At 44.2% G+C, this 144,179-nt stretch overlaps 2 protein-coding genes across 2 annotated transcripts; one reads left to right on the top strand and one right to left on the bottom strand.

The window, feature by feature from the left end:
* Nucleotides 1-1,211: 1,211 nt before the first annotated feature.
* gtpbp4 (GTP binding protein 4) lies at nucleotides 1,212-72,709 on the bottom strand. The gene is made up of 16 exons (XM_060905960.1): nucleotides 72,605-72,709; nucleotides 55,273-55,443; nucleotides 55,016-55,119; nucleotides 54,768-54,904; nucleotides 53,602-53,702; nucleotides 50,568-50,660; nucleotides 34,308-34,499; nucleotides 33,691-33,756; nucleotides 28,545-28,634; nucleotides 28,052-28,162; nucleotides 27,703-27,832; nucleotides 27,472-27,572; nucleotides 27,139-27,336; nucleotides 26,837-26,902; nucleotides 16,379-16,522; nucleotides 1,212-1,613 (listed from the first exon to the last, which is right to left on the bottom strand). The coding sequence occupies exons 1-16, from the start codon at nucleotides 72,650-72,652 to the stop codon at nucleotides 1,461-1,463; spliced, it is 1,905 nt and encodes a 634-aa protein (XP_060761943.1). The 5' UTR covers nucleotides 72,653-72,709; the 3' UTR covers nucleotides 1,212-1,460.
* Nucleotides 65,952-68,852, top strand: LOC132871191 (piggyBac transposable element-derived protein 4-like). Its single transcript, XM_060905298.1, has 2 exons — nucleotides 65,952-66,630; nucleotides 67,389-68,852. Exons 1-2 carry the CDS (start codon nucleotides 66,074-66,076, stop codon nucleotides 68,512-68,514), a joined length of 1,683 nt encoding a protein of 560 aa, XP_060761281.1. The 5' UTR covers nucleotides 65,952-66,073; the 3' UTR covers nucleotides 68,515-68,852.
* Nucleotides 72,710-144,179: the final 71,470 nt, after the last annotated feature.

Consider the following 144,179-nt stretch of genomic DNA (forward strand, 5'->3'; position numbering starts at 1 on the left):
CCTACAAATTTGATCCAGCGCTAGAGCACTCAAGCTGCAAACATGAAACTTGGTAAAAAGAATCAGGGGATTCTCCCCAATCAGTGTGCCAAATTTCAAAACTTTTTACCATACGGTTCTATGCGTGACCATAGAGAAAGTGGAAAATTAATAATAAGAAAAGGTAGAAACACAAATGTAGCTGCAAGCAGGCATAAGGGGGCCAAGCATACTGCAGGGCAGAGTTGTCATGGTAACTTAATCTGATCATGTTAAAAGTATGGCTGTAAGCACTGATTGCAAGTTCTATGTCCATTGACCAAAAAGATACGGAGTAACAGATTATGCTGATTCCAACTGACTATAACAGATAAACACTTCTGAAAATGAAATACCCATTTAATAACTTTTGTGAAAGCATTGCTGAGTTATTACCTCACTGTTTGGCAGCTTAGCTGCCATTTTCAAATAATTACTCTTTTTAAGGCAAACAAATTCATTAAAGTTGTTAGGCAAAATACATTTTTACTTATGGTGGCATTTTTACTTTAGTTAATTTCAATTACAATATTCTAAGCTGTAAAGGGGGGTGTCCAAATATTTATGGACCCAACTGTATATCTCAGAATTGCTAAACATTTTAGAGATTTACACAGAAACCCAGCAGACAGAGATGTTTCGGTTCTGACCAGCCCTCTTGTACATATACTTTTAATCCTCCAGAGATAAGGTACGCAAGCTAATACGTAAACAATGCCTTGTGCATGTGTAGTCACCAGTCAAGAATAAACCAGGTCTTAAAAGTGAATCTGTGACTGATCCTGGAGCGGTTAGTTAATTTAGATTTATATTGTAAAGTTTTAGAATAAGTGTTTTAGTTGTGATTCTCTCCATCAAATGGGGCAAAGTTGTTTACCTCATTTAGAAAAAAGATTCACTCTTTAGATTGTCCAACCCAAAATTTTCCTCAAATTAATGCAAATGGCCAGAATACTATAGAATATTTTTCTCCTTTATCATTCAAGTTCCCTTAAAAGGACAAAACTTGCATACAAAAAAAAAATCTAGTCTTTCAAAATAGCTTCTAAATACAAACACCAACAAGAAAAACAGCATCCTAAGGTTATCACAATGAATATGCTGGTCTTTCACTGGGGTATTTTAAATTATACTCCACTTTTATTTTTTGCTGTTACCAAATTTTATATTAAATGCCATTCTAAAAACACAGCAAGTGGTTAAAACATTTATTCATTCAGAACCACGTTCCAACTATTTCATCAGCTCCTGCAGATTTATTTCACTCCCATCCACATACAAATGTCCACCAACATGTTTGCTGAAATATTTTGTGAAGGACATCATTAACCTTGCATATATTTGATGCTGGGTCTGTAAATAAACCTGGATATCAGTGAAATGTGTTTAAGTTTATAAATGCACGTATGAGCATACACAAATATAGGTAAAATTAAACATGTTTATCGACGGCTGGTACTGCCGGATTTTCTCTTTCCTGCAAGCAGGTGTTTAGGTTTCAAGTCAAATACGTGTCTGTCTGATTCGCCCTTCCTTCCCTGCTTGTTCATCCCCTTCTGAGAGTTTTTCATCATAGTCTTCACTTTCTTCATCATCTGTGAAGGGTAAAAGAGAGTCAGAGGAAAAAGATAAAACAAGTGTCATTCAGTCAAATAATCACAAGCAACCATATGATTCAAAGATCAACTTTAAACTGCAGCAGCTAAACAGTTTCTAGCATTATGGTGCACTTTTTAGTTCAGAGGTTCAGACCAAACCCAAAATCTTATCCATTATATAACTTATCCAGAAGTTCATTTAGACCTCCATTATTCTATGACTGTTTAAGTTTTAAGCAACCAATTCTTCAGCCTGTGAAAACAGTTTTGCTGCATTCTTTTAAGATTTCGGGGATCTCACTAGACAATGTAACATACCATATAAAACTGGAGAGGAAGGGGAGGGGAAAAAAAAAAGAAGATTGCTTACAGCAGAGAGTAAAGCACGTGGAGAGGCGCGCCATACTTAAGAGAATATGGTCATGCATCAATCTGATTTTTGATGGCTTTTGACCATATGATGTATGTACAAAGGACAAACGTGCATCACCACATGGAACCCAACAGCAAGTGCAAGGCAACTCGTCTCAAACATGACCACCAGAAATTTGTATCTTTATTTACATAAAGATAGATGTTTTTTAAAATCCAGTTTTTGTCCAATTTGCTTTTTAAAAAAATAACGTGGGATTATTTATAAATATATTTTACGGAAAATATTCACAACAGTTTCATATAAATCTAGTTAAAACAGTTTTATTAGTCCACTAGCTCATTGGCCAATTGGCAGTTTGTCATGTAAGGGTGGTAGACAGATCTAAGTGCAGGAAGAGTTTTACTGAAAGCATGCTAGCAAACATCCAAAACGTAGACAAAGGCAGAGTTGGAAAAATAGGCAGTGGTTGAGCAAGACACAGACAGGATAGAGATAATACAATCAAGTCCAAAAACACAAACAGGGTCAAAACCAGAATAGCAATTACAAAATACAAGACTTGGTAACGTCAGACACAGGGTACAAAGCGTACACTTCAAAGTCTGTGTGTTACTGAGAGTTCTCATGTGCCATGATTGCACAGTAATCAGGAACAGGTGCATGGTACAGTATTTAGTCCTAATGGGGCTGTGCACATGGACGTGAAAGATGTAACCAGATAACTGTTTGACACAACAAGTTTGAAATTGGATGGTAACTATATAGTAATGATGTAAAGTGAAAATGCTGGTCTGCTGTCCACCATGCACCCAGCAGATTCAGACCATAATAAATGTTGTGGTGTTGTTTCTGGTGCATGGCATGCAGTGTCAACGCAAGGAATAAATATGTATTTGTAACTGCGATGCGTCTCTCATTATTGGAAAATCACCATCACAAGACAATGTAGCAATTTATTGACACGAACTACACTACACAATCTGATGGTTCATACACCAGAGATGCCAATGCTGACAAAATAAAAGGAGAGTAGCATCTCCAAGCACAACTGAGCAAAGCAAGGCTTCCTATTAGGCCGGGGGTCCAGGGGCCACCGAGGCCCCCAGAAACCAAATTTCAGGGAAGCTCAGAGATGCAATCTAGGCCATTTCGAGTGACTTTTTGAGGAAAATAAATGCAGGGTTTATTGTACAGTATAATCTCAATTATCCAAACTCTGGGGGAAAAAGTCTGGCTAACTAAGAGGATGTTCTGATAACTGAGCTTGTACTGCAATACAGTGTTTCAGTAGTTTCATCATGATCAATAAAATCCAGAGTAAAAGACAAAAGATTTATGTATAGGTCTTTCAATAATAACAAAATTAATACTGTATTTACTTCCTGAACTGTGCACCAGTCTAACACTGGACTTAAGTCAATACTGAAAGATGCCCATTCATACAACATTTAAATTACACCTCAGTCCTCGAAAAAAAAAAATCTCCCAGACTTACTTGCCCAATGGGCAAGCAGCAGCCAAAACATACTTGCCTGAAAAACAAGTCCACTTGCCCAGAGCTTTATTTTATTTTGGAGAGGACAGAATGCAGTTGATTTTTTTTAATAGGTGAAGCAGCATAATTATCATAAATCCACAAAACTATAACACTAATATATGCAGACACATTCAGAAAGAAAAGTTGTTCTAGTAGCAGAGGAATGAATAATTTAGGGTATATTAAGCTGTGGAGAGTTTTGAAGGAGTATAATCATAATAATGCTGGAGCTTTGTTTCTGTTATCAAAGGAACACAGTCCTGTGCAAAATGTCACCATGGAACCAGAGTGTAGAAATGAACCTACAGTTCAAGAGAGTTCTACACACACACACACACACACACACACACACACACACATACTGAACTTTACAACAGATGCACGCATGTGAAAGGGAAATAAATCTACTAAGGCAGGAAAAACTATTTTGGATAAAATTGTTACTGTCTGTTACACACTGATCAACCTGTGTGACTCAGTTGAGTTTCTGAATCGAGAATTAATGAAAAGGGAACTGAACATTAACCGTTTATTGAAATTATTATTACAAGAATGATTATAGTTACTATATGACTACAGCTACAACTGGAATGTGCCGATTCTGTTACTGCTTAAAATTATTGTACTATTCACTATGAGATAAAATTAAAATAAAATCTTACAATATTGTTTGAAAGTCTAGAGCAAAATATTTTATTTTACATACAACACTTCAGATATTGTTTTAACAATAATAAGCATCACTGTATAAATGAGTGCAACTAACTAACTAAATGTCCTTGGGGTTGATGAGACATGGAAGGGTAGAAGATACCATCTAGCCCACAGTTTAGGTCAGAGCCCTTTGAGAGTAAATGCTTTGGCTTTTGCAACATGCTGTTCCCAAAAGCTGATGTCGGGAAAAAGTCTTTACACAAAGGTTTTCTTGCTTCTGTAGTTTTTTGTTTTTTTTTTTTAACTGTTCTTCCATGTTGGGACTTTTAGGGAAAAAGAATGTATATTCCAACATGTAGCTAATGCTAGGCCACAAATCTGCACCGTCACTCCAGTCATTTCGAGGAATTTTGTACGAATCATAACTGCTAATAAACTCTAATTTCCATGTATATCTATCCTGCGCTTCTTTCTGACTAAGATTGTCCAAGTAATCTGGTAGTAGAGCTTTTTTTAGCTGTAGTTTTCTTCGAACAGCAGCAACAGACGCCAGACATCTCTGCTTGGCGCTAGTATGTGAACTGCCAATCAGTGGGTCCTGTACGTGTTTACGATTTTTAGGTCACGATTTACAACAAATGGGAGACACCATTTGTCGGCTGTCCACCAATCACAGGCTCCCGTGCCACAATGGCGGTATGTTGATAAATATTTAGAAAATAAAAATATTACGAAACATATGAAACCATCAAAAGCAATTAAAAAAATAAAAAGTCATTTTTTAAAAATATAAATCACACATGCGCGCGCGTGCACACACACAGGTTAGAGGTAAGGAACATTATTCAGTGATATCATTTATTACTAACACCAATCGTGATATAAAAAGTTTGACACCTGCCCGCTTCAACCGTACTGCTGGCACACGACGTCCTTGACCCTCATCGCCCTTAGCCAATTGGTATAATTACATCACTACGTGGACCCCTCTGAGCCAAACTTTTCCAGTACACTCGAACACACGCATACTTCGATGAATTAAAACCAAAAACAAGGAAATTTGAAATGGTTTCCTCAAAATATTTTTTTTTGTACTTTTATATGTTGTCGTGTTGATGAATAAAACTTTTTAATGCATTTCCCATGAAACGAGACAAGCTACTTTAGACTGGTTCCCTGCTCTCTTACCACAGAGTGAGCATACAGTCAATGTCTCGGACATTAATTTTATACAGGAACCAGTCCAGGAAAGCAAGATTTTCGATAGACAGGTGAACTTTGTTTTGAGGAGGAGTCAGATGTCAATGCGTGATTCACTTTGCATAATAATAATAATAATAATAATATGCTACTGCCAGACTGACAGTTCAGACCTGCATCACGGAGTGGTTGCCTGTGTTGCTTAGGTTGCCAGCACTAACTTTTGTCGTCCGATCAGAGAGATTACCAAAGTTTTACTCGTCCTTACACATACTTTAGTCGTCTTGGACGATCGGACATGCGGTTTTTCGAGCATTGCACCTGACATTAGTTTGTGAGAGAAATCGAAAGTTTCAGTTCTGGAACAAGACCAATGAAGAGAGTTTGCTTCCAAGAAGACAACTTCGCATCACATTTCTGAGCACTGCATTTAACACGCACCGTGATTGGCCGAGAGCATGAATCAGGTCACCTCTTGACCAATCACAGTGCAGCTAATGCAAGGACATGGAAATTCCCTAAATTATCTGAATCAGTGTAAACAATGACGTGGAACAGTCTGAACACTGAAAATACGTTGAATCTATTGATATCCAATACCAACTGAAAAACGTATTATTTTCAGGTCTACGCATAGCACCATAATTGTGCTTCAAATCCATAGCTGCTAAGCCCAAATCGTGCATGTTGGCATCTCTGATATGCTATAATATTCAATTCAGGTCAATTTTGTTCCCTTGCAAATATTTTGCTCATACACATCAGGAGCGCTGCCTAAATTATATACATGTTTATTTATTTATTCACAGCACACAATCAGCGTGAAGAATATTTGCAACCATTGGGAAGCTAAGAGTCAGATCTTTGTCTCAGTTTGTAGACATCACTTATTAGTAGCTGTTCTATGAAGCAGAGCTAAACTTGCCAAATACCTGATAGTGCAGTGTATAATGGGCAGTGTGGATGCAGTGTGTAAAGCTGAGACCAAACTTCTAAACACAAAAATTTGATCTCTTTGTAAATGTTCAAAGATGATAACTCCTCCCTCCCCAACACACCACTTTTTTTTTGTAAAATTTAAACCACAAACTACAACCCCAATTCCAAAAGAGTTGAGACGCTGTGTAAACTGTAAACAAAAAACAAATGCAATAATTTGTAAATCTTGGAAACCCTACATTTCATTGAAAATGGTACAAAGACAACTGTTGAAACAACTTTTTTTTTAAACATATGCTCATTTTGAATTTGATGTTAGCAACATGTTTCAAAAAACTTGGGGCATGGCAAGTTTACCACCATGTTGCATCGCCTCTACATTTAACAACACACTGTAAACACCTGGGAACTGAGAAGACCAATTGATGTAGTTTTGAAAAAGAAATGTTGTCCCATTCTTGTCTGTTATACAGTTTCAGTTGCTCAACAGTTTGGGGTCTCCTTTGTCATATTTTGCACTTCATAATGGGCCAAATTTTTAACTGGGAGACAGGTCTGGACTGCAGACAGGCCAGTTTAGCACCCGGACTCTTATTACAGAGCCATGCAGTTTTAATAATACATGCAGAAAGCAGTTTGGCATTGTCTTGCTGAAACAAACATACGCACATACATTACACACATACATATGCATGTATGTATATTATGTATGCACATATTTTGTGTATTTTATATATATATATATATATATATATATATATATATATATATATATATGTATGTATGTGTGTGTGTGTGTGTGTGCGCGTGCGCACGTGCGCATATATTTCAGATATTATAAAACACATTCAGCATTAATGATGCCTTCCCAGATGTACAAGCTACCCATACCATGTGCACTATTGCACCCTCATACCATCACAGATGCTGGCTTTTGAACCGTGCACGAATGAGCCAGATGGTCCCTCTCCTCTTTAGCCTGGAGGATGTGGTGTCCGTGATTTCTAAAAATAATTTCTACTTTTGCTTCTTCAGACCTCGGGACAAAATTTTCCACTTCACCTCAATCCATCATAAAAGAGCTCGGGCCCAGAGAAGGTGGCAGTGTTTCCAGATATTTTTTATATATGGTTTTGACTTGCATTTATGGATGCAGTAATGGACTGTTTTCACAAACAATGGTTTTCTGAAGTGTTCGAGCCCATACAGTGATTTCCACTACAGACATGTGACTGCTTTTAGTGCAGTGTTGCCTGAGGGCCTGAAGATACCAATCCAATGTCAGTTTTTGGCCTTGTCTCTTGCATACAGGAGATTTCTCCAGATTCTCCGAATCTTTTAATGATATTATGTACCATAGATCAGTGGTTCTCAACGTTTTCTACTTTAAGGCCCACCAATTCATACTTGTAACGAGTCAGGGTCCATTAAAAACGATCAATTATCTTGGCTCATCCATTCTGTTAGAATCTAATAATCTATTGTAAAAAGTGAAAAAGTGTATTAATGGAATGCAACGTCACTCCCCATTACAGATGGGTGCACAGGAATTAAATAAATACAATAAAACCAAACTGTTTTTAATTGTAGGTATTGTATTTAAAACTGTATGAATGTGCCAGAAGCCAACATAAAAACCATGCATACACGTCATTCCCAGCCAAAAAGGATTAATGATCCAAAAGTGGAGTCTGGTTGATTAACACACGAACTTATTGCCATGTTTGTGTACAGCAAACAAAGTTATTAAAACCAAGAAGTACACGCAAAAGAAGTGGATGCTGAAACCTTTAATCCTTAAACGTTAACAAAAGTATTTTTTCTACGAGTCAGAAAATTATCCATCTGTTTAGTTCCCTCACATCTCAAACGACTGGGTGCTGCAGACATAGCTCTACATAGTAGAACTACAGGGGGAACAGATTAAAACCTGGAAGAGCGTGGACGCGAACAACTTTTTATATGCGGCCAGGTTAAAGATCTGGGGATCACGACACAGGGATAAATCCTGTATCGTTTATCTCGAGTAAGTAGGAATTTCTGGCCTTTTTGTACACATCTTTACAATGGTTGCTAGGACACTACAAAAATTAATATCCAGTGTAAACAAACCACAGCTGCTCGATTCTCAATCCTCCCTGCTCTTCTCTTCCAGCAGGCATCACAGATCCATATAATTTACCCACAAACATTTATTCTGCCCCCTGTACGCGCTCTCTGTGTGTGTACACACACACGTGTGCATACTAAATGCCGAAGAGGAATGTGACAAAAATAAAAGGCTTGGTGTTCATAATTTACCCACAAATGTATTTATTCAACTTGAAGTGTACGGCAGACTAGGTATCGGATTTGGGACAATACAACATCTTGAACTATTTAGTATTTGGGACTTCTAACTACATTGGAGGTGCTAAAGGCTTACATAAGTACAGAGGTCTACCAATATTTCAAGGCAGGTTTCGTGCCAGAATGTTATGGGAATTTCCTGATAAAGAAAAATGCCTTATTATGACAAAGGTAAGTTCAAACGTGGACTTCTAATAGTAAAAAAACAAGCCAGGGACTAGATTTAGCGTATTTTGTGGTGTTTAGCCTTGTCTTCATTATCAGTCTCGCCAAGCATTAGGTCTAATAAAATATATCCCTCCTAAAACTCACATCCAGATACAGGGTTTCCCATACATAGACCATTGTGTGGTGCAGCACCACACAATGGATTCCTATCGCCACACAATCAGACTCGCGATTTTGGAAAAAAAAAAATGTAATTCCGTTGCGTATCGTTCCGTTCATTCATAGTGCTCTTTCTTCTCGTTCACACGCGCGCGCGCACACAGACAGACGGAGAGGCATGCTAATTAAAAAGTTCCAGTTCCAGGGATGAGAATTTTCCACCGATCGGCGGATTCCCGACTTTTTCAGACCAAAATGATCGTTTTTGAGATCGATGTAAATCCATTGTGAAATTTTCAGGTGTGTGTGTGTGTGTGTGTGTGTGGGGGGGGGGGTGTTTGGTTAACGATCTGTGGTCACTTTATAACGCGGACATCCCAAGTCTCCCGGAAGTTCCGGGAGTCTCCCGCATATTGATAGTGGCTCCCTGATGCCCGCAAATTGGAGAATATCTCTCGGAATCTAGAGCAAGCGCGTGCACGCGAAACATTAATGTCTACATCGCGCATCTTAGAATGTGCACATAACAGGGAGCGCGCGCGCGCGAGAGAGAGACTGCGCGTGTGCCTGTTCATGGAGCGCATGCGAGACAAAGAGCATCCTGATTGGGTTATTCCGCAAAATAAGCCAATCAGCTTTCAGTGTGGGCGGGCTTTTATCTCTTTTCTCGAGGACCGAAGTTTCCAGCTGAGTTAGTGCAGCCTACAGGACCGTCATGGAGAGAGCGCGTGCCCCCAAAAACGAAAGTACAGAACCCACTTCACCTCAGATTATACAAAAGAATCTCCCTGTCTAATAAGGGTCAACAATAATGACAGTTTCGCACGATGTACTGTTTGCAACAGTGATTTCAGCATTGCCCATGGTGGCTTAAATGATTGTAAAGGACATGTTGAGGTGAGGAGTGTCATTTCATGTGCATTATATTTAGGTCTACAACAGGCTGTCATGAAAAGACCAAACTTACTGAAGATTTCCGTAAAGTAGCAATGTATGAATATACATCATATACAACCCCGATTCCAAAAAAGTTGGGACAAAGTACAAATTGTAAATAAAAATGGAATGCAATGATGTGGAAGTTTCAAAATTCCATATTTTATTCAGAATAGAACATAGATGACATATCAAATGTTTAAACTGAGAAAATGTATCATTCAAAGAGAAAAATTAGGTGATTTTAAATTTCATGACAGCAACATCTCAAAAAAAGTTGTGACAAGGTCATGTTTACCACTCAGTGCGTTTACATGCACATAGAGAGAATCGAATTTCTGCCGTTGCTCGACTGAAATCGAAGTTCAAAATGCCATGTATACACCTTAATTCGGCTGAAATTGAACCGAACTTGATTTCTCGGAATCGAGCTACACGACCTAGATTATGCGATTTCTGCCGAGCTACTTAGTGCATGTATACCCTATTGAGCTACGTATTCGAGCTACTTACTTCAGCACTGCCCCTTCCGGAAGTGACGAGTGGCGAGACCACAAGGGAAACACAACGGCCTCGGTCGGCATGACAACGAATCATGACAACGGCATGAATCTTTTCTTTTTGTGGCATTGTTTGCACTGTTAAAATTTAGCCCACTTACTGTATCACCAAATACATCTGTACAGCTGTTGCATAGCTGTGAATTGTGTACATAAACAAGTCATTGTATTTGTGTGTGTGTGTGTGTGTGTATATATATATGTCCAACATCTGAAGAATGTCAATAAAAACAAAACAATTGAACTTTTTGTGTGTTTATTAAGACACAAGTTAAATTGTAAGCAAAAAAAAAATTTTTTGTAAGCAAAAAATGGACTTTAGAAAAATATTACTGTGCAAAATAAGTTGTCTTACAAAACAGTGGTCTGCGCCGGACAGTTTGTAGCCATACAGTCTGTTAGAGCAAGCCTAACAGCTTGAACACGGAACTGCCAGTGTTGCCAGATTGGGTGGTTTTAAGTGCATTTTAGCGGATTTGAACATGTTTTGGGCTGGAATACGTCAGCAGTATCTGGCAACACTATAGCTCTTCTTCATGACGACAACCGGAAGTGTACCAACACGATGGGGCGTGTAGCGCCACGTGTGGCTTGGGTGCACAATAGCCCGATTTCACTTGTGCATGTAGGATTGGATTTCTCTGGCACCCCTGCTGGGACCCTTTGCTCGATTACCGACAGTAGCTCGATTTGGACGTGCATGTAAACGTACTGACTGTGAGACATCCCCTTTTCTCTTTACAACAGTCTGTAAACGTCTGGGGACTGAGGAGACAAGTTGCTCAAGTTTAGGGATAGGAATGTTAACCCATTCTTGTCTAATCAAGTCAAGTCAAGTCATTAAATCATTAAATCAAGTCATTAAATCAAGTCAAAGCTTTAAATCATTCTTGTCTAATGTAGGATTCTAGTTGCTCAACTGTCTTAGGTCTTTGTCGTATCTTCCGTTTTATGATGCGCCAAATGTTTTCAATGGGTGAAAGATCTGGACTGCAGGCTGGTCAGTTCAGTACCCGGACCCTTCTTCTACGCAGCCATGATGCAGTATGTGGTTTGGCATTGTCATGTTGGAAAATGCAAGGTCTTCCCTGAAAGAGACGTCGTCTGGATGGGAGCATATGTTGCTCTAGAACCTGGATATACCTTTCAGCATTGATGGTGTCTTTCCAGATGTGTAAGCTGCCCATGCCACACGCACTAATGCAACCCCATACCATCAGAGATGCAGGCTTCTGAACTGAGCGCTGATAACAACTTGGGTCGTCCTTCTCCTCTTTAGTCCGAATGACACAGCGTCCCTGATTTCCATAAAAGAACTTCAAATTTTGATTCATCTGACCACAGAACAGTTTTCCACTTTGCCACAGTCCATTTTAAATGAGCCTTGGCCCAGAGAAGACATCTCCACTTCTGGATCATGTTTAGATACGGCTTCTTTGAACTATAGAGTTTTAGCTGGCAACGGCGGATGGTACGGTGAATTGTGTTCACAGATAATGTTCTCTGGAAATATTCCTGAGCCCATTTTGTGATTTCCAATACAGAAGCATGCCCGTATGTGATGCAGTGCCGTCTAAGGGCCCGAAGATCACGGGCACCCAGTATGGTTTTCCGGCCTTGACCCTTACGCACAGAGATTCTTCCAGATTCTCTGAATCTTTTGATGATATTATGCACTGTAGATTATGATATGTTCAAACTCTTTGCAATTTTACACTGTCAAACTCCTTTCTGATATTGCTCCACTATTTGTCAGTGCAGAATTAGGGGGATTGGTGATCCTCTTCCCATCTTTACTTCTGAGAGCCGCTGCCACTCCAAGATGCTCTTTTTATACCCAGTCATGTTAATGACCTATTGCCAATTGACCTAATGAGCTGCAATTTGGTCCTCCAGCTGTTCCTTTTTTGTACCTTTAACTTTTCCAGCCTCTTATTGCCCCTGTCCCAACTTTTTTGAGATGTGTTGCTGTCATGAAATTTCAAATGAGCCAATATTTGGCATGAAATTTCAAAATGTCTCACTTTCGACATTTGATATGTTGTCTATGTTCTATTGTGAGTACAATATCAGTTTTTGAGATTTGTAAATTATAGCATTCTGTTTTTACTTACAATTTGTACTTTGTCCCAACTTTTTTGGAATCGGGGTTGTATATCACATACTTATCAAAATACACGTCATAAGTGTGTTTCTTTTATAAATGGGGTTAGCTTATCTAATGTAGCATGTTGGGGAGAATCATAGTATCATATCTATATTTCTGATAAAATTTTAGGTATGATACCGTGTATAACTCTCCTACTTATTGCTCATTTCATGGGGGGGAATTGCTGGCATGTGCCGCGCGGGAGCGTCTGCCCAAATTTTTTAGGCCGAGATGAACTTATAGTTTTTGATTTAAAAAAAAATTCCAATATGTAATGCCCATTGTACATGCCTGTTCTTTAATTCAAAATCACCATCTTGATCTTCAAATTGACCATATGGTGTATATATATATATATATATATATATATATATATATATATATATATATATATATATATATATATATATTACATTACACATCCTGTCCAGATAAAACCCAGTTAGTACATGCAACAGTTGAAAGGGAAGTGATAAGTGATGTTGAATGTTGCCTGCTTAATATGCAAGACCTCCTGCTACCATGATAACATCAGAAGAATGCTTAAGAGAATTATATGATAGAACTTTTTTCTGGTTTACACTTCATTTTAAAGGATTAGAGTATTCAAAGACGAATAGCAAAAATGCATTAATATAATACTGTAGAGCTCGTTTATATTAAAAGGTGCATTGATTTTTTTTAAATCATCAAATGTGAATTGATTCAAAACAAGTCTCTTGTACCATATTAATCATTTTCACCTGGTAGTCACCAAGAAGGGGAATTTATTTCCAAATACATTGCAACTTTTTGCTGATAAAATTAATGGTTTGGGGGTAAAAAAAAAAAAAAATAGCCAAAAATCATTAGCTCCCTGCCCCTGGGCCCCGCTGGGTGCCTGCAGCCCCCAAACCCCTGGCTTTTTTCAGACTTTAATATTTTTCATTCTCATCTCTGAATAACGCAGCCTTCCTGATTCGCCTTCCAACCCCTTATTTTAAAAAGGTAGCCTACGTCGTGCTCGTGATGAGCTTTATCATAGCCTTCTTGGCTTACATGAAACGGACATCCCCGAGTCAGGCTATAAACCAATTTTGATGCATACAGTAGCAGCTTGACGCGAGGAACCGGCCTTATTGCATTATCCTGTTTATCCCACTTCAGCATTCATGCAAGTTATTAATAATGGCTTGACATTCACAATAAATAAGGCTTTCCCACTAGCCTAAATAAAAATGTTAAACTTGCAGGGATGCCTAGTTGATGCTATCTGAAGCATAAAATCTGAATATTTTAAGAAACATCTTTATTAGCTTTATTGGCCAAGTAGATAAACCATCACTGCACTGGATTTCTCAGCTATGAATAGGGTAAGCACATAGAAATTCAGTATTCCTTTGTATATTTTTTTTGATGTAATGGAAATTTTTTAGTGCTTTGATGAAGAAAATGTACTTTTTTATCCATAGATTAAAACAGACCTCAGGAATAGGCTCCAAAGGGAACACCTGGCAGCCTGCTTACGAATCTCCATAAATGGTCCCGAACCCAATGATTTCCCTTACAATAGGGCACTTGAGTTTTGTTTTCAGGAAGCCATGCAGAATTAAATGTTCTGATAGGGCATGCAGACTTTGCACCAATTAGGGTAATGCTTTTTCATTGTTAGTTGCCTTGGTTTTACCTTAAGTGGTTTCTTACATCTAATTATGATATTTTATTATTATTATTTTGTTGTTACATTATACTTTATTTCATTTTAGTATTGATTGAGGTAAGTGTTGAGTTCAATATTTAAAATAAAAACCTCCAGCTTGTTTTTTGCAATTTATTCCTTGAATGTCAACTAAAGAATGATTGAAAGATTGCCACCAAAAAGGCAAAAAACTAAGATAAAAACTAAACTTTAACTTCAATTTTGGTGAGTAATTTTCATAAATTTAAAACACAGGTTTTCCACCAACATCAAGCCCAGCAAACTAATGGCCTGCCCTGTAATGTAAAGTTGGGTCGAGGAATGAAACCAGGCAGGGTTCTGGTAAAAATTTGTTTTAGTTGTCTTCTCTTAAAGAACTTAAAAGAATTTAGATTGAACTGAATAATCTCAAATGCTTCTTTTAGCTTTAAAATCGTCCCAGCAGGTGACTCTGAAGAAAAATACTGTGTGTTTGAACACCGCCCGCTGTAAACACTTTGCATACACCCCAATGATTGACTTCATCGACCGCCACAACACCACCGCGCACGATTCCCTCATCGGCACAGTGGAGCACCACAAATTGCTACCTGGTCTGTGGGAAACACTGAGATATACATTTTAACGTTGCACAGAGCTTTCATACTAACCTGATATAAAGTGTTCTCCACACACATGGAAATGTTTTTATCATCCGATTTTCCTGTTTAACTGCAGCTTGCCATTTGTCTCATCTTTTTGCCAGGAAGCAATGAAAAAGTTAAACCAGGCTTATCTCCACATCCATGATTACATCCAAAAGCACTACAGGTGTCTGGTACTGTTCTTTTAGATGTAACTTCTCCAAGTTTATCTGTAGATGCTTACTGAATCAGGCCTACAAAATCACTCGCATGCACTTGTGGTTCCTGGCAAACACAAAGCTCACCAGGGAACACGACTGCGTAAACAAATCCATAGTTACGATGATGTCACGTGAAAGTCCTCTGTACCACGCTGTCGCCTCACAGCAAGAAGGTCCGGGTTCGAGCCCCGTGGCCGGTGAGGGCCTTTCTGTGCGGAGTTTGCATGTTCTCCCCGTGTCCGCGTGGGTTTCCTCCGGGTGCTCCGGTTTCCCCCACAGTCCAAAGACATGCAGGTTAGGTTAACTGGTGACTCTAAATTGACCATAGGTGTGAATGTGAATGGTTGTCTGTGTCTATGTGTCAGCCCTGTGATGACCTGGTGACTTGTCCAGGGTGTACCCTGCCTTTCGCCCATAGTCAGCTGGGATAGGCTCCAGCTTGCCTGCGACCCTGTAGAACAGGATAAAGCGGCTAGAGATAATGAGATGAGATATACAGTAGATATATATAATATGCGATGGCACTTCATGGCCCACTAATGGGCCGCAGCCCAGTGGTTGAGAAACACTGCCCTAGAGAATGTGATCCCCAAATTCTTTGCAATTTTTCACTGAGGGACGTTAATCTTAAATTGTTGTACTGTTTGCCTTGTCTGTCTTTCACAAAGCAGCGAACCCCTCCCCATCTTTACTTCTGAAAGACTCAGCCTCTCTGGGATGCTCTTTTTATACCTAATCATGTTACTGACCTGTTGCCAATTAACCAAATTAGTTTTTTTTAAGCATTACACAACTTGTTCAGTCTTTTGTTCCCCCGTCCCAACTTTTCTGAAAGTGTTACCAACATCAAAATTAAAAAATGAGCATTTTTTTTTTTCATAAAAACAAAATTTCTCAGTTTCAACATTTGATATGTTGTACTACTTTCAACGAAATCTCGGGTTTCCATGATTTGCAAATCTTCACATTCTGTTTTTATTCATGTTTTACACAGTGTCCCAACTTTTTTGGAATTGGGTTGTAAACTCATCAAAATTACTGATTAAAGTACTCACACAAAGTTCACACAAGTTTAAATCGCAACATTGGACAAAGCCTGAGACGAATCATACAATATTTTTTTAAAATCATCTGGAAGAATTTCCAGAAAGGAAACATTTCTTGAAGCATATATTTTTGATGTAAACAATTTGAATGAGAATCTGTTGTGTACCTTGGCATCTCTGATTCCTGACTGGTCACGTGGTTGTTTTGATGCACTCTGACTACGGGTACGTGAAGTTGGCGGGGCAGATGCTTCTCTCTTCCTTTTTCTAACCTGTGAACGTGACCTCCGAGCCTGCTGGGCATAGTGGCTCTACAGAGAGAGAAAAGATCAAGGGTTAAAATATGGGAAAAGGGAAAAACATATTTGCAATTATTCTATCCACATTCACTGGATACGAGCAATCAGCTCATATACTGTGAGTAGAGAAAAACAAAATGGCAGAGCATGTGGCTGAACCAACTGAGGACAAAATAAAGCCTCTACTCAAAAACAAAACCCCAAAAATCATCAAGTATTTAAAACAGGGGTGTCCAAACTGATCCATAAAGGGCCGTGTGGCTGCAGGTTTTCATTCCAGCCATGCAGCAGCACACCTGATTTGGCTTATTCAATCAACTGACACACCCACCCTTTAATCAAGGGTGGGTGTGGCTGCAAGTATTTGACTGTGTGAAGACAGTTCAGTTGATTGAATGAGCCAAGCCAGGTGTGCTGCTGCATGGCTGGAATGAAAACCTGCAGCCACACGGCCCTTTATGGATCAGTTTGGACACCCCTGATTTAAAAGAAAACAGAAATAGCTAAAAGAATACAACCCCCCCAAATTATCTTGTTCAACACTCCATCCCAGTGGGTGGCAATAATGCACTTGAAGTTTGGTTTGCCAATCGACAAAAAACCCTAAAGACCCCCTCCAAATAAACAAATAAATAAATTAAATTAAATAAATAAAACCCCTAGAACTGTGAGTAAACTCACTATAGGATACCCCCCGCTCGCAACAAAATGTGTCAACTGGAACCATGTGTGAACTTTAACCCCCCCCCCGATACCCCTGCAACACCATGATTCAAATTCCTATTAGTCATTCATCTCAATAATATATGACGTCTAAATCCATTTGGTACAATTTCATGGAGTGGAACAGCAAAGTCCAGAAATGACACATTAAGAAACCGAGCAAACACAGTATCTTCTTGAAAACTGAATAAGGCCATTTCAAATTGATTTATAAATCCTGTGCTCCATCATCTCCCTTTTTGAAACCAAAACTGGTTGATTAAAGATTTTTGAAAATACATATTATTCTTAATTTTTTGAAAACCATTCAATAAGAAATGCTCCCATCTGTTGTGCATTTTATGGATAAGAATCTATAACACTGATGTGGCCAAGAATATTTGTAATATTACCTATATGCACTCACTATTTTAAGAACTCGACGTAATTGACTGTAAAAACTTGAGTGGTATGGCTGCAGACAAAAGCTGGTGATCACTATAGTACACGGGCATTGTTGACATAATGACATCTTCTAAATGAATGTTTGTGTTGAAGTGGTCAATAAGATCTCTTCTATGCGTGGGGAAACTTGCACAACTGGCGAAATCTGTAATTTGCACAGATCCAAGAGTTTTTTTTGTATTACTGTTTTGAGTGAAAACGTCTACATTGAAGTCTCCCATAACTACAGCTTTAACACTATCTGGAATCTGAGATAAAAGTCTCTCCATTCCATAAAGAAAATCCTGAACACTGGTTTTCGGATGATTGTATAGTGTGAGAACCAGAAAACGCACTGTGGTGAATTTCCCAAAAGCATCGTGGCACAAAGATAATCATTAAATGGTAGAACGAGCAGCACAATGAACGCACAATCCTAGTTAAGATGCTCTTAGCGTTAAGAGGCTTTCGGGAAACCCACCCCCACTCTATCCTCAGCTGGTGACACAATCATCTGATAATCAATCGGCGCATCCCTCACATTCATTTGCTTCACTAAATATATGTCCGGATGAATATATAGACGTAATTCACCATTTCTTCGGCAACCCACATGATCAAGCCGCAAGCTGTTAAAGTTTTGTATTTCCGGATGGATGTCAGAAGGAATTACCGGTAGCCAGGTCTCTGCTAAACTGGTGATATGGCTCTGTTGGACAATTTCATCTTTCAATCAGAGAACAAAAATGAGGAATGAGTGAATTAATATTCAAAAAATTCACTTTCAAATATCCGGTAGCTGACTTCTCTAATGACAGTGGAACAGATGGTGAGAATTTAGCATATTTTTTTCATCCTTTGTATTTCTGACAGGGATTTTTGACTTCTCAATATCTAAGATGAAGAGCCCTTCTAGTGTTTTTGTTCTGTTGATGGCTGTGTAAAACTGTCCAGCACAGAAACCGCCCTTCATTGACAATACTAGTGTTTCTTCAGTTTTGCCTTGCTCTTTGTGGATTGTCAAGGCCCAGGCTAGAGTTAGCGGATACCGTGTTCTCTTTCCAGTTATTTTTGATGATTTTCCTATAGCAACAGGTACTTCAATCTGAGAAAGTGGAGTTGAATCTTTAAGTGTGTTAGGAAGCACAGATTTATGCTCATCTCTTCTTCTACCCAAACTTCACTGGAAGGAATCTCGAATGGAATTCTTCATCTTCTGAAGGTGGAGGAATGAACCGTCACTGTCCTAGCTGCTGAGTTTACCAAACCATCTGATACAGCCACATTTTTAGAATATAACGAGAGCTCCAACTGTCAAGAGGTCATTCAGCTTTCCTACCTTTCTTATTACTGAAAGATGCAACAGAAGCGCTTTGTTAATCTCTTAGAGTTGTGAGCAGTAAACTGGTAAATTCATGTAGAAAGTTTGCCAATCATCAACATCATTGTGATCAGCATCATCATTGTATGCAAATATATGGTGTTGTCTCTTGTGGATAGTTCTCAGATGATTTTGATGTTTGTCTTGTGCCAAGGAGAGCAATATCAGTGTGTTTTCTGATCCTAACTCTGTTTAGAACATCAGTAAATCTACAAATCACTTTTTTTTGGCATTATACTTCTGTCAGTTCAAGGATTTTGAAATGGGTTTGCCAAAGTGAATCATATATCACGGACGTTTTATCTGATGGTTCAGAAAATATAGCTGTCTGTGCAACAAGTAACAACTTGAAACAGATCTCTGGTATGGCAATACCGCCGAAAGGAAGTGTGTTTGACAATGTCGCAAAGCCTTCTGTGAATAATAGAGTGTTGGCTCCAACCATTGAAATTTCATCTATGACAATCAACTTGATGCTGGACAAGGATTCTTTCATGACGGCAAGATTTTCAAGATAGAGGAATGTAGTCATCTGTTTTATTTGCATTGCAGGGTAGGAGGGAAAGCAGCATGGCAGGTGTAACCACAAATGTTGAATGCTGCTGCCCTTATAGGTGCACACACTAGAACATGGTTATCATTTCCATGGTTGCTAATTGAAAAATCCTGTTGACGGTCTGCACGATGGTTCGGACGACGTGGCTTTTTCCTACTCCAGCACCTCCTGTAAGAAAGAGGTAGAAAGGATCTGGCTTTGGAATTCTATGTTACAAAGTCATTTTAGTTGCCCAATCAACAATGAACTGATGAAGGCTGTATTGTTTCTCATTCAATGAAAGGACATATTCTATCCACTCTGAAGTTGGCATATTTTCTGTCAGCATTTCATACTGAAATGATGTACTTCTTGTGTCATTGGCTGCTGCTCTCTGCTGAACTGATGACTCAAATGCATTGAATGGACTGTCCTCCAACACAGGACCTTCATTTTCTTGTTCCATTTGTTCCTTTTCACTCTTAGGGGCTATTACATGCCATGTATCCTCAGCAATACCAAATTGCTTGATATCTTCTAGGACATCCCCAACTTCATCTGCAAAGTGTTCATATTTCTCTCAGTTTTGCATTATTAATGTCAATCTTCTCTACACAGGAGACCTTGAAAGATTCACCCAAAATATCATCAGTCTCCTTTCTCCATGGATAGTATAACAGTAGCTGACTATGGTAAAACTGTTCTGGTTGTTTTTTCCTGGCCCATTGATGATACCTAATGATGGCAGGAGTTCTTTTGAGTAACATATGCCCCATTTCATTCTTAATGATAATATGTTTGGAGACCTCATCTTCATTATTATTTTCTACTGACCTGGCTTCATTGGTGATGGGTTTACTTGAAGTTTTGTATAATGATACGACCTCTCACAAGCACATGGTATCAAGGCTATCGGTCAAGCATTCCGTGAATATTAGACAATAATAAATGACAATACAAAAACCCTGGGAGACCCATCTCTGCTAGCCAAGGCTAATGATCCATTTTCTCTCCACTAATTTGGCTAGCAAAGATGTTGATGATCAGCTTTTCATTTCAAGGGCTCTTTAATCTTAATTTGCTTTCTTCCATATGTTCTTTGAACTTTCCTAATTTTCCATCTTCCATATTTTTTTATTCTTTGTTATTCTTTCTATCAAGTGCGACTGGTGGCACTCACTTCACATTTGATGAAGACGTTTGAGCAGCTCTTCCTCAGCCTCCTCAGACCCCAGGTGCAACATACCCAGGACTGTCTGCAGTTTGCGTACTGGGTGTGGAAGACGCCGTCCTCTACCTGCTACACCAAGCCCACTCACATCTGGATAAGGGAAATGTCACAGTGAGGATCCTCTTCTTGGACTTCTCGAGTACCTTCAACACCATCCAGCCCCTTATGCTTCAGGAAAAACTGAACAGGATGCGAGTGGACCCCTGCCTGGTCACCTGGCTCTCCAGCTACCTCACCGACAGGCCGCAGTATGTCAGGCTGAAGGACATCACGTCGGACACTAATTAGCAGCACCGGAGCACCCCAGGGCACGGTGCTGGCCCCTCTTCTGTTCACCCTGTACACCGTGGACTTCTGCTACAACTGAATGTGTCACATTCAGAAGTTCACCGATGACACAGCCATCGTGGGGTGTATCAGGGATGACAGAGAGGAGGAGTATAGGAGCCTGGTGAGGAACTTTGCCATTTGGTGCAACAGGAACCATCTGCAGCTCAACACCTCGAAGACCAAGGAGCTGGTCATTGACTTTGGGAGGTCCAGACCAAGGTCACGACCAGTTCTGATCAAGGGAGTCGAGGTGGAGGCTGTGGATTCCTACAAGTACCTCGGGCTGTGGCTGGACAGCAAGCTGGACTGGACTTGCAACACCATCCACTTGCACAGGAAGGGACAGAGCAGGCTATACTTCCTGAGAAGGCTGCGGTCCTTTAACATCTGCAGGAAACTCCTGTGGATGTTCTATCAGTCCGTGGTCGCCAGCGTCCTGTTTTACACCATGGTGTGCTGGGGGGGCAGCACATCCAAGGAGGACACATCCAGGCTGGACAAACTGATCAGGCGAGCCAGCTCTGTGGTCGGCATGAAGCTGGACTCTCTGGTGATGGTGGCAGAGAAGAGGACTATGGACAAAATACTGAACATCATGGATGATACCAGTCACCCTCTGTACACCGTCATCAGCAACCAGAGGAGCCTGTTCAATGACAAAGTCCTGCACATGGGAAGGAGCAAACAGGCTTAAAAACTCCTTTGTCTCTCACGCCATCAGACTGTACAACTCCTCTCTGGGGGGAGGAAGGGTAACAGGAGGACAGAGGATGGGAAGGAGCAGTAGCCTAGCCTGACAAAAAGCAATATTGGACAATGTGCAATACCTCTCCTGCTGGACTTTTTTTTTTCTCCCCATATCTTATTCTTTTTTATATTTGTGTATGTAAATACTTAATTTATCTAGAAGTTTTCTCTATTTTCTATTCTCTGTTTATCCTGTAATGATGCTGCTGGAATTTTAATTTCCCTGAGGGAACCCTCCCAAAGGGATCAATAACCTCTACAAAAGAAAAATCTTCAAATAAAATTTTTAATATGGCACACGAACAACTTGAGAATCATATTATTCACAAATGAATATTATAGAAAGTTTTGATCATACAGTACACATCTCCTCTTTCCTAAATTTAAGGCCCTGAAAAAGAAAGAAAAGTAAATCTCAAATAACTTGGAGTTAAATCATAGATTTAAAAAAAGTTGTTTTCCAGGGCATCAACAGGTCTAGGAGGAGCTACATCACCGGATGACAACATATGTAAGAAAATAAGTATTTTTAAGACCTTTGTTCAGGATTATTTTTCTTCATACACATCTTCAGGTGGTATACTGCAACTGTGTAAAGTTTCATCAAAATTGATCAAACCGCTTAGGAGGAGTTCTGCTTACGAGCCCGTCATCATATATTGCCATACGAAAGGGAATAAGTTGAATCATCTCCCCTTTGAAACATCGGACCTCATCGGCTATCAGCTCCCCTTTGAAACATCAGATCAGGATTATTTTCCTTCATGTACATATTCAGGTGGTTTATTGCCACTGTGTAAAGTTCCATCAAAATCCATCAAACTGTTTAGGAGGAGATGCGCTTATGAGCCCGTCATCATATATTTCCATATGGAAGGGAATAAGTTGAATTATCTCCCCTTTGAAACATCGGACCTCATCGGCTATCAGCTCACGTACAACTCAATTTCATGGAATAACTTAAATATATCATACAGTTAAAAGTAATGGATATTAAGTCTACAAATGCCTGTTAAAATTGCAGGTTTTTGTGATGTAACAAAATTAAACCAATATAAAATCATTTGAAATCTTTTCTCTTTAAAAAAAAAAAACCCTGGTGATTGCACTCTTTGTAATAAAGTCCTCTGGCTTTTTGAGTAGAAGTGTACCATCTTACCATTTTTTTATTTGGCAAATCTTACTCCATTTTTGCAAAAATGCTCCAGATCAAATTGCAAGTCAATCTCTTGTGCACAACCCTCTTCAAGTCATTCCAAACACTTTTGATAGGATTTAGATCTGGCCTTTAACTGGGTCATTCCAAAATGCTGATCATCTTCGGAGTCCATTCTTTCATTGATTTTCGGTTGTTATGGAAATTCACTGGAAGGAGATTCTCCCCTCCATTCATCTTCAGCTGTCTAAAAGACATCTGCAAATTTTGTGCCAACACACACTGGTATTTGGAGCCATCCATGATTCTCACCATCTTGATTAGAGCCCCAGTCCCAGCTAAAGAGAAACAGCTCTATAGCATTTTGCCACCACCACGCTTCACCATGGGTATAGTGTTTGGGCAATAAGTTTTGTTTTTGTAATAAGTTGTCTTGTTTTTGCACCAAACATTTTTTTACAATTATGACCAAAAAGTTCTACCTTGGTCTCATTAGACCATAACACATTTTACCATATGGTTTGGGGTGATTAAGGCAGGCTTGGATGATTTATTTTCTGAGAAAGGGCTTCCGTCTAGTCACCCTACCCCATAGCTCAGACGTGAAGAACAAGTGCATTACATGAAGGAAGTGAAAAGTTTCTATACCCTACAGCAGTGGTTCCCAAACTTTTTTACATCACGTACCCCTTGAAGCATTTCATCTCCAACCACGTACCCCCCCCATGCACAACAAGAAATAAAAACATGAAACTGCTAGGTAGCAGAGTTTTATTAACTAGCTTGCAGATATTAAATACAACTACAGATGAACGGGCATGAGAAATAAGAAACAAGAACTAAGACTAAGAACTAATTAGCCTGTTAAGAACATAACCAAACCTGTAGAGCTCTGCGTCAAGTTTGAGAGGGGGTGTGACCGAAGAGAGTTCATTAAACATGACTGAAATCCAGGTTAATGTGAAGGGTGTGCTTGAGAGGATGCACATAGCCCCCTTATGTCTGGCCGAATCGAAGAAAGTTTCAGCCTTAAATCGTCTTCTACACACAGCCTGTGCCGGTATTTAGTTTTCAGGCTCGTCAGAGATGAGAACCCCCTCTCACATAAATACGTAGTTGTGAAGGGCATTAATTTTTTGACAGCGCGTGTTGCCAGTTCAGGGTACTCTGTGCGCAATCCTATCCAGAAATCTGCAAGAGGCTTGTGGTTGAAATCAATTTTCATGGATCCTGTTGATGCTATGTCAATGAGGTTCTCTTGTTCAGATACCGGCAGGGCAGCAGGGACAGTAGAAAAGGGATGTCAAATCCAACTGTCCGACTCGTCACTGTCGGGGAAGTACCTGCGCAGCTCAGCAGCCAGCTCACTGTGTTGTGATGTCGTGCTTGATGCCGTCTGTCAGACTGAGGTGATTTTCACACAGAAAATCATGCAAGAACGGAAAGGCCTCTGTCTTGTTTTTGCCCACGCAGTCTATCCAGAGCTTCAATTTCTGGATCATTGCCTCGATTTTATCTCGCACATTAAAGATGGTTGCGGAGAGCTCCTGTAATCCAAGATTAAGTTCATTCAGCCGAGAAATAAATGTCACCGAGATAAGCTAGTCGTGAAAGAAACTCTCCATCATGCAAATTGCCAAACAGGTGAAATGTCTGGTCAACAAAAAACATTTTAAGTTCATCCATTAATTCAAAGGCGCATGTCAATACTTTCCCCCTTGATAACCAGCGCACCTCCGTATGCAGTAGAAGAGATGTATGGTCGCTGCCCATTTCATTGCAGAGTGCAGTAAATATGCGAGAGTTCAGAGGCCTGGCTTTAACAAAGTTCACAATTTTTACAGTTGTGTCCAAAACGTTCTTCAAATTTACAGGCATGCCCTTGGCAGCCAGAGCCTCTCTGTGGATGCTGCAGTGCACCCAAGTGGCATCGGGAGCAACCGATTGGACGCGCGTGACCACTCCACTGTGCCTCCCTATCATGGCCCTTGCACCATCTGTGCAGATGCCCACGCATTTAGTCCAAAAAAGTCCATTCAATGTCACAAAGGTGTCCAGCATACGGAAGATGTCTTCCCCTGTTGTTCTTGTTTCGAGTGGTTTACAGAACAGCATGTCCTCCTTAACTGACCCTTCATGGATATAACGGACATATACCAGGAGCTGTGCCAGGCCGGCCACGTCCGTTGACTCATCCAGCTGTAGTGAATAAAATTCACCGGCTCGTATGCGAAGCAGTAACTGTTTTAAAACGTCCCCAGCCATGGCACTGATATGCCGAGAAACAATGTTGTTTGATGAAGGCATGGACTGTATGACACTTTTTGCCTTTTCCCCCCAACATTACCCCAACCGCGTCTGCGGCAGAAGGTAGAAAAAACTCCTCCACAATATTGTGGGGCTTGCCAGTCCGGGCTACTTGGTAGCTTACGATATAAGACGCCTCTAACCCTTTCTTGTTTATTGTGTCTGGTTTTCTTATGCTGCTCTTACTGGTAGAAAGCCCACGTAATTCCCTTTCAAAAAACTCCCGTGGTTTATTTTTCAAGTGAGGGTGATTTGTCTCCAGATGTCTGCGCAAGAGTGACTGTTTCATTGAGTTGTGAGATAACACTTTTGCACATACAACGCACTGTGGCTGAATAGACGAGCCAGTACCGATACAAGTGAACCCCAACAAAATGTAGTTCTCCTCATATTTGCGTCTTTTTTCTGATGTCGTCCTTTCTGCATCCATATGCTTGCTCATGTCAGGGGGGGTCATCATACTCACAGTCAGTCACTGTCAGCGGCACAAGCCATGCTAGTAGCTTGATGAGCAACAGTATCCCTACTGCTGCTAGCACCCTGATCCACGGAAGAGAAATCTGGGTTGCTGTCACCGACAGGGGCATTCCCGATAGTAGGCCTAGGAGCCGATGGCGTCTCTGTGGAGGGGGGGGGGTGGGTGGGTGGGTTTACTCTTTTCAGCCATTTGTCCATTTTCGTGTTCGCTCGTTCTTTATTAGTAGCGACGTTTCATTGCCATAGCAGCGAAGTGACATGTAACTAAACTGACTGAAGTTTCGTGTTGGTTGCCTAGCAACAACTGTTTCAGTTGAAGGGAGAATCCTCGAGCCTAACTTTGTGTGCGTGCGTAGTAAAGTGCTGGGACTGATTGGCAGGTTGCTTATTTATTGTATTACGTTGCCTACATTCGTTGCTATTTGCATAATTTTTTTTTTTTCTTCCCACGTACCCCCTACAATCACGTCGCGTACCCTTAGGGGTATGCGTACCACAGTTTGGGAACCGATACCCTACAGGGATTTTACAATTTTTATAAGGATTTAGAAATTCTTCTCTACCCCTCTTCTGATTGATGATATTCTGCAGTGGGAGCCCATATATGCTTTGTAAACCGTTTGTGAACTATGACGTCAGCAGTTGGATGAAACTAAGATGATGTTAAGAAAAATACTACAGAAACAGTTGATCTCTATTTGTGGTTAATTAGAATCACTATATATTGATGACAGGCATATGATAATTATTTTTGACCTTGAGTTTAATGTGATGCTCAGAATGAACCAATTACACTCCCCATTATAAAAGGGTTTGCAAACTCAGGCTATATAACCCCTCTTTCCATTTGTTTTTCACTTTAATTCTGATGGTTGCTATATCAGCTTAAAATGTAGATGATCTGACATGTTTGTTTAATTTTTCTAGATCTCAAAAACATGCCATTTTAAATGGTGCATGTAGATATTTTAATAACCACTGTAAAAATAACAGAGATAAGCAAGAGAATTTCTTACGTCATCTTTATCCGTCATGTCCAAACCAAGTCCTTCCATGTTTTTCTCCAATGCTGCTCTGTCCACCTGAACACAGCAACCAAAACAAAAATGACACACGCATCAGACAATAATCAACGCACATCACACAAAACCAAAAATATACCAAATCCAGATTTGTTGTGAAGTGGAACAAAAAAAAGTGAGCGTATACCATGCCAATTATTCTATTAAATACTGTAAAAGAAAAACACATTCTAACTGCCTGATTCTTGCTTTAATAAAAATCTTGTCAAAATGTGGTTTACAGCAAGCAGACTGACCTTCTTGACAGTACGGGGCATTCTGGGTCCCTGCACATCTTTCTCTTTTGATTCCAGAATCTTGAGCTTTCTCTTCTCTCGAATCTGTTTTGCCAGCTGACGAATTTCCTGCATTTCTTCATCCTCACTCTCTTCATTAGAGTCATACTCACCCGCTTGTTCACGGAGCTCTTCCTCCTTCTCCAACTCAGTCAATTGCTGGAGTGGGTGAGTGCGAGAACATGATTAATGCATTACTAAATTAAGTGCTTTTGGGAACCTCAGTCTTACATGCACTGAGCCATTCCTACCAGGTAGCCAGTATTACACAATATTACTGTTTGTATTTCTCACCTTCATGATTTCAGGATCAATGTAGTCAGCAATGTTATGTCCTTCCCAGATCTCAGGAATTTTATCATGCTTCTCATCAGCATTCATCAAGTCCCAGTATTCTAGAACCACATATACATACAAAAGGGATTCCAGACGCATACCATTATGGCCACTTTTTAAATATACTGTTAGAAGCTTCTGTGTATTAAGAACTAAAAATAAATACCTGACTATGTATAAGTGACTTACTCTGCAGATCAATTGTGTAGTCATCTCCAAGCTCTATCTCAAGGTCTCTCTCCAGTTTACGTTTAGGAGTGTCAACCTCCATCGCCCTTCTGCGAAGAGCTGCCCCCTCAGGGATAAATGCTGGTCTTTCCTAAAACACAATAAGAGGTAAATGATTAAACTGAATAAAATTATTCAAGCAAATTATGATATTCTAATACATTTATAATGACTATGATCATGTAATTACCTTGTACAACGTTATTCATTAATACACTAATGTACACTCAATGTCAACCGCTTTAGATGTATCTAATAGATCAGAGATCGTGTTAAGACCATATGCTTTAACAAGTACGAATGTAGGAACCTTCTCATCTCTCTTGGTTGGCATTGAGAGGTGGAGTCTGTTCAGAATATCATGTACTTTCTTCCCCTTCATCTTTGTGTCCACACGGTGGGCCAGCAGCCTATCGCATGCCTAGAAACACAAATAGCACTACTTACAAAGAAAAATCCTTTTCAGAACAACTGAAATTGTAACCACATTCAAACACACCTAAGGTATGATCTCACCAGTTTATTCCACACTTCTATACCAACTGTAAAACTCATGAGAACCAAGAAAGTTTTTAAATACTGGCACCTAGGCTTTGTTACCAGTAAGAATAATTTAATACTTCATAGCATTACAGCTCGCTAAAGTTTTTGTCCCCCCCCATTTACTGAATCTTTAATATCGGACACACCAGCCAAACCTGTAGTACTGCAATACTAGAGTGTCTTCTTGTGGTAATCATGGGTTCAATAGCCTCCTGACAGGTTGTCTCCAGTGTGAAGCACAAACTATTGTGTAATCTTACCTCTGTCTTTACTTGCATGACCCCCTCCTCTGTCAGAGTGCTGGTCTCAATCACTGGGATCCCCTCAGATAAGAGATCTGCAAAGATTTTCTAGACAAAATGTAGAAAAAAAGCTAGCAGTTACTACACAGTAAGCTTCAGCTGTAACATCAGATTAAAATGATAAGCTATTTAAAAAAAAATTTATATATATATATATATATATATATATATATATATATATATATATATATATAAACCTCCATTTTGCTTTTTAATTTGACTACTTTACATATCCCTTTACTAAAAATACTTAGAGACAGTTGTATTGTACTGGGATGTTACAACATAATACAATGTTGTATTATGTATTATATAATAAGGCTTCAACAAGTAATCAACTAAATTGATTTTAAAAAATAGTTTCAGAATGACTACAGCAACAAACAGAAAACAAATTTTATTGTTTACGAATCATGCTATGAATGACGGCTAGGAATCGTGCTGTGGTGTGCATTGCCACTTCAGCACATTTGATGGAACCGGAGGAGCATGCTACCACAGAAAACAATCTTGATTAAAGCCGCTAGCGGCCTTGACGGGCCCGCACGTGTGGTTCCGCAACCCAGGACATCCCGCCAACCAACAAAACAGTCACATGTCATATATTTATCAAACGTTCAAAGGTGATGTGCATGTTGCAAATGCCATGACTGCTTGACGGATGAGAGATAGACAAAGACTGTAAGTGTGTGTGTTTCTGTGGTGTGAAAATGTACATTTATATAATGTACAAAACTACACGCGTCTCCTCCTTATCTCTATCTCACACTGTAATCTTAAGTCATCTTAGCTTTCCTATGTCTGCAGCGTGTGTGCGCGCGTGTGTGTGTGTGTACACATGCAGTGTTTTCATATGTCTGCAACAAAATGCACAATGATGGCAGGTCACTAATATATAGATTTAGGCACTGCCTAAAAGCGGAGCTCCCATCTGTTTCTGGGTTGTAAAATTCTCTTATATCATAGCCAGTCTCTTTTGTTTTATTTCTTTACTGGCTAGCACGGGCCACTAGGCGGTGTGTGTACGACTGGTAATTACCAGCACTGGCCACTAGGCGGTGTGTGTACGACTGGTAATTACCAGCACTGGCCACTAGGCGGTGTGTGTACGACTGGTAATTACCAGCACTGGCCACTAGGCGGGGTGTGTACGACTGGTAATTACCAGCACTGGCCACTAGGCGGGGTGTGTACGACTGGTAATTACCAACATAGACATATAAACATAGACGCCGCCTTCTGCATAGAATCATACGTCATCCTCGCCGCCATATTGGATGTGGCAAAGTGGAGATTCTTCAACCATCTCTGGTATAGCGTCTAGACAGTAGCCGAGAATAAAAATGCCTCATTCATGTGCTGCGTTTAACTGTACCAACAGGTTTACTGTCCAAACGAGATCACATGGGATTACCTTTCACAGGTGAGACTGGAAAAATACTTGTCATTGTATTTGGTCATTATAACGTAATTTTATGAACAGATTTTTCTGACTTTGTGGCTAATATGAAGTCTCGCACATAATAGCCGCTTGGTGAAACCTGTCTCCAAACAACGAAGTATTTCCTTCGTAACTACGCTGATTGTTGTTAGTGCTTAGCTAACTTTTCACATACTATGTAGGTTTCCCAAAAATAAAGACATGAAAAAGCAGTGGGAGACAGCTGTGCGACGGGAAGGGTTTTCTGCTACTCAGTCATCCATGCTCTGCAGTGAGCACTTCAGAATGGAGGATTTTGACAGAACAGGTCAGACAGTCAGGATCAGAGAGGGAGCTGTTCCTTCAGTCTTCAGTTTCCCAGCTCATCTCCACGGGGTAGGTGTATAGACCCTTTTCAGTCACGTGACCTTTGTAAACACGACCACCATTTTGGACATGTAGTGGACTTCGGCTCGAATCAGTTTGAATGCGAGGAAGGCGACAAACGAAAAACATAAAAGAAAAAGGAGCGAGATGCAGAAAACACCTTCACTATCCAGCGACGTAGGGCATTTACAGGGCGAGCAGAGGGAGAGGTATTTGCAAAAATTGAGGTTCGCAGGCTTAGAGAACGACGTTTACCTGCTTCCACCAGGATTGTTCACTGACGTACGCTCCGGCTTGCTCCCCCTCAAATTAAGCAGCGTGCTCCGGCTTGCTCCCGGAGTGCTCCGGCCGAGGTTCCGGAGCTCCGGAACCTCGGCCGGAGCACTCCGGGAGCAAGCCGGAGCGCGCTGCTTAATTTGAGGGGGAGCAAGCCAGAGCGCGCTCCGGAACCTCGGACGTTGGCTCCGGCAGCTATTTATACTGGATCCAGTGTAAATAGCTGCCGGATCATAATTACAGTAAACTAGTAAATACAGTAAAGGAAAAACTTGAGACTGAAAGGTTTTAACAGTCATCCAAATGACTGAACGTAAACATTGCTACAGTAACATACCAGCTATGGTGTTGTTGACATTAGCTAGTCAACAATAGCTACTACAGAAGAACAAAGAGGTTACAATGGGTTATTTTAACCCATTTGGTTACACACTCGCCGCCACAGAATGTTAACAGCAATGTAATGCCTTTTCTGGCTAATTTTATTCGTCTTACCTCCAACAAAGTGGTCACTACACAAGCGTTGGTATGCCGAGGGCTGCCAATCTTTCCTGTTAATGGCCGCTATCCATCTTCTCTGTCGGGATCCGATAAAATGATAAACCTTGCCTTATTTGTTGATGGTTACTACATCCAGGTGCACAACAATATAGTGGCATGATGGAAGTCTTGCTGAAAGTAAAAACTTTCTTTGCTGCCGTTCCTCAATGTTGGCTGTGGTAAACTACTGGTAGTACATGTCCAAAATGGCGGCCACGTTTGTCGTGACGTCACGTGAAAAGGGTCCATAGTTATAAGCAGTGAGAATTAGATAATACAGTGCCACACTATGATGAACGTTTTTGAACGTATGATGAATGTTTTTAACCTTTCTGAATGTGAAGGAATCAGTGATGTATTTTGTTTTGGTATGACGTTAGAACCTGGCCGAACTCAGTTTGGCGGTCATTCAGCTCACTTTATTCAACAAGAGTAGGTCTGTGTGGTGACTCAATAAATAAAACAGTACATTTTTATTTTCATTCACTATTTCCAGTTTTTCCACCATTTCCATCATTTATCATATTCAGTCTTGTAGGTTGGTTATTGTGGCCTCAGGTTTTGGTAGCTTGCTACGGTATGCTGACTGATTAGCTTACCTGAGCTATCTATCGCGGATCTGTCGCTAGTTTGCAGTATACAGGGTATTTCGCACACTATTTATAACCATCACATTAAAAGTTATACATGTTGTTTTGATGCCTGTTTGTTTCCCAAATATATATGTGTGTGTCTTAATGGGTGAATAAAAGGCATCGAGTTAAATATTATTGTAGAAAGGGTCTGCACAAATGTGCGCAGCTTTCCGATTTAAACTGTTTTTTTCTCATCCTTATACTTCCTATGTTTCATGGACTGTAACGGATTTGCTTATTTAGTAATTTTAATACAGAATTTACTTTGAAATTATAATCAGACACTCCAACGCCCCCCCCCAAAAAAAAAAATCGGATCTGCGCGATTCAGCCGTGAAAAAGGCGGCATCCGCCAAAAGGCGCGCTGTTTGCATCCCTGATCATGTGTCAAAACACATATATTCAAAACCCTATTCTTTCCTTGGCCAGTTGGTGGCGCTATACCAGACAGGCATATTGGGCATTTAGCTGTCAGAATAATCACATTCTCTAATAACCTGAAAGGTTTCAGCCAAATCATTAAATGTATTATGACTTCATGACACATTTCCTGTTTATGTGGCGAGTATTAAAATTCATAATATTGCCATTTCAACATATTACAACATATCAAAAATCCCTTCGCAATTCAACATCAGCAATATCTTGGCAACATATTTGCCAAGTTTGACATGAATCTGATGAACCGTCTAGGAGGAGTACGTTAAAAATGACCATGTGTCCAAAAGCATATAAGCCCAATTACCTCACTTCCTGTTGGGCGTGGCTAATGCAATGCATATAGGAAAGTTGTTCGCCTTGGGACGAACTACATATGTACCAAATTTGGTATGCATAGCTGAAACTACATGCCAATCCAAGGACTCCATGACATTAGGGGGCGCTATGAAGTCCCTGGGCCACACCCGGGGCCAAACGTCTGTGGCTGAGAAGCGGTTACAATGACTGATGGGTGTATCAAATTTCATGAGTTTTCGTACATGGGAAATGCCTCAAAAAAAAAAAAAAGCCAAGCTCGACAGAAAATTATTATTATTATTATTATTATTATTATTAATCCTTTGAAAAACAATAGGGTCTTCACACAGAACGGTGCTCGGGCCCTAATAATCTGTTGAAAAACAATAGGGTCTTCGCACCGAACGGTGCTCGGGCCCTAAAAATATGGAAAAACTTTGTTTGGCCATACCTAATGTTATTGCTACATTTCTGAGGAGTTTGTTTGGATTTTTAGCCTAATGATTTGCTTCACTGGCAATAACAGCTCTTTGGACTTCATACTGAGAGTTAATAGCAGCAGATTCCAAATGCCACATTTGATATCAATTCAGACCTTTTATCTACTTACTTTTAAGTGAAATAATGAGGGAATAACACATAGAATGGCTGAGCAGCCAATTATCCAATTACATTTGGTCCTTTAAAAGGTGTAATTCCGACACAGTTTACTCGATTTGGATATAAATACAAAGTAATGTTATCATAGATTAGATGCCACAGATTTGCAATTATTTTTACATAAACTAAACTTACTGGTTTAGTTTAATATTGGTTTATAGCTACTGGAATAAAAGCTTTGCCTTTCATGGATAAGACATTTGCTTTTTCTTGTTGCTTGGTCATTATTTCACTCATTATCAAATAACAATGCAAGCACATAAATAGAAGATTTAGTTTGTAAGCAATTAAGTCTTAATCATAATGAGATTGTGTTTCATTTAGTTGAATTACAGGACATTTATTTACTTGTTACTATCCAACTTAACTCCATTTCTTTGTGCCTCTGAAAGTAGAATGGGGACAGGAACATAAAATAGATGCCAAAATGTATGCCACAACAACTAACCTGATTCTCCTCAGACAGCTCACTGATCTTCTTCACATCACACTTATTGACCACCACAATCAGAGGCTACAATGTACAAGTACACAGATTACCAAAAACAGTCAACAGATAACCTCTGAATCATTGCAATAAATTGCATTTTGAGATTAAACATAAATCTAAAGTATTCTTCAGTAGCGGACTGAAAATAGACTAGGGGTCACCAACACACACACCTGCTAAACAATGAACCTCCATTCACACCAACACTCGCTTTCTCATTCATACCACTGCGTCACACTAAATGTGTTAACAATGCTGATTATAGAGGTTGAAAATAATTTTTCAACATTCAGTTGAAGATAAACTTGATTTTAATTTTAAACATAAAATTACAACTATGTTTCATGAATGTTGTGTTGTAGCGCACAGTATGATATTCAGCGACAGAAAAAACTGGCAGAAAAACAGAGCTGAAAGTAATGCATTAGAAGTAGACTAGATCTCTCTTTAAACATGTACAAAACATAAAAAAATAATAAAAATTGTGCCAAAACATTTTTTATTTCCCCTTAAGGGTAGGGTTATTCTGATATTACACAGTTTAAGGGATTGCATGTGCATGTATCTAAGTATACCTTGTTTGCAAAGAGGGGTCTGATGCTGTTAAACAATTCAAGCTGCTGTGACAACGTATGGCCACACTGCTCAGATACGTCCATCACATAGAGCACAGCAGCCCGCAGGTGGGCCAGTGCAGTGATTGCCTGCATCTCAATTGTGTTACGCTCTTCCAGTGGATGGTCCAGGATACCAGGGGTGTCCACTACCTGTACAAACACAGTTATTCTACCACATCTTAATTCTATCCTTAAAATATATCCTATTTTGAAGCAGAAGCCATAAATTCTGAAAATGCTTTTTCTATCTACAACCCCGATTCCAAAAAAGTTGGGACAAAGTACAAATTGTAAATAAAAATGGAATGCAATAATTTACAAATCTCAAAAACTGATATTGTATTCACAATAGAACATAGACAACATATCAAATGTCGAAAGTGAGACATTTTGAAATTTCATGCCAAATATTGGCTCATTTGAAATTTCATGACAGCAACACATCTCAAAAAAGTTGGGACAGGGGCAATAAGAGGCTGGAAAAGTTAAAAGGTACAAAAAAGGAACAGCTGGAGGACCAAATTGCAACTCATTAGGTCAATTGGCAATAGGTCATTAACATGACTGGGTATAAAAAGAGCATCTTGGAGTGGCAGCGGCTCTCAGAAGTAAAGATGGGAAGAGGATCACCAATCCCCCTAATTCTGCGCCGACAAACAGTGGAGCAATATCAGAAAGGAGTTCGACAGTGTAAAATTGCAAAGAGTTTGAACATATCATCTACAGTGCATATCATCATCAAAAGATTCAGAGAATCTGGAAGAATCTGTGCGTAAGGGTCAAGGCTGGAAAACCATACTGGGTGCCCGTGATCTTCGGGCCCTTAGACAGCACTGCATCACATACAGGCATGCTTCTGTATTGGAAATCACAAAATGGGCTCAGGAATATTTCCAGAGAACATTATCTGTGAACACAATTCACCGTGCCATCCACTGTTGCCAGCTAAAACTCTATAGTTCAAAGAAGAAGCCGTATCTAAACATGATCCAGAAGCGCAGACGTCTTCTCTGGGCCAAGGCTCATTTAAAACGGACTGATGGCAAAGTGGAAAACTGTTCTGTGGTCAGACGAATCAAAATTTGAAGTTCTTTATGGAAATCAGGGACGCCATGTCATTCGGACTAAAGAGGAGAAGGACGACCCAAGTTGTTATCAGCGCTCAGTTCAGAAGCCTGCATCTCTGATGGTATGGGGTTGCATTAGTGCGTGTGGCATGGGCAGCTTACACATCTGGAAAGACACCATCAATGCTGAAAGGTATAGACCCTTTTCAGTCACGTGACCTTCGTAAACGCGACCACCATTTTGGACATGTAGTGGACTTCGGCTCGAATCAGTTTGAATGCAAGGAAGGCGACAAACGGAGAACATAAAAGAAAAAGGAGCGAGATGCAGAAAACACCTTCACTATCCAGCGACGTAGGGCATTTACAGGGCGAGCAGAGGGAGAGGTATTTGCAAAAATTGAGGTTAGCAGGCTTAGAGAACGACGTTTACCTGCTTCCACCAGGATTGTTCACTGACGTACGGAAGTACACGAAGCCCTCGTCTTTACCTGACTTCGGCCCACATGATCTGTATACCCATGTCGTTAAAAACCCATCGCCATACACATACACGCCAACGTCCGAGGTTCCGGAGCGCGCTCCGGCTTGCTCCAGGAGTGCTCCGGCCGAGGTTCCCCTCAAATTAAGCAGCGTGCGCCGGCTTGCTCCAGGAGTGCTCCGGCCAAGGTTACGGAGCGCGCTCCTGCTTGCTCCGGAGCGCGCTGCTTAATTTGAGGGGAACTTCGGCCGGAGTGTGCTCCGGAACCTCGGCCGGAGCACTCCGGGAGCAAGCCGGCACGTGCTGCTTAATTTGAGGGGAACCTCGGCCGGAGCACTCCGGGAGCAAGCCGGAGCGCGCTCCGGAACCTCGGACGTTGGCTCCGGCAGCTATTTATACTGGATCCGGTGTAAATAGCTGCCGGATCATAATTACAGTAAACTAGTAAATACAGTAAAGGAAAAACTTGAGACTGAAAGGTTTTAACAGTCATCCAAATGACTGAACGCAAACATTGCTACAGTCACATACCAGCTACTTGTTGACATTAGCTAGTCAACAATAGCTACTACAGAAGAACAAAGAGGTTACAATGGGTTATTTTAGCCTATTTGGTTACACACTCGCCGCCACAAAATGTTAACAGCAATGTAATGCCTTTTCTGGCTAATTTTATTCGTCTTACCTCCAACAAAGTGGTCACTACACAAGCGTTGGTATGCCGCTATCCATCTTCTCCGTCGGTCAGCATCTACCGGGATCCGATAAAATGATAACCCTTGCCTTGTTTGTTGATGGTTACTACATCCAGGTGCACAACAATATAGTGGCATGATGGAAGTCTTGCTGAAAGTAAAAACTTTCTTTGCTGCCGTTCCTCAATGCTGGCTGTGGTAAACTACTGGTAGTACACGTCCAAAATGGCGGCCGCGTTTGTCGTGACGTCACGTGAAAAGGGTCCATATCCAGGTTCTAGAGCAACATATGCTCCCATCCAGACGACGTCTCTTTCAGGGAAGACCTTGCATTTTCCAACATGACAATGCCAAACCACATACTGCATCAATTACAGCATCATGGCTGCATAGAAGAAGGGTCCAGGTACTGAACTGGCCAGCCTGCAGTCCAGATCTTTCACCCATAGAAAACATTTGGCACATCATAAAACGGAAGATACGACAAAAAAGACCTAAGACAGTTGAGCAACTAGAATCCTACATTAGATAAGAATGGGTTAACATTCCTATCCCTAAACTTGAGCAACTTGTCTCCTCAGTCCCCAGACGTTTACAGACTGTTGTAAAGAGAAAAGGGGATGTCTCACAGTGGTAAACATGGCCTTGTCCCAACTTTGAGATGTGCTGTTGTCATGAAATTTAAAATCACCTAATTTTTCTCTTTAAATGATACATTTTCTCAGTTTAAACATTTGATGTCATCCATGTTCTATTCTAAATAAAATATGGAATTTTGAAACTTCCACATCATTGCATTCCATTTTTATTTACAATTTGTACTTTGTCCCAACCCAACTTTTTTGAAATCGGGGTTGTACAACAGAGGTCAACGATGATAAAAATACATCACACATCATTCAATCACAATATACAGTTTTACAGCCAAACAGTTATGTTGCATAAAACATTAACAGAAATATCTTTTAAAATTTTATTTTAAATTTTGTAAAAATCTTGACTGAAAGGACAAAAATGTAGAAATCTATCAAAAAATCCTGCAATTTTAACATCAAATAAACTTTGTGTATTTCTAATTACTTAAAAATGTTTGCAAACAAAGATAGAAAAGATATCACAGAACGTGTATTATGTTAATCATATCGCCCAGCAGGGATGCAGGAAGGAGTTTTACATGAAGGGTGCTGGAATTTAGCAGCATATGTGCCATGCACTATGACACGTGAATCATATTCAAATCATTTTTCTTCAAAAAATTAGAATATTGTGAAAAAGTTCAATATTTTCCATCAGTTATTTAAGAAAGTGAAAATGTTATATATTATAGACTCATTACACAAACTAAAATGTTTCAAGCATTTTTCTATTTTAATTTTAATCAGTATGGCATACAGTACAAAAACATAAAAAAACCCATCTCAAAATATTAGAATATTTCATTTCGAGTTTGAGTAAAACAGTATGAACACAGTGTATCTCTCGGTCTAGTTCAGTACACACAACCACAATCATGGGGAAGACTGCTGACTTGACTGTTGTCCAGAAGATGATCACTGATGCCCTCCACAAGGAGGGTAAGCCACAAAAGGTCATTGCTGAAAAGGCTGGCTGGAAAAGGTGCACAAGCAACAGGGATGGCCGCAGTCTTGAGAGGATCATCAAGAAAAGTTGATTCAAGAACTTGGGAGAGCTTCACAAGGAGTGGACTGAGGCTGGTGTCAATGTATCAAGACCCATCACGAACAGACATCTTCAAGAGAGGGGATACAACTTTCGCATTCCTAATATCAAGCTACTCCTGAGCCAATGTCAGAAGTGTCCTATCTGGGCTAAGGAGAGAACGAAATGGACTGTTGCTCAGTGGTCCAAAGTCCTCTTTTCAGATGAAAGTACATTTTGCATTTAATTTGGAAATCACGGTTCTAGAGTCTGGAGGAAGAGTGGAGAGGCACAGAATCCAAGGTGTTTGAAGCCTAGTGTGAAGTTTCCACAGTCTGTGATGATTTGGGGTGCCATGTCATCTGCTGGTGTTGGTCCACTGTATTTTATCACTTGCCTGACCTGAACCCCATAGAGAATCTATGGGGTATTGTCAAGAGGAAGATGAGAAACACCCGACCCAAAAATACAGATACGCTGAAGGCCACTATCAAAGCAACCTGGGCTTCAATAACACCTCAGCAGTGCCACAGACTGATCACCTCCATGCCACACCGCACTGATACAGTAATTCATGGTAAAGGAGCCCCAACCAAGTATTGAGTGTATAAATTAATATACTTTTCAGAAGTTGGACATTTCTGTATTGTAAATCCTTTTTTTGATTGATCTTAGGGAATATTCTAATAATTTGAGATACTGGATTTCTGATTTTCATGAGCTATAAGCCATAATCATCAAAATTAAAACAAAAAAGGCTTTAAATATTTCACTTTACATGTAATGAATATAGAATATATGAAAGTTTACTTTTTGAATTATGAAAAAAAGGAATTTTTTCATGGTATTCTAATTTTTTGAGATGCACTAGTATATGTATGTGTGTGTGTGTGTGTGTGTGTGTGTAAATATAAATAAAAAACACACGTGTGCATTTATACACACTTTTTTTAAATACACACAAAATAAAACAAAAAGAAGAAAAAACATAAATCATTTGGATCCATGTGATTTTTTTTTTTTTTGCAAAAGGGGAAGGAATTCCAAATTTCATTTTTAGATTAGAATTCCTTTTTTTCCCCCCTTCAAAAAACTGGACTGGTTTTCACAGAGAAACAATGGTGGAGTAAAGCTGTAATGATAAAACGTCACTGTGATGTCCTGAAGAAATGCACACCATCTCTTTGGTTTTTTTAAAATGACCTAATGAGACTCAGGTGAGAGGGCAGGTAGTTTTGGTGGTGAAGAAATGCTATTGAACTTGACTGCAGTTACAACCCTGAATTATCCAAGAGAACTACCGTATTTTTCGGACTACAAGTCGCACTTTTTTTTTTTCATGGTTCGGCTGGCCATGCGGCTTAAGGCCAATTTATGCTGACAACCCAGTCCTCGCAGATGGCGCCGCAGATAGCGTCTGCGTAGCCCCCCCACCTTCGCAGACGCTCTGCGCGCACCTCCCAAAAATTGTGACCACCGCAGAAGCCTCGCAGACAGCGTCGCAGACAAGAGGGCTCTGATTGGTCCACTCTACATCCACTGTACACGCACTTCCGCTTCCCTACTTTCCCGGTTTGTTTTGTTTTCACGACCGCCATTTTTAAAAACACGAACGAAGATGGAGCAGCACGAAGAGTGGTTGATCGAGGAAGTACGTACATCTATACGACTCCAGTTCTAGTCATTATAAGTAACCGGAGGATAAACACTCCATAAACCACACCCACCAACTACTCCTAGCGATTTCGCGACTTCGCGCCCCCTTACGTTGTGGCAGTGAATAACATCGTGCACGCCTATTACTCCCCGCTCAATGATCAATTACAACTGTCTGCGAAAAGCTATCTGTGAAAGCCTTGTCGCAAGAGCATGCAGAGGCCTTTATACTCCGGTGCGACGTATATGGGTTTTTTTTTCACCGCGGAATAACTGGAGCTGATGCCTAGTCTGACGACAGCCACGCAGAAGAGGAGGAAACGGCGCTTCGTCTGCCGCTGGAGTTGGCAGAGTTGTTCAGAAGCGACACCGAGGATTTGCTGATTTGGAGTGAAATCGTCAGCTTGATAAACTTGATTGACCTGTGTTTTATTATTAAATGATAGGCCTATAGTTATTTAAATAAGTTATGTAATGATTTTAGGCCTATAGGCTATTGAATAACTTGATGTTACGGTACATATTCAGCCAGTTTTTCTCTGGGCTATCATAAATGATTTTGTTTTGCATTTTTAAAAATAACTCTCCTTCCAAGATGAACTTTATTCTTCGTCTCTGATGTTATGGTGTTAATGGTCTGAATAACGTTTAATGTTTTTATCTGATATGACGTTAACTGACAGGCGCACTTTCTGCCTGTTTTTTTCTCTGATCGGTTGTTGTTGGTTTTTTTTCACTAGACGGTTGTTTTTACTACCGTACCTGTCTTTGGAGATGATATACCTATAGCCTACTTGGCCTCTGATTTGATGAAATAAAATTCGACAAAAATGAAGAATGACACTCCGCGATGATGACTACAGCTTTAATAACAAAGATGAAAGAGCCATGGGGCGATAATAAGCCCTACCGGTAAAAATATTCTAAAAGCAAACTGATTAATGCATCAGTAATAGGCTACTAATATTAGTTATAATAATAATAATAATAATAATAATATAGGCTATTAGTAATAACGATAGTGATAGTATTAAAGATAGTAGTAGATATTTAAAATAATCAGACTAGGCTACTTACAGGGCAAAGGGCGCGTTATCACTGCTCAGCTGTTCGTTTATTAAATAAACAATGCAGTCGCGCAGTAACCACGCGCCGCTTATCAGATAGAATCACAGATTCTATGGATAGAATAACCCTTCAAAAAAGTGCGACTTGTAGTCCGGTGCGACGTATATATGTTTTCTCGTCTTCATAATGCATTTTTTGGCTGATGCGACTTAAACTCCGGAGTGACGTATAGTCCGGAAAATATGGTAGTTTGTTAATTTTGTTGGAATCCAACAACCACAATCTCAACTGAACGAGAAGACATTATTGGGGTATGTCTCTCACGCACGCAACAATCAGTACGGTCAAGGCTTTCGCCGAGGGAAATGTTAATAGACCTGTCAGCTGCTGCCCAGGTAAGCTAACCACATCACTGTGCCTCTAGTCCTAGAAACCAGTTCCAGCTATATCTTTTCCTTTCCTCATTTCCTTTATACACATTTCAGGTTAGGACTAGTATTGATGACCACTGACCCTTAAACTTAACTAGTCCGTAACAATAGGCAAATCCGAGCGAGGAAAAAAAAAATCAGAAGTGCTCTATAAGGTTTGTAATGTGAACAAAGTCTGAGAGATTCAGGCTTTCTGGGATGCTCTTTTCATACCAATCATTTTACTGACCTGTTGCCAATTAACCTAATTAGTTGTGAGATGTTCCACCAAAGACACATTTTTCTGCAACTCAGCAATGTTCCTGTAGAATTCTGAATTAATTTTGCCCAACATCAAAAGTAATGGGGCGGCACGGTGGTGTAGTGGTTAGCGCTGTCGCCTCACAGCAAGACGGTCCAGGTTCAAGCCCCATGGCCGGCAAGGGCCTTTCTGTGTGGAGTTTACATGTTCTCCCCGTGTCCGCGTGGGTTTCCTCCGGGTGCTCCGGTTTCCCCCACAGTCCAAAGACATGCAGGTTAAGTTAACTGGTGACTCTAAATTGACCGTAGGTGTGAATGTGAGTGTGAATGGTTGTCTGTGTCTATGTGTCAGCCCTGTGATGACCTGGCGACTTGTCCAGGGTGTACCCTGCCTTTCGCCCATAGTCAGCTGGGATAGGCTCCAGCTCGCCTGCGACCCTGTAGAACAGGATAAAGCGGCTAGAGATAATGAGAATGAGATCAAGAGTAACACCAAAAAGATTAGTGAACCTGTTCCAGAAGCAGCCACGCAAGCCCAAACCATGGCACTACCTCAAACAAGGTTGACTTATGAGCTTGTATGTTTTTGATTATGAGCAGATCATTTCTTTCTCCAAACTTTGGCCTTTCCATAACTTAGAAATTAATCTTGTTTACAGAACTTTTGTAGCTCATCTCTGTATCTCTCTACAAATTCCAATCTGCCCTTCCAATTCTCTCTGTTGATGAATGGTTTCCAATATTTCTACACACTCGCCCTGTGGAGGGTGCTGGTGATGTCACTGACTTGTTTTTGGGTTTTTCATAATGTTCCTACTGAAGTTTCTTGGCCAACCTGTTCCATGTCTGGTTAACAAACCACTGGTTGCTTTCTTTTTCAGGACATTCCAAATTGTATTGGCTATGCCCAAATGTTATCGATTTTCCACCTTTCCTCAGCTTCAAAATGGCTTACCTTTCTCCCATTCATAACTCTTTGTTCATGATGGTTTATCGTTTTTAACAACAAATGCTGTCACGGCCCGGTAGGGTGGCCATGGGATCTCTCCCATGCAGAGGTGCAGAGCTCCACCAGGGCACCAGGGGTCCCTCTGTAGTTTCGTTTAATAGGTGGAGTTGGACGAGGAAGCCAGGCTGGCTGCTGGTTGGTCGACACCAAGGGCCCGGTGGAGGCTGACTGTTTCAAAATGGATGGCTGCCAGTCTACCCTCCCTCTCTCCCGACGCTAGCGTTTCGCTCGGTGCCTGCTGGATTGCAGGCCTAACGCTGGCCAGGGCGTAGCTCTGCTTCTTTAGTTTGTTTGTGTTTTTGTTTGTAGATCTACAATTCTGTAAATATAGTATTTTTATAAATAAATTATATTTGTTATACCGCAACTCCCGTGTATCTTCCAAATCTTGTCCAGTACAAAGTTAGACTGTGACAAATGGGGGCTCGATAGTTTAAGAATCCGGCCTAGACATTAGTGTCAATGTTTGTTTCAGTAGCCTGGATTTATGAATGACTCTACGTGGCGTGACGTCAGCCGTAGTGCGTAGAGTCTGTTTAGTAGTAGAAGTATAGTTTGTTTGGGACATGCTGCTAGCTACGTTTGTTTGGAAGATGACAGCATGGGTAAGTGTTGCGCGTAGCTTGTTTATGTTGTGAATTGGTTAATGCTGCCGTTTGTAGGGATTTCTTTTGTCCCGGTAGCCTGTTTTGATATAATGAGCTTTGTTGCGAGATATATTTGAGTAATGCTACTTGTTAGTACAATGTGTTTGTGTATGTCAGTAGCCTGTTTAAAAAGCTGTAGTAGTATGCAATGCTACCTGTTATGGGATAGTTTATTCCATAGTCTGTTAACAGTAAGAGCTGTGGTACAGGGGTATGATTCGATTGTTTGTAACCTGTGAATGTTTCTTCTAGGTGAGCTTTCCCGTTATTTTAATGGTGCTAGCTTAGCCTGCTGCTTGCTGCATTGGGCCTATCTGTGTATTGCAGTGTTTTCTCCCTGTTAGGTTAGGGGCGGATTCCCTTTGGAGTTCGTCCTGGGGGGTTTGTAGTGTGGTGTTATCGGTGGTTGGAGCAGTTGTCTCGGGAGCACAGCCGATGCTGCGGGTGAGTCGCTAATTATTAGTTGCTTGCCGAGCATACGTATTCAGTGTTAATACCCGCCGCCGAGCACCTGAAGAGTTAGGGGGAAGTTTAATTAGTTTTTTTGGTTAGGTAGTTAGAGGGGGCAAACACAGCAACCTGCTGGCCTGTGTGGGGGTTTAGCAGCGTGTTGTAAGAGCATCATTCTGTAGCATAGTTTTAACGTTGCACAGCTTTAGTTAAATCATGGAACCAACTAAGAATGTTAATGATTTCTTGGCTGCGCCATCTGTGGAATTATTAAATGTGTGTTCACATGAAGAGGTTGTAGCACTCGCTGGACATTATAAAATTGATGTGGGTGATAAGCGTATGACTGAAAACATGAAGCGCATTCTAAGGGAGGCGCTCAATCTGAAGCGAGAAGATCTCGAAGAGTCAACTTCACAGGCAGCTGCTAGAGATTTGGATAGTATGGGGCAAGGAAATGCCGCAGAGTCCAGTTCACAGGCTGGAGCTTTGGATAGTTCGGGAGGGCTGTCTTATGAGGAGCGCAAAACATTGTTGGAATTGGAGGTGGAAATCAGGCAGAATGAGGTAAAGAGACTGGAGATAGAGGAACGAATGCGCCATCTAGCCATACAGGGTGGGGCTGGTCAAGGAGTTGTACGTTCCTTTGATGTTTCAGGTAATATGAAGTTAGTTCCTCAGTTTTCTGATCGAGATCCAGACACCTTTTTTTCCACTGTTTGAGCATATGGCAGACAATAGGGGATGGTCTGATGCTGAATGCACATTGTTGTTGCAAAGTACTTTGACTAGAAAAGCTCAAGAGGCTTATTGTGCGCTCTCAGTCGCTGAAAGCAGAGTTTATGCATCAGTTAAGGCAGCTGTTTTAAAGGCCTATGAATTGATTCCAGAAGCTTATCGATTAAGGCCCTGTTTACATTATTTCGAATCAGCGGATCATTAGATTAACGTTTTTAAAACGATTCGCGTACACACAGCAACGCCAATACACGATTCGCGTGCACACAGCAACGCCAATACACGGATACGCTAATCACATGACTAATTAGACGGCACGTCACATGATCCCAGTGCATATCGGGCATGCGCAAGTCACTCACCACTTGCAAGTGGAAGGATGGCAAGCGAACACCTTCTCCAGCAGATAAACACACCTGGCTGTGATGTTCATGTTCTCACTGAGTTTAAGCACCTGAAGGAGGTTGAAATGTGTAAATAAACCTCAGTGCGGCTCAGCGCTTCCTCCTGCGCTCCAAATCACTCCGCCCTGAACAGCAAGTGCCCTCTGGAGGGTGCGCACTCCGGCCCTGCGCAGCTCACAGAGCGCGCGAGTGAAACGCACGAGCAGTGATTCGGGACTGAGCCGCTGTGTGTGAGATCCCAACGCCAGCGAATCAGGAAGGTGGATGTCACAGTGACGTTGTCCAATGACGACGTCAGCTAGAGCTCAGCACAGCGTATCCGCGTATCCTCAATGTTTACACAGCACCGGACCAGACACGAACTGGATTGAATACGTGGGCTCTGGCGGATTCCCGTTTCCCGGCGTTTTAATGTGAATGGACAGTGCATCCGCGAAGAAAACGAGACAGATACGGTCTAATGTAAACTTGGCCTAAAATTTAGGACTTGGAAGCGGTCTGAAAAGCAGACTCACATGGAGTTTGCTAGGGAATTAACAAAACACTTTAATAGGTGGCGCTCATCTCTTGAAGTTACTGATTATGGAGCGTTGTGTGATCTGGTTGTCTTGGAGCAATTTAAGAACACTTTACCTAGTTGTATAGCCACATATGTCAGTGAACATCAAGTGAAAACTGCCTCTGAAGCTGCCCAGTTGGCTGATGAATACACTTTGGTGCATCGTGAGCGTGAGTATAAAACCCAGGGTGCCTTTAAAGGAGATCCTACTAGATCTTTCTCTTTTAAAGAAGGTGAGTTTAAAAGCTGTTCCAGTCCGTTTTCCCCTGTAAACAATCGTGTGGAGGAAGTAACATCATCTGGTAAGCATAATGACCATAAGTCTGTTCAGAGTTTTTATGACCGCAATAAAATATGCAATTATTGCAAAAATAGAGGACATTATAAGTCAGATTGTCCGAAGAAAGGTAAAGCAATGAATGCATTAGCTGCCCAGGCAAAACCTGTTATGGCTGCTGCCCCTATGGAAGCCCCAGTAGCTCCAACTAATGTTGGAGTTATTAATGTGAAGTCAGACTCTTCTCATTCATGTCCTTGTGCTTCTCTCTGTGCCTCTCCCTGTGTTTCTTCTCAGGAGCTGGTGAGTGTTGGCCCAGAAGGTCCAGATTTTTCCGCTTTTGTGTCTGAAGGCTTTGTATCATTGGTGGCGGGTGGTGCACGAGTCCCGGTAAAGATTCTTCGGGATACAGGTTCATTCGACTCTTTTGTGGTGGGTTCTGTCTTACCATTTTCTCAGTGTTCAGATACTGGGGATAGAATACTGATATGTGGTATAGGGTTGAATGTGTTACCTGTGCCTGTACACAGGCTGATGCTGGACTGTGGGTTTGTTAAAGGGGAAGTCACTATGGGTGTTCGCCCTGCTTTGCTGGTTCAGGGTGTTCATGGTCTGTTGGGGAACCAGTTGGCTGGTAGCCAGGTGTTTGCCCATTTGCCATCTTTGGTGGTAGCTGCTACTCCTCTTTCCAATAGGCCTGATGAAGACGCTCAGTCTTTTTCGGAGGTTTTTTCAGCATATGCGGTTACCCGTGCCATGGCTGGAGCCAAGTCTGAATTAGAGGCTGATGACCCTGTTGACGAATTGAATGTGTCTCATGTGTCTGTTTCTAGCTCATTGTTTGGCTCCCGCAGTGAATTGGCATCTGAACAAAGAGCTGATCCAACAATTAGTGAGTTTTGATCGAGTTCTGTCTAAGGGTGATGTGGATAGTGCTAGCAGGGGGTATTTATTGCAGGATGGGCTTTTGGTGAGAAAATGGGTGCCGCATGGACAAGATTTTCTTGGTGAGGCTGTGTTTCAGATTGTGGTCCCTCAGAAGTTTCGGGAGGAAGTTCTGCATACATCTCACGATCAGTCTGGGCATATGGGTGTCCGGAAAACCTACGAGAATATGCTGAGGTATTTCTTTTGGCCCCATCTGAAACGTGATGTGTCTGCCTATATTAAGACTTGCCATACCTGCCAGGTGACAGGGAAACCTAATCAGACTATTAGTCCAGCTCCCCTATCACCTATTCCAGCTATAGCTCAACCATTTGAATATCTGATCATTGACTGTGTCGGACAAATACCTACTTCTAACTCAGGTTGTAAGTATTTGCTTACAGTAATGTGTCAGGCCACCAGATACCCTGCTGCATATCCTCTGCGGGTCATTAAGACCAAGTTGGTGGTTAAGGCCCTAACGCAGTTCATATCTATCTTTGGTATTCCGAAGGTTATACAGAGCGACCGTGGGTCAAACTTCTCCTCGAAGATGTTCTCTCAGGTGCTGCAGCAGCTTCGTGTTCAACAGAGTCAGTCTTCTGCATATCATGCGGAGAGTCAAGGCGCTTTAGAGCGTTTTCACCAGACGTTAAAGTCTCTGTTATGTAGCTGTTGTGTTCAACTAGGGGAAGACTGGGAGGAGGGGTTACCCTGGCTCTTGTTAGCCGCGAGGGAGGTTGTGCAAGAGAGTACGGGTTTCAGTCCGAACGACTTAGTCTTTGGCCACACTGTACGTGGGCCGTTGGCCTTACTTGCTGATTCTGTGGCACTCCCTGAGCCTCCTCAGAACATTATCGATTATGTGAATGGTTTCAGGCACCGTTTATTCTTGGCTGGGGAAAAAGCTCGGAAGCTGTTGACCTCCTTCCAGGTCAAGATGAAACGTCTATATGACAGGAAAGTGGAGGTACGTGAGTTTAGTCCTGGTGATCAGGTCCTTGCCCTGCTTCCTGTTGTGAATTCCCCGTTTCAGGCAAAATTTTTTGGACCCTTGACTGTTCTTCGCAAGTTGTCTGATTTAAATTATTTGGTGGAGACTCCAGGTCGTAGGCGTAAGAATCAAGTGTCCCATGTGAATCTACTAAAACCCTATTTTTCTTGGGAGGCACATTCTTCTGTGGCAGGGGAGGGTGTGCAGCCTAGTGCTAGTCCTGCACTCACGGTGAATATGGTGAGAGAGTATTTGGCTGGTGAGGTGGTGGGATTAGATGATGGGGTGATGGCTCCGGATGAATGTAGATTACGGGGTCGACTTAAGAACTCTAAGACCCTGTCTTGTCTTGATTCTGCCTTCGGGTACTTGTCTCCTGAGTGCTCAGCTGAGCTGTGTGCTCTAATTAGGGAATATCCATGTTTGTTTAATGATGTCCCTTCTCGCACTACACTTATAGAGCATGACATCGATGTTGGGGAGGCAAAGCCTATCCGGCAACGCTTCTACAGAGTGTCAGAGCAAAAGCGTCAGGTAATGGAGTCTGAGGTGAAGTATATGCTTGATAATGGCATTGCTCAGCAGTCATCATCTGGTTGGGCTTCTCCCTGTTTAATTGTGGATAAAGCTGACAAAAGTCCGAGGTTCTGTACAGACTATCGGAAAGTTAACAGTGTGACGAAGCCAGATGCCTATCCGTTGCCGCGGATCGAAGATTGCGTAGACCGTGTTGGGTCCGCTGTCTTCGTCAGCAAGTTTGACTTGCTGAAAGGCTATTGGCAGGTCCCCTTGACTCCCCGTGCGAGAGAGATATCTTCATTTTTAACTCCTTTTGGTTTATTCTCTTACTCAGTTATGAGTTTTGTACTTCGGAACGCTCCGGCAATGTTTCAACGTTTGATGAACGCCGTTGTCGGAGGCATAGAGGGCTGTTCAGTGTACCTGGACGATGTGGTGGTCCATAGTAACACCTGGGAAAACCATGTCGTCCAGATTCGTCAACTTTTTGACCGCTTGCGTGATGCCAATCTGACAGTCAACTTGGCAAAGTGTGAGTTTGCCAAGGCGACTGTCTCATATCTGGGTAAGCAAGTTGGCCAAGGCCAGGTTCAACCGGTACAGGAGAAGGTTGCTGCGATAGGGCAATACCCTGTCCCAGCGACCAAGAAAGATCTGATGTGTTTTCTGGGTCTGGTAGGGTACTACCGCAGTTTTTGTAGGAATTTTTCTGCAGTGGTGGCACCCCTGACAGACCTGTTAAAGGCAAAAGCTAAATATATCTGGTCAACTTCTTGCCAACAGGCATTCGACAATGTTAAAAGTCTCCTCTGTGCTGCCCCTGTCCTTGCAGCTCCACATGTGGATCGCCCCTTTGAACTGCAGGTGGACGCCAGTGACCGTGGAGCAGGTGCGGTGCTGGTTCAATCTGATGATAATGGGGTGCAGCGTCCTGAGAGTTACTTCTCAAGGAAATTTAACAGCCATCAGTTAAACTACTCTGTAATTGAGAAGGAGGCGCTGGCACTGGTGTGGTCACTGCAGCACTTTGAAGTGTACGTAGACTCTGCTGCTCCTTTGGTGGTCTATACAGACCATAATCCACTGGTTTTCCTTAATTCATTGTCCTGTCCAAATCGTAGACTGATGAGATGGTTTTTGTTCTTGCAGTCATATTGTTTAGAGATTCACCACATTAAGGGAAAGGATAACATTGTGGCTGACGCCTTATCATGGGCGGCTTGCCAGTGACTGCTGGTGTGTCTATGATAACTCTGTGGTGGTTCTCCCTTGTCTATTCTGCGCTCTGTCTTCCACTCTTAAACCGCTCCTCTAGGTACCAGGGGTTGCTGGGTTGATAGATGGAGGTGGTAGTTAGACATGGGTGAGTCTCCAAAATTGGGTGGGTCATAGCACGCGTCCATACATACAGTCATACAGATACATGCACCCTGTACCGTACATATTGTACATAAGTAGCATTGCACAATAATGATTGAATTATTGCGGTGGTGGTTGGGTTTCACTGTGATTTGTTAGACTATATTATTGAGTATTGTATTGCTTCGTGGTGGTTTTGTTTTGTTATTTAACCTGAATTCTGCTGTTTTCGTGGTACCCCGTGTTGTGCTTCCTGGTGTGAGCTCTGCCCTTATGGAGGGGGGTGTCACGGCCCGGTAGGGTGGCCGTGGGATCTCTCCCATGCAGAGGTGCAGAGCTCCACCAGGGCACCAGGGGTCCCTCTGTAGTTTCGTTTAATAGGTGGAGTTGGACGAGGAAGCCAGGCTGGCTGCTGGTTGGTCGACACCAAGGGCCCGGTGGAGGCTGACTGTTTCAAAATGGATGGCTGCCAGTCTACCCTCCCTCTCTCCCGATGCTGGCATTTCGCTCGGTGTCTGCTGGATTGCAGGCCTAACGCTGGCCAGGGCATAGCTCTGCTTCTTTAGTTTGTTTGTGTTTTTGTTTGTAGATCTACAATTCTGTAAATATAGTATTTTATAAATAAATTATATTTGTTATACCGCAACTCCCGTGTATCTTCCAAATCTTGTCCAGTACAAAGTTAGACTGTGACAATGCAGTCTTCAGGGCTCAAACAAAGAGTAGACATTCAGAGTTATTTATTGTTTAAACAGTCAATCTAACAGGGCACACCTGGGCAATAAGAAACACCCGTCAGTGACGTTTTCTGATATTTTTGATCACTTGCAAAATAGGTGGGTTCAAACAAAAGATGCCATGTTCAAAGTTGTTTAACACATTGAGAAATTGTAATCTATTGTCTCATATGCATCTTTCAATCTCAAACCCAGATGTCTTCAGTGTATAGCAAAAAACAAAAGGATTGCCCTTACTGTTCTGAAACTTTGAGAGGACTGTATTTGTTTAAAAGTAACTCTGTAAAAAGATTACACTCACCTGCCAGCGCAAGTACTTATAGTCCATGTGACCCACAAACAGAGATTTAGTGGTGAAAGCATATGGCTGCACTTCCACATCTGCACGCGTGACCTACATGCATAAGCACATACGTTATAGCACCAAAAAATAAATAAAATAAAAAATTTAAACAAAAACACACACACACACACACACACACACACACACACACACACACACACACACACCTTAACTTCACACATAGGCTTAGCTAGCAGGCTGTCCAGCAGTGTTTTACACAGCCAATTCTAAAAAACACAGCCATAAATTCCCCAAACACAGCCTATAAATTTTTTATACTAACCCGTGCTAAAACAACAAAATTTCACAAAATTTGGGTTATGAAGTAATTTTGTGCATTTCTGTGGACATTTTTGTCGATGGTCAGCAGTTTCCTGGGGCGTGCCCGGCACACGTGCTTTCCATATATGGAAGTTAAATCAAGAAAATCAAATTTACAGCCAAAAATGTAGCGTTCTTGGTCAGACTTCAAAACGAGGCTTGAATGGAGGCAAAATACTATGAGTTTTAAGAGCATCATTGGCAAAGCTCGGCAGGTATAGAATGAGTAGGTCATGTATTTGGATAAATATCTTCACGAGTTTATCATACAAGTATGATAAACATATTGACAAACTTTACACTTTCCTATGTTGCCCACTGGCAAATATGGTTTTTAAATGACTTAAATTAGATGAAACATAAAACCTGTCACCTTCCTCAGTCACACTGGACTCTGCCTGCTGAGAGCCCACTTCCGCATTCATAAAAGCCTTCACATGGTAACAGCATGATGATCACTTTCACTCTTTCGGTTGGGTTCTCTTTCGCCAAGATTTACATTATCTTAAATAATACTTTCATAAACTACCACCATTACTGAATTTTTCTCTAATGTTTACAGTATTTACATGTCAAGTAACTAGTAACTACAGGAAAATTTCCTTTCATTTGTAACTTAATTTCACTTATTTTTAACTCCTGTTTATTGCACTTAACAGAATCAAAATGATTCCTAACATTTTGTGATGTAACATTTGCATTATGGATATTTCGTAAAATCAAAACTTGTTAAAGGTATCTATTATTTTTAGTTGTATACATTTCATAATATTAATCTTCAGAGTTGGCTGAATCTCATTTGTTATCCTTGTTGTATATAGTAAAGATGTATTCTGTGTAATAGGACTTGATTGCAGCAATTTGTATTTTTTTGTCTTAAGTGCACTAGAAATTATAAATTAAAAAGTTTCTGCTTTTATTGCAGGAATTTTTGAAGATTTTATTGATAATTACAGTGATTTGTAAAGTTCTGGTTAATGAATAAGAAACTAAATTTAAACTTATAACATTTTATTAAGTTAGTAAATAAAATGTGTTAATGCCTAATAAAATATAATTTACTCTTAATTAATGCCTTGTCATTTCTTTTTAAGGCTCAATTGCAGCTCCAGAAGGTCACCAGATTGTACCAAAAAATATGAAATCTTCAAAATTTGCCCCCCTGAGAAGTTTTATTGCTTTTATGAAAAATATGCTCATTTTGAATTTGATGTCAGCAACACATTTCAGAAAAGTTGGGACGAGGCAACAAAAGACTGAAAAAATTGTGTAATGCTTTAAAAAAAAAAAAAAAAAAAAAAAACACAACTAATTTAGTTAGTTGGCAACAGGTCAGTAACATGATTAGGTATAAACAGAGCATCCCAGAGAGGCTGAGTCTTTCAGAAGTAAAGATGGGGAGGGGTTCACCATTGTGTGAAAGACTGAGTGGGCAAACAGAGAAACAATTTAAGAATAATGTTCCTCAATGAAAAATTCCAAAGAATTTGGGGATAATCTTTGGTACATAATATAATTAAAAGATTCAGAGAATCTGGAGAAATCTCTATGCAAGAGACAAGGCTGAAAATTGGCATTAGATGCCTGTGATCTTCAGGCCCTCAGGCAACACTGCATTAAAAGCAGACACGTGTCTGCAGTGTAAATCACTGTATGGGCTCAGAAACATTTCAGAAAACCACTGTCTGTGAAAACAGTTCATTATTGCACCCACCAATGCAAGTTAAAGCCATATATAAACAATATCCAGAAACACTGCCACCTTCTCTGGGCCTGAACTCTTTTACAATAGACTGAGGCAAAGTGGAAAATTGTCCCAAGGTCTGATGAATCAAAAGTAGAAATTCTTTGCAGAAGTCATGGACACCACGTTCTTGTATTAAAGAAGAGAGGGACCATCCAGCTTACCAGTGCACAGTTCAAAAGCCAGCAGCTGTGATGGTATGAGGGTGCATTAGTGCACATGACATGGGTAGCTTGTACATCTGGGAAGGCATCATTACTGCTGAATGATATATACACATTTCAGAGCAATATGCTGCCATCCAGACAAAATCTTTTTGCCTTCCTTCTTTCAGTAAAACAATGCCAAACCACTTTCTGCACATACTAAAACTGCATGGCTCCATAGTAAAAGAGTCCAGGTGCTAAACTGGCCTGCCTGCAGTCCAGACCTGTCTCCCATTTAAAACACTTGATGCATTATGAAGTGCAAAATATGATAAAGGAGACCCCAAACTATTGAGCAACTGGAATTGTATATCAGGCAAGAATGGGACAACATTTCTCTTTCAGAACTACAACTGGCCTCCTCAGTTCCTGAACGTTTACAGAGGGTTATTAAAAGTAGAGGTGGTGCAACACAGTGGTAAACATACCCCTGTCCCAAATTTTTTGAAACGTGTTGCTGACAAATTCAAAATGAGCATTTTTTTTTTCAAAAAACAATAAAATTTCTCAGTTTAAACATTTGATAATGTTGTACCCTTTCAAATGTCATATTTATAGGTAAATTATAGTTAACTGAAGCAACCCTAATTTATATGCTCATTAATTTTTTGTCCATACACCTCCACAAAATCTCTCTCAAAGTTATTTTAACACTGAAATATTTTACACCATTATACCTGGATAAATAGCATACTTAAAGAATATTCATTCCTTCACACACCTTGTTGATGAAGCTGGACTTGCCAACATTGGGGTACCCACAGAGCAAAAGAGTTCTGGTGTTTGGGTCGATTGTGGGCAGACGAGAAAGATGCTGACGAACTAAAATAGCAAGTGCATTAATTGCATTTATTTCATTTAAAACGATGAAATCTAAATAATAGATACATGAATAAAAATTTCAAAAGGTATTGACTGCAAAGTCATCTGAAATTTAGTTTTTTTGTTGTTGTTGTTTGTTTTTTAATTGTGCATGGAATTTTCCTATGTCCCGCAAGAACAAGATCATGTGGACAAGATGTGATTCATGTGCCGAGGGTCACTTTCCTCCGTTTTGGGACCGAATATCCTACCTCTTGAGGTAAACAATATGGCCCCACGGAAACAGTCGAACACAAGGAGCTTTAACTAATTAGCATAATTATGGAACTAAGTCACAACAAGATGGCGACACGTGGAAAACATCATGACTCTGCATCGACCTTGGAGAGTTTTGAGTCGCAGAGATATAATTTGTGGTTGACATCCATGAATAGATCTGTAAAACAAAAGACAAGTACATCTTCTCCGTTACCAGTTTTGTGTTATGGTTTCTTTCTCTGCAAGATCAAAACATTAGGTGTATAACTCCATACTCACTTCCACGGAGTCGAGCCCATGCATTCTAAGGCTAAGCTAGCTAAGCACTAGCTAGAATGATGTAGCTATCAGTCCAGAAAAATGATGTCATCTAACCTTGCTGTATCTTGCAGTTGCATTCACTAGGCAGGCTTTCCTTTTTATTTTCCCCTGACAGGAAAATGGAGTCCGACATGTTTGACCATGCAAACTTGTTTTGGTTAAAAGGAGGTCAAACATGCCCCACAGTGATCACATGATATTGTTGCTCACTTGCTTCTGCAATCTCCAGAATCGTACAATGCAGGACACAATTTATCTTGGCAAAGCATTTGCACACAGGACACACAGTGTGTGCAACAGCAACACATCTCAAAACTCCAACAACAATAGAAATGGAACATTTTTGTCCAGAATTCAACTTTGCAGTCAAAACCTTTAAAATGATTATGTGAAAACCACTGATGGCCTTTACATAATCATTTTGCACAGCCAGTTTCCACTCTGTCTTAGCAGGTTAGAAAATGAGCTGAGAGTCAGTGTGTGTACCTTGTTCGAGATATTCCAGACTCTGTTTCTGCCTCTTCAAGATGGTGCACATGCGTCCGAGTGCTGCTCTCTTTAACTGCTTGCAGCGATACAGCGAGTCACCATACTTCATCAGACGCACATAGTCTTTGGCGACACTACACACAAACACATTCTACATAATTTCTCTGTCATTCCAGAATCCTTCCATGAATACAATAAAGAATATGAAACAAAAGAAATGTGATCTGGGGGGGGGGCATTCTTACTTATCAATCAGGTTCTTGGCAATGTTGATCTGACCCAGAGCAAGTTTATAATGATCCTTATCATACAACACATTCATCAGATCGGCATAAAAAGGGTGAATATCCTAGAAGAATTAAAAAAAGAAAAAGGCAAAAAAAAAAATGGAGGGGGAACAGAAAGAAAATTAAATAAAGAAACTGTCATAGAAAGACTATTAACAACATCCCATGTACACAAGTAAACACACCAAATAATAAGCTTCAACTATGCAACTCACATCCAGCTTGGGGAAGTCCATGATAATCTGTGAGAGACGGTCGTGGTAGTTCTGTTGTGTGAACTTAACCTTGCGCATGTAGAAGTGGCGAATGCGATGAATCTGATAATGCTTGTGAATCACGGTAGGGGTTTTGCGCTGGGTTTTGGACAACGTCAGGTCAATGAAGTCCTGAAGGAACAAAAAGGAAACAGTGTGTTAGGTTCACAGGCTGATTGTTTTTAGGCTTTATGGTTACTTGTATATTAAACTCATTCCTCTGGTGCCCAACAAACTACACAAAAATTAAAAATATGACCTCGGTGGACAGCATTCTAAAACTTAAAAGCTATTTAAAAATCAAGCTTATTAATGATACATGCATAATTCCAGGTTAAGAAAGTTCTCTCCCTATATTACAGCACCAATCAAAAGTTTGGACGCACCAACTCGTGTACAAGGTTTTTCTGTATTTTGACCATTTTCTACATTGTAGACAAATACTGAAGACATCAAAACTATGAAATATAGAACATATATGGAATTATGCAGTAAACAAAAGTTTTTTTTAAAAAGTTTAATATTTTAGATTCTTCAAAGTAGCCACTGTTTGTCTTGACAGCTTTGCACACTACAGGGGCCTTTCACAGGTCATCGTAACTGCAGATTTATGTGGCCATATTGCTGGGCATGCTGGTTGTTGTCAAACACAAAGCTCAAGTGTACACAAGCAATTGTAAACCCAATTCAGCAAACACTAAACAGATAAACCTGTAGAAGTTACATCTACGTAAAAGAACAATGCCAGAGACCTGTAGTGCTTTTGGATGTAATAACATACATGGAGAGAAGCCTTGTTTAAGTTTTTCACTGCTTCTCGGCAAAACCAGAAAGATGAGATAAATGGCGAGTTGCAGTTAAAGGGCTGATGACACGAACATGACTCTATGCAATTTCTTAAATAAACTATACAACATGGCAAACATGTTAGATTTCTGTTATAATTACGTGAAAAGAAGCTGTGGTTACGCAAATATCCAACTTTTAATTGCACAGCGCAAGAAAACTGGGTCCGTGGCTCGCGGCCATGTTGTGACGTCAGCAGGAGAACACGCTGCGGTTCACTGGCTGTTCTACTCATAGACATCCTATGGTTCTACTCTGGTTCTACTCAATGGAAATGGCGCATGAAAACGCCGGTGAACTCTCTAGTGCTAGCTCTTCCTCTTCTGGGAGTCTAGAATTGTGTTGATCTCTTCTGAATAGAATCTATGATAGCCTACCCTCTTTACCCTTTGCCTCTTGTTGCTAGGCGGCAGTTACATGAAAGCCGCAAGCTTTCACAAGCAAATACATGACTGATATCACGCCGACTTTATGATTACATTTATGATTATCATGTAGAATCTATAGCTCTACGTACCTTTATCTTATGTCGTTTCACAACACATGTTCTGACAGGAGGACTGTCTTTGGATCCGGCATAGCTACTAGTAGACCCCCTCCGGAATACTGGCAGTGTTGCCAGATTGGGCTTTTTCCCGCCCAGTTGAGCGGTTTCAAGTGCATTTTGGTGGGTTTTGAACATATTTTGGGCTGGAAAACTTCAGCAGTATTTGGCAACAGATACTTCTGATGTTTTCCAGCCCAAAATATGTTCAAAACCCACCAAAATGCACTTGAAACCGCTCAACTGGGCGGGAAAAATCCCAATCTGGCAACACTGTGTAGGCACTGCTGATGGTAGTAACATACGTTTGTGCTGAACTGAACACCCAAGAGATTCTTTTAAGCTGGGAAGGGTGTCAAAACAATCGAAATCGAAGTGTTCAGAGCACAGGACGGATGTTGGTGAGGCCTCCCACTTGTCACGAGTGTGCCTGACTTGCTTCACCCACTTCGCATGCAGCTCGGGATCTCTGGGAAACTTGAATAAACTTACCCCATCCTTGTAGGTTTTGGAGCAAAAGCCGGCAGCACAACGCGAAGGCATAATAACTTATTTATATATATATATATCTCATATGTATCAGCTGGATAGTACAGTGGTAACGCTCACTGACTACGACGCAGGAGATCGGGGTTCGAATCCCGGTCGGGGCAAAACATCATCCAGTAAGGGTCCTTAGGCAAAACCCCTCATGATATATCAGCCTACCTCAGGAATGAGTGAAGACATAACTGATAGAGTCATACCGGCTCAGACGTCGCCCGGGTCAACAAGGTCTGCCTCAGTTGCTAGGGAACCAGGGCATCTGGAACAAGACATCTATGGACGAGGACAGAAAATACGGATTTGCTGGAATGCTACTATACAAGCAATCCCAGAGAGAGGGGATACATGCGAATGTGGGACCATTAGATACTTCGAAACCCACAATCAATTCTAACAAAGAAACAGCTATTAGCCCAGTGTTCCAACATCTGTAATCGAAATCACAACTAGAGATTAATGAAATACAACAACGATGCCAACGGAACCAGGAAGACAGGTCAGCGGGGAGATGTCATCATCCCCACAACCAGAGATTGGGTACCAAGCCCCAACAGCCTCAACACAAGAGCTGCTGACCTGAGAAGGAATCTCGTGACCTGAGAAGGAAGATCGTGACCCAACTGGAAACCTGGAGCCCCCGACGAATACCAAAGCTGAGTTGCCAAGTACCTTCAGAAGATCTACTAGTAGATGTGAATGCTGCTCTGAAGACAATCTCCACAAAAACCATCACTGAGACCAACAAGCTGATACACAGTACAGCAACAGTAATCATGGAGATGCTTGGACACAAGGGACATAAACAGTATCCACCATGGAAGAGACATCATCCAGTAAGGGTCCTTAGGCAAAACCCCTCATGATATATCAGCCTACCTCAGGGTAGAGGGAAGAGACGATTAGAGGCCAAGATAAAGGCAGCACGGAGAGAAGTTAGCCAGCTAGCTGAACTACAGGAAGTACAACTCACTCTCCATACCAGAGGCACTCGAAACTGCCAAACAGCGACTAATAGCTCTGGCCACCCGGTTGAAGAGATACGCCAAGGAGGGAGAGGCCAGGAGAATAAACAAGCTGTTCTCCACTGAACCAGCCAAGGTGTACTCTCAGTGGCAGGGGAACAACAACTGGTCAGACCCACCAAGAGCTGAGGTGGAAAAATACTGGAAAGACATATGGGAAGGCATCACACAACAAGAGCTGACCACAGCAGCCTCCCAGAACAAGAACCAGTAACCATCTCAATGGCAGACGTCCAAGAAAGAGTGTCAAAGATGAAGAGCTGGACAGCACCAGGCCCCGATATGATCCATACGTACTGGCTGAAGAAGCTAACTGCACTCCATGAACACAGATGAACCGGCTGCTGATGGAACCCACCCCGAATGGCTAACCCAAGGCAGGAGAGTCCTAATCATGAAGGACCCCCAGAAGGGACCCATTACCGGCCAATTACCTGTCTCTGCACAACATGGAAGGCAAGTCAGGCATCATTGAGAGGAATTTGCAGTAACACCAGAGGAGCCAAGCACCAGCTACTGGTCGATAGAACAGTTGCCCGAGACTGTAAGAAGAGACAGACCAACCTGTGCACTGCCTGGATTGACTACAAGAAAGCCTACGACTCAATGCCACACACATGGATACTGGAATGTCTGGAACTGTATAAGATCAACAGGAACCTAAGGACCTTCATCTAGAACTCAATGGAAATGTGGAAGACAACCCTAGAGGCCAACTCAAAACCCATTGCCCAAGTCAACATCAAGTGCGGCATATACCAAGGAGATGCGCTATCACCACTGCTGTTCTGCATAGGCCTGAACCCCCTCAGTCAGATCATCACGAAGAGCGGCTACGGGTACCGATTCCGTAGTGGGGCAACAATCAGCCACCTGCTCTACATGGATGACATCAAGCTGTATGCCAGGAACGAGCGAGAAATAGACTCGCTGATCCACACCACCCGGATCTACAGCGATGACATAGGGATGTCATTCGGATTGGACAAGTGTGGCCGGATGGTCTCAAAGAGAGGCAAGATGATCCGGACTGAGGGGATTGACCTACCAGAGGGCAACATAGGTGATATCCAAGACAGCTACAAGTACCTTGGCATCCCACAGGCTAATGGAAACCATGAAGAGGCCACAAGGAAGTCAACCACAGCCAAATACCTCCAGAGAGTAAGGCAGGTCCTGAAAAATCAGCTGAATGGTAAGAACAAGGTCCGAGCCATCAACATGTACGCACTACCAGTCATCAGATACCCCGCTGGTATCATAAACTGGCCAAAGGAGGAGATAGAAGCCACAGATATCAAGACTAGAAAGCTCCTCACCATGTATGGAAGGTTCCACCCCAAGTCCAGCACCCTGAGACTATACACTAAGCGGAAAGAGGGAGGCCGAGGGCTAGTGAGCATCAAGACCACGGTCCAGGATGAAACATCGAAAATCCGAGAATACATCAGAAAGATGGCCCCAAAGGATGAACTGCTAAGTGAATGTCTCAGGCAGCAGAACCCTGATGAGAGTGCAGAGGAGGAGGAGGAACAGACAACCTGGAGAGACAAACCCCTACATGGCATGTACCACCGTCAGATAGAGGAAGTGGCTGATATCAAGAAATCCTACCAGTGGCTGGATAATGCAGGACTGACAGACAGCACAGAGGCACTAATCATGGCAGCACAAGAACAGGCCATAAGCACAAGAGCCATAGAGGCCAGGATCTACCAGAGTAGATCAGACCCAAGATGCAGACTGTGCAAAGAAGCCCCTGAAACAGTCCAGCACATAGTAGCAGGGTGTAAGATGCTAGCTGGATCAGCGTACATGGAGAGGCACAACCAAGTGGCTGGGATAGTATACAGGAACATCTGCAACCAGTATGGAACAGAAGTACCCAAGTCCCAATGGGCCATACCACAGAAGGTGGCTGAGAACAACAGGGCCAAGGTTCTGTGGGACTTCAGCTTCCAGACTGACAAACAGATCCTGGCTAACCAACCGGACATGGTGGTGGTGGACAAAGAGCAGAAGAGGGTGGTGGTGATAGATGTGGCGATCCCAGCTGACGCCAACATCAGGAAGAAGGAACATGAGAAGTATCAAGGGTTGAAAGAGCAGCTGGAACGGATGTGGAAGGTCAAGGGTTGCATGGTCCCCGTGGTAGTGGGGGCACTTGGGGCAGTAACCCCCAAACTGGGAGAGTGGCTCCAGCAAATCCCAGGAACAACATCTGAAGCCTCACTCCAGAAGAGCGCAGTCCTAGGAACATCGAAGATACTGCGCAGAACCCTCAAACTCCCAGGCCTCTGGTAGAGGACCCGAGCTTGAGGATGACATGGATACCACCCCCACCCCCCGCCGGGGGTGAGAAGGAGATTTATATATTATATATATATATATATATATATATATATATATATATATATATATATATAATGTATAATAATAATAATAATGACAAACTGAACACATATATAAAATAATGTATAATAATAATGACAAACTGAACACCTGTCGCATCAACAATAAACTGGTAAGTTAGGAGGAAGGTTCTTTCGCTGACGTCATATAGCCCCTCCTCCTCTTTCGTCTCGTGTGCTGCAGCCCCGTCAAATTTGCCCAAATAGCCGCGTTTATCATAACTTGTGAAATAGGCGCCTTCGTGAATTAATATATGGATCATCGGGAATTACTTTTTATGTTATAAAACATCGCCAAAGATGTCAAAAACGTGTCATCAGCACTTTAAACTGGAAGACTGAATGCCAACAAAGCCTTCCCGTGTGTGTGAACAAGCCTTCCCGTGTGTGTGAATTTATAAGAGTATGAAAGCTCTGTGCACCTGTTATTTCTCCTAATGCTTTTTCTAGCCCAAGGCCATTTAATTATAAAAAGACCTAGCTCTAGCCTCAGTGTACTCAAGTTAATATTCAACAAGTCTGCAAGTTGATGTAACATGGACAGAACTTTGGTCTGGATAGTAAAGCTTTTAACAAGGTTGCATGGTCTGGCACGACTCAGTACAGTCTACTGATACATACACAAGCGCATCATACTTAGCAGCTTTACTGCAGTGTTTCTCTACTGCTGGGCCGCAGCCCACCATACCATCTTGAAAAAAAAAAAAAGCTTGTTTTTTTTTTTCCCAAGCTTGAAGCCAAATCCTAATAGAGATGAAAGTGGAGCAAAGAAAAAAAAACCCTGAACTTTTGAAAGTCAAACCAAGATGTGTGTGTGTGGGGGGGGGGACCCCTGCATTCTAGACATTGAGCCCCGTTTATCAATCTTTTAGTAGAGTTGTGCGTTTGCATAAGTTAAAGTGAACTAAAAATTTCCAATTCATATTTATGCGAGTTGAAGCCAATTGTTTACATTAGTTTGTATTGTCTGTAAATTTAAACACTTAAACACACCAATGAATACCAAATTTCTCATGTAAATCAGGGGCATAGTCTCATCTCATTATCTCTAGCCACTTTATCCTTCTACAGGGTCGCAGGCAAGCTGAAGCCTATCCCAGCTGACTACGGGCGAAAGGCAGGGTACACCCTGGACAAGTCGCCAGGTCATCACAGGGCTGACACATAGACACAGACAACCATTCACACTCACATTCACACCTACGGTCAATTTAGAGTCACCAGTTAACCTAACCTGCATGTCTTTGGACTGTGGGGGAAACCGGAGCACCCGGAGGAAACCCACACGGACACGGGGAGAACATGCAAACTCCACACAGAAAGGCCCTCGCCGGCCCCGGGGCTCGAACCCAGGACCTTCTTGCTGTGAGGCGACAGCGCTAACCACTACACCACCGTGCCGCCGGGGCATAGTTAGGATTTTTTTTTTTTGGGGGGGGGGGGGGGGGGGGGGGGGGGTTGTCCACACACTGACTACGTTTGCATGCACATCCAAATCGTACATGCACACGATGAAATCGAGCTATTGTGTGAGGTGCATTGTGCACCCGAGCCACAGGTGGCGCTACACGCCCCATCGTGTTGGTACACTTCCGGTTGTCGTCATGAAGAGCTATTCAAGAGTGTAAACAAAGTTATCAGTTCCGTGTTCTCCATTGCGCGTTTTTCTCCCGTCCATGAATTTTAATATATTCAACTCCTTAAGCTGAATGAGCATGAACTCTGTCTCTTCATTGCTCCAGAAGTGCACGTTTCTGCTCGCCATTTTCTCTTCTTCGTTTGTTCCTCCTGACCTCTTCTGCTGCTCGCTACTACTGTTGTCATGCCGACCGAGGCTGTTGTGTTTCCCGCTTGTGGTCTCGTCACTCGTCACTTCCGGAAGGGGCAGTAAGTAGCTCGACTACTAGCTCGATAGGGTATATATGCACTAAGTAGCTCGGCAGAAATCGCATAATCTAGGTCGTGTAGCTCGATTCCGAGAAATCAAGCTCGGTTCAATTTCAGCCGAATTAAGGTGTATACATGGCATTCTGAACTTCGATTTCAGTCGAGCAACGGCAGAAATTCGATTCTCTCTATGTGCATGTAAACGCACTGACTGACTGGCAGCCTGAGTACATTATGTAACCAAAAATAATTACCGTTGCTAGTTTTAAGTAGCTTAGAAACCAGCTCTTCCATTATTGCTGTTTCTTCCACATTTTCTTGATGTTGTGTTCTAGAAATGGCAATAAAGCTTAGCTTCGAAACCACAAAATGCAACTTTGATGGAAAAAAATATATAATAAATTGTTTACCTCTCTTCATGTCAAAAGGAGGAGGAAAGTTTTGCTTGTTTTGACATGGCGAATTATTAACACGAGGAAATACTTATAATTCGCAACTAAAAAGACTGCAGCTACACTGGCAGCTTGAACATGCTTTCTAGTGCAATTGTGTTGCGCAGAACGGTGCCAGTCCTGCGTGCCTTAGCACGTGCACCTGAAGGCACACCTTGGCGAGCGCGCCACGAGCTCCGGCACACGCGCCGTTAACAAAGAACACCTGTCTTTAATCAATGAACTATGTTTGGACTATTTAAGGACTGCACCCATGCAAGGATGATGTGAAGTATTACGCCATGTCTAGGAACGCGAAAAATCCGAAAAATAAATTTCTCCATTCAGAAAACCGGAGATTTTCAAGAGTGTTGTCAAATATCCGGATTTCATCCCTGCACTAAATAGTTCAGAATGTCAGTTTCCCAAACCCGGTAGCTGGTTTGTTGAACACCTTAAGAGGATTAATACATTTGTGGGTAAATTAAGAAGAACAAGTCTTTATTATTGTCACGGTCTTCCTTTGCATTTAACCCCCCCCACACACACACACACACAGTGGGCTGAATAAATAAATACGTTTGTGGGTAAATTCTATGGACCTGTGATGCCTGCTGGAAAAGAGCAGGGAGGATTGAAAATCAAGCAGCTGTGGTTTGTTTACACCTGACACTAAAACTTCTTGCGTCCTAGCAACCATCGCAAAGATGCGTATAAAGCCCAGAAATTCCTCCTTACCCAGGCAAAAACGATACAGGAGTTCTCTTATAGTGTCCCGATCCCTAGATCTTTAACCCAGCCACATATAAAAAGTTGGATGCCTCCATGCTCTTCCAGGTTTTCATCTGTTTGTCCTGTAGAACGATGTCTGCAGCACCAGGTTGTTCGAGATATTGGGAAATCAATAGGTTGATAATTTTCCAACTCATAATGAATGAATAACTTTATTTAAATATGAGAAGTTGATCAGCAGAGTTGGGGGGGTCGTGCATGTACAGATACAAATAATTACGCATACAAAAGATTAAAATAAACAAACAATCTTAAAAAAAAACCTTAATATCTGTTGATTATCTGTTATTTATCTTCACGTTAAATTCACGGATTGGGCGCCTACAAAGTGGTCTCTCCTCTGCACATTTTACTGAGAACTTGTACGAAACCTCTGATCTGCTGAGGAGTGTTGGCTATAAACCCATATTGAAAGAGGGTGCAGTACCAACAATTAAAGGAAAAGAAAACTACAGGAAAAGGAAAGTAAGTTCAGTTGCACCAGTTCGCGAGCCGAGCAGTAATGGCGGAGTACTCAGTATGGAGAAAATGGAGAATGCGTGGACCAGTCGTCAGATATCTCGACTGGATATGCTTCCCTCAGCAACAATATCTCACCCTTACGTGGAGGAAGTGAATGAACGAAGAACTGAAAGTCAGATTGTTTCAAAACAATCGGCCACAAGCTCAGTCTCAAAGGTCATAGGCAACGGTTGTCAAATGCACATTTGAAACTTTATATATTAAAAAACCCTCTGTAATTTTCTTCTGGTCCCAAGAAGCATTGTTAATAATTAAAATAAGTTAGAATAAATTAGCGCGGATCGCGGCGAATTTCTGTTCGGCGATTTTCGTGACTACTCGGCGCGTGACGTCATTCAAGACAAAGAAACCGCTTGAGTTGAGTCCACTTCCGTTTACTTGCATTGCCGTTCAGCTTGAGTGCAGTTCAGGAATTTCCAAAGAAAAAACATGCCTTAAATGTTGTGCAGTGAACTGTAACAATGGGATCAGTTCAGGAAGAAGTTTTTACCTTTTTCCGAGAGAGGAGAAGAGATGGAGAGTGGATTGGCTTTTTCCAGAAGAGAAGAGGCAGAGCGAGAGGATTGGCTTTTTCCGAAAGAGGAGACGAGGCGGAGAGTGGATTGTGCACGTGAAACAAAATCAAGCAGTCAAAGAAGAAATGGACCAGCAACGCTCAAGCAAAAAGGAGAAGATTGGAGGTAAACATTTTTACTTTTGCTTGTAATTGACAAGTCAAGAATCCTGAGGGATCCTTGACTTGTGGAAATGAGACAAAAGGGATATTTCCTCGCTTAGAGTAGGCTATAAACAGTATGCCACAGATGGCAGGCTAATGTGGCCTACCGGCGCACTGTCAAGTAATCGTTGCCTGTATCCACTAGGGAGGGCGGTTTAATTATTCTTCAAAAGGGCTCCTATTTAGTATTACGACGAAAGTAGGAATTTATCATAACTACCAGGATAAATCATTTGGGTGCGAGTCTTGTTGAGGTCCGGGGTCACCGCGATCAGAGTCAGCCGAGTTGCTGTCCGATTCCAAGGCTTCACGGTCAAACCAGTGAGCCACATTCACCAATTGCTTCGCAACAGCCATAGGTTCATACATATATGGTTTCACCTCTCGATATTCAATTTGGAGAGTTCCTACTTCAAAATCGCTATCAGACATTTTACACAACCTCTCACGACCAAAGTCCGTACACGTGTGCTCGGTTCGCAGGTAAACACAGAACTGCCCCCAGTCTGTTTGGCTTGAATGACATCATGACGACTGTCCCCTGGCGGTGACAGTGCGCATAAGTGAGATGTAAACAAACCTTCGGAAATTGGGCAAAACAGTATATTTTAACCGTTTTATTCAATTTTAGGGTGCAAATTAGACACTAGGAAGACTGAATTCACTTTTTGGGTTGTTCCTCTAGACAATAAAGTTGATATTCTACGTTTCACCTCCGACCATTGCCTATGACCTTTAACCCATTGACGCCGGATGCTGCGTCGCGCAACATTGCCCCTAGCGCCGGTTGTTGCATAACGCAACATTGCCCCAAATGCCGGTTGCTGCATAACGCAGCATTGTTGATTTGTCATTTTTTTCAAGGCGCATGCAGCATGTAATGCACAATCATTAGTTCAAATACACGTGGTGGGTGTTTTCGATTTTTTAAGACCATGTGACCAAAAATGTGTTGTGTGATTTGTCGATAATAACGTCAATCAATCAGCCATACTCGCTGTTCTGCACACGTGCGTTTGTTTAGCTATTTAACACCGGCGAAAATGGCTGCGGTTACTGCGGAGACATGCTGTGACAGTGATGGAAGTGATGTGGAGTTGGAGGGGGGTGAACAGATTTTAATCGAGGAAGAGATAGAGGGAGATGTGCCGGAAGACCCCTTAGATAGAGAACAGGAGTGGGATTTGTTTCGAGAGGATGATGAGGAGGAGGAATTCCAAGGCTTCCAAGTGGACTGGCAGTCAGATGGATTTCACCCCCCACGTCAACAAAAGTTCACTCGGACACCTGGGCTAAAGGTGCCGATATCTGAAGATGCAAGCCCTTTAGATGTATTTTCGAATATTTTCACTGAGGAAGTTTGGGATATGTTGGTGACACAGACAAATGTATATGCTGATCAGACGCGCGGTCACACACCATCAAACTTAAAGTGGAGCGCCGTCTCAAAACAGGAAATGAAATCATTCATCGGTCTCTGCATAACTTTTGGGATAATGAAACTACCAACTCGCCGGGATTACTGGAGACAGAGCAAGTGGCTGTATCAGACAAATGTCCCCCGAGTGATGGCACGAGATCGCTTCGACATGATCTGGAGGTAATTATTTATTCTTGCGCTCTCTTCTGACGACTTCTGTGTCTTATTGCGTGGCGTTACCCTTATGAAAAAAAAAAACCTCGGCGAATTACTGCAGTATGAAAACTAGGATTTTTTTAAACTAGTGTTACTGCAGTATACAGTATAATTGCATAATGCAAGACATACGATGCAGGGTTGTATTAATTTATTATTAATAATAATAAAATTAATAAATTATTATTATTATTATTAAATAATAATAATAATAATAATAATAATAATAATAATATTATTATTATTATTATTATTATTATTATTATTTTGCAGTGATGTCTCCATCATGGCCAGTAATGTACCCGAAGTGGTGTTAGAGCCTTCTACTAGGCCTACTACTACTACTACTACTAATAATAATAATAATAATAATGATATGCTTTAGTGATAGTATAGTAACAGTATATAGCAATAGTAATAGTAGTATAATAAATAGCAGTATTGGGCAGTAACTTTTACTTTATCCTGAATCATAAAGCAAAACTACATGTCCCAAATACCTAAATGTCCCAAATGTACAACATTGATAAATAGTAATACAATTATAAATAAATAACTTAAATAACAATACATATGGAATAGATAAATAAATTCATATGCATAGCACAATACACAAAAATAAAAACAATAATGGCCAACACGTGCACGTCATAAGTTTACATGGACATCATCATAAAGAAATCCAGCCAGCAAAAACTTTTTGAATCTTGAATCATGTTTAGATATCTACATCTCCAAGACAACACTGACCCTAAAGTGGACAAATCGGACAAGCTATGGAAACTGCGGTGCTTCTTGGACCTCCTCCTGAACCAATACCAGGCCCTTTATGAAGTTAATGGTATCGTGACCGTGGACGAGTCCATGGTCAAGTACAAAGGGCGGCTGGCATTCCGGCAGTACCTCCCCATGAAGCCAGTAAAATGGGGAGTGAAGGTATGGGTGATGGCAGAAAGTACAACTGGCTACGTCACCAGCTTTCAGGTGTATACGGGGGCCACAGAGGGCAAGGCGGAGATCAACCTGGCGCACCGCATCGTCACCGACCTGGCCAGCCCATACTACGGATCACACCTGTCTGTTTACATGGATAACTTCTACACAAGCGTGCCCTTGCTGGTTTACCTGAAGGCAAGGGGAATTCAGGCTTGTGGGACGGTGCGCGCAAACAGAAGGGGCCTACCGAAGACCAAGGAGCTCAGCAAGCAGGCTGGCATGGCCAGGCATCAGTATCGGGTGGCTCAACAGGATGAGCTGACCTTGTGCGTGTGGCAGGACACCAAGGCAGTAATGGTCCTGTCCAACCACCATGACCCCATGGCTTTGGGGTCAGTGAAAAGGAAGTTCGAGGCTCAGCGTCAGGTGGAGGTCAAGGTGCCAGCCTGCCTTGCTGACTACCAGCAACATATGAAGGGTGTAGACCTGCTCGACCAGATGGTGGGGTACTACCAAATCGATCACAGGTCTTCAAAGTGGTGGAGGAGGCTGTTTTTTTATTTTTTGTCTGTGGCGTGCTACAATGCATTTGTGGCTGCCAGATCTGCTGGTGGAGATGAATGGAAGTACAGGAAGAGTGGCTACAAAGCCTGGTTGGAGGACTTAACGATGGAGCTGTGCGTCCCAGTAACCAAGAGAAGTGCTCCCCACCAGATGCTCCCCACCAGCCTATCTGGAGCTTCAGCTGGGCATGATCTGGCCCAGATCAGCAACAAGAGAAAGACCTGCAGGGATTGTGCCAAAAAGCACACTGGCACCAATGTGCGCCCGGGGTCTACACTGATGGGATGCAGGCAGTGCAATATTCCCCTGCACCGCGAGTGCTTCATGCACCACGTTCTACGACAGTAGTGTGTGTGTGTGTGTGTGTGTGTATAAAAGATGGGTGTGTGTGAGGTCAGTGTCAGTCTTTGGAAATTTGTTCCTCCGGTCGTTTCCCCTGGTCATTTCCTCCAGTTCCTCCTCAGGACTTTCACCACTTCTCCTCACTCCTTTCCCACCTTTCTCCCATGACAAAGTGCCTTGTTCCATGTTAGATGAATTAATCTATGTGTTGACATGTTTTTAGATCAATTGATCTGTGTTGATATGTCGTTCTTTATATGAATGAATCATATAATACTGATTTTTACTCATCTGACTCTGAGATTTGTTTTTTTTTATAAAAATGTGTTAGTGTTAATGCTGAATGAGCATGATCCAATAAAAGCAGAGAATTTTATCTTTTAAATGCAATTTATTTCATGTCTCTATGTGCTTCAGAGGCTGAGATATTGAATTTTTCATAGGCATTTTCAATTAATTATTTTTATTTCAGAAAACCCTCAGGCAGATGGGGACCTTTTCTAAAAACTGTCTTAGGCATTTGCAGATGTTTTTTTGCAGGCGTTTCAGGCGTCAATGGGTTAAAGGGATAGTTCGGGATTTTTGACATGAATCTGTATGGCATCCCCATCAATAGTGTCGTGTAAACACACTGACTTACCCCTGACAGCATCCTGAGAGTCCAGTTCTTGTCCAGTTTTGGTCCAGACGAAAGTAGTCCGGCAAGTTTGTTGGGGTCACGAAAGTAAAACGTTTTTCGTCTCAAAACAGTATGTGTTCAAAAGAGTGATATATTTGCATCACAAAACCGTTGCCAAATAAAAAGTCAGACCTCGAAATCGCTTGGCACTATTTTCTCTCCCTCGGTATCACTGCGCGCTGTCATGCTGACATCTGCGCAGGAATCAACACCTTTCCCATTGTTTGGCAGTGATTAGGAGTTCAGATCAGCGGCGCTAACAAGCTAATTTGAGAGCAAGAACAGCGACAAATTTATCACCTTCTATAACCTATACAATAATATATTTGTGAAAATGGTGCGCACTTGCGACTATCCAGGCTGTAGCAACAAAGATGTGGCTGAATCTCCGCATACATTTCACCGTCGTAGTCAGAAATGTTGTTGCTAACTTTGCTAGCAGTAAACAATGTAGTGATGTGTCGGTCACAAATTATCCGGTTCAAAGAGCCGGCTCTTTGAAGTGAACGACGGGAGCCGGCTCTTCGGTGGGAGCCGAATTAGTTTTTTGTCCTTAGGTGCCTCAGAGAGAGAGAGACAGAGTTCAGCTCAGCTGAAGGATGATTGTCTATTTGACAACCATGATCATTGTTTTGTTGCCATGAATTCCTAAAGCTCATGATATAAATTGTCACTCATAAATTGACAGGTTCGGTCGGCAACCGCCTTGGCATGGCCAGATTAATCTGCGGTATACAACGAGACAGCAGTCATTATAACAGGAGCATATTTGCTGTTCCAGCGGCTTCTCATTACTGGTGGAGCAGAGTGCGGCACTTTTTTCTCTTTTTACGTGCGCTCAAGGTGCCACATATTTTGTTGCACATTGTTCTGTGTTTGTTAAAATAATTTCCAACTTTGCTTCATAGTTTATTAGGCCTGATTTATACTTCATAATTTATTTTGTGGCATTTTGTTCAAGGTCGAGTGTGAAATAAAGCCATAAAGGATAAACAGTTGATGTCTTCTGTGTATTTTATATTGGTAATATAACACAGTTTTGCACTGTTTGTGAGAAAATAATTTATTAATTTGTAAGTAAGTTTTATTTCTATAGCTAGAACATTGTTACACGGCTATACTTTACAAAGCTTTACAATGGCTACAAAAACTAAAATGGAAAACATCCTATTGATAAAATATAAATAATAATGTAATTAATTAACTAATTAATTGCAGCAATTAAATCAAAAATAAAATCTCAGGAGCCGTTTGGGAGCCGAAAGAGCCGGCTCCTTATAGTAAGAAGAGCCAAAAGAGCTGGCTCCCGAAAAAGAGCCGAAATTCCCATCATTAAAACAATGAATGAAACAGCCGTGGCTGTCACCTGGCGGCAGCGCGCAGTGATAAGAAGGGAGAGAAAATAGTGCCAAGCGATTTCGAGGTCTGACTTTTTATTTGGCAACGGTTTTGTGATGCAAATATATCACTCTTTTGAACACATTGTTTTGAGACGAAAAACGTTTTACTTTCGTGACCCCAACAAACTTGCCGGACTACTTTCATCTGGACCAAAACTGGACAAGAACTGGACTCACAGGATGCTGTCAGGGGTAAGTCAGTGTGTTTGCATGACACTATTGATGGGGATGCCATACAGATTCATGTCAAAAATCCCGAACTATCCTTTTAAGGAAGTGAGAACACACAGATGGGTAAGATGCAATGCTCATTTGGTTACATAACAAAACAACACTACTCACTGTTTACCTGCATTTAGATTAATACATGTAACTTGTATTGTGTTTAAGTTACCGGTATAAGATTATTTAATTTGCTTCAGAATGTGATTGTCTCAGTTCATCTGATTATTTAATTAGCCTTTTACGTCTTATCAGTGAAAATGCATGCATGTACATGTATGTCGCATAAGTTATAATACCTATCCTGTTTTAATGAGAGTCACGAGACTGTCAGTTCAATTCCATCCAATTCTCCAGACGGCTTTGTTCTCTGACTATTTCGTAAGGTGGGGGCCTCCGTGTCCGACATGTTTCTATTGGATTCACTTCCTGATGGTTCGAACTGATACGGTTCTACGTGTATAGCAGTAGCATGTACACACATGCCAATTTCAGGACTAATCACAGTCAGATGTACTACTATCTAAGGAATCCGAAGAATCGCCAATAAATCCGAACGAAGAGGTCATTGCAACCACTCTCGCCTGCCGAGTCTGGCTTTGGTCTATAGCATCAGTTCCCGCTGAGATATCACCCACTCAGGGCTGGCTGGCTCAGTGGGGCAGCTCGAATGCCAACTTTGCGGTCAATTTTAACTCTTAAAAATATATATATTTTTTATTCCCAATTATGCAGCATACAAGAGTCAAGGATGTTGATACTATCCACTCAGAAATGTATTTAAAAATAAAAGGTTCTGTGCATCTCCTTTAAAGAAAATTCATTTTTCTTGAACAATATTTGGTCTCTGAAAATGAAAGTTTGATTTTTTTTAAATCTACAACTAATTGTACCTAAAATAAGTTTGAGAATAAATCCACTGGAGTACCTTTAAACAATAAGGGAAGCATATTTACGGTGGTACCATAAATAACAGACATGGATATAAATTTACACTACAGGTAGGAAAATATTTTTGGCAGGAAAAAAAATAATTCAGAACACCGATTATAGCCTTCTAACTCAATATTCGACCAATATCAATCGTTTTTGTCCCTATTAAACATTTGGACCCAAAGAGATGAAAAAATAGGGCACAGGTTTAAAACCTCCTGGAATTCCCCCTTTAAAAAGGTGGGTGTCTTTAATGTCCAGTAGTGTATACTTCATGTTGCGAAGGAAATCTGGTGTAGTCATAAGACACAATATATCCCAGCCTGTACACATGGTATCTATCCTCACTTTACAAAATTCATGGCGAAAATATGTCATCTATTTCCAGTAAGAAAAAAAGTTATGCATAATAAAATGCTTATAAGCACCCGAAGTGTGGTCAAAATTCTGCATTAATTAATAACAGCACATTATTTCGTCATGGTTCTTTATTATAATTATGGAAGTAACATTATTGTGGTGATAATTGATACTAAAAAGTCTAATTCTTTTCAATATAATGCACTTGGGATTTTGTACTGAAAATAAAACTGGTGAATATTACTAATTTCTGAAAAATCCATTCATTCATTAATAAAAAGAGAAGAGAGGGAAGCTATAAAAAAGTTCATTCATAAATCGTAGCTAAAACATGAAATAAAACGTTCAAATATGACTCGACTCAGTTGTAACTGTAGGTAACGATAGCTAGCCATGTTAACTCAGCCAACTTACTCACCTGTCAAAAGCAGCCACGTTTACAACAGGCACATAATGACGTACATAACATATTTTAAAAACAGTTCATAGGTGAAAAACTTACCTTTGCAGTCGGAATCACCATAATCTTTTTAAAGTTGTACAGTGCCATGATGTCAACACACGTGCTACCAGCGTTTTACGGCACCGGAAAAGACTGAATCCAACCATCGCAGTGAGTCACCAAGAGCGGCTCAAAAGGCACAGCTCCTCTCACACTGCCCCCTCGCGGCCACGCCGTAAAAACGCATTATATCTTAATGTTTTCGGTGTAATACTGAAGTTGTTCACTAGATACATTTAGCACACCTCTAGATTTAAATCATTGACTGATTAATTGATTCAGACATCATATAAGGATTGGTGGTGGGACTGGGTTGGGCTACGCCCCATTAACATTCCCATTATCAAGTACGTTAATGAAATCACATGCCAACCTGGAAGGCCAAATACAGCCCGCTGCCTCCTTTCATTCAACAGTATTCTGCTACTGCACATTTTCACATAGGGTTCTCAGTGCAGCGACTGTACAGTGTGCGAGTATGGAAGTGTATTGCTGCTGCGCAAGAAAAAAAAAAATCAGTATCACATTATAATGTGGAAAGTTGACTGTGATAACAAGATGTTTATGTTATAACAAGAATTTTTCATGTTATAACAAGATATTTTCACATTATTATCCAATTATCCAGATGAAAAAGACTGATATTAAACATAAATTAGTTAAGCAAAAATATTTATTAAGTCACAATTGTTTACTCATCCTGTTAGGGGAGGTGGAAGTGTGGTGAGATAAGGATCCACAAGCAGAACACAGACAATAATCCAATAATAAAAAAAAAAACCCGTGATTTAATCCAGGGGAAAAGGGCGTGGCAAAAAGGTGAACAAACGGGACAAAAACAAATGGCAAAATAGTCCAGGTAAAAAGAGAAAAAACTTGACAAAGACACAAGGCAGACAAGGACAAAAACACTAGAGCAAAAAACCATAAACAAGAAGAAAACCCTAAGTGCAAAAACCATAAACTAGAAAAATAGCTTGAGCAAAAACCATGAAATGCAATAAAGGCAAAGAAACAGCTGGAAATAGCAAAACGAGAAGTCCTGGCAAAGTCAGGGTCTGAGAACGGCCTTTATATAGGCAGGGGTGAAAAGCAAAAAGTGAGTTGAAGGTGAGCTGGAATTCCTGTCCCGGATCGGCGCTGGCATGGGAGATCCGTAATCTGCGGAGTGGATGTCCAGGTTGGAGCATGACAGTACCCCTCCCTTCAACGAGCGCCTCCAGGCGCTTTAGGAAGAGCGTCAGGGTGTTGCCGGTGGGAATCAGAGATGAAGGTTGGTTCCAAGATGAACCTGGCAGGGACCCAACTTCTCTCCTCGGGACTGTAACCTTCCTAGTCCACCAGGTACTGGAGTCCTCTGCCTTGCCGCTGCACCTTCAACAGCTTTTTGACCGTGTAGGCAAAGAACTGGAAACCAGAGGTTTAAGCTGTGACACGTGGAAAGTGGGCGGCACGGTGGTGTAGTGGTTAGCGCTGTCGCCTCACAGCAAGAAGGTCTGGGTTCGAGCCCCGTGGCCGACGAGGGCCTTTCTGTGTGGAGTTTGCATGTTCTCCCTGTGCCCACGTGGGTTTCCTCCGGGTGCTCCGGTTTCCCCCAGTCCAAAGACATGCAGGTTAGGTTAACTGGTGACTCTAAATTGACCATAGGTGTGAATGTGAGTGTGAATGGTTGTTTGTGTCTATGTGTCAGCCCTGTGATGACCTGGTGACTTGTCCAGGGTGTACCCCGCCTTTCGCCCATAGTCAGCTGGGATAGGCTCCAGCTTGCCTGCGACCCTGTAGAACAGGATAAAGTGGCTAGAGATAATGAGATGAGATGTGGAAAGTGGGGTGAATACATCACATGGTGAGTGGTAATGCCAGTCTGATGGAACATGGATTGATTACCTTGCCGATGAGGAAAAGTCCTAGGTACCTGGGAGCCAGCTTGCGGTTCTGAGTGGCAGGTGGCATGTGGAGAGCATGACTCGTTGCCCCACCCGGTAGGTGGGCGCCTTAGAGTGGCGTTTGTCAGCCTGCCTCTTGGATGCTAGGGCGGAGCGAATGAGTCTTCTCCGGGCCATTGCCCACGTCCTCCTGCAGCGGTGTATGAAGATCTAGGCTGAGGGTACGGCAACCTCCTCCTCTTGGTTGGGGAAGAGTGGTGGTTGGTAACCTAGGGAGCACTGGAAGGGTGAGAGACCTGTGGCAGATGAAGAAAGAGTGTTATGAGCGTACTTGACCCAAGGTAAGTACTTAGTCGAAGAACCGGCATCCCTGGACACCATGCACCTGAGTGCCACCTCCAAATCTTGGTTTGCCCGTTCCGCCTGGCCATTGGTTTGAGGGTGGAACCCTGAGGAGAGACTACAGGAGGCCCCAATAAGTTTGCAGAAGGCCCTCCAGAACTGTGCAGTAAACTGAGGACCCCGGTCAGAGACGATGTCAGTGAGGAGTCCGTGTAGGCAGAAAATGTGAAGGATGAGTAATTCGGCGGTTTCTTTAGCTGTGGAAAGCTTGGGCAGAGGGATGAAATGGACTGTCTTGGAGAAATGGTCAATAACTGTGAGGATGCATGTGTTGCCACCAGAGTTGGGGAGTCCTGTGATGAAGTCCAGGGCAATGTGAGACCAGGGTCAATGAGGAATCGGGAGGGGTCTTAGCAAGCCAGCAGGGGGTAGAATGGCTGCTTGTTCTGGGCACATGTGTCGCAGGCTACCATGAACTCCTGGATGTCTTCCTTGATGGATGGCCACCAGAAGCGCTGTTGGATGAGCGCCAGGGTTCAAGCAGCTCCTGGGTGACAAGCCAACTTGGAGCCATGACCCCACTGCAGCACCTGGGTTCGCACAGAACAGAGAACAAACAGATGGTTAGGTGGTATGTTGCTTGAGTTACCTTCACCAGGGTCCTGCTCCAGGGCCTTCTGCACGAGCATCTTAACCTCTAGAATGGCGGCTCCCACCAGGCAGCATGGAGGAAGGATGGTCTCGGGTGGCTTGGACTCCTCTTGGTGGGAAGAGAACATCCTGGACAGGGCATCAGGTTTGCCGTTCTTGGAGCCTGGGTGGTAGGAGAGCGTGAAGTTGAACCGGGAGAAGAAGAGAGACCAACGGGCTTGACAGGAATTGAGACGTTTGGCAGACTTGAGGTACTCCAGGTTCTTATGGTCGGTCCAGACTAGGAAGGGGAGATCCGACCCCTTGAGCCAGTGCCTCCACTCCTCCAAGGCTAGCTTGATGGCCAACAACTCTCTGTCGCCGATGTCGTAATTATGTTCAGCAGGGGACAGCCGGTGAGAGAAAAAGGAGCGGGGTGGACCTTGTTATTGCTGGCCATCTGGGAGAGAATGGCTCTGACCCTGGACTCAGAAGTGTCGACCTCCACGATGAACTGTTTGGTCGGATCAGGTATGGTGAGAATGGGTGCTGTGGTGAACTTGCGCTTGAGCATGGAGAAGGCTTTCTCTGCTTCCTCCCCCCACTTGAACTTGGTCTTAATCGAGGTCAAGGCAGTGAGAGGTCCAGCCACTGTGCTGAAGTCGCGGATGAAGCGCCTGTAGAAATTAGCGCATCCCAGGAAACACTGGAGCTCTCCTCACGAGGATGGGGCAGGCCAGTCTGCAACTGCCTCAAGCTTGAGGGGGTCCATCTGGATCCTAGCCGGGGAGATGATGAACCCCAGAAACGAGACAGAGCTCTGGTGGGATTCGCTCTTTTCCGCCTTGACAAACAGCTTGTTTTCTAGCAGGCGCTGGAGGACCTGCCGGACGTGGCCCCAATGTTCCTCCAGGGAGCGAGAGAAGATCAGGATGTCATCCAGGTACACGAAAACGAAGATGTTAAGAAAGTCCCTTAGGACATCGTTGATGAGTGCCTGGAAGACTGTGGGCGTGTTGGTCAGGCCGAAAGGGACCACGAGGTACTCGTAGTGACCAGTGGCGGCATTAAAGGCCGTCTTCCACTCGTCCCCCTCCCTGATCCTGACGAGATGGTAGGCATTGCGCAAGTCCAACTTGGTGAATATCTTGGCTCCCTGGAGTAGTTCAAAGGCCATAGACATGAGCGGTAGGGGGTAACAGTTCTTGATAGTGATGGCATTGAGACCTCAATAGTCAATGCAGGGGCGGAGCGACTTGTCTTTCTTTTCCACGAAGAAAAATCCCACCCCTGCTGGGGAGGAGGAAAGGCTGTTGATCCCAGCTGCCAGAGACTCGGAGATGTACTTCTCCATGGCTTGCCTTTCAATGGGAGAAAGAGAGTAGAGTCACCCTTTGGGTGGCGCCGTCCTGGGCAGGAGGTCGATTCCACAGTCATAGGGTCTGTGAAGAGGGAGGGACACTGCTTGGGTCTTGCTGAAAACAAGTCTTAAGTCCAGGTATTCCAGAGGCACATGAGAGAGGTCGGGAAACTCACTGGCTGAAGGCTGCGGTGGTTTGGTGGGAGGCAGAGAGGAGTTCAGGCAGGAAGCTAGGCAGGAATGGCTCCAGCCTAGGATGGTATTATAGGCCCAGTTTAGGTGGGGGTTGTGCTGCGTTAACCAGTGTAATCCTAGGATGATGGGTACATGGGGGTTGTTCATGACATGGAGTTGGATGGTTTCAGAGTGGTTGCTGGAAATCCTCAGGATGAGCAGGGTGGTAAGATGAGTGATGGTGGTCAAGCCGATGCCATTGAGTGTCAGGACTGTGAGAGGGACATCGAGGGCGAGTAGCAGAATTCCCAGATGCTTGGTGGTGGCAGAGAAGATCAGGTTCCTGTCCACCCCTGAGTCAACAAGATCCTGGAGAGGGTGATGCTGGTTGTTGTGGATGATGATGACAGGGAGTAACGGTCAATCAGCGGGGGGCTGGTTCCGAGTGTTGCCCAACAGGGCCCCTCAATTCACTGATGGTCTTGTTCCGTTTAGCGGGCAGGCTTGGAAGATGTGTCCTTGCTGACCGCAATAGAAACAGGCCCCTGTGCTCCACCAGTGCTGTCGTTCCTCTGCTGACACCTGACCCCAGTCTATCTGCATGGGTTTGACAGACGCGGTGGGGGGTGGAGAGGAGGTGAAGCTAGGGCAGTTCTTCTCTTTCCTCAGTTGCTGGACCCAGGCATCGATGCGGTTGGCAAGGTCCATGAGGCTGGAGAGGTTTGACAGTAGTTCCCGTGATACCAATTCGTCCTTCACGGCGTCAGACAGGCCGTGCAGGAACGCGCCAATCTGGGCACTCTCATTCCAACTGCACGATGTCGCCAACATCCAGAACTCGATAGCGCAGTCCGAGGTAGACCCCTGCCGCAGCTCCATGAGCCCTCTATCCACCTCCTGGTCAGACAGAGAGCAGTCGAAAGCTCGCCTCGTCTCCTCGGAGAAATCCTTGAAACAGGAACAAAAGGGTGCATCGGCATCCCAGACCGCTGTTCCCCACTCTCTGGCCTTGCCGGTGAGGAGCGTGATTGTATGTGCTACCCAGGAGCGTTCTGTGGGGAAGACCAGAGGTTGCAGTTCTAGGCTCAAAGAGCATTGAAATAGAAATGATCTGCAAGTACCTGGTTCTCCATTGTAGGGCTAAGGCGCTGGAAGTCTCGGTTCATGAAGAAGAGCAGTGACAGGAGCTGAAGTAGGAAATGGCTGGGCAGGGGTAGGCATGGCTTGATAGTGCTGCATCTGTGTGGTGAGGAGGTTGAGCAAGTTGTGTTGAGGAAGTTGAGCAAGTCTTGTTGATGGGTCCCGAGGAGAGTCCCTTGCTGCTGGATGGCCGTTCTCAGATGGGTGAGTTCCACTGGATCCATGTTGGCCAGAACGTACTGTTAGGGGAGGTGGAGGTGTGGTGAGATAAGGATCCACAAGCAGAACACAGACAGTAATCCAATAAAAAAAGGGTGATTTAATCCAGGGGAAAAGGGCATGGCAAAAAGGTGAACAAACGGGACAAAAACAAATGGCAAAATAGTCCAGGTAAAAAGAGACAAAAAACTTGACAAAAACACAAGGCAGACAAGAACAAAAATGCTAGAGCAAAAAACTATAAAAAAGAAGAAAACCCTAAGTGCAAAAACCATAAACTAGAAAAATAGCTTGAGCAAAAACCATGAAATGCAATAAAGCCACAGAAACGGCTGGAAATAGCAAAACAAGTCATCCTGGCAAAGTCAGGGTCTGAGAACGGCCTTTATATGGGCAGGGGTGAAAACCAGGAAGTGACTTAAAGGTGAGCTGGAATTCCTGTCCCGGTTCCGGATCGGCGCTGGCATGGGAGATCCGTAATATGCGGAGTGGATGTCTGGTGGATGTTATTTTAACCCTTTTTTAAACTGTATTTAAATTTTATGTGAGTTACAGAAAGGCAGCACGGTGGTGTAGTGGTTAGCACTGTCGCCTCACAGAAAGAAGGTCCTTGGTTTGAGCCCAGCGGCCGACGAGGGCCTTTTTGTGTGGAGTTTGCATGTTCTCCCCGTGTCTGTGTGGGTTTGCTCTGGTTTTCCCCACAGTCCAAGGACATGCAGGTTAGGCTAATTGATGGCTCTAAATTGACTGTAGGTGTGAGTGTGGATGGTTGTTTGTTTGTATGTGTTAGCCCTGCGATGACCTGGAGACTTGTCCAGGGTGTACCCTGCCTCTCGCCCATACAGTAGTCAGCTGGGATAGGCTCCAGCTTGCCTGTGACCCTGTACAGGATAAGCAGCTACAGATGATGGATGGATGAACTATGGAAGCATATTGCTGCCGCACCAGAAAAAAAAAAATCAGTATCACATAATAACATGAAAAGTTTATTTCACATGATTGGACAGTTTTCTACAGACCTTCATATTTGCGGCTGTCACTCACTTCTGTTCGTTAGACTGGAGCTTTCACAAGATGGCAAGTTCAAATGGACCCACAAAGAAAGAAAATTCTGCTATTTCTTTCGAAACATCCTTTCTGACAGTGTACACTGGAAGAAAAGCAGAGAATAAAGGAACTTGGACCAGACCATCCCAATTGAAACATTAAGCAGCAGGCTTACACTCGAGGCTTCTCCCACTCCGGTTATGACAAACGGAGCTGGCTAGCTGGATAGATGATGATCAAGAATGTGATCATGTAGATTTTGTAGATCATATTTAATGGCATGCATTCTTTCATCCTACCTTTTTTGGCTTCTTTAAATAAAGGCTTTCCTCACAATGTAAATATCTCAACACAAACTAAATAAAAACTGAACTAAAATTAGCTCTTAATTCTTCAAAAATAAAAATTAAGTCAAGTCAAGTTTATTTGTATAGCACTTTTAACAATAATCATTGTCGCAAAGCAGTCTTACAGAATTTGAACGACTTAAAACATGATCTAATTTTATCCCTAATCTATCCCCAATGAGCAAGCCTGTGGTGACGGTGGCAAGGAAAAACTCCCTCAGAAGACATGAGGAAGGGGGCGCTGTCGAGCAGCTAATGGAGTAGGTCATGAGTTGGGTGAGCTCTGCAGAAAATATGATTTAAATTATTTTTTGGCGCCTTACATCAACAGTAAGATACAAGAAAACCATCTAAAGCACCACCTAAGGTTTTGGATGAACCCCTGTCTCTCTCACTTCCACTTTCTCCTTGTAAATGGCGAGTAGAGTTAACCTGCGTAAGTACAGCTACACCGCTGCTAGCAAGACAGGTGCTGTTACACCTAGCAACATGTCCGAGCCCACTGAGCAAAATGTGATAGATATGAAAACTGAGATACTTTCTTCGCTCAAAATGGAGATAACTAGTATTTTCCAAGCGGAACTGAAGAGTGCGCTCACTGCTGAGTTTAATATGATTAAGTTGGAGCTACAAGCACTTAAGACAGACATCGCAAACAACACCGTGGTGTTGCGAGCCGACATGGAAAAAGTTAAAACTACAGTGTTGGACATGGAACAAGGCCTCTCCGCCTGCTCAGATGAGATAACATCATTGCAGGACGCTGTGCAAAAACTTGAGAGAAATGTGGAGAGTCTACAGGGAAAATGTCTGGACATGGAGGGCAGAATGAGGAGGTCAAACATCTGCATCTTGAACGTGGCTGAAGAGGCTGGGTCAAGTTCCCCAGCCTCTGTCTCGAAGTTAATCAAAGAGGCTTTGAAAATGGATAAAGATGTGCTGATTGACAGATCCCATCACAATCTCCAGCCAAAGAGATCAGATGGAAAGCCCCGAGCAATAATTGCAAGGCTGCACTATCATCAGGACTGCGTTGAGATCCTTCGCCGGGCCAGAGAAGCCGGTCCCCTGCAGTATAACGGAGCCACTATTTTAGTGTTCCCCGACTATCCACCTAGCGTTGCTCGAGCAAGATCGGCTTTTAACGAGGTCAGAAGGCTGCTTCGAGGACGGGACAATATTCGCTACGGCATCCTACATCCAGCCCGGCTCCGCATTATGCATAATGGGACCGAGAAAACGTTCCAGGACGCAGCTGAGGCTATGGCGTATGTGAAAGCAAACATCATCTGAGCTTTCCCTCTTTAGACTTACGTGTCTCTCTCCACAATGGTGAGTATATGAACATCATATGAACATTGTCTATGTTGGAGTGGGAGCAACAGGATATGGACTATCCAGAGAGGATAACCAGAACCAGCTTTGATTGCTGATGACCATAGCTAAAACACTAACATTTAAATCATAGGGTACCTTCATTTTATTTCTTCAAGAATGTAGAATGACCAAGAAATGCCCAGAGAGGTTGGATTTTTGTTCTTTCTTCTATGTTTTCTTATTTTCTGGATAAGGGTCTGTTTTCTGTGAATTATGTAAAGACCTGAAAGAGAGGGGAGAACTGGTCCTCCCCTCTCTTTATTATTTTTATTATTTCCTTTTTTTTACTATTAGTCTTCATGACTCTCATTTGATTAGTCATTATATATTGCATATATGGACATGGAAACAATATTTGGACTATCTAGGGGAGATGAGTGTAATCACAACCTGATGCTGATGACCACAGCCAATAATTTGTCAAATTAACCATTTGAATCTCATCTCATCTCATTATCTCTAGCCACTTTATCCTGTTCTACAGGGTCGCAAGCAAGCTGGAGCCTATCCCAGCTGACTATGGGCGAAAGGCGGGGTACACCCTGGACAAGTCGCCAGGTCATCACAGGGCTGACACATAGACACAGACAACCATTCACACTCACATTCACACCTACGATCAATTTAGAGTCACCACTTAACCTAACCTGACTGTGGGGGAAAACAGAGCACCCGGAGGAAACCCACACGGACACGGGGAGAACATGCAAACTCCACACAGAAAGGCCCTCGCCGGCCATGGGGCTCGAACCCGGACCTTCTTGCTGTGAGGCGACAGCGCTAACCACTACACCACCGTGCTGCCCACCATTTGAATCATTAGTCATTTTTGTTATATAATTGTACTCAGGGACACAGAATGATTAAGAAATCCCAGGGGGTGCTTGATTGCTGTTTAATAGGCGCTACTTTTACTTTTTTTTATTAAAAAATGTCACAACCTTAAAATTACTTGTTGAAATTATATAAGAGCAGAGCAATCTGTTCGACTAGTAGTTCCTCATACAAGCACTTAATGTGTAGATGTTTTTGCAAGGGGTTTAGTAGTCACTGTGTTCTTTTAAGTGACGGGGAAGGGAAACCATTGCACCAAAGTTTTACTTTTTTTTCTCTTTTCTTATCTTTTTTCTCCGTCAATATGTTAGAGGAGGGGTCCCTCTTTACACATGCTCAACTAACCAAGACCATCATACACTACTGTATCTTGGAATGTATGCTCTCTACAACAGACTATGGCTAGGCCACATCATGTGAATAAATCAGGAGGTTGTCAGGTCACCTTTGTTAGCTGGAACATGAAATCCTTAAACCATCCAGTAAAAAGTAAAAAAGTAATATTCACATCTGAATCAGCTTAATGCAGGGATTGCCTTCCTCCAAGAAACCCACTTGACCACCTTTGATCATTTTAGACTAAGAGGGGGGTGGGTGGGTCAACTTTACCATTCAAACTTTCATTCCAAATCTAGAGGAACTGCCATTCTCATCAATAAAAACGTCCCATTTGTTATGTCCAGTGTAGAGGCAGATTCGGCAGGTCGCTATATAATAGTGGTAGGCAAATTAAATAACACACCTATCATACTGGCAAATCTGTATGCACCACATTGGGACGACAGCACTTTTTTTACTATTTTTTTTTCCGCGTCTTCCTAATATATCTCCTCATATTAGGAGGACATATGAACTGTGCATTATCATCCACTCTAGATCGCAGCTCACCTAGAACTACAACTCCATCTAAAACAGCACAGGCAATTAAACTATTTCTTAGCTCATACAACATGGCTGACGCTTGGTGCTTCCGAAACCTTACATGCAGAAGCTATTCATTTTACTCACCAGTACACAAAACATATTCACGCATAGATGATTTTTTTCTAGACAGTAAATTACTTCCATTAGTCAGAGAATGTGAATATCAGGCCATAGTAATATCAGATCATGCCCCACTATTGATGACTTTATGCATACCAACTACACACACCAGTTTTCGCCCATGGTGTTTCAATACATTACTTCTTTCTGATACCAGATTTGTCAAGTTTGTTTCAAATGAGATAAATGAATATCTAGCGCGTAATCAAACTCCAGGAATGCCCTCTTCTGTCATTTGGGAATCGATGAAAGCATATCTTAGGGGACAAATCATATCATATGGTGCCCATACTAAAAAAACCCTGAATCAACGCCTCGAAAAACTAAGCAAAGATATCCTCCAACTTGATGAAGCATTGGCCCACTCTCCATCACCTGATTTGTTTAAGCAACGATTAACCCTTCAAACTGAATTTAATCTCTTGTCTACAAGGCATGCTGAAAATCTTATAAGTAAATCAAAGCATAAGACATACGAATATGGTGAAAAGACCGGCAAGATTTTGGCTCATCAGCTACGTCAAGAAAATGCTAGTCAAGCTACTGGTATAACTATGATAAACAACGAGGTGGGAGCTAAAATTACAGATCCTTTAGAGATTAATCAATGTTTCCATAGGTATTATTCAAGGCTCTATACCACAGAATCTAGTAATGATGAATCTCTGTTTGACTCTTTTTTTAGCAACCTTAACATTCCCAAAATTGACGAAGAAATTGCCACCAACTTAGAGAGTCCATTTTCCAAGGAAGAATTTATTACTGCAGCCAGGTCCATGCAAAATGGGAAATCCCCTGGACCGGATGGATATCCGAGCGAATTCTTTAAAAAATTTGCCAATGAACTTGCTTCAATCCTACTTCTAGTCTATGAAGAATCATTTGACTCTGGCTCACTACCTGAAACTACGAGACAAGCTGTTATATCATCCATAAAAAAGGTAAAAACAAACTAGAATGCAGCTCTTTTTGACCAATCTCTTTATTGAATGTTGACAGTAAATTGTTAGCCAAAATGTTAGCCCTCCGCTTAGAAAATGTTCTACCCTCTGTGGTTTCCGATGATCAGACTGGTTTTTATTAAAAATCACCAGTCATTTTTTAATATACGCAGATTAATGAATATCTTTTATAATCCCACTCCACAAGACACTCCTGAGGTGCTTTTGTCACTCGATGCTGAGAAAGCGTTTGATCGGGTGGAGTGGGATTACCTCTTTTACACTCTAAAAAATTTTGGATTTAGTGCAAAGTTCATATCTTGGATTCATGTTCTCTACTCTCTCCCATTAGCAGCGATTCGCACAAACAATAACTTATCCTCCTTCTTCCCATTGCGCCGTGGGACCAGGCAAGGCTGCCCTCTATCGCTACTCCTATTCGCTCTGGCGACTGAACCTTTAGCGATTGCCCTACGTGACAGTATCTTAATCAAAGGCATACAGAGGAATAACACTGAACATAAGGTATCCCTTTATGCGGACAATATGCTTTTGTACTTATCTGAACCACTAAGCAGCCTACCATTAACACTTGCCGTTAGATACATTTGGGAAAATATCTGATTACAAAATAAACACACAAAAAAGTGAGCTTATGCCTATAAATCAAGCTGCCGAACAGACTGTGCTTAATTCACTGCCCTTTAAAATAAGTAAAGATAAATTTAAATATTTAGGTATCTGGGTTACACACAATTTTAAGCATCTCTACAAAGCCAATTTCCCCCCACTTGTCGAATCTATGAAAAATGATCTTGATCACTGGAACCTATTACCATTATCATTAGGAGGCAGAATTAACACTATTAAAATGAGTGTGCTACCTAGATTTTTGTATCTGTTCCAGTGTATTCCTATCTTCTTGACAAAATCCTTTTTTTTTTGCTTATTGATAAACTGTTATCCTCATTCATCTGGAAAAAAAAATTCCACGAATACGAAAGAACATTTTACAGTGGTACCGTGAACATGGAGGACTATCTTTACCCAACTTACAATATTATTACTGGTCGGCTAACATACGCGCTATGCTACATTGGCTTAACCCATCACAAGATAGTGACCCAAAGTGGTTGCGGCTGGAAAAGTCGACATGTGAACCTGCCTCTTTACATGCTTTATTTTGCTCTAAGCTCCCACTACCAGAACCTATATCCAGATATTCTATAAATCCATTGTTAAGCACTCCTTGAAGATATGGGCACAGTTCAGACAAGCATTTTCAATTAATAACTTGTTAATTAATGCCCCTATATCAAGAAACAATATGTTTAAACCTTCCATCATAGACGGATCCTTTGATATCTGGACCAGGAATGGATTAGCTACTTTAAAATACTTCTATATTGATAAGAATTTTGCATCATTTGAGCAATTGAGATTAAAATATGAAATTCCCAACACACTTCTTCAAGTACCTGCAACTTCGCAACTTTGTTTCCTCAGAATTGGCTCAATTTCCATCTATGCCGCCCAGCTCTCTCCTTGACTCTCTTTTAGAGCTTAGCTCCAACCATAAAGGGCTTATTTGAAAAATTTACGTCACTCATTTCTTATGACTTAGAACCCTTGACACATTTAAAAAACCAATGGGAAGAAGAGTTAGGCATAGAAATTACTGAGGATATGTGGGATTCCACATTAGATGGGATACATTCATCTTCAGTTTGCTTAAGACATAAAGTAATACAGTTCAAGATTGTATATAGGTTACACTGGTCTAAAGCGAGACTGGCAAAGTTGACACCAAATATTGACCCTAACTGTGACTGCTGTGGAGCAGCAACAGCCACTTTATCACACATGTTCTGGATCTGCCCAAAATTAACAGAGTTCTGGCAATCTATATTCAAATTCTTTTCTGACCTACTAGGAATACCCATGGAACCTCTTGCCATAACAGCAATTTTTGGTGTAGTACCGCAGGATTTCTGCCCCACTCGACATAGCAAAAACATGATAGCCTTTGCTACAGGCTAGAAGACTCATATTGCTTAAATGGAAAGATAAATCTCCTCCAACCTTCAATCAGTGGATCAGAGACCTTCTGCACCATCTGACTTTAGAAAAAATCCGCTATGCCACAAGAGGATGTGCCCTCAATTTCTACACTATATGGCAACCAGTTTTAGATCATGTTGAAAAGATGCCTCAGACATCTTAAATGTGTAGATGTAACCCCTCCTTTGTGTGTGTGTGTGTGTGTGTGTGTGTGTGTGTGAGAGAGAGAGAGAGATTTTGTTTGTTTTATTTTATATTTTGTTTGTTTTCTTTTCTTTTTCTAATTTTTTACAATTATTACTGAACCTGTGCTGTATTATGGATTTGTGGTGGTGCAGTGGGGTGGGGTTGTTTGTGGGGTGGGATTGTATTGAAATGTATGTCAAATTGTATCTTTTATAACTGGAAAAAACAATAAAAACACTTTGTTTAAAAAAAAAGAAGACATGAGGAAGAAACCTCGAGAGGAACCAGACTCAAAAGGGAACCCATCCTCATTTGGGCAACAACAGACAACATGACTATAACATTAACAGTTTTAACATGAAGTCAGTTTCGTTGATGTTATAACTCTTCATTGATGGAAACTTGAGTGCAAAACTGTTCATGACAACTGCAGTCCTAAAGTTAGCAAGTCAACTTTAGTCCTCAGCCATAAAAGCATTACTGTAAGTGTCCAGCACATCCTCCAGGTGTGACTTTCAACTGTCCACATGGGGCCATCCTCCACAGGAGCGATGCGATGAGACTCCAACCAGACACAGGGCATCAGGATGGATCAGGCAGGTCCGAGGAGCAGAAGAGGTCAGCATCTCGATCCCAGGATTGACATGTAACTCAGAGGGACAGATTTTTTTTTTTTGGGGGGGGGGGGGGGGGGGGGGGGGGGAGAAAACACAGGTTGTTAGGTATGCCCAATGTCACCTGAATAAGTAGGAACAGTATACATATTGCACTAAGTACAAGCAGGGACTCCGGCAACTAACTATGACAGCATAACTAAAAGGGGAGAACCAGAAGGTAACACAGGCATGAGGGAGCCCCGGGACAGCAGCCAGCCACTATGCCGTCAACAAACTCGAGTGAGCAAGCGAGTGGGGGACTGACAGCATCCATACATCCCAGTTTACCAAAACACTCTATGTCTGAGGACCCTCCAGATCTACACCTTTACCTCATGAACACCATTAACACAAGGCTTGACTAAACAGATATGTTTTCAGCCTAGACTTAAACGCCGAGACTGTGTCTGATTCCCGAACATTACTTGGAAGGCTGTTCCATAACTGTGGGGCTTTGTAAGAAAAGCCTCTGCCCCCTGATGTAGCCTTCACTATACGAGGTACCAACAGATAACCTGTACCTTTTGATCTAAGTAGGCATGGCGGGTCATAGAGGACCAAAAGTTCACTCAGGTACTGTGGTACGAGACCATGCAGTGCTTTAAAGGTAAATAGTAGTATTTTATAATCAATACGAAATTTGATTGGGAGCCAGTGCAGTGTGGATAAGACGGGGTGATGTGGTCATATTTTCTAGTTCTAGTAAGGACTCTTGCTGCTGCATTTTGAACTAACTGGAGCTTGTTTATGCACTTATTGGAACATCCAGACAGTAAAACATTACAATAATCCAACCTGGAGGTAACGAAAGTATGAACTAGTTTTTCCGCATCATGTAGTGACATTAAATTTCTTATCTTAGCAATATTTCTGAAATGAAAGACAGCTATCCGGGTAATGTTATTGTAGCGGTTCTTACGGAGGGGTGGAGCACAGAGGACGGCAGGACAGAGATCAGGTTCAACAAATAGTTTTATTGTTACACTTTTCAGTCTAACACAATATGTTGGGCACAGACACACGCGCACACACACATCAGGTGTCTGGTTCGGGAGAGATCTCCTCTGCTCTCGCTCTCCTTCCCTAAATAGGGCGCGGTCACTGGGAAGACACACAAACAGGTTAATTGCTCTCAGGTGTAGTGATTCTGCCACTCACCTTCCCTGACTCTGCCCTCCTGTCACAGACCGGCGCTTGACCACGCCCCCGCTGCCACATACCCCCACTGCCCGACTCAGGCCGGGCAGCCGTCCAGCCCGCAGCCGACTCCCCCCCCCCCCCCCTTGACGGGAGAGGAAGTCCGCCACGACCATCTGCGCCCCCGGCCTGTGGACCATCTTGAAATTAAAGGGTTGGAGTGCCAGATACCAATGGGTGATCCGCGCATTGTAATCTTTCATGCGGTGGAGCCACTGGAGGGGCGCGTGGTCCAAACAGAGGGTGAAAGGGCGCCCCAGCAGGTAATAACGGAGGGCGAGGACCGCCCACTTGATCGCCAGACACTCCTTTTCAATGGTGCTGTAGCGCCCCTCATGCACTGACAGCTTCCTACTGATGTAGAGGACGGGGCGGTCCTCCCCCTCCACCTCCTGGGACAAAACTGCCCCCAGCCCTCTGTCCGACGCATCGGTCTGTAACACAAAAGGGAGAGCAAAGTCAGGGGAGTGTAAAAGTGGCCCCCCACACAGTGCAGCCTTTACCTCTGAAAAAGCCCGCTGGCATTGCTCCGTCCACTGGACTGGATCTGGTGCCCCCTTTTTAGTGAGATCAGTCAGCGGGCTGGTGACGTCCGAATAATTAGGGATAAACCTACGGTAATAGCCAGCCAGCCCCAGGAACTGTCTCACCCCCTTTTTGGTCTTGGGCCTCGGGCAGGCCGCAATCGCTGCCGTCTTATTAATTTGGGGACGCACCTGCCCATTGCCCAAGTGGAAGCCCAGATACCGTACTTCCACCCACCCAATCGCACACTTCTTTGGGTTAGCTGTGAGCCCCGCTCGCCTCAGCAACCTAAGGACGGCCCTCAGATGTTCAAGGTGCCTTGGCCAGTCATTACTATAGATGATTATATCATCTAGATATGCGGCCGCATAGGTGGCGTGGGGGCGGAGGACCCTATCCATCAGCTGCTGAAACGTCGCGGGTGCCCCAAACAGCCCAACCGGAAGTGTGACGAATTGGTGTAAGCCAAACGGTGTGGAAAAGGCTGTTTTTTCTCGGGATAGTGGAGTCAAGGGGATCTGCCAATATCCCTTCGTCAAATCCAGTGTCGAATAAAAGCGAGCCGTGCCTAGTCGATCGATCAACTCATCAATACGAGGCATTGGGTATGCGTCGAATTTAGACACCGCGCTGACTTTTCTATAGTCCACACAGAACCGGACCGACCCATCGGCCTTGGCTGCTCCAGTCACTGTGGTACTCCTCGACGATGCCCATTTCAAGCATGGTCTGAAGTTCTTCCCGAACCACCTTTTTTTTGTGTTCGGGTAGCCTGTAAGGGCGGCTACGCACTACCACCCCCGGGGGCGTCTCTATGTGGTGCTCTATGAGGTTAGTGCGACCGGGCAGGGGCGAGAACACATCTGAAAACTCGGTCTGCAACTGGGCAACCTCTGTGAGTTGGGTCGGAGAGAGGTGGTCTCCACAGGGGACCGGAGAGGTACGTGATGCCAATGTCCCTTTTTGAACCTCCGGCCCCAGCTCCGCCTTCTCTGGAACCACCGACACCAACGCCACGGGGACCTCCTCGTTCCAGAGTTTAAGGAGATTGAGGTGGTAAATCTGTAGTGCCCCACCCCTGTCCGTTCGCCTCACCTCATAGTCGACGTCCCCGACTCGCCGTGTGACCTCAAAGGGTCCTTGCCACTTGGCGATCAATTTGGAGCTCGACGTGGGCAACAGTACGAGTACCTTATCTCCCAGTGTGAACTCTCTAAGGCGCGTACCCCTGTTGTACAGGCGGGCTTGCCGTTCCTGGGCCTGCCGCAAATTCTCCTGAGTTAGGTGGGTGAGCGTGTGGAGTTTTGCGCGCAGGTCCATAACGTACTGAATTTCGTTCTTGCTTTGTGAAGGTCCCTCCTCCCAATTTTCCCGCAGCACGTCCAGGATGCCGCGCGGCTTACACCCATATAATAATTCGAACGGGGAGAACCCCGTGGAGGCTTGGGGAACCTCTCGCACTGAGAACAACAAGGGTTCGAGCCACTTATCCCAATTACGTGCGTCCTCACTTACGAATTTTTTAATAATATTTTTGAGGGTGCGGTTGAACCGTTCCACTAAACCGTCCGTTTGTGAGTGATACACGCTGGTGCGGATCGGCTTAATCCCAAATAACCCGTACAGTTCGCGCAGTGTTCGTGACATAAACGTAGTGTCTTGATCAGTCAGAATCTCTTTCGGGATTCCAACTCAGGAGATGACGCGGAAGAGCGCCTCTGCAATACTGCGTGCTGAGATATTGCGCAGAGGCACGGCTTCCGGGTATCGCGTTGCATAGTCCACCAGAACTAATATAAAGCGGTACCCTCATGCTGACCGATCTAATGGCCCGACGAGATCCATCCCAATTCTCTCAAATGGGGTCTCGATTAATGGAAGAGGGTGCAAAGGCGCTTTTGGAATGGCCGCTGGATTTACTAACTGGCATTCGCGGCATGCCGTACACCACCTACAGACATCGCCGCAAATCCCCGGCCAATAGAATCGGGCCATTATTCGGGCTAGTGTTTTATCCTGCCCCAAGTGTCCAGCCATGGGATTAAAGTGAGCCGTCTGGAATACCAATTCCCGGCGGCTCTTCGGAATTAAAAGCTGCGTGACTCGCTCTTTAGTTTGAGTGTCCTGCGTCACTCGGTATAATCTATCCTTCATAATCGCGAAGTAGGGGAAGGACGGGGTGGCGTTCGGCTGGAGCGTTTGACCATCGATTACTCTCACTTGGTCAAACGCATGCCGCAGAGTCTCGTCTCGTGACTGCTCTAATGGGAAATCTGCGAGGGATTCCCCGAGAGAGAGGAGGAGCCGGCGGCTCCTCACTCTGACCCGGAGATGACGTAGACGGCTCTGTGACAGCTGCTCCCGCCAAAGTGACACCGGCACCTCCCCCTGTCAAATGGCAGGACCCACTCTTGACTAGGCGTGTCATTAAACCCCGAAATCCCAGCCAATCAGTCCCCAAAATTAAAGAGTGGGTAAGGCGAGGATTAACCGCCGCCTTCACTATAAATTTTTCCCCTCTGAAAATAATGTGGACCGACACCAAAGGGTAGCGGTGAACATCCCCGTGCACACACAACACCTTCACCCCTTGTGCTCCCCCCAATGCCTCGTCTTGAACCAGGCTTTGGCGAATTGAGGTCTGATTACAACCAGAATCCACCAACGCCTGATATGTAGCCCCTTGGATACTCACCGGTATGCGATACGCTCCGGCCCGATCGAGGGCGGCCTCTGGTGCATCGGGGATCCGAACCACCGTGCCCACCTCCATCGCTGTGCACTGCTGTTGAAGGTGGCCCGGCTCCCCGCAGCGCCAGCAAACCGGCCCGGGCTTTCCCTCTGCACCGGTGATCTGGGGCTCACTCACCTGAGGTGGGGGAGAAACAGACACAGAAGGGAGAAATGGGAGGGCACCGTGGGTGCGGCGGGCCGGCTGGGGTGGTGCCGGCCCCCGCCTCCGCGGTGGGGGAACAGGGAGAGGACGGGACACAGGAGGAGGGGGAGAGAGAGAGAGAGAGAGAGAGAGAAGAGAAGATGCCATCTGCTGTCCTGCTGCCGGGACAGCCGCCAAATGGTCCTCCACCAGCTCGACTGCCCGATCCAGCGACGCCGGGCGGTGGCACCGGACCCACTTCGCAGTTCCTGCCGGCAAGCGAGCGATGAACTGTTCCAGTACCACCTGGTCGATAATTCCCTTGGCGTCGCGGTTGTCGGCCCTCAGCCACCGCCAGCAGGTGTCCCGGAGCTGCTGGCCAAACGCGAACGGTCGGCCGACTTCCTCCAAGCGCAACGCGCGGAAGCACTGGTGCTGCTGTTCTGGAGTGCGCCCCACGTGCTGGAGGACGGCCCGGCGAAGGTCCACGTAGGCCAGCTGGCGGTCGGCGGCGAGCTGTAGCGCGGCCAGCTGTGCCTCTCCCGATAGCAGGGGGAGGAGGCGCGCCGCACGCTGCTCCATCGGCCACCCCGAGGCTTCGGCGACTTGCTCGAAGAGCGTGATGAACGCCTCGGGGTCGTCCTGCGGGCCCATCTTGGTGAAAGTGAGGGGAGACGGGCCCGCGGTCGGAGCGCTGGTGGACCCCGCCGACGCGAGGAGGTGCCGGAACGCCTCCCGATCTTCCTGTTGGGCCAACACCAGGGCCTCTAACCGCTCTTCTTGCTCCTTTCAGAGGGTGAGTAGCGCCTGGTGCTGGCGTTGCTGGGCCGTGGTGAGGGCGTGGACCAATTCGGCGAACGGGGAGGACTCCATGGGGCTGTTAGGCTGCTGTGCTCCAATTTCCCGGGTTTCGGCACCACTGTAGCGGTTCTTACGGAGGGGTGGAGCACAGAGGACGGCAGGACAAAGATCAGGTTCAACAAATAGTTTTATTGTTAGACTGAAAAGTGTAACACAATATGTTGGGCACAGACACACACGCACACACACATCGGGTGTCCGGTTCGGGAGAGATCTCCTCTGCTCTCGCTCTCCCTCCCTAAATAGGGCGTGGTCACTGGGAAGACACACAAGCAGGTTAATTGCTCTCAGGTGTAGTGATTCTGCCACTCACCTTCCCTGACTCCGCCCTCCTGTCACAGACCGGCGCTTGACCACGCCCCCGCTGCCACAGTTATCAATGTGAGTTTCGAATGAAAGACTGGGGTCAATAATCACGCCGAGGTCTTTTACTGCTGCACTTGAAGAAACAGGAAGGCTATCCAGAGTTACTGTGTAGTCAGAAAACTTACTTCTAGCTGCATGTGGTCCTGATACAAGTACTTCAGTCTTGTCAGAGTTAAGCAGAAGGAAGTTAATAAGCATCAAGTGTCTAATGTCCTTCACACATTCCTCAATTCTATTAAGCTGGTGTCTCTCATCAGGAAAATAAAAATAAAACTACTTATGCAAAAAACACATTGAAAGACTCAATAATAAAAAATAATCAAAATTGCAAAACTAAAATAACTCTGCCTCAATACTGCCCCCCCATTTTTTTTAGCACGAGCCACCACTGTTTTGTAATGCGCTATATACAGAAACTTACAGGAGGATCGCGCAGCCCTCAGAAATAGAAAGAAAGGCTTTTACACATTCCAACATCTTACAGTTGTCAGTAACAGCATTGAAAACCTGAGTTCGGAGCAGCCTCCAAACATGGCCACTCCAGACTACACTTCCCAAGCGCCACCAGAATTCTAACCTCAACGCCTGTTTCTAATTTACTGGCAATCACCTTCCCTATATAAGCTCAGCTCTCACACTCTGACTTCACAAAGTATCGTTCTGTATCCCCGTGCCTGACTTTAACCAAACCATTTGACTATCTACCTGATTTCCCGTTATTGAACTCTGTTTACATTTATTTATGACTTCATTCTCTTGCCTAATCTCTGATATTCTGTTGGCCGATCTACTGACCCTTGCCTATCCCTGACTCCATCCCCAGTTTCCCAATTTGGCTTTGTTTCCAGTTTGCGATGCACCTGTAACGGGAAATCAGGCAGAACAATTTGCATCCATTCTCCGCTCTCACAGGAGCCACAGAAGAACAGAACAGATTGCTCAATTCATTAATCTCCTTTCAGGCAAGGCTTTACAGTGGTCTAGTGCTGTGTGGAAGCTTGGGGGTGAACATACCACCTCCTATGACTGGTTCATAGAGCTTTTTAAGCGAGTGTTTGATCATCAGCCTGAAGGAGTTGAAGTTGGTGAGAGTTTGTTGACCATCAGACAGGGAGATAGGAGAGTCACTAAATATGTGCTGAACTTTTGTACACTGGCCGTCGGCAGTGGTTGGAACGAGCCAGCACTTTAAGCCATGTTTCATCGAAGTCTACACCCAGAAGTGCTCAGTGAAATGGCCTGCTGTGATGAACATCTCTCCCTTGACATCCTGATCAATCTGGCTATTCATCTGGATCACCTCTTCAAGAACAGACCTTCATTACACCACCCTCTCCTACTTTGGCCTCCCCAACTCCCATAGAGGTCTCTCATGCTCACTTTCAATGGTCTGAGAGAGACAGGAGATGCCATGAGGGCCTCTGTTTCTACTGTGGCAAGTCTGGTCATCAGATTACTAAGTGCCCTGCTTGCCCACCGTGGGAGAATCAGACCCGCCAGTTAACCAGTCTTCCTAGCCCGGTGAGTTCTGAAGCTATTCACAATTCTCACTCATTTAAGGTACCTGTTGTGTTAAAACTGCCAGACTCTGCCCATATTCTCTCTGCGTTCATAGACTCAGAGGTGGAAGGAAGTTTCATCAGCAGCTCATTCATCCAGAAATTCCACTTGTCCACTGATGAACTCCAAAGAACATTCAAATTAAAAGCCAATGACAGGGGTCCCATTGGTGATGGGCTTGTTACTATGCGCACGTCACCCCTTGAAATTCAGGTGGGGGCAATCCACTCTGAGCTAATTTCCCTGTTTGTCACCCATACTGCCCATCATGACCTTATTTTGGGATTCAGCTTCATGATCCTTTAATATCTTGACAATGAAAAGAAATCCTCCAATGGTCCCCATCTGGTTTCCAGAACTGCCTGAAACTCCCCTAGCTCATGCGCTCTTCCACCTCTATGGAGAGCCCTCTCCCCAATTCACTCGACAATGTTCCTTCATCCTACCTAGATTTCAAAGAAGTGTTCAGCAAGGGTAAAGCCAATGGCCCGCCTCTTCATTGTCCCTATGACTGTGCCAAAGACCTGCTCTCAGGTACAACTCCTCCTCGCAACCATATCTACCCCCTGTCCATAACTGAACAAGTTGCTATGGAGGAGTATGTTCAAGAGGCATTGAAACAAGGGTATATTAGACCACCAACATCCCAGCTTCAGCTGGCTTCTTCTTTGTTGAGAAGAAAGGGGAAAGTCTCTGCCCATGTATTGATTATCAAGGCTTCAGTCAGATCACTGTCAAGTACCCCTCTCTGCTTCCATTGGTGCCTTCAGCTCTGGAACAGTTAAGAACAGCCAAGATCTTCTCCAGACTAGACTGCCATAGCACATATAACCTGGTCAGGATTTGAGAGGCCGACGAATGGAAGATGACGTTTTGCACCGCTTTGAATATCTGGTCATGCCTTATGGTCTTTTTTGTGTGCTAAGTGTTTTCCAGTGCTTCATTAATGACATGCTGGGACATACTGGGGAGGTTCATAATTGCTTACATCACTGATATCTTAATCTACTCCCCGGATGAGGATGCCCATCATGAACACGTCAGGTCAGTGCTCTCCTATTTGCTCAAAAATCATCTGTATAGCAACCATATGCTATGTCCTGTGTAATCTGTCTGTGCCTCTGCACTGTTGCTTTTATTTTGGTGTTCATGGGCCTGTAGGCAAGTCACATGGGTATTGGTGTAAGAAATGAATGAATGGATATATACCTGGGCACTAGTATGGTAGGATGGAAAGGGGGTGAGTAGGGAGAGCACATTTTTTGTTGACTGCTTGAATGCAAACTTAGTGAAACTTAGAACTACAATTAATAGCCTATTCTACGTCCTTTGACTTAATAATTAACATCACTACTTTGCATAGAAGCACTTGCACTTTCTATTTTATGCCATCATTGATTGTCTGGATTAATGAGGATGTTTTTAACCTGCTTGTGAAAAATAAATTGAAGAAAATGGAACCCCTTGAAGTGGATATTGGAATTGTTTGTAACACGTCACCTAAGTGAAACTCTCTAGCTTAGCCTCTCAGTGATTTTGTTGATTGTCACCATACAATCTGTATGTCAAAGCCGAAAAATGTGAGTTCCACGTCAATCAGATCTTGTTTCTTGGATATATCATCAGTTCAGAGGGTGTGAGCATGGATTAGGGCAAAGTCTTGGCGGTCATGCCATGGCCCACTCCAATGTCAGAGAAAGTGCTATGTTTTTGGGGGTTTGCAAACTTTTATCAATGCTTCATTCATGGGTTCAACACAATCGCCACTCCTCTCACAACCCTGCTGAAAAATGGACCATGCTGCCTCCAGTGGAACCCAGCAGCTGAAGATGCATTCAAATGGCTCAAGTCCTCCTTCACTACGGCCCCTATCCAGACCCTATGAAACGGTTCATCATGGAGGTAGATGCCTCGGAGACTGGAGTAAGAGAGGTTTTCTCTCAGTGTCTTGGGGAAAAGCCCAAGCTATATCGCGTCACCTTCTACTCCAAGAAGCTCACCCCAACCAAACAAAATGATGACATTGGAAACCAAGAGTTCTTGGCCATTAAACTGGTGCTAGAGGAATGGAGGCACTGGTTGGAAAGTGTTGCACACCCATTCACCATCCTCACTGACCGCAAGAACTTGGAGTACCTAAAGACAGCTAAACGTCTGAATCCCTGCCAAGCCAGATGGGCCCTATTCTTCACCAGATTCCACTTCATGATATCTTACCACCCTGGCTCCAGAAATACTAAGGCTGATGCCCTCTCCAGAATCCTTAACATGTCAACTCACACATCTGAACCCACTCCCATTCTTCCACCAGCCTGTTTTGTACAAGCTATCACTTGGGACATTGATAAAGAAATCAAACAATTTCAACCGACTAACCCACCTGAGAACTGTCCTCATGGACTCATGCATGTGCCACCAAGATTCAGAGGCAAACTCATCATATGGGCTCACTCATCTCCAGTCACAGGGCATCCCAGCAGCCATTGGACTTACCAATGGCTTCTGAGGAGCAAGTATTGGTGGGACAACATGGTCTCCAATATCAACCACTTTGTCTCCTCATGCTCCATCTGTGCCCAAGCCAAGGTACCTCGAGCTCCACCTGCTAGTAAACTGTCCTTTCCTGGTACCCCAATGACCCTGGTCACATGTTGCCATTGACTTGTTCACCAACCTACCTCAATCTCAAGGCAATACAGTCATCCTGGTGATCATAGACCGGTTCCCCAAGGCACTCAAGCTCATCCCATTACCCAGCCTACCCACAGCATTTGAAACCACAGAACTGTTGTTCAATCACATTTTCCACTATTACAGTATTCCTGAAGACATTGTTAGTGACCAGGGTCCCCAGTTCATCTCCAGACTGTGGTCCAAGTTCATGGACAGGCTAGGAGTATCAGTAAGTCTCATTTCAGGATATCACCCTCAATCCAGTGGCCAGGTGGAGGGTGCGACCCAAGAGGTGGGTTGCTTCCTCTGAATCTTCTGCATGAGGAACCAGAAAGACTGGGCACAACTCGTTCCCTGGGACAGATATGCACAGACCTCGCTAAAACACTCTGTTACTCAGTTAACCCCTTTCCAGTGCATTCTAGTCTATCAACCACCACTTTTCCCTTGGGATGATGCACCCACTCAGATCCTGGCAGGAGACTCTTGGTTCCAGAGGAATCAACAGGTATGGGAGGAGGTCTATCAGAGACTGGAGCATGTCAATTCAAAGTACAAACAATATGCCAATAAGGACAGAGGGAAGACCCCAGAGTATGCCCCAGGGGACCAAGTGTGGGTATCCACTAAAGACTTGAGGGAACCCAACACCTGCAAGAAGCTTCAATCCTGATACATTGGCCTGTACAAGGTAGTGCGCAAGGTCAATGAGGTCTCCTACAAACTCAAGCTCCCATCTCACTGTAAGATGGCTCCTACATGTCAGAATTTTGTTTAATTGATTATGAGACTCTTGAAAAAACTGTACAAAATCTCAGTTCCTCAACATCTGAATTGGACATTCTGCCCACCAACTTTTTTAAGTCTGTTCTTCATCTTATAATTACAGATGTGCTTCAAATTATAAATACATCCCTAGAGACTGGCTTTGTTCCTGTGTCCCTGAAAAAAAGCCGTTGTAAAGCCCCTACTTAAAAAAAATAATCTGGATCCTTCAGTATTAAATAACTACAGGCCAATATCAAATTTACCATTCATTAGGAAAATCCTTGAAAAAATTGTCTTCAATCAATTAACTGCCTTCTTGATATCAAACAGCTGTTTTGATAATTTTCAGTCAGGATTTTGTGCCAATCATAGCACTGAAACAGCGCTGATTAAAGTTATAAATGACATACGTCTTAATACTGATGCAGGCAAAACATCGGTCCTGGTATTACTGGACCTCAGTGCAGCTTTTGATACTGTTGATCACAACATACTGCTATATCGACTTGAACACTGGGTTGGGTTGACTGGGAAAGTTATCAATTGGTTAAATTCATACTTAAAAGATAGAAGCTTCTTTGTTACCATGGGAAATTGTTCCTCAATGTCAATGTCCTTGACCTGTGGTGTCCCCCAGGGGTCGATTCTTGGACCATTACTATTCAACCTTTATATGCTCCCACTTGGGCAAATACAATATATATCAATAACAATTCAATTTTGGGCAAATAAAATATCAATAACAGTTCAGTTTTGTATCACTGCTATGCAGATGACACCCAAATTTATTTTGCTTTATCACCTAATGATTATGCCCCCCTTGAATGTCTCTACCAGTGTATCGATCAAATCAACAACTGGATGTCACAAAATTTTCTTCAGCTGAACACAGATAAAACAGAAGTAATTCTATTTGGAAAAAAAGATGAAAGACTCAGGATTACCACTATTCTTGACACAAAAGGGATTAAAACTAAAGAAATGGTTAAAAATCTTGGTGTTTTCATTGACAGCGAGCTAAACTTTGACAGTCACATGAAAGCAATCACTAAAACGGCATTTTATCACCTAAAAAACATTTCCAAACTAAGAGGACTTATGTCAAAAAATTATCTGGAAAAACTGATACATGCCTTCATCTTTAGTAGGGTTGATTACTGCAATGGCCTTTTCACAGGCCTGCCAAAAAAGACCATCAAACGACTTCAGCTGGTTCAAAATGCAGCGGCTAGGGTTCTCACACGAACAAAAAGAACAGAGCACATTACTCCAATTCTAAGGTCCCTTCACTGGCTTCCAGTAAGCTACAGAATTGACTTTAAAGCATTGCTGCTGGTGTACAAATCTCTAAATGGTACAGGGCCCAATTACCTCTCTGATATGTTGCAGCGGCCTAACCCAATCAGATCTACCAGATCACAACAGAAAAATTTACTATTAAAACCTGTTGTTAAAACAAAGTGTGGTGAAGCAGCTTTTAGCTACTATGCAGTGCAGCTATGGAACCAACTGCCAGAGGACATTAAAAATGCTCCTACTGTTGGCAGCTTCAAATCTAGGTTATAGACCAAGCTGTTTTCAGATGCTTTCTGTTAAATAATTAATATTGTCTTCTTTACATGTTTTATAATCTTTACTTTTACAGTCTCTGCATGTTTTAAATTTTACTTAACTTTTATTCTATTTTATTCTGCTGTTTTTCCCCCATTTGAACTTCTACTTCATTTTATTATTTTATTTCTACTATTGCTTAATTCTTATTATATTTCTTCCCATTTATTTTATGTAATTTTATTCTCTATTGTTTACTGTTTTGCTTTTACTTCTGTAAAGCACACTGAACTGCCACTGTGTATGAAATGTGCTATATAAATAAACTTGTCTTGCCTTGCCTTACATTCCACGTATCATGCTTAAAACCTGCCATCCAAGGTCCCCTAGCCACAAACACACCCACCCAAGAACCTCCCTCCCTAGTTCTAGAACGCGATTCCATTTACCAAGTCAATAAACTCCTCAACTCCCATCGCAGACAAGGACAACTCAAATACCTGGTCAACTGGGAGGGGTATGGCCCAGAAGAGCAAGAGCAAGACAAGGCTAGAGAGAACCCTGTCAGAGTCCCAAGGCACAGCCATATGGGCTATTGGACCATCTCTAACAACAGGATGGAAATTGACTCCAAAGGTGGCAGTCCAACAAGCAAAGGAATTGCTCCAGCACACTGACATTATGGGCTATGTCCAACAAGGAAGAGGAGATTTGGGGCTGGGGCAGAGCAGACCTTTCTGGAGCAAGGCGACCCCAGCAGAATGGTGGAAGTTGGTAGTCCTGGAAGTACAGCGCCAAGAGGAAGCAGTAAGATGTGATATGGCTGTCACACAAGCAAAACAGGGACAGTGGATGAAATGGGAGAGCATAGAGAAAAGGAGGATAAGCTGGAAGGACCTGTGGGAGATGGAGGCAAGCAGAATTATCTTTCTGCTCAAAGTAACATCCTTCCTTCACCTAAAAACCTCCAGCAATGGCTGAATAAAGATCCATCCTGCCCACTATGCTCAACTCCAGCTGCCCTCAGCAGTGGCATGCACAGATAGACACGAGGTGGTGCTCAAGCACCTGCCCCTCTGCCCTCTGTCCAAAAAAGTGCCCTTTTGAATTTTTTTTTTTTTACAGTTTACTGAGGCCAATGTCGACATGATCTTTTAGAAAAGCCGCAGCATTAAAAGCGTGTGTGAAAATAATCTCCCGATGTGTGCCCCCTCCACACACACACCGGACCTCTGTCTCTCTTGCTCTGTCACGTGAACAAGCGTGCAGTGCATTCAATGTGAGGTTGCAGCAGCATAGCATCCTGGAAGCCACGGCCTTGTCGTAGTGCAGACAACACATCGGGCAGTCAGTCAGCTCTTCCCCTGCCCCACCAGCCAGGTAACACATGAATCAAGTGAAAATGTATTGTTTGCCCTCTAAGCCCAAGCTGTAATTATTTTGTCATGAAGTAGCCCGTCGCATACAGAAACAACTGCACATGGCAGCCTTTGCCAGCTTATTTGCTCCCTTTCCATATGGAGAAACAAACTGAACAACATTTTAAATGTAGCCTAAACCATTGAGGCAACCCCACTCTCCATCAATTCCGACCTGTTTTTATAACATGATTAAGAATATCACATTATGCTAGTATGCACACCGTTATGCAAATAAAGGAGAGCTCCGTTGAGCCCATTGAGTGTGTATATTTTGTTACAAATTTTAAGATGATCTCACGGAAATCTGTGAATAAACACAGTCTTGAGACTCAAGTCAGTGACGGGAAGATCAGACTTTCAGACTTTATCAGACTTTTTAAAGATGGAACTACAGAAAAATACCCAAAACTTTGATATGATTATGAACACAAGAGGAGGGTTAAATCTCAGACTTTTATAATAAGTTGTTCCACATGTGCAAAAAAGTGCCCTTTTTTCCCCCCAGAGCACTTGCCCCCCAAAATGTCTGTGCACGCCACTGCCCCTCAGACACATCCTCACTGGGTGTAAGGTGAGTCTCTCCCAAGGCAGGTACACATGGAGGCGCAATGAATTGCTGAAATGCCTGGCAACAGTGATTGAGACCAAGAGAACTGCTACCAATGCCCTGCCCCCAGAGCTTTGAGCACAGTACCAAGAACACTATTAGTCCAAGAAGGAGAAGAGGGGCAGAGAGGGCCTCCTCCACTAACCAGGACTGGTCAGCTGGAGGGAGTCCGAGACTGGAAAATACAGTAGATGTAGGCCAGCAGCTTACAGTCCCACCAGAGATTACCATCACCACCCTAAAACCAGATCTGGTACTCTGGTCCAACACCCAGTGCATTGTCTACTTCATAGAGCTGACAGGATCCTGGGAGGATGCAGTTGATGAGGCAAGTGAGAGGAAGAGGCTGCGGTATGTGGAGATGGCAGCTGAGCCAGAACAACAAGGCTGGAAAACAAGAGTTTGGCCAGTGTAGGTTGGCTGTAGGAGCTTTATTACAACATATACCATCAGGTTGCTCAAAGAGCTGGGAATTCAAGCATAAGCCCTGTGCCAGACAATAAAAGAAACATCAGGGATTGTAGAATGCTGCAGCCAGTGGTTGTGGATCAGAAGGAAGGACCCCATCTGGGCCCCAAGATGTTAGGGACACACCAAGGTCTGATCAGCCTGTGGTAGGCCTGTCTTAGCAGAGGTTGTATTGTGATTAAAAGGCCAAAACATCTGATGACACTATGGTGCACAACTGATGAGGTGTACCTGACATCTTTTGGTGGTTACTAACATCTGTGAGTGGTTGGCATTTTAAAGTCAGTATAGTGTGGAGGACTTCATACAAGGGATTATCAACATCTTGTCCTAAGTCTTAAAATTACTGATCAACTTAATATTATTTTGGGGTTGATTTATTTGGGGGCTGATAATATAAACAAAGTTAGAATTTGATGCCTGCAGCACACTCAAAAAATGTTGGGACAGAGGTAAAAATAAGTCTGAAAAGTTTATAGGATATTCAGGTAACACCATTTTAGAAGATTCCACAATAAGCAGTTTAATAGGTAACACAAGTGGAGCATGCATGAAAGGCATAAAAGAAGCATGCATGAAAGGCTCAGTCTTTGCAAGCACGGATGGGTCATAGCTCACCCCTTTATGCCAAAATTCATGAGAGAATTGTTAGTCAATTCAAAAAGAACATTTCTCAACACAAGGTTTTAGGTCTTTCAAAATCTACAATACATAATATTGTGAAAAGATTCAGGGAATTCAATCGGAGACATCTCAGTGCATAAAGGACAAGGTTGGAAATGACTGTGTAATGTGCGTGACCTTTGAGGCCAAGTTTACATTAGACCGTATCTGTCTCGTTTTCTTCACGGATGCACTGTCCGTTTACATTAAAACGCCTGGAAACGCCGGGAAACGGGAATCCGCCAGGGTCCACGTATTCAATCCAGATCGTGTCTGGTCCGGTGCTGTGTAAACATTGAGAATACGCGGATACGCTGTGCTGAGCTCTAGCTGGCATCGTCATTGGACAACGTCACTGTGACATCCACCTTCCTGATTCGCTGGCGTTGGTCATGTGACGCGACTGCTGAAAAATGGCGCGGACTTCCGCCTTGTATCACCTTTCATTAAAGAGTATAAAAGTATGAAAATACTGCAAATACTGATGCAAATACTGCCCATTGTGTAGTTATGATGGTCTTTAGGCTTGCCATCCTTCCAAGTGGTAAGTGACTTGCGCACAGCGGCTCAGTCCCGAATCACTGCTCGTGCACTACACTTGCGCGCTCTGTGAGCTGCGCAGGGCCGGAGTGCGCACCCTCCAGAGGGCACTCGCTGTTCAGGGCGGAGTGATTTGGAGCACAGCCGCTGAGGAGGAAGCGATGAGCCGCACTGACACATTTCAACTTACGTGCCGAATTAGTCATGTGATTAGCGTATCCATGTATTGGCGTTGCTGTGTGCACGCGAATCGTGTATTGGCGTTGCTGTGTGCACGCTAATCGTTTTTAAGAACGTTAATCTGATGATCCGCTGATACAGTCTAATGTAAACCCCACCTGAGCCCTCAGGTGGGACTGCCTGAGAAATTGTCATGGTAATGTGACAATTATAGCTACATGGGTTCGGGAGTACTTTGCAAAACCACTGTCACTTAACAGAGTCTGATGCTACATCCAGAAATTCAACCTGATACTGTATTATGCAAGGAGGAAGCTATTCATTAATTCTATGCAGAAACATTGACAATTTCTCTGGGCCTGACTTCCTCTCAGATGAACAAAAATACAGTGGAAGCCAGAGGTGGACAGTAACAAAGTACATTTACTTGAGTACTGTACTTAAGTACACGTTTTGAGTATCTGTACTTTACTTGAGTATTATTTTTTTGGAAACTTATGACTTTAACTGCACTACATTTGAAAGGCAAATATCATACTTTTTACTCCATTACATTTCTATCAAGGTCCTTGTTACTCATTACTATGAAGCAGCTTTGAAAGTAGGTGGGGTTTTTTGTTTTTCTAAAACGTGATTGTTTTTTTTCACAGGTGACACTGAGACAACTGATCAGTAATCACTAGAGTCACATCACATCCATAGACTGTATAAAATCAAGTTCACTGATTTCTCAGCAGCATTATTTAACACGATCAGTTGATGGCAGAATGGAAGGAGACTGATCTTCTGGGGAATGCACACACCCATGGCCATACCTAGAACCCATGTTTCAGTTTTCTGCAAGGATTAAAGATTCATTTTGTTTTAAATGTTTGCTTTGTTTGTCAAAAACGAACCACATCATGGCCTACAAAAACTCGCCATCTAGCCTGTGGAAGCATGTTGAGGTATATAAACGTTTTATTCCAAGAGAAAGCTTGCAGTGAAGTTATCTGTGCTTTTAGAGTTAGTGGTAACGTTGCAATAGCTGTACAGTCTGGTTAGTCATATGACTTTCTATGGATTTGCCTGCCAAGTTGCAGTAGCCTTGTCCATGGTTAAAGTTAACACATAGCTAGTTAACTTGGACACTGTTAGTTAGCATGTAAAAACAAGAGTTATGCTAACATGAATAACGTTAGCTTGTCTAAAATCCTTTCAGCAATATGTTTTAGCATAATCTTGCCAAATAAACAATGTAGAAATCTTTCTTTTCTAGTAGTGTGAGCTACCCAATATGATTTCAAGTTTCAAAAGAGTTTGCTAGCATGTCAGGTGGCGTTTCATTGACTAGTTAGTTTAATGTTAAACTACCATGATGGCACAGCATGTGTTCATTTTGTGAATTCACATTTCTGTCTTTGGTAACGGCATTTGGTACTGTAAGTGTTGTGGCAATAATACAACGATGTGTTGACAGAAAATGTACTTTTAATACTTAAGTATTTTTAAAAACAAATACTTCAGTACTTTAACTTTAGTAAAAATTTGACTGTACAACTTTCACTTGTATTGGAGTAACATTTGACCAGTGGGATCTGAACTTTGACTTAAGTAATGAAGTTGGGTACTTTGTCCATGTCTGGTGGAAACATGTGGTGTAGTCAGATGAGTCCAGATTTCAGCTTGTTTTGGGGAAAACTGGATGTCAAGTTCTTAGTGTCAAAGGAAACCGTCCAGTTTTTTATCAGAGAAAGGTGCAAAAGCCAGCATCTGTGATGGTACGGGGGTGCATCAGTGCCCACGGCATGGGTGTGTTGTAGGTGTGTGAAGGTACCATTGATGCAGAGGCATAGAATGGGATTTTAGAGAGACATATTCATCAAGATGGTGTCTCTTCCTGGGATCTCCATGCTTATTTCAGCAGGACAATTCCAGGCCTTATTCTGCATGGGCTACAACAGTGTGGCTTCATAGTGCATGTGCTTGACTGGCCTGCTGCAGTCCAGATCTGTCTCCTATTAAGAATGTATGGCACATCATGAAGAGGAAAATCAGACAATGGTCACCACAGACTGTTTAGCAGCTGAAGTCAAATGGGATCTGAAGATACTCAGATCTTAAAATAAGATCTATAAATCAAGCAAGAATGGACAAAAATTCCAATTGCAAAACTGAAACAATTAGTATCTTCAGATCCCATTTGTATGTTTATCAGTTAAATAAAAGTTCATGTAAATCAACAAATCACAGATTTTTGTTTTTATTACATTTTGGAAAATATCCCAACTTTTCTGGAAATGGGTTAATACCTACTGACAAGTCAATCAGCATGTTGCCCACTGACCATCCAATCAGGAGGCAAAAAATTCTAGCATGGCACATTCTGGGGACTTGCTCCAGTTCATTTGCATTCTGAAGTCAACACTGCAGTCTAGTTGGTTTTACAACCCCAAATCTAAAATAGTTGGGATGCTGTCTCATCTCATCTCATTATCTCTAGCCGTTTTATCCTTCTACAGGGTCGCAGGCAAGCAGGAGCCTATCCCAGCTGACTACGAGTGAAAGGCGGGGTACACCCTGGACAAGTCACCAGGTCATCACAGGGCTGACACATAGACACAGACAACCATTCACACTCACATTCACACCTACGGTCAATTTAGAGTCACCAGTTAACCTAACCTGCATGTCTTTGGACTGTGGGGGAAACCGGAGCACCCGGAGGAAACCCACGCGGACACGGGGAGAACATGCAAACTCCGCACAGAAAGGCCCTCGCCGGCCACGGGGCTCAAACCCGGACCTTCTTGCTGTGAGGCGACAGTGCTAACCACTACAGTTGGGATGCTGTGTAAAACTTAAATAAAAACAGAATGCGATGATTTGCAAATCATGGAAATCCTATATTGCATTGAAAGTAGTACAATGACAACATATCAACTGCAAAATTTTACTGTTCTTTTAAAATATATGCTTATTTTGAATTTAACGCCAGCAAAACATTTCATAAATGTTGGGACTGCGGCAAGTGGAATTTTATAGTGGAGGCTAATTTCAGGATGTACTGGTTGTATTGATGACATCATGGCCCCAAATAAATGTCTTGAATCAATCTTTGCAATATACATCTGAAAATGAAACTTCCATAGGGTTCAATCTCATATTGCATAGAGGGACTGCTTCAAATATCATGTTGCATAATCCACTAAGACTAACAGAGAGTGATACCCTTGTGCAGATCTGATGGCCTGATCTGAGAGCCATACAAATTATTTCAAAGGGGATCTAGATCAATGGTAAAGGGCACTAAGGCACTTTTGGGGTGGCTGGCGGATTCACCACCTGACATTCATGACATGTCATGTACCACCTGTGAACATCGCCGCTCATGCCCAGCCAGTAGAGATGGTTCAGTGTTTTATCCTGATCTAAATGCCCCGCCAGGGGATTATGATGAGCTGCATAGAATAAAAGATCCCTACGGATCTTCAGGACCAACAACTGGGTCATTTCTTCTCCTGTGTGAGTGTCCTGTGTCACTCAACATAACCCATTTTTAATCACAGAAAATATGGGTAGGAGAGTGCATTCTGGAAGTTTTGACCATCAATTACTCTCACTTGGTCAAAAGCATGCCTCAGGGTTTCATTTTGTGAGTGCTCCATTGGGAAATCCCTAAGGGATTTCTGTGGCAAGAATATATGGCCCACTCTCTGTGTCCCCTGATGTGGAGCTGACACAGGCAGCCCTAGACTTGTCTCCCTAGATAACACTGCATTGGAATCCCCCAGGTTTCACTGCAGCAGGACCCATCCACAAATAAATGTTTTATTAAGGCCTGCTGCCTCCACACTATGCTTTTCTCCCATGAATTTGATAATTTCAGGCACCAGCAGATATTTATGAACATTCCCATTACACACCTCACCTTCCCCCATTGTGCATTTCCCAATGCCCCCATTGAATTAGGCTTTGATGAACTGAGATCTGATTACACCTCAAGTCCACCAAGGCCTGATGTGTACCCCCTTGAATACTCACTGCTGCTCTTTACACCCCTGCTCAATCAAGGGAAGCCCAAGACATATCAGGAATGCAGCTCAGAATCCCCCACCTCCTTAAGGAGATGCTAATCCCAGAAATGCTCAGCCTTCCTGCCACGCCTGCAGACCTACCCAGGCTTTGTCCCAGCCTTGGTGAGCATAGACAATTCCACCTGTGGAGAGAGAGGGAGATAGTGGCAGAATTGGTATGGAGGCAGAAAGGATTGAAGGAAAATGGGGAGGGACACGGGTTCAGGGAGAGGGCTTCAAGGGATTTGGCCCCCATTTCTGTGGTGTAGGGATAGGGGAGGGGTGAGAAGACACAGGAGAAGGAAGAGGGATAGAAAAGGGGCAGGGCACCTGCTTCTGGAAATGCTGCCAGATGGTCCTCTGTCAGCCAGACTGCCTCCTCCAGCGACACTGTGTGGTGACACAAGAACCAGGCCAACGCTCCTGCCGACAACTGAATGACAAACTGCTCTAGTACCATGAGGTCAATTGATGTCACACTCTTTTGTCACCAGCCACCATTTGCAGGCCTCTCAAAACTGTTGGGCAAAGGTGAATAGGCAGTCAATCTCACTGTATGTCAGCATGTGGAAACGCTGGCCACATTGTTCTACAGTGTGACCAACCCACTGCAAAAATAGCCAGCTTCAGGTCCGGATACTCCAGCAGGTTGGCTGTTGACTCCAGCAGAGCACGGAAATGTTGCACCTCCTCTGTGGATAGCACAATGAGGGCCTGATGTTGGGTTTGATGGTTGCTGACAAGGGTCTGGAGGATCTTGCTGACTGGCATGGACTCCATGACAGTGCTTTTTCCTCACTCATGGGTTTTGGCACCAGTGTAACACTCTTGCATCTCAGGGAATGAGGAACTGGGAGGCAGGCTTGCGACAACACTTCTTATTCTTATTCCTTTGGCTGCTCCTGTTAGGGGTTACCACAGCAGATCATCAAGATCCTCATATTTGATTTGCCCTTCCTGATGCAAACCCCCCCCCCCATCATGGCCTGGGACTGGCACAAAGTATGCACTGACTTGTGCAACCCAGTGGCTGGGTATTTTACCAAATCTTCATGTCTTTGAACTATGGGGGAAACCAGAGCACCTGGAGGAAACCCATGCAAACTCCACACAGAAAGGCCTCAGTCAACTATAAGATTCAATCCCAGAACCTTCTTGCTGGGAGGTGACAGTGCTAACCACTGCACCACCACATGCATTAACAGACAAGGTACATTTATTTTCGGTTTACTTTTGCTTTTTCAGCGACTTTATCAGTGACAGAGAAATGCTAGATATAGGTTTGAGCTGAGAGACATGGTAGGTAGGGTGAATTCCCATGGATTTGAACATTTTCAGCTGACTGTAGAGAGGTTAATGATGTGCTCAATTTCATATGTGCCAATGTAGCGGGGAATGAGTTTTCTGGAGTCTGTCTTGAGAGGAATGTTGCTGGAGGAAAGCCAGACCTTTTGATCCAGTTGGTAATTGGATGTGGATATGGGAGTTGGCAATGTATCAGTTGCAGTCCATGGATTGAAGCAAGACCCTGTGGAACTCCCTCCAGACCTTGTGACATCACAGGAGTTTGGCTGGAATGGCAGGTACAGCAATGTCATCCTTGTGAGCAGGGAACCGAGCAGTCTGATAACACAGGGATAATTCAAAAGTAACATACCAGTGGAGGTGCTGGTCAGAGAATTGTGGTCATATTCGATACACAGGAGTTGAGTGCTCCAGAGAGCAGGGTTTGGGGCAGACATGCAGTGAAGTGTGGCTTCCAGGTCTTGGTTGGCCCTCTCTGTTTGGCCATTAGTGTGGGGGTGGAAGCTGGATAATAGACTCATGGTAACCTGGAGGGCTTGGTAGAAAGACCTACACACTTGGGAAATAACCTGAAGACCTGATCAGTTACAATGACTGACCACGGATTCAAAAAAATGTGTTGAACCAGGAGGTCAACAGTTTTGCAGACAGTAGGAAGTTTGGAAATGGCTAGAAAATGGACCATCTTGAGAAACAATCAATGATGGTGAGTACTATGGTATTACCTTGTGAGGGAATAGACTGATGACAAACTCGAATGGAATCTGAGACCATGGGTGACTAGGAATGGGCAAGGGATGAAGAAATCCAGAGAGTGGTCGGTGGGAGGTCTTATTGTGAGCATATACAGTGCATATGAAGACATATGCCCAGGTGTCAGCATCTATATTGGGCCACAAGAAATGTCATTTCATGAGGGACAGCATACAACTGACTCCCAAGTGGCAAGCAAATGGGGAAGTCTGGAACCATTGGGGGACCTAAGAGCAGATTAAGTCTTACATAAACAGACAATTGAGAGGGCATTACATGGGTTTGGTTGTTCCCATTGGGCTTCCTTAACTATCACCTTGATCTCCCAAGTCACCACAACACAGGATGGAAGAAGAACGGTGTCAAAATGGGATGGGGCCTCTTCAGTGATGAACTGATGAGAGAGAGCATCTGGTTTGACATTCTTGGTACATGACTGGTAAGTGAGGGTAAACTTGAAATGTCCGAAGAATAGGGACCAACAGGCTTGACAGGGATTCAGTCACTTAACTGATTGGATGTATGCTAGGTTGTTATTGCCAATCCACACAATAAAGTATTGCTTCACTCCCTCAAGGCAGTGTTTCCACTCCTCTAATGCTAGTTTCACCATGAGTAATTCCCTATCCCTAACATCATAGTTGTGTTCAGCAGGAGAAGGCCAACAAAGTAGGCACAAGAGTGAAACTTGAGGTCTGGGATGGAAGGCTGTGAGAGAACTGCTCCTACCTTGTGTCTGAAGCATGCACCTCCACAGTGAACTGGCAGACAAGGTCAGGTTGAACCAGAATGGAAGCTGAGGTGAAAAGTCTCTTTAGCTTGGCAAAAGCAAGATCTATCTCGAGAGTCTTGGGCTTTACTGGCACAGACAACACCGATAAATATTGGTAAAGCCCAAGAATTGCTGAAGTTGTTTCAAAGTCATGGGTTTAGGCCACTCTGACACTATTTGGATCTTTTCAGGGTCCGCCCTCACTTGCCACTCTCAATTAAGTACTCCAGGAAGCTGACAGAGGGAACATGGAACTCAAACTTTTCGGCCTTAATGAACAGTTTGTTTCCCAAGAGTCTCTAGAGTACCAGCCACACATGGAGGGAATGTTCCTGAGGACTCTGGGAGAAGATAAATATGATTCAGGAAATCCCTAAGGACACTATTAACAAGTGCCTGGAAAACTCCAGGGGCTTCAATCAAGCCAAAAAGCATTACAAGATACTCGAAGTGGTCTAGCAGAGTGTTGAATGCAGTCTTTCACTCATCACCCTCCCATATCCTGATCAAGTAGTAAACATTGCATAGCTCCAGTTAGGCGAACCCCATGGAGAGGTTCAAAACCAGAGCTGAGTAAGGGCAGAGGGTATTTGTTTTTGATGGAGATTGTGTTCAGACCTCGGAAATCAATACAAGGGCTGAGAGACCAGTCTTTTTTTGGCTACAAAGAAGAATCTGGCACCAAGAAGGGATGAAGAGGGCCATATTATACCCACAGATAGGGAGTCATTAATGCATGTTTCCATTAGCCTCCCACTCCACACAGAACAAATTATAGAGCTGGCTGGTAGGTAATGACACTCCAGGGAGGAGGTCAATGGAGCAATCTCCTGATGCAAAGGAAGAGAGCAAGCACATTCTTTACTGAAAACCTTCTCCAGATCCTGATATTCAACTGGAACAGAGGACAGGTTAGGGATGGATAAGGGAGCTGGGATATTGACAGAATGGAGAGCAGACTGTAAACAAGAGCAGTGGCAAGAATTCCCAGCTGAATATTTTCCCAATTACAATGTGCACCCCAGACAATGTGCGGTTTATGTTTGTAGAACTTCGGGTGGGTGGGTGGAGCACAGAGGTATGACAGGCCAGAACTGAGTTTCCAAAACTCTTTATTTTTGCACTTTTCAGTGACTTATAATCTCCCAGCCACACAGACATGCACACACACATAAGTCATATGGTTGGGGAGAGAGCTCCCTTCCTCTGCTCTCTCTCTTTTTTTATAGGGCGCAGTCACTGGGAAGACACACAAACACAGGTTAACTGACATCAGGTGCAGTGATTCTGCCACTTACCTTCCCTGACTCCACCCTCCAGTCACAGACCGACACTTGGCCATGCCCCCGCTGCCACATACCCCCACCGCCCGACTCAGGCCAGGCAGCCGTCCGGCCTGCAGCCGACTCCCCCCCCCCTTGATGGGAGAGGAAGTCCACCATGACCATCTGTGCCCCCAGCCTGTGGACCACCTTGAAGTTAAAGGGCTGGAGTGCCAGATACCAACGGGTGATCCGCGCGTTGGCATCCTTCATGCGGTGGAGCCACTGGAGGGGCGCATGGTCCGAACAGAGGGTGAAAGGGCATCCTAGCAGGTAGTAACGGAGGGCGAGGATTACCCACTTGATGGCCAGGCACTCCTTCTCTATCGTGCTGTAGCGTCCCTCACGCACCGACAGCTTTCTGCTGATGTACAGCACTGGACAATCCTCCCCCTCCACCTCCTGGGACAAAACAGCCCCCAGCCCCCTGTCCGACACGTCCATCTGCAACATAAAGGGGAGAGACAAGTGGAAAAGGCCGTTTTTTCTCGGGATAATGGAGTCAAGGGGACCTGCCAATAACCCTTTGTCAAATCCAGTGTCGAATAAAAGCGAGCCGTGCCTAGTCGATACCTGTAAGTTATGCCTGTAAGGGCGGCTGCGCACTACCACCCCTGGGGGCATCTCAATGTGGTGTTCTATGAGGCAGGTGCGGCCGGGCAGGGGAGAGAACATGTCTGAAAATTTGATCTGCAACTGGGCAACCTCTGTGAGTTGGGTCGGGGAGAGGTGGTAAATCTGTAGCGCCCCACCCCTGTCTGTTCGCCTCACCTCATAGTCGACGTCCCCGACTCGCCGTGTGACCTCAAAGGGTCCTTGCCACTTGGTAATCAATTTGGAGGTTGACGTGGGCAACAGCACAAGTACTTTATCTCCCGGTGCGAACTCCCTAAGGCGCATACCCCTGTCGTACAGGCGGATTTGCCGTTTTTGGGCCTGCCGCAAATTCTCCTGGGTTAGGTGTGTGAGTGTGTGGAGTTTTGCACGCAGGTCGATAACGTATTGAATTTCATTTTTGCTCGTTGAAGGTCCCTCCTCCCAATTTTCCCGTAGTACATCTAGGATGCCACTCGGCTTACACCCATATAATAATTAGATCGGGGAGAACCCCATGGAGGCTTGTGGGACCTCTCGCACTGCGAATAACAGGGGTTCAAGCCATTTATCCCAATTGTGTGCATCCTTGCGTACAAACTTTTTAATTATGTTCTTGAGGGTGCGATTGAACCGTTCGACTAAACTGTCCATTTGTGGGTGATAAATGCTGCTGCGGATCGGTTTAATTCCCAGTAACCCATACAGTTCGCGCAGTATGCGTGACATAAATGTAATGCCTTGATCAGTCAGAATTTCTTTGGGGATTCCAACTCGGGAGATGACGTGGAAGAGTGCTTCCGCTATACTACGTGCTGAGATATTGCGAAGAGGCACTGCTTCCAGGTATCGTGTTGCATAGTCTACCAGAACTAAAATAAAGCAATAGTCTCATGTTGACCGATCTAATGGCCCGACGAGATCCATCCCAATTCTTTTGAATGGGGTCTCGATTAATGGCAGTGGGCGCAAAGGCGCTTTTGGAATGGCCGCTGGATTTACTAACTGGCATTCGCGGCACGCCGTACACCACCTATGGACATCGCCGTGAATCCCTGGCCAATAGAACTGGGCCATTATTCGGGCTAGTGTCTTATCCTGCTCCAAGTGTCCAGCCATGGGATTAAAGTGAGCCACCAGGAATACCAATTCCCGGTGGCTCTTTGGGATCAAAAGTTGTGTGATCGGCTCCTTAGTCTGAGTGTCCTGCGTCACTTGGTATAATCTATCTTTTATAATGGAAAAATAGGGGAAGGATGGGGTGGCGTTTGGCTGGAGCATTTGACCATCAATTACTCTCACTTGGTCAAATGCATGCCGCAGAGTCTCATCTCGCGACTGCTCTAACGGGAAATCTGTGAGAGATTCCCTGAGAGAGGGAGGAGGAGCCTGCTGCTCCTCACTCTGACGCGGTGATGACGTAGATGGCTCTGTGACAGCTGCTCCCACCAATGCCACACCAGGACCTCCTCCTGCTAAACTATGGCAGGCCCCACTCTTTACTAAATGAGTCATTAATTCCCGAAATCCCGGCCAATCAGTCCCCAAAATTATCAAGTGGGTAAGGCAAGGATTAACCGACACCTTTACACTAAATTTCTCCCCTCGAAATAGAATGTGGACCGACACTAAAGGGTAGTTGTGAACATTCCTGTGCACACACAACACCTTCACCAATTGTGCTCTCCCCAATGCCTCGTCTTGCACCAGGCTTTGGTGGATTGAGGTCTGATTACAGCCGGAGTCCACGAAAGCCTGATATGTATCCCCTTGGATACTCACCGGTATGCCATATGCTCTGGCCCAATCGAGGGCGGTCCCTGGCGCATCGGGGATCCGGACCACCACGCCCACCTCCATTACCGAGCACTGATGCTGGAGGTGCCCTGGCTCCCCGGCTCCCTGCAGCACCAGCAAACCGGCCTGAGCTCTCTCTCTGCACCGGCGTTCTGGGGCTCACTCACCTGAGGGGGGGGAGAGACAGACACGGAAGTGGGAAACAGGAGGGCACCGTGGGTGCGGCGGGCCGGATGGGGCGAGGATGAGGAACAGAAGGGGAGGGGGAGAGAGAGAGAGAGAGATAGGAGAGGGGAGAAGAGGAGATATGCTGTCCTGCTGTCAGAACAGCCACCAAATGGTCCTCCACCAGCTTGATGGCCTGATCCAGCAATGCCGGGCGATGGCACTGGACCCACTCCATGGTCCCTTCGGGGAGTCGGCCAGTGAACTGCTCCAGTACCACCAGATCGACGATTCCCTCGGCGTCATGGCTGTCAGCCCTCAGCCACCGCCGGCAGGCGTCCCGAAGTTGCTGGCCAAATGCGAACGGCCGGCCGACTTCCTCTAGGTGCAGAGCGCGGAAGCGCTTGCGTTTTTGTTCTGGGATGCGCCCCACATGCTGGAGGATGGCCCGGCGCAGGTCTGCGTAGACCAGTTGGCTGTCGGCGGGGAGCTGTAGTGCGGCCAGCCATGCCTCGCCCGTTAGCAGGGGGAGGAGGCGCGTCGCGTGCTGTTCCACCGGCCAGCCCCAGGCCTCTGCTGCTTGCTCAAAGAGCGCAAGGAAGGCCTCGGGGTCGTTGTGTGGGCCCATCTTTGTTAGGGTGAGGTGGAGAGGGCCCGCGGCAGTGGAGGTGGTGGACCCCACTGACGCGAGGAGGTGCCGGAACGCCTGACGATCTTCCTGTTGTGCCAGCACCAGGGCCTCGAACCTTTGCTCTTGCTCCTTTCGGATGGCGACCAGCACCTGGTGCTGGCTTTGTTGGGCCGTGGCGAGGGTGTGGATCAGGTCCGCGAAGGGGGAGGACTCCATGGGGCTGTTCTCCTCTGTGCTCCGACTCCCGGGTTTCAGCACCACTGTAGAACTTTGGGCGGGTGGGTGGGTGGAGCACAGAGGTACGGCAGGCCAGAACTGAGTTTCCAAAACTCTTTATTTTTGCACTTTTCAGTGACTTATAATCTCCCAGCCACACAGACATGCACACACACATAAGTCATCTGGTTGGGGAGAGCACTCCCTTCCTCTGCTCACTCTTTTTATAGGGCGCGGTCACTGGGAAGACACACAAACACAGGTTAATTGACATCAGGTGCAGTGATTCTGCCACTTACCTTCCCTGACTCCGCCCTCCATTCCCAGACCGATGCTTGACCACACCCCCGCTGCCACAATGTTGCTGAATCCATGGTTGACCAACCACCAGAAGGGTGTGAGACGAGGAGATAACATGAAACTTGAGTCGCTCATGATGGTTTTGGACTCTATGAGGGCTATTAGTGGCAGTGACTGCTGGCTAAGGCACAAATTGGCTTGGAGCTGCATTTTGGATTGGGGGTGTAAGGGAGAATAGTTTGGTTCACTAAAATTCCAACTACTGCAGATGAGGAGGGTTGAGAGACAGCTGACAGAGGGGAATGACCCATCTTTTCCCGACAGCACCCCCAGAGATGATTATGCACCTGGTTGGCTAGGGAGAGCAGGGTGTCTGGTTCATCTTTTGATGCCAATTTGTCCTTGACTTGATCACTCAGACCATTTCAGAAGACCTCTGAAGTGACTCCACCTTCCACTCCAAGTCTCCAGCCAGAGTCCTGAACTCCACTGAATATTCAGCCACACTGTGGAACCCTTGGTGGAGAGCAAGTTTGGCAGCATCTCTTCCTCAAATAGGATGGTCAAACACCTTTTTCATCTTGGAAACAAAGCTGGAGAGAGTAGAACAGATTCTCTGTTGGTTTTCCCTCAGAGCAGTAGTCCATGCTCACACATTCCTTCTCAGCAATACTAGCACATTCCCTCTCAGCAAATCCATGCACTTGTCTGAGGAGTAAGTTAATGGCTATAGCTCAAACACCAACAAGCACTGTAACAGGAAGCCCCTGTGCGTCCCCAGAGCTCCAGAGAAGTGCTGTGGCTCAAGTACTTGAGGCTCTCTTGCCTGGGGAATAGTTGCGGTCACAAGAATGGCTGGGCTGGTCGATTGCATGGACACCTGCTCTATCAAGTTACCAATCTTGGCAACAGGATTTGGAGGTTCTCACTCAACTCTTGAAGGAGGTGGTCATGCTGTGCGAGCAGCAATCTTGGCAGACAATGGCTTGGTGGACTGGATTTGTGTCTGCTGTGCCAGATCTTTCTTTTACAAAGAATGACTGGAAGATGCAAATGTAGGAAACTGATACAGAAGATCAAATAAGTTGAAGCAGATTGGTAGACAGGGAAATTAAATCAGACTGGGGGAAAGTTTGCCTTGAACAGGAATAGAATCCACATTGCCTTGAGGGGAGTGTGGAGTTAAGTCACTGAGCCAGCAGGAGGGTCAGCCAGTGGTGTGGTGAGGCAGGGCTAAGATGCAGGGAGCTTGGCAGGATAGGATCACAGGCAGAAGTGGATCTCAGTGGCATGGAATGCTCCTGCACCTGGAGACATGAAAAAAAAGCAGATTAAAAGCAAGCAAAAGGCCATGGATAACAAACTTGTAAAAATAAAACAACCTAGAATGTATTCTACCACTTGGGCTGAATGCAATGATCTGGCGATGTCTAGAAGGAAAACCGGGGTCTTTATACTGCAATTCCATAATTCTATTACAAACACACAAACAGACATGAAAGAGTATGACAGAAAAGCCACAGCCACATCTCGCAATATTGGTGAAAGGGAAACTAAATTTATGAATCTGCCCTGTGACCTGGATCTGCTCCAAAATGTAATGGGTTACACTTTGGCCCACGCTACATCCTACCAAGTTTCATGGAAACTGGGTAAATAGCAGGTTTTGCACAAAACTGCTGACAGATAAACAAACAGACAGACAGGCAACCAAACTGCATCAAAAACATAACCTCTATTGGTAGAAGGAAAAAATACATCTCCCCTTTCCAAGATCCAAAATTTTTGGACTACATTCAGGTCTTTTTGTGTGATTTTTGAGATACAGTTGGGTAGAAATTTTGCTGGGACCTGGCAGCCCTGCACAATAGATAGTTTTCACTGACATCACGGCATTCCGGGGAACGCCCTCCAGCCGCCATCTTGGAGGGCAAACAAAACGGACCATCACCACTACTAGCTACATTATCTCGGACGTATTTATGAAGTTATATAGTCAGTTTTCTAAAATAAAGATCAATGTCGGCAAAATCAAGCAAACAGAAGTATATAGATACACATCTCACGACAACGGTATGCAGCCAAACTGGCCTTGACTGGGGGAACTGACCCCTACGAAGTGGACAAAGATGCATTTTCAAGTGACTATGCAGGGCTGCCAAAGCCTGAAACTGCCAAAGTGCACTCCAAAGCCTGAAACTGACTTCATCAAACTTTAAAGGCTGTCTGATATATACAACTTTATATATTCACAGCGCGCCTTTTGGCGGATGCCGCCTGAATCGCGCAGATCCGATTTTTTTTTTGGGGGGGGCGTTGGAGTGTCTGATTATAATTTCAAAGTAAATTCTGTATTAAAATTACTAAATAAGCAAATCCATTACAGTCCATGAAACAGGAAGTATAAGGATGAGAAAAAAACAGTTTAAATCGGGAAGCTGCGCACATTTGCGCAGTCCTGCACACCGCTCAGGACTACAGAATAGACCTAAAATGTTTTTCAAAAATGACCCTTGCGTGAGTGAAGTGACAAGTTTCAAATAGAAATGTGACAAACGAGCGATATTAAGTGTACATTACAATGTAAACGTACACTCAGTGGTTCCAGTTAGGCATTCTCCAGAGATTGTTCACATGATGTTTTGGTTTCCAAAAATAAACTTAAACACAATTGATTGTTTATTTAAACAACTTACCACTTATAAAATGATCGGAGCAGACTTTGCTGTGTTTGGAAGGCTGATAATCCTTGCGGTTGATTCTCGCAAGCCATAGATTTCTCTTTTGTATGCTGAGTTTCTTTGTCTGCTCACCTTCGTGCTCCCGTACAGTGGGAATTCCATAAAAGCTCCGCTTGACTTCATCATCTGACCTATTACGACAGCCGTGAATATAACAAGTTTGCACCATTGCTATCTTTAAATAAATGTAAATAATATATAAATGAATGTAACTCGCGCGCTACAATGTGTGCTCAGTGACCCGTATGGTAAGCTAGCCCTCCAAGATGGCCGCCACCAGGGAATCCCCGACTCTGTGACATCATGTGAAAACTATCTATAGTGAAAGCTTGGCCAGATTGCGAATGCTAAATTAGTCATATTCAAATTTCTTCTATTCTAATGCACAGCTTTTATTTCATTATATGCTGCTAAGAGTCTGAATGGCTCATGCAAACACTGTCTTTATTTTCAATTATTGTTATAATATTAAATATTTAATCAATTGAAAATGGAAGCCTAAAGCACATATTGAGGCTTTCCTTATGTGGCAGTGGGGGTTTGAACGAGGTTGAGTGTTGGGTGTCAGCTGAAGTTGAACTGGCAGATAACGCGTGATGATTCTAACCTGTTGATTAAATCCAGTCTACTTATTTGTGTCTCTTTGCGCTTTCAGTGACTCTCGTCACTGAGAGTGAGTGAGAGAAACACTGGGTTCTAGAGCTTTTTTTAACCATATTTAAAAGATGTATTGAGACACCACAATATCATATAGAAATTATATTTTCTTTATTGGTACATCCCTTGAAAAAGGGTTATTCTTAAATAGCTAAATGATATTAGTGGATGATATGGATGGAACATGCATGTCAGCTTTTGGACATCCGGTGTTTTAAGGTCTGCAGCATACCTGGAGTTATACTGCAGAGCAAGAAGCCATTGCAGCTGGTGATGTGACAGTGATTTGGGAAGTAATTTAATCACAAGTAAATAAACTACACTAAACTTGAGTATCAGCAGTTTAATGGTTAGTAACAAAGTGCAGAGCAAAGTGTGTGTGTGTGTGTGTGTATCTGTGAAGAAACTCAGTCGTCCAGGTACATAGTAATCTGTGGTTGGTTGAAGAGAGCAACTGGACTTGCTTGACGATTCTTGAAAACGTTTCGCCTCTCCTCCGAAAGGCATTATTATGTACCTGGACGACTGAGTTTCTTCACAGATATGTTTCTATGCACTTTGGGATGAGATCCCTTCGACTGGTGCGGGAGTATGAGAGGACTTCCAGAAAACTGGGAGACATCTTAGCCAGAGTGGATCTTTCATTTTTGTCAACCTGGAACGACCATCATTGAACAGAGGTGGGTGTCTATGACATCTTATCAGCCGCCCACAATGCAGCCATCAGCATTCTGATTCGGATTCTATGATGATCCATGAGAGAATAAATACTGGATACTCCCTAGTAGTCAGACAGAACTGAGGATGCCTTTCGGAGGAGAGGCGAAACGTTTTCAAGAATCGTCAAGCAAGTCCAGTTGCTCTCTTCAACCAACCACAGATGTGTGTGTGTGTGTGTGTGTGTGTGTGTGTGTGTATTTGTTATATCTAAAATCTCTCTTTTTTTTAAAAAAAAAGAGAGATTTTAGATATAACAAATTTAAAATTAAATGAGATAGTGACCATGTGGCAGCAGGGGCATGGCCAAGCAGCAGTCTGTGAATGAATGAATGAATGAATGAACCCTTTATTATCACTAGTCACAAGTACCAGCGAAATTGACCATCAACCTGTCCTTACATACACACATACACACAATCGACAGAGGGGGAGTAACAGGAGAGGAAGACAGGGATGAAAAGAAAAAATACAGAGTAACATGAGGAGAGGGGAGGAGAAAAAAGCAACCCCCACACTATGCTCCTGTGGGAGTACAGTTTGGGAACATTAAAAAAACCTCAGCACATAAACACTTTACAACATGAAAACTAGGGACTTGAGGGGGGGACGATCAGGGGTGGGGGTAAAAGGGGGGGAGGGGGTGGGGAGGAGGGGAGGAGGTAGAGGTAACCCAGCGCAAGCAAGCAGCCATCCACTCCTGCAGCCATGATGGCGCTGGTCACACACTGGCTTGTCACACTGGGGGTGAAGCAGTGACCGCGGGAAGAGGGGGGAGGAATACGAGAGAGTATAAGAGTAGTGACCTCCGGGGGGAATTGTTGTACCAGCAACGGCCTTGGCCAAGGCCAGTGCTGTCTGGGGGAGCCGAAAGCAGATAAGATTGGGCTTGTTTGGTCTTTGGGTCGAGCAGACGCATTCCTTTACACAACTACTCTGTCCACACTGGTCTCTCGAATCCATTTTCCTCTGCAAAGCCGAAAGCTTCTCCATGATGTTATCCATGTTGCAGTTCAAGTTCTGAATAGCCGCAGTCTGAGTGCCGACAGCTCTGCCCACCGCTTCAATCATGTAGCTTTATGGGGCTTTGAACAGCTGTCACCGTTTTCTGATTTCCTTGATAAACCAGGGCAATGCCTAATCCAATCAGCAAAAGTCCTGTAATCATGGTTCTGAATAGGTAGATGTCTTCAATGTCCTCCACAGAAAGAACCGCCAGGCACACGACCTGCCACCGCTCCCATGCATCCATCGTGTAGCCAGCTGCAAACGTTCTGGCAGGACAGGCTGGTTCCCCCAAACCCAAGCTTCTCGTCGAGAAGATTGTGTCAGTTGTGTGAAGAGACCAGTTTATTAATTCCATGGTTTTTAGTTTGGAGAGCAGTGCGGAGAGAGTCTATCAAAAGTATAGACACTAGACAGACGAGACAGCAGAAGCAGAAGCAGGAAAGATAAGGGAAGGGAGAGACAGAGAATGCGACCACCTTCTGTGAGAAGACGGAGAAGAAAAAAAAATGGAGGGGGGGTTGGGGAAGGTAAGTGGCTAAGTCATTCCACCTGCTGTCAATTAATGTGTATGTGTGGGTGTGTGTGTTTGTTACAGGGATGGAGCATAAAAGGAGAGAGAGGGCAGAGAAAAGGGACTCTCTCCCCCACCACAACACATGTGTGAGTGAGTGAAAGAGTGAGTGAAAAGCAAGCTGAAAAGCTAAAATAAAGTGTTTGTGTAACCATCAACTCTCGCCTGCCATGCTTCTGTGCTCCACCCACATCAGGAACTGTTACAGTGGTGCTGAAACCCGGGAGCACAGAAGGGAACCACCCCATGGAGTCCTCCCCATTCGAAGAGCTCATCCTTGCCCTTGCTACTGCCCAGCAGAACCAGCATTGAGTGCTGATCACCCTCCAAAAGGAACAGGAGCAACGCTATGAAGCCTTGATGCTGGTCCAGCAGGAAGATCGCCAGGTGTATCGGCACCTGCTCGCATCAGCAGGGGTGTTGACCACTGCTGCTGCCACCCTCACGAAGATGGGACTGCAGGATGATCTGGAAGTGTTCCTCGCTCTCTTTGAGCAAGCAGCCAAAGCTTGGGGGTGGCCACTGGAGCAATGCGTGGCGCGCCTTCTCCCACTCCTGACTGGCAAGGCGCAGCTTGCAGTGCAGCAACTACCTGCTGATAGCCGGCTGGTCTATGCTGACCTGAGGAAAGCCATCCTGCAGTTCCCCGGAGCACCATCACCAGCGCTTCCGGATGCTGGCATTGGAGGAGGTCGGCCGGCTGTTCGCATTTGGCCAGCAACTCTGGGATGCCTGCCAGCGGTGGGTGAGGGCGGAAGACTGCGACGCCGACAAGATCATCAATCTGGTGGCACTGGAACAGTTTATCTCTCGAGTTCCGGAAGGAATGGTGGAATGGGTCCAGTGTCATCACCTGGTGTCTCTGGAACGAGCCATTGAGCTGGTGGAGGACCATCTGGAGGCGGCTCCAATGGCAAGCAGATGAGGCGTCTCCCCTAGCTTCTCTCTCTCTTCCCCCTGTCTCTCGTCCCCTTCTCCACCCAGTTTCCCTGCCATGGAGGTGGTGGCTGGCTCCTCCTCAACTGGCCTGTTGCACCCGTGGTGTCCTCCCCTCTCCCTCTTCCATGTCTGTGTTGTCTCCCCCTCAGGTGGGTGACACCCATAACACCAGTGCAGAGGGAAAGCCTGGGCTGGTGTGCTGGCACGGCGGGGAATCGGAGCATCTCCAGGGTCAGAGCTCCGCAAGGGAGGTGGATGCTGTAATCCGGATCCCTGATGTGCCAGAAACTGCCCCTGATCTGGCCAGAATGTATCGCATACCGGTGAGTATTCAAGGGGATACATATCATGCTTTGGTGGATTCCAGTTGTAATCATACCTCAATTCACCAACGCCCAGTGCAAGGTGAGGCATTGGGGGGAGCATAAGCGGTGAAAGTGTTGTGTGTGCACAGGGATGTTCACTATTACCCTCTAGTGTCTGTCCATATTCTATTCTGGGGCCAAATGCATAGAATAAAGGTGGCGGTTAGTCCCTGTCTCACCCACTCATTGATTTTGGGTACTGATTGACCAGGGTTTAAAAACCTGATGGAATATTTAACACGTAGTGGGTCCTGCACTAGTAGGTCACGGGAAGATCCTGGTGTGGCATTGACTGGAGAAGCTGTCACTAGAGCCGTCTACGTCAACACCGCGTCAGAGCTAGGAGCAGCCCGCTCCTCCTCCCTCTCTCGGGGATTCCCTTGGGGATTTCCTGTTAGAGCAGTTGTGAGATGAGACTCTGTGGCATGCGTTTGACCAAGTGAGAGTAATCGATGGGCAAACTCTTCAGCCAAGCACAGCACTGACCTTCCCTTATTTTGCCATTATTGAGGATAGATTGTACCAAGTGACGCAGGACACTCAAACTAATGAACGAGTAACCCAGTTGTTAATCCCAAAGAGCCGTAGGGAACTCCTATTCCATGCAGCTCACTTTAATCCCATGGCTGGACACTTAGGGCAAGATAAAACACTAGCCTGAATAATGGCCCGGTTCTATTGGCCAGGGATTCGCGGGGATGTCCATCAGTGGTGTGCAGCATGCCATGAATGGCAATTATTAAATCTCACGGCCACTCCAAAAGCATCGTTGCGCCCTCTCCCTCTAATCGAAACCCTGTTTGAGCGAATCGGGATGGATCCCGTCGGGTCATTAGATCGGTCAGCATGGGGATATCATTTTATTCTAGTTCTGGTGGACTATGCAACGCGATATCCAGAAGCAGTGCCTCTCCGCAATATCTCAGCATGCAGTATTGCAGAAGCGCTCTTCCACTTTATCTCCCAGGTCGGGATTCCGAAAGAAATCCTGACAGACCAGGGCACTTTATTTATGTCACGCACACTGCGTGAACTGTATGGGTTACTGAGGATTAAGTCTATCAGCACCAGTGTCTATCACCCACAAACGGATGGCTTAGTAGAGCGATTTAACCAAACACTCAAGAACATAATCCGGAAACTCATAGGTGAAGATGCGCGTAATTGGGATAAGTGGCTCGAGCCCCTGTTATTCGCAGTACGAGAGGTCTCACAAGCCTCCACAGGGTTTTCTCCCTTTGAATTATTATATGGGCATAAGCTGCATGGCATTCTGGATGTGCTTCACCTACTAAAAATGAAATCCAGTACGTTCTTGACCTGCACGCAAAACTCCACACCCTCATGCACCTAACCCAGGAGAATTTGCGGCAGGCACAAGAACGTCAAAGCCGGCTGTATGACAGGGGCACGCGCCTTAGAGAGAGTTCACGCCGGGAGACAAAGTGCTTGTATTATTGCTCACATAGAGTTCTAAATTAGTTGCCAAGTGGCAAGGGCACTTCAAGGTCACATGGAGAGTCGGGGACGTCGACTATGAGGTGAGGTGAATGGGTAGGGGCGGGGCACTGCAAATCTACCACCTCAACCTTTTAAAACACTGGAATGAGGGGGTCCCCATGGCATTGGCGTCAGTAGTCCCAGAGAAGGCGGAGCTGGGGCCGGAGGTAAAAAAGATAACATCTCGAACCACTCTGGTCCCTTGTGGAGACCACCTCTCACCGGCCCAACTCACGGAGGTAGCCAAGTTGTAGAAGGAATTTTCTGACGTGTTCTTGCCCCTTCCAGGTCGTACCCACTTCATAGAACACCACATTGAAACGCCCCCAGGGGTGGTAGTGCGAACACAAGAAAAAGGTGGTTCAGGATTAACTCAAGGCCATGCTCGAAATGGGCATAATCGAGGAGTCCCATAGTGACTGGAGCAGCCCAGTGGTCCTGGTTCCCAAGACCGACGGGTCGGTCCAGTTCTGTGTGGACTATAGAAAGGTCAGCATGGTGTCTAAATTTGACACATACCCAATGCCTTGCATTGATGAGTTGCTTAATCAGTGAGGCGATGCTCGCTTTTGTTTGACACTGGATCTAACAAAGGGATATTAGCAGATCCCCTTGACTCCTCTATCCTGAGAGAAAATGGCTTTTTCCACACTGTTTGGTTGACACCAATTTGTCACGCTCCATTTTGGGTTGTTTGGGGTGCCCGCTACGTTCCAGCGGCTTATGGACAGGATCCTCCGCCCTCACGCTGCCTACACGGCCACCTATCTAGACGACATCATAATTTACAGTCATGATTGGCCATAGCACTTGGAACACCTGAGGGCCGTTCTAAAGTCGCTGAGGTGAGCGGGCCCCACAGCTAACCCAAAACAGTGTGCGAGTGGGCGGGTGGAAGTACGGTATCTGGGGTTCCACTTGGGCCATGGGCAGGTGCGTCCCCAAATTAACAAGACTGCAGCGATTGTGGCCTGCCTGAGGCCCAAGACCAAAAAGGAGGTGAGATGGTTCTTGGGGCTGGCTGGCTATTATCTTAGGTTTCTACCTAATTATTCGGACGTCACCAGCCCGCTAACCGATCTCACTAAAAAGGGGGTTCCAGATCCGGTCCAGTGGACAGAGCAGTACCAACAGGCCTTCTCTGAGGTAAAAGCTGCACTGTGTGTGGGGGCCACTTTTACACTCTCCTGACTTCTCTCTCCCCTTTATTTTGCAGACTGATGCATTGGACCGAGGGCTGGGGGCCATTTTTCCAGGAGATGGAGGGTGAGGAGCGTCCCATGCTGTACATCAGCCAGAAACTGTTGATGCACAAAAGCAAGTACAGCACAATCGAGAAGGAGTGTCTTGCCATCAAGTGGGTGGTCCTCGCCCTCTGATACTACCTGCTGGGGCGCCCTTTCACTCTCTGTTCGGACCACGTGCCCCTCCAGTGGCTCCACCGCATGAAGGATGCCAATGCACGGATCACCCGTTGGTATCTCGCCATCCAGCCATTTAAGTTCGAGGTGATCCACAGGCCAGGGGCGCAGATGGCGGTGGCGGACTTCCTGTCCCGTCAGGGGGGGAGTCAGCTTCAGGCCGGACGGCTCCCCGGCCTGAGTCAGGCAGTGGGGGTATGTGGCAGCGGGGGCATGGCCAAGCAGCAGTCTGTGATTGGAGGGCGGGGTTGAGGAAGGTAAGTGGCTAAGTCATTCCACCTGCTGTCAATTAATGTGTGTGTGTGAGTGTGTGTGTTTGTTACAGGGATGGAGCATAAAAGGAGAGAGCAGAGAAAAGGGGCTCTCTCCCCGACCACAACACATGTATGAGTGAGTGAAAGAGTGAGTGAAAAGCAAACTGAAAAGCTAAAATAAAGTGTTTGTGTAACCATCAACTCTCGCCTGCCATGCTTCTGTGCTCCAGCCACATCAGGAACTGTTACAGACCACATAATTTTGGAGGTAGTGAGTACGTTTTCCATATTTACAGTGTCTTGCAAAAATATTCATCCCCCTTGGTGTTTGTCCTTTTTTCTTTGCATTACAAGCTGGAATTAAAATGGATTTTGGGGGTGTCAGTAATGGCATTGTGAGTCAAAACTCTAACTGAACTACAACCCCGATTCCAAAAAAGTTGGGACAAAGTACAAATTGTAAATAAAAATGGAATGAAATGATGTGGAAGTTTCAAAATTCCATATTTTATTCAGAATAGAACATAGATGACATATCAAATGTTTAAACTGAGAAAATGTATCATTTAAAGAGAAAAATTAGGTGATTTTAAATTTCATGACAACAACACATCTCAAAAAAGTTGGGACAAGGCTATGTTTACCACTGTGAGACATCCCCATTTCTCTTTACAACAGTCTGTAAACGTCTGAGGACTGAGGAGACAAGTTGCTCAAGTTTAGGGATAGGAATGTGTTAGATTTAATCAGTCTCTTCAATGTTGAATTGTTCGATTTAATGTTAGATTTAAAGCTGCATTAAGTGATTCATGTTAGTTTTATAGTTGCAGAATGTGATTTATGTTAGCCTTATTGCTGCACAAGGAATCATTTGTTAAGAATTTATTATTTTAATATTTTAGCTTTTCATTTTCATTAGTTTTAGATCCTTTTATTATTTTAAACTATTTCTGTGTAACTTGGCATTAATTTCTGATGCAGTTGACCTTCCTAGACTAGACTTCATAGAATAAACAGTCTCTGTATTTAGACATTCTATTGTTATCGTAAGTACATATTGCCCTGTGACCTAAGAATGTGCGTAAACAATGGCCTTTACAATCTATCTGTACCTTGCTATCATGTCATATCATCAGAAATATTGTTTATTTTATATCTGTTTATGATTGATTCAAGATTGACACACACACTGATGGAGATTGTGTGACCTGCCCCAGATCAAGGTCCCCCTCAATTGCACACAAGTGAGGAGACAGACATGTCTGACATCATAGTCTGACATCCCACACAGGCACACACATTCCTATGCCACATTACGCACACACAACACGCACACACATAGCATACACACACCTACACATACACATTTCTACGCACTGACGTCAAACACACACCCACATTTCTGCGCACACACATAGTCCAAGGTCCAGTGCAGACACAGATAAACAAAAAGTATAAAAAGTTTTTGTGGATGTTCCATCTTTGGCGAAAAAATGTGAATAAACGACGGTGAAACCAATCTCTGGGTCCCTGTCTGCTTTCGAGGTTCTTCGCCCCAGAATTCTGCAGGTGACACGAGGGCATTGATCTCGAGAGGGTAACCAAGAAGTGAAATAACCTTTCAATTTGGGGGCTCGTTATCGGGATTACCATCAATCAGGTAAGAAATCTCTATTTATCTTTTTTTTTAAAGGGGACTTCCGCCTGGTTGGTAGTATCCAGAAAAACCCAGTTATCTCCGTGTGTGAGTAGGTTGCCACGGAACGATTTGTTTATTTGTTTATCCTCGTGGGGGTCCACGGGACGATTTGTTTATCCTCGTGACTGGTTTCACGGGACGATTTGTTTATCCTAGTGGGGGGCCATGGGACGATTTGTTTATTCTCATGACTGGTTTCACGGGAAGATTTGTTTATCCTCGTGGGGGGCCACGGGAAGATTTGTTTATCCTCGTGGGGGGCCATGGGACGATTTGTTTATCCTCGTGAAGGGTCACGGGACGATTTTATTTATCCTTGTGAATAAGCTGTCATGGGAAGAGCGCGCGCTGTATGAGTTAAACACAGAATAATTTATCTCGAGACCGTTTCCTTCGTGCCACCATGGGGGGTAATTGTAATAAGGTATTCAGACCCGACCCTGAAGAAACCCCACGGGATTGGATGAACCGATGTGATTTAGAATTCTACACTACTCCGTGGTTAGACAAATTGGCCGAATGGATGGAATTACAGCCTCAGTTTTTGATTTATCCTCGCGCCAGAACATTTAAATCAAACTACCTCGCTTCGGCACATAGACAGATATATGAAGGATTTGGCAACCCAGAATGGGATTATGATTATATGACAAAAGGCTATTTAGAATGGATCAGAATGAAATCAATATGGGACGATTTTCATGGAATTAAAGAAACTAAAGAGCAAAAGAAATCATTACCATGCCCTAAGCCTGAAGATAAAGCAAAACCAGCTTTGTTTAAATCTGTTATTATTACAGCCTCCGCTCTCCCGCTGATGTACGAGGGATCAAATAACATTCCTGCATACACACCGGTCACAAAACCATGCCCGGAGTTAACTAATAATTCATGTCCTGCTGATAGCGTTCCCAGCGCACCTGTATCTCTTGACACAGGTGCTAAACTTAATAAACCCAAAGCAGATAAAGAAAAACCCTCTGTAAGATCAAACACGCTGTTACAAAAAAACGAGACTAACGATTCCAATACAGACAACGACTCTGATGATGATAACGATGATGATGTGGGTTCCCTTCCACCGCCGCCCATGAATGCCACTTGTGTATGGGTTCAGAAGGGAAGAGGACTTAAGATCAATCCGCCTTCGGCATCAGACCTAAAGGATATTATTAAACTGTTGCCTTTGGTAGACAAACCACTTAACTTTGTAAACATGCTCGTAAAAATGTGCTGACACTCCCAGCTGGTCGGAGCAGATTACCGTTTTATCCTGCATGCCGTTCTAAGCGACAGTTATGATGAAGCTGCATTATTAGCTGCAGTCCCATGCTTAAATCCTAAGAATGATGACGACAAAGTAGTTAAAACTAAGATAGAAGAAGGTGGCAAAACCACCACAAAGCATGAGTTTAAGTTCTACTGGAAAGATACCAATAAAGCCTCGTCTCGTCTCGTCTCGTCTTCTTCCGCTTTATCCGGGACCGGGTCGCGGAGGCAGCAGTCTAAGCAGGGAAGCCCAAACTTCCCTTTCCCCAGACACCTCGGCCAGCTCCTCGGGAAGAACACCGAGGCGTTCCCAGGCCAGCCGAGAGACATAGTCCCTCCAGCGTGTCCTGGGTCTTCCCCAGGGCCTCCTCCCGGGGGGACATGCCTGGAACACCTCCCCAGGGAGGCGTCCAGGAGGCATCCGAAAAAGATGCCCGAGCCACCTCAGCTGATTCCTCTCGATGTGGAGCAGCAGTGGCTCTACTCCGTGCTCCTCCTGAGTGACTGTGCTTCTCACCCTATCTCTAAGGGAGCGCCCAGCCACCCTGCGAAGGAAACTCATTTCGGCCGCTTGTATCCGCGATCTTGTCCTTTCGGTCATTACCCAAAGCTCATGACCATAGGTGAGAGTCGGAACGTAGATCGACCGGTAAATTGAGAGCTTCGCCTTTTGGCTCAGCTCCTTCTTCACCACAACGGACCGGTAAAGCGACTGCATCACTGCGGAGGCTGCACCGATCCGCCTGTCGATCTCACGCTCCATCCTTCCCTCACTCGTGAACAAGATCCCGAGATACTTAAACTCCTCCACTTGAGGCAGGACTTCTCCACCAACCTGGAGAGGGCAAGCCACCCTTTTCCGGTCGAGAACCATGGCCTCGGACTTGGAGGTGCTGATTCTCATCCCAGCCGCTTCACACTCGACTGCAAACCGCCCCAGTGCATGCTGAAGGTCCTGGTTTGAAGAAGCCAACAGGACAACATCATCCGCAAAAAGCAGAGATGAAATCCTGTGGTTCCCAAACAGGATTCCTTCTGGCCCCTGGCTGCGCCTAGAAATTCTGTCCATAAAAATTATGAACAGAACCGGTGACAAAGGGCAGCCCTGCCGGAGTCCAACATGCACTGGGAACAGGTCTGACTTACTGCCGGCAATGCGAACCAGACTCCTGCTCCGTTCGTACAGGGACCGGACAGCCCTTAGCAAAGAGCCCCGAACCCCATACTCCCGAAGCACCCCCCACAGAATACTACGGGGGACACGGTCGAATGCCTTCTCCAGATCCACAAAGCACATGTGGACTGGTTGGGCAAACTCCCATGAACCCTCGAGCACCCTATGAAGGGTATAGAGCTGGTCCAGTGTTCCGCGACCAGGACGAAAACCGCATTGTTCCTCCTGGATCCGAGGTTCGACTATTGGTCGAATTCTCCTCTCCAGTACCCTGGAGTAAACCTTCCCTGGGAGGCTGAGAAGTGTGATTCCCCTATAATTGGGGCACACTCTCCGGTCCCCTTTCTTAAAAAGAGGGACCACCACCCCAGTCTGCCACTCCAGAGGCACTGTCCCTGACCGCCACACGATGTTGCAGAGGCGTGTCAACCAAGACAGCCCCACAACATCCAGAGACTTGAGATACTCAGGGCGGATCTCATCCACCCCCGGTGCCTTGCCACCGAGGAGCTTGCAAACCACCTCAGTGACTTCGGCTTGGGTAATGGACGAGTCCACCTCTGAGTCATCAGCCTCAGTCTCCTCAGTGGAAGACATGACGGTGGGATTGAGGAGATCCTCAAAGTATTCCTTCCACCGCCCGACAATGTCCCCAGTCGAGGTCAACAGCTCCCCACCAACAGCTCTGCCAACACTGTAAACAGTGTTGGCAGAGTACTGCTTCCCCCTCCTGAGGCGCCGGACGGTTTGCCAGAATTTCTTCGAGGCCGACCGATATTCCTTCTCCATGGCCTCCCCGAACTCCTCCCAGTTCCGAGTTTTTGCCTCCGCAACTGCCCGAGCTGCAGCACGCCTGGCCTGCCGATACCCGTCAGCTGCCTCGGGAGTCCTGGAGGTTAACATGGCCCGATAGGACTCCTTCTTCAGCTTGACGGCATCCCTTACTTCCGGTGTCCACCACCGGGTTCGGGGATTGCCGCCACGACAGGCACCGGAGACCTTGCGGCCACAGCTCTGAACAGCTGCGTCCACAATGGAGGTAGAGAACATGGTCCACTCAGACTCAATGTCCCCCACCTCCCTCAGAAGCTGGGAAAAGCTCTCCCGGAGGTGGGAGTTAAAGACCTCCCCGACAGAGTGCTCGGCCAGACGTTCCCAGCAGACCCTCACCATACGTTTGGGCCTGCCAGGTCTGTCCAGCTTCCTCCTCCGCCAGCGGATCCAACTCACCACCAGGTAGTGATCAGTTGACAGCTCAGCCCCTCTCTTCACCCGAGTGTCCAAGACATAGGGCCGGAGATCAGATGAAACGACTACAAAGTCTATCATTGACCTCCGACCTAAGGTGTCCTGGTGCCACGTGCACTTATGGACACCCCTATGCTCGAACATGGTGTTCGTTATGGACAAACCATGACTAGCACAGAAGTCCAATAACAAAACACCACTCGGGTTCAGATCGGGGAGGCCGTTCCTCCCAACCACGCCCCTCCAGGTGTCACTGTCATCTCCCACGTGAGCATTGAAGTCCCCCAGTAACACAATGGAGTCCCCAGTCTGAGCACTCCTCAGTACCTCTCCCAGGGACTCCAAGAAGGCCGGATACTCTATACTGCTATTTGGGCCATAGGCACAAACAACAGCAAGAGCCCTCTCCCCAATCCGAAGGCGCAGCGAGGCGACCCTCTCGTTCACTGGGGTAAACTCCAACACATGGCGGCTGAGCTGGGGAGCTATAAGCAAGCCCACACCAGCCCGCCGCCGCTCACCACGGGCGACTCCAGAGAAGTGGAGAGTCCAGCCCCTCTCGAGGAACTGGGTTCCAGAGCCCAAGCTGTGCGTGGAGGTGAGCCCGACTATCTCTAGCCGGTACCTCTCAACCTCCCGCACAAGCTCAGGCTCTTTCCCCCCCAGCGAAGTGACATTCCATGTCCCAACAGCCAGCCGCTGTGTCCGGGGATCAGGTCGTCGAGGCCCCTGCCTTCGACTGCCACCCAATCCACATTGCACCAGTCCCCTACTGCTACCTCTGTGGGTGGTGAACCCACAGGAGGTCGGGCCCACGTCAGCTCTTCGGGCTGAGCCCGGCCGGGCCCCATGGGCAAAGGCCCGGCCACCAAGCGCTCGCATACGAGCCCCAACCCCGGGCCTGGCTCCAGGGTGGGGCCCTGGCTGCGTCATCCCGGGCGACGTCACGGTCCTCGGATTTTTCTCCATAGGGGTTTTGGTGAACTGCTCTTAGTCTGGCCTGTCACCTAGGACCTGTCTGCCTTGGGAAACCCTGACAGGGGCATAATGCCCCCGACAACATAGCTCCTAGGATCATTCAAGCACACAAACCCCTCCACCACAATAAGGTGGCAGTTCAAGGCTTTATCTGTAATGTCACAAGTTCCTGGTCATCATTGCTGTTTTTCTGTTATTGATCTCTGTTCTGCCTTTTTCAGTGTTCCTGTTGAAGAAAACACACAGCCTTTGTTTGCATTCATGCACAGGGGGAAACAGTATACTTGGACACATCTGCCGCAAGGTTTTATTGATTCTCCTGCTGTTTTCTCAGCCATAATTCATAATGCACTTTGTGACCTCTCCCTCCCTCAGGGCTCTGTGGTCCTGCAGTACGCAGATGATCTTCTGGTATCTGCTGAGTCACCGGAAATCTGCCAAGATGCTTCCTCATGCCTGCTCCAACATTTGGCGCACAAGGGCTTCAAGGTTTCCAGAACCAAGTTGCAATTTTGCATGGACACTGTTAGGTATCTGGGTTTTGAACTTTCACAAGGTTGTCGTAAGCTGTCATCTGATCGGGTGCGGGTGATGCTAGACACAAAACGCCCTGCAACTAAACATGCACTGATGTCTTTTCTGGGTCTTATCAACTACTGCAGACAATGGATCCCTGACTGCTCTTTATATGACAAGATTCTCCGTTCTGCAATCTCTCATCACGATCCACTGCAACATCCTTTGACCTGGACTGACACTATGATGGATACTTATCACTCCCTCAAAAGCGCTCTCTGTTCAGCCCCGGCCCTGGGCTTACCTGACTACTCAAAGCCAGAGGTGGAAAAACCTGGGTGCAGAAAGTAAAAACCCTGCCACATTTTTGCTCCAGCCAATTCAATGAACCAGCTGATCCTAATTACCACATCCCCTAAGCCAGGTTGATGAGCTAATTCTTGGGTGGCCAACCCGCGGCTCGTGAGCCGCATGCGGCTCTTTGCCCGGTGTCATGCGGCTCTTACGTTCATATCGAAGTTTGTGTTTGTGTTTTTTTTTATGTGCGTGTGCGCTTTGCTTGAGTTCAGTATGGTATTTTCGTCAAATACATCTTCGCTTTGCTTGGGTATATTACGGTATTTTCAGGTCATGTCAAATGCGCATGTGCGTGAGATAATCGCTAAGTTTTTGGGCAAGGTGTATCTTGTGTCAAGTAGCCTCTCAAAATGGCAATGAAAAACTGCACAGCAAAACGAAAATATGAAGACGAACATAGGACATTTTTAACAGAGTGGGAGAGTTTATACTTTTTTGTTGAACGTAATGGCAAGCCATTCTGCCTTATATGTCAGTCGTCATTAGCTCATTTCAAAGCTTCCCACCTCCCTGAATAAGCAAGGAGCCAGATATGCAACACTAATTGAAAACCTGCATGAAAGCTTTGTAACCCGGTTCCATGATATACAACTGAAAAGGCCACAGATTACGTTCCTCATCGACCCATTCAATGTGGAGATGGACTGTTTGAAAGCCCCGCTTGTCACAGATGAGGCTGCGGCTGAGTTGGAGATGATCGATCTTCATGAGGAAGACCAACTGAAACCTGTTTTAAGGGAAGGCACCATTGAGTTTTGGAAAAGTGTGCCATTGGAAAAATACCCGAATGTGAAACAGGCTGCGCTTAAGATACTGTCAATGTTTGGGTCAACATACATCTGCGAGTCTGTGTTCTCTACCATGAAACACGTGAAGTCAAAGCATCGTTCTGTTCTGACTGACACCCATGTGAAAGAACTGCTTCGAGTGGCAACGACGGAATACAAGCCAGATTTGAAGAGGATTGTTCAAGGCAAGGAATGTCAGAAGTCCCACTAAGCAACATGCATAGTAAGTGCACACAATATTGATTGCTGTAAATGACTGGCCTGTGGTATTAGTACTGACTGAAGGAGTAAGTTTCTCTCATGTTGGCGTGTGACATTTACTATTAATCTGGCTGAGCAGAGGTGTGTGTGTGTGTGTGTGTGTGTGTGTGTGAGAGAGAGGAAGGGATGGGTGATGTTCGTGTGCCCATGTGTATGATGTGGCTCTTTGCGGTAATACAGTAAAAAATGTGGCTCTTGGTCTCCAACTGGTTGGCCACCCCTGAGCTAATTGGTGAAATCACCTGTGTTGAGAGCACAGGCAGAAGGAAAACCTAAGCAGGACTTTTACTTTGTCAATCCAGCTTTTCCACCTCTGCTCAAAGCCCTTCCATCTCTATGCCTGTGAACACCAAGGCACAGCTTCTGCGGTGTTGGCCCAGGAGCATGGGGGCAGGATGCTTCCTTGTGCGTTTTTATCCAAAACATTAGACACTGTTGCTCAAGGCTTACCTGCGTGTCTAAGGGCTGTCGCCGCCTGTGCTCTGATGGTTTTAGATGCAGAAAAATTGGTTTTGTCTCACCCACTGATCTTGCACTCATCACATCAAGTTAAACAGGTGTTGCAAAATTTACAGACCCAACATATGACTGCGCAGCAACGCTCCGGATATGAAACCATTCTCTTTTCTACTGACAATCTCGAAATTCATGCCACATCCTCTTTCAATACTGTAGGTCACACTCTTGCACACCTTCTTAATTCTCAGGACGACACTCTGGATGACATCGATCATGATTGTCTATCTAAAATCTTACATACTACCAGTATCAGGTCTGATCTCTCCTCCAGTCCTCTAGGGACGGGGGAAGTACTCTTTGTTGATGGCTCTTGTTCTAAACCCTCAGACGGTGTTTTCCTCTGTGGCTATTCTGTGTGTTCACTGCCTGATATTGTGCATGAGGCCTATGCTCTTCCTTTCTCTTCAGCTCAGGCAGCTGAGTTGTATGCTCTAATGCATACTTGTATTTTGTTTCAGGGCAAGGATGTCACAATCTACACAGACTCTCGTTATGCCTTTGGTGTGGCTCATGATTTTGGGAAGATTTGGCAGTCTCAAGGCTTCCACGCCGCAGACGGGAAGCCCATTTCTCACTCTACCTTAGTACAAAATCTCATTGATTCTTGTCATCTCCCTAGGTCACTCACCATAGTTAAAACTAAAGTGCATGCCTCAGGAAACACACCTGAAATCATGGGTAATTCTCTTGCTGATTGTATTGCAAAACTTGCTGCTGCTTCTGGTGTCATGTCTCCTGGCCTAGATCCTTCGCCGTGTAATACCTCTTGCCTTGCCAGTACACTGATTCCTAATCTAGATCTTTTTTCTTTACAGACTTCAGCCTCTCCAAATGATTCTGCCTTTTGGCAGTTACAAGGCACTTATGTTGCCTCTGATGGCCTATGGTACAGCCAGGATGGCCGCCTTTGTCTTCCATCTCATTGCCTTCCCTTCCTCGTGTGTGAATTTCACGGCGTGACACATCGTGCATGAAGGGGGGTGAAGGGGGACATGAACAAACTTTTTTGTATAGCCAATCTAAACAGTTTGGTGGACTCAATTCTTGAGAGATGCCTCATCTGCACACAAAATAATCCCTCTAAAGCAGGCGCGAAACACGAGTGTTTACCCATACCTACATCTTCATTCCTAGAATGGCAAATCGACTTCACACACATGCCTCCCTGTGGGCCGTTTAAATATCTCCTGGTGATTGTGGACAAATTCTGGGTAGAAGCCTTTCCTTGTTCTCGAGAAAACACGAAGGTAGTTACTCGTATTCTGGCAAAAGAAATAATACCTCGTTATGGGATTCCAGACACCATAGACTCAGACAAAGGTACCCCTTTCACCTCAAAAGTCACACAAAACCTTTGTAAGTATCTCTCACTAAACTGGCATTTTCACATTCCGTACCACCCTCAATCCTCTGGTATCGTAGAACATACTAATCGAACATTGAAAGACAAACTAACTAAGGCCATGCAGGCCACAGGTTCAAAAAATTGGGTAGACTTATTGCCAGCCACTCTGGCTGAAATTCGTATGACACCAAAACCTAGTCTAGGGGGATACTCCCCCATGAAATTATTTTTGGAAGACCTTTCCCTCTCCCCTGGAAGAAGGGAACTCCGGCTCTAGGTACCTCTGATTTGAAAACACATATGGATGAGTATTCTGCAGCCCTTATTGATAAGTTGCATAAAATTTGTACCAAGGTCAATAGTACAATATTGTCTCCACCATCAGCACCCACACACCCCTTTCACATGGGAGACAAGGTGCTGGTGCGACTTTTTAACCGATTTGGACAATTGGGAGAACCCAGATACAGTGGGCCTGCAGAAATAGTCACCATTACTCGTACTGCTGTTTTAACTGACCTTTTTCCACAGTGGATCCATGCCACGTGATTGAAGAAGGCTCCATAACAAAGCTGTGTTACAATGACAAGTTTGCTATTAACGTTTTCTCTGTGTCCCTATCCAGTCTCTGTTCTCTCTCTCTATCTCTGAGATCTACACAGATTTGACGTGACATTTATGCAGCCCTGGCCAACTGAGAATCCTCAGATTACTCCCTGCAAGACGTTGTGAACAAAGAGGGGAAGAGATCTCGTGCCCCGTCTGGGACCAATCATCCTCACTACAACCATGACAGGCCTCATCACAAGTTTCGTGACCACTCTACTGCTGCTCGGAGCAGGGTTACCCGCTCGAGCTGAACCTCGAGACAACATCTTCTGGCAATTCGCTAACTGGACTGCACGAGCACACACTAATGAAAGTTGTTATGTATGTCATTTGATGCCGCCTTTACTATTATTACACGTCCACCTTTGCCTCTATGCTCTGAAGCTTTATATTATGCTTGGGGCCCAAGGGGCCAACCTTTTAAATTTTGGGGCCCTTTCTGTAATTACTCTCTGCACCCCTCTGTGGTAGCAATTTTAAACCAGACTTCTTCAGTATCTAGCACAGATACCCCCGACATTATACTACAGGATTCTGTTCTCACTACTTTGCAGGTCGATATGTCCTCTAATTTCATTTTCCCCTCACTGTTTTAGAACAAATTACTCTGAAAAAAATAACATGTATTTGGGACAAATTCCTAATTCTCAGTGTAATCACATATATGATCAGAATTCCACCACCTCTCCATGTCCTTGCTGGGTCCCAAATTCATGCCAATGTAACCCTCCGCTAACTAATTGCACATGCAGCAGTATCGGGTATGTCAATAATACATGTAGGGCTCATCCTGATTGTGTTCTACCGCACCCTAATAATTATCCTGGTGTTAAATTAGCATTAAAATGGTACTGGTACTGCGGTAATAAATCTGATCTCTTTGTTTCTTTTCCCACCAATTGGTCAGGCATTTGTGCTCCCATACGACTCAAGAACGCTATCACTGCTATCCATCCCCTCTCTGCTCATCGCCCGAAACGAGATGTTTATGGTACTTTTCCACCCGTGTCACATCAGCTTACTTCTAAATGGCACCGTTTCTGGACATCGCTGTTTCCTCATTTTGGCGTATCTGATCTGTGGAGGGAAGTAGAAATAACACATTATCGCTTAGCCAGCTTTGTTAATGAAACCACTAAAGCTGTAGATGGTATTAGGATTGAATTAACTGCCCTGCGTCTAATGACTACTCAAAATCGTATGGCCCTTGATATTTTGTTGGCAAAAAAGGGGGGTGTTTGTGCTATGGTCGGAGAAAGCTGTTGCACTTTTGTCTCTGCTAATGATAACCCAGATGGCGAAATAGGTGCAGCCGTACATCAAATGAAACAGATCGCTCAACAGCTGGAGCATGATGAGCATGGAGACTCAGCAGGGTGGATGTGGTTTTCTAGAATGTTTGGTAAATGGACTGCTATTTTTTCTGTGTGTATACCTGTAATTGTGGTTTTCCTTTTGTTTATCTTCCTGGGACGCTGCATTTTTAAATGCTTAATGGATAGGATATATAAGATGATAAATGTTTTTACCCATAAACCCCCGCGCAAGGAAAACAATGTATATTATCGTCCTGCTAGGGTGTAACAATCTAATTAAGATTTAATCTGATACTATAAAATAGTATCAAAGAGGGGGATTGTTAGATTTAATCAGTCTCTTCAATGTTGAATTGTTCGATTTAATGTTAGATTTAAAGCTGCATTAAGTGATTCATGTTAGTTTTATAGCTGCAGAATGTGATTTATGTTAGCCTTATTGCTGCACAAGGAATCATTTGTTAAGAATTTATTATTTTAATATTTTAGCTTTTCATTTTCATTAGTTTTAGATCCTTTTATTATTTTAAACTATTTCTGTGTATTGCCCACATATTGCCCTGTGACCTAAGAGTGTGCGTAAACAATGGCCTTTACAATCTGTCTGTACCTTGCTATCATGTCATATCATCAGAAATATTGTTTATTTTATATCTGTTTATGATTGATTCAAGATTGACACACACACTGATGGAGATTGTGTAACCTGCCCCAGATCAAGGTCCCCCTCAATTGCACACAAGTGAGGAGACAGACATGTCTGACATCATAGTCTGACATCCCACACAGGCACACACATTACTATGCCACATTACACACACACATAACACGCACACACATAGCATACACACACCTACACATACACATTTCTATGCACTGACGTCAAACACACACCCACATTTCTGCGCACACACGTAGTCCAAGGTCCAGTGCAGACACAGATAAACAAAAAGTAAAAAAAGTTTTTGTGGATGTTCCATCTTTGGTGAAAAAATGTGAATAAACGACGGTGAAACCAATCTCTGGGTCCCTGTCTGCTTTCGCGGTTCTTCGCCCCAGAATTCTGCAGGTGGCACGAGGGCATTGATCTCGAGAGGGTAACCAAGAGGTGAAATAACCTTTCAGAATGTTAACCCATTCTTCTCTAATGTAGGATTCTTGTTGCTCAACTGTCTTGGGTCTTTTTTGTCGTATCTTCCATTTTATGATGCGCCAAATGTTGTAATTGTAAAGCAGATAGTGCCAGTTGACAGAGAGAGAGAGAGCCTCGTGAGGCCATAGGCGCCAGCCCCTTTATAGCCCCAGCTGGCATTACAGGTGTACGTAATTAGGTAATCAGGTACCAGGACCCAGCCCTGCCCGTGCACTGACAGTGGTGGGCCTGAAGGGGGCATAGATGGGCATAACAGGGGTGAAAGATCTGGACTGCAGGCTGGCCAGTTCAGTACCCGGACCCTTCTTCTACGCAGCCATGATGCTGTAATTGATGCACTATGTGGTTTGGCATTGTCATGTTGGAAAATGCAAGGTCTTCCCTGAAAGAGACGTCGTCTGGATGGGAGCATATGTTGCTCTAGAACCTGGATATACCTTTCAGCATTGATGGTGTCTTTCCAGATGTGTAAGGTACCCATGCCACACGCACTAATGCAACCCCATACCATCAGAGATGCAGGCTTCTGAACTGAGTGCTGATAACAACTTGGGTCGTCCTTCTCCTCCTTAATCCAAATGGCACGGTGTCCCTGACTTCCATAAAGAACTTCAAATTTTGATTCGGCTGACCACAGAACAGTTTTCCACTTTGCCACAGTCCATTTTAAATGAGCCTTGGCCCAGAGAAGACGTCTGCGCTTCTGGATCATGTTTAGATACGGCTTCATCTTTGAACTATAGAGTTTTAGCTGGCAACGGCGGATGGCACGGTGAATTGTGTTCACAGATAATGTTCTCTGGAAATATTCCTGAGCCCATTTTTTATTTCCAATACACAAGCATGCCTGTATGTGATGCAGTGCCGTCTAAGGGCCCGAAGATCACGGGCACCCAGTATGGTTTTCCGGCCTTGACCCTTATGCACAGAGATTCTTCCAGATTCTCTGAATCTTTTTATGATATTATGCACTGTCAAAAATGATATGTTCAAACTCTTTGCAATTTTACACTGTCAAACTCCTTTCTGATATTGCTCCACTATTTGTCGGCACAGAATTAGGGGGATTGGTGATCCTCTTCCCATCTTTACTTCTGAGAGCTGCTGCCACTCCAAGATGCTCTTTTTATACCCAGTCATGTTAATGACCTATTGCCAATTGACCTAATGAGTTGCAATTTGGTCCTCCAGCTGTTCCCTTTTTGTACCTTTAATTTTTCCAGCCTCTTATTGCCCCTGTCCCAACTTTTTTGAGATGTGGTGCTGTCATGAAATTTCAAATGAGCCAATATTTGGCATGAAATTTCAAAATGTCTCACTTTCGACATTTGATATGTTGTCTATGTTCTATTATGAATACAATATCAGTTTTTGAGATTTGTAAATTATTGCATTCCGTTTTTATTTACAATTTGTACTTTGTCCCAACTTTTTTGGAATCGGGGTTGTACAAACATGGCTTTCCAAGACTACAACATCCAAAGTTGTCTCCCTCTTAAGTTCAGCTGACTGTCATTAACTGTTAATCAGCAACGCCACTTAAGCCTCTCCCTCACACACCTTCAGTGCGAAGTATTGTTCTGTGTTTACCAAGTCATACCAAGCCTTTTTTGTCTGTCAGCCTCTAGTTTCCTAAACCTTTGCTATGTATACCCGTTTAACTCTTTAGTCTGCTCTCTACTATTTTGTTTGCTGATTGACCGACCCCTGCATGCTTTCTGACTACAAGTTTACTTACTGATTTCACTACGCTTCCTGTTTGCATCCCCACTCTCCCCTGCACTTTCATCCGTGAGTGCCTGCATTCTGACAGGATACTTCACCTCATGATAGATGTAGTGGAGGAGGCAAAGCAAACAGCTTTAAACACTCAGGGATGCCTCTTAGGAGAACATCAGCAGATGCTCACCGACCTCAACACCAGGATAGCACAGTCAACTGCTGTGATGTCACAGGCCCTCCTAACATGCTCTGATGCCTCTTCAACTCCCATGCAGCTTCTCCCAACTCCTGAGAAATATGCCAGTGATGCCCTTAACTGTAGGGGATTTCTGCTTCAGTGTCCCATGTACAACCCCGATTCCAAAAAAGTTGGGACAAAGTACAAATTGTAAATAAAAACGGAATGCAATAATTTACAAATCTCAAAAACTGATACTGCATTCACAATAAAACATAGACAACATATCAAATGTCGAAAGTGAGACATTTTGAAATTTCATGCCAAATATTGGCTCATTTGAAATTTCATGACAGCAACACATCTCAAAAAAGTTGGGACAGGGGCAATAAGAGGCTGGAAAAATTAAATGTACAAAAAAGGAACAGCTGGAGGACCAAATTGCAACTCATTAGGTCAATTGGCAATAGGTCATTAACATGACTGGGTATAAAAAGAGCATCTTGGAGTGGCAGCGGCTCTCAGAAGTAAAGATGGGAAGAGGATCACCAATTCTGCACCGACAAATAGTGGAGCAATATCAGAAAGGAGTTCGACAGTGTAAAATTGCAAAGAGTTTGAACATATCATCATCTACAGTGCATAAAATCATCAAAAGATTCAGAGAATCTGGAAGAATCTCTGTGCGTAAAGGTCAAGGCCGGAAAACCATACTGGGTGCCCGTGATCTTCGGGCCCTTAGACGGCACTACATCACATAGAGGCATGCTTCTGTATTGGAAATCACAAAATGGGCTCAGGAATATTTCCAGAGAACATTATCTGTGACCACAATTCACCGTGCCATCCGCCGTTGCCAGCTAAAACTCTATAGTTCAAAGAAGAAGCCGTATCTAAACATGATCCAGAAGCGCAGACGTCTTCTCTGGGCCAAGGCTCATTTAAAATGGACTGTGGCAAAGTGGAAAACTGTTCTGTGGTCAGACGAATCAAAATTTGAAGTTCTTTATGGAAATCAGGGACGCCGTGCCATTTGGATTAAGGAGGAGAAGGACGACCCAAGTTGTTATCAGCGCTCAGTTCAGAAGCCTGCATCTCTGATGGTATTGGGTTGCATTAGTGCGTGTGGCATGGGCAGCTTACACATCTGGAAAGACACCATCAATGCTGAAAGGTATATCCAGGTTCTAGAGCAACATATGCTCCCATCCAGACGACGTCTCTTTCAGGGAAGACCTTGCATTTTCCAACATGATAATGCCAAACCACATACTGCATCAATTCCAGCATCATGGCTGTGTAAAAGAACGGTCCGGGTACTGAACTGGCCAGCCTGCAGTCCAGATCTTTCACCCTTAGAAAACATTTGGCGCATCATAAAACGGAAGATACGACAAAAAAGACCTAAGACAGTTGAGCAACTAGAATCCTACATTAGAGAAGAATGGGTTAACATTCCTATCCCTAAACTTGAGCAACTTGTCTCCTTAGTCCCCAGACGTTTACAGACTGTTGTAAAGAGAAAAGGGGACGTCTCACAGTGGTAAACATAGCCTTGTCCCAAATTTTTTGAGATGTGTTGTTGTCATGAAATTTAAAATCACCTAATTTTTTATCTTTAAATGATACATTTTCTCAGTTTAAACATTTGATATGTCCTCTATGTTATATTTTGAATAAAATATGGAATTTTGAAACTTCCACATCATTGCATTCCGATTTTATTTACAATTTGTACTTTGTCCCAACTTTTTTGGAATCAGGGTTGTACTTCGCTACCATGCCAAAGTTCTCTGATGAACGTAAGTGTAGCAGTTCGTGTGGGTGGAGCACAGAAAGACAGCAGGCTAGAATTAAGTTCCACAAACTCTTTTATTGCTCTTTTCAGACGCAACACTTACTCTCTTCCAGGCACACACACACACACACACACACACACACACACACACACACACACGTCGTTTGATTCGGGGAGAGAGCTTCCTCCCTCTGCTCTCTCTCTCCTCATATAGGGCGCGGTCACTGGGGAAGACACACAAACACAGATTAACCAACATCAGGTGCAGTGATTCTGCCACTTACCTTCCCTGACTCCACCCTCTGGTCATAGACCGACGCTTGACCATGCCCCCGCTGCCACATACCCCCACCACCCGACTCAGGCTGGGCAGCTGTCCGGCCTGCAGCCGACTCCCCCCCCCCGACGGGAGAGGAAGTCCGCCACGACCATCTGCGTCCCCGGCCTGTGGACCACCTTGAAATTAAAGGGCTGGAGTGCCAGATATCAACAGAGGACCCACGCATTGGCATCCTTCATGCGGTGGAGCCACTGGAGGGGCGCGTGGTCTGAACAGAGGGTGAAAGAGCGCCCCAGGAGGTAGTAGCGGAGGGTGAGGACTGCCCACTTGATCGCCAGGCACTCTTTTTCGATGGTGCTGTAGCACCCCTCACGCACTGACAGCTTCCTGCTTATGTACAGGACGGGGCGGTCCTCCCCCTCCACCTCCTGGGACAGAACGGCCCCCAGCCCTCTGTCCGACGCGTCCGTCTGCAACGTAAAGGGGAGAGAAAAGTCAGGGGAGTGTAACAGTGGTCCCCCGCACAGTACAGCCTTCACCTCAGAGAAAGCCCGCTGGCATTGCTCCATCCACTGGACCGGATCTGGTGCCCCCTTTTTAGTGAGATCAGTCAGCGGCCTGGTGACGTCCGAATAATTAGGTATAAACCTACGATAGTAGCCAGCCAGCCCCAGGAACTGTCTCACCCCCTTTTTGGTCTTGGGCCTTGGGCAGGCTGCAATCGCTGCTGTCTTATTGATTTGGGGACGCACCTGTGCATTGCCCAAGTGGAAGCCCAGATACCGTACTTCCACCCCGCCAATCGCACACTTCTTCGGGTTGGCTGTGAGACCCGCTCGCCTCAGTGACCTAAGGACGGCCCTCAGGTGTTGTAAATGCCGCGGCCAGTCATTACTATAAATAATAATGTCGTCGAGGTATGTTGCCGCGTAGGTGGCATGGGGGCGGAGGACCATATCCATCAGCCGCTGGAACGTAGCGGGCGCCCCAAACAGCCCAAAACGAAGTGTGACAAACTGGTGTAAGCCAAACAGTGTGAAAAAGGACGTTTTTTTTCTCGGGATAATGGAGTCAAAGGGATATGTCAATAACCCTTTGTCAAATCCAGTGTCGAGTAAAAGCGAGCCATGCCTAGTCGATCGAGCAACTCATCATTACGAGGCATTGGGTACGCGTCAAATTTAGACACCACGTTGACTTTTCTATAGTCTACACAGAACCGGAGCGACCCGTTGGCCTTGGGTACCAAGACCACCGGGCTGCTCCAGTCACTGTGGTACTCCTCGACGATGCCCATTTTGAGCATGGCCTAGAGTTCTTCCCGAACCACTTTTTTATTGTGTTCGGGTAACCTGTAAGGGCGGCTGCGCACTACCACCCCCGGGGGCATCTCAATGTGGTGCTCTATGAGGTCGGTGCGGCCGGGCAGGGGTGAGAACACGTCCGAAAACTCGGTCTGCAACTGGGTGACCTCCATGAGTTGGATCGGAGAGAGGTGGTCTCCACAGGGGACTGGAGAGGTACGCGATGCCAATGTTCCCTTTTGAACCTCCGGCCCCAGCTCCGCTTTCTCCAGAACCACCGACACCAACGCCACGGGGACCTCCTCGTTCCAGAGTTTGAGCAGATTGAGGTGGTAAACCTGTAGCATCCCACCCCTGTCCATTCGCCTCACCTCGTAGTCGACGTCCCTGACTCACCGTGTGACCTCAAAGAGTCCTTGTCACTTGGCGATTAATTTGGAGCTCGATGTGGGCAACAGTACGAGAAATTTATCTACAGG

The sequence above is a fragment of the Neoarius graeffei genome, chromosome 23 (assembly GCF_027579695.1).
Source record: "Neoarius graeffei isolate fNeoGra1 chromosome 23, fNeoGra1.pri, whole genome shotgun sequence".
In the NCBI taxonomy this organism is placed as follows: domain Eukaryota; kingdom Metazoa; phylum Chordata; class Actinopteri; order Siluriformes; family Ariidae; genus Neoarius; species Neoarius graeffei.

Excerpts from the sequence above, each read along its gene's own strand:
- gtpbp4 (XM_060905960.1), bottom strand. The coding sequence starts at position 72,652 with ATGGCACTGTACAACTTTAAAAAGATTATGGTGATTCCGACTGCAAAG. Across the intron at positions 50,661-53,601 it reads AGTCCAGCTTCATCAACAAG|GTCACGCGTGCAGATGTGGA; the intron begins GTGTGTGAAGGA and ends TTATGCATGTAG. Across the intron at positions 26,903-27,138 it reads TGCCCCGTACTGTCAAGAAG|GTGGACAGAGCAGCATTGGA; the intron begins GTCAGTCTGCTT and ends TGCTGTGTTCAG.
- LOC132871191 (XM_060905298.1), top strand. The coding sequence starts at position 66,074 with ATGGCTGCGGTTACTGCGGAGACATGCTGTGACAGTGATGGAAGTGAT. Across the intron at positions 66,631-67,388 it reads CGCTTCGACATGATCTGGAG|ATATCTACATCTCCAAGACA; the intron begins GTAATTATTTAT and ends AATCATGTTTAG.